Here is a 144,179-nt window from a genome sequence, read left to right as displayed (position 1 = left end):
GTCGATCGGTGCGGCATATTGTCTGCCGAGTAAAATAAAAAAAGCCACGAATCACCAAACTCAGTAAGCTGTCTGAGCCACTTGGACATTAAGGCGTAATTTATTTATTTATTAACTTTTCAGGGAAGCATACAGTGTATCGGTGGAACCCTCTAGGGTGCCAACCACGCTTCCAAGGTGGTCTCTTAGCCAGCTAGATCGTGAGCTGGCCAGGGAGGCTGCCGTCGAACAGCGATGGGGTTCCACAGGAAGGTGAGAGGGCGCCAGTGCAGAAGAGCTAGCGGGCCACATGCGCAGTGCCCTCAAAGAGGTCTGCGATGCTGCCATACCTAGGTTCCGGCATAGAGCTCCGCGCCGGCAGGTGAATTGGTGGTCGCCCGAAATAGCAGAGCTTCGGGCGACGTGCAGCCGGGCGCGAAGGGCTTACGTCCGTTGTAGGAGGCGCAACGGTTTTGATGCGGACTTGGAGGGACAGCTATTGGCTGCTTATCGTCAGCTGAAAAAAGACCTACAGCTGGCGATAAGTCAGGCCAAGGAGAAAGCTAGGGAAGAACTACTGGCGGGCCTGAACAGGGACCCCTGGGGGCGTCCGTTCCGCGGTGTGCGTGGAAAATTCCGCACGCAGGGTGCCCCCGTGACAGAGACAATGTCATCGGATCTCCTCCTGCGCCTGGTCGGGGAACTCTTCCCCCATCCAGGTGAGCATGTCCCTCCATAGATGGTCCCTCGCTCCATGATTGACGACACAGTGGCTCCACCACTGATCACGGAGCGGGAGATGGAGGTGGCCTTCGACCGCTTGAGGGCCAAAAACACTGCGCCGGGCCCAGACGGGATTCCAGGGCGTGTTCTATGTGACGCTTTGGAATAGCTAGGCGTAAGGCTTCGGGAGCTGTTCGACCAATGTCTGTGCAGCGGGCAGTTTCCGAAGCCTTGGAAAGAGGGAAAGTTGGTCTTGTTGCCAAAGCAAGGTCGACCGCCAGATTCTTCCTCGGCATACAGGCCGATTGTGCTGCTGAACGAGACATGCAAATTCATCGAAAAAATTCTCGCTGCCCGTCTTATTCAGCACCTCGACGAGGTGGGGCCGGGTCTGTCAGAGGCTCAGTACGGGTTCAGGGCGGGTCGATCAACTATCGACGCCCTGGACGCCCTGAAAACCCGGACCACGGATGCGGTGGCCCGAGGGGACGTAGTTTTGGCAGTATCGATAAATGTTGCGAACGCCTTCAATAGTCTTCCTTTCGAGATTATTGGGGAGGCACTCCGATACCACGGGGTGCCTTCCTATCTCAGGAGGCTGTTGGGGGCATACCTCCAGGACCGGGTAGTCCTCTGGGAGGGGGGCGATGGGCGTCTGGTCCGGCGTCGGGTAGGCTGTGGCGTTCCACAGGGGTCAGTTCTCGGCCCAATTCTGTGGAACGTTGGCTTCGACTAGCTCCTGCGGACATCCGTCCTTCCCAGAATGGGGGTGTTGTGCTATGCGGACGACACTCTCATCACGGCGACAGGGCGGAATTTTTAGGAGGCGGCTCGCCTGACCGAAGTCGGTGCGTCGCTCACAGTGGACCGCATAGGAATGTTGGGCTTGAGGGTCTCCATCTCAAAAACGGAGGCCCTCTTATTCCACGGTCCACGTCGAGGCCCCGACGATCGCCGTCGAGGTCGAGGGGGTTATTAAGGTGCAGGCCCACATGAAGTATCTGGGCCTGACCCTGGACGGAAGATGGAGCTTCGGGCAGCATTTTGTCCAACTTGGCCCGAAGCTCATCAACGCTGCTGCTGCCTTAAGCCGGCTCCTACCAAATGTAGGAGGGCCGGAAACGCCATGCCGGCGATTATACGCCGGTATTGTGCGGTCCATGGCTCTGTACGGTGCTCCCATCTGGGTGGACGCTCTCACCGCTCGGAACAAGGTTCTCTTGCGAAGGCCGCAGAGAATCATAGCGGTGAGGGTGATACGCGGATATCCTACGGTGTCGTGGACGGCGGCAACACTTCTCGCAGGCGATCCGCCTTGGGAGTTCCTGGCGGAGTTCCTGGAGAGAGTTCCTGCTCGCGGAAGTGTACCGGTTCCGGGTGGAAGTGAGGTCGCGTGGCGACCGTCCAGGGTTGGAGGAGGTGCTGCGAATCAGGACGCTCGCCCAGCAAGCCCTGATTCGCAGGTGGGAGGAGGATCTGAGGTCCCCATCAGCAGGCCTGGCGACAGTGGAGGCGATCCGTCCCCACTTGAGTCGCTGGGTAACGAGAAAAGACGGCACACTGACCTTCAGACTGACTCAGGTGCTTACTGGACATGGGTGCTTCGGTAAGTACCTGCACGGAATAGTCAGGCGTGAGGTAACGCCCTCATGCCACGAGTGTGGTGCGCCTACGGACACGGCATGCCACACTCTGATGGAGTGTGCCGCTTGGGGGCCTCAGCGCCTTTCCCTGGCGACTTTAATCGGCGGAGACCTTTCGCTGCCGAGCGTGATAAATGCCATGCTTGGTAGCGAAAGGTGCTGGATGGAGATGGTCTCCTTCTGCGAAAATGTCATGTCACAGAAGGAGGCCGCGGAGTGGGAGCGCGAGGAGAGTGCCTCCGCTGACCCGCTTCGCCGAAGAAGACCGGGGAAAAGACGCCCCAAAATCATAAACGATAACATTACCCACACAGGTTATAAGAGATTAAAGAGAAAGAAAAATAAAGTAAAAATTCGCTAAATAAGTGTAATGAAAAACTGCCCTAAGCTATCACGACCTTGCAATATTTTATTACTTTTCGTTCGCACAAATTTCTCTTTGTTAAGCCGACACCCCGGTTCATACCGAAAAGAGGCTTCTTCAAAGACGCGCCGGGGCGGACGTCGGCACGTGACACGTGAAGTCATTCAGTTTCGCGCGGGAACTGCTTCCGAGCGGTCGTTTATTGTCTTGTGTTCCGCGATATTTCGTATTGCAATAAAGAGTATTTCAACATGTTAATGTGTCTGGGCAGGAGTGTCTGCAATTATGCAGCGGCTCGTAGAGAATACGAGGCACGGTTTGCAGTTCCGCAACGTACTCCAGTACCATCGGAGCGTACGTTTCAACGTTTACACAACCGTATGTTAACTATAGGTCACGATGTGCATCGTGCTAATGCAGGCAGACCATGACTGAAGGATGTAGCCCTCGATGAAAAGGTGCTTAAATTATTTAACGAGGATCCCTCCCGAAGTACTCGTTCTGTGGCGCGACAATTGGGTATTAATCACATGCAAGTGTGGAAAGTGTTGAAAGAAGATGGCCAACACCCTTACTACTACACCAATATTCAGACTCCGTCGTCCGATTATCAAACTAGAACAGAATTTTGTACTTGAATTTTAAAGAAAATTAAAGAGGACGTCGAATTTTTGAAACAGGTAATGTTCACCGATGAATGTAGCTTCCAAAAAACAGGCGTATTTAACAACCATAATGGACATGTCTGGTCAAAGAAAAATCCTAACGTCATAAAATCAAGCCATAATCAACATGGTTGGAAAGTCAATGTTTGGGCTGGAATATTGGGAGACAGAATCATTGGCCCTATATTCTTTAACCAGACTGTGAACGGGTCTGACTATTTATCGTTTTTACGAAATGATCTAGATAAAGTTTTAGAAGAATTAGACGTGGCTACACATCGGTCAATGTGGTTCCAGCATAATGGTGCCCCGCAACATTGCACCCGACCCGTGCGTGAATACTTAAACGAACAGTATGGACAACGGTGGATAGGTAGGGGCGGACCAATTCCGTGGCCAGCGCGGTCTGCAGATTTGTGTCCTCTTGATTTTTATTTGTGGGATCACATTAAGGATTTAGTTTTTAAGAAAATCTGTGAAACTGAAGCCGAAATGCGTTCGCGGATTGAAGCAGCTTTTGACCAAATCAAATCGGACACAAATGGGTTACAACACGTCCGTGCCAACTACGTGCGACGGTGCCAGACCTGTGTCGCTGGTGGTAGTAATTACACGAAAAAATGTCACCAGAAGCACCACAGTGGCGTCCTCGACGATTGATTTGACAACTGAGGCCTTGACCTCATGGCCTCGCTACCCGGTAGCACACTAACGCATATCTAAAGCTGTCACATTCACAGTACTCTAATGCAATTTCACTGTACAGTACGTTTAAAAATTAATTATTTTGATAAAAAATGCAATAATTTTAAAGTATGTGAGTAGCAGTTAGTGTACTCTGGGCTTAGTAAGATTGGATGGATTGTGAATAAATAAAAAAATGTGTTATTTGTTATATATAATCTTTTATTACATTATTACCTCTTGTCAAAATCGTAAATTAAATCTTCTACCTTACTCAAACTTTTATCGCTCGAGGAAATTGGTATGCCGTTGTAGAATTTCCTAGTGTTATTATAAGTGAATCAGTGAAATTATCCACAACATATCAAGAGTAATAGAATCTGCTCCTTTTCAAAATAATTCTTATTATTATTCTTAATTTTATTGAGTAATAGACTTTTACCTCCAAAAAGTTAAATATTCACAAACAATATCGATTGAAACCTGACGCTAACGGAGAAGCCAAAAAAAATAAAATAGCAACGATAACTATCCCTTTCATACTTATAAATCTGACCGCACGCAAGAGAGAGAGAAAGACAGACATTCATGATACGCATGCGATGCGACGTTACACTGAGCGCTTATTCTCAGATACTACTTAAGCACGTGTAAATGTGCTGAACATGCCAGGCATGTGCTAGGTTTAATTTCGCTGACCTTGTACATTACTTTTAAGGGTTGCTAACTGTTGTGAAAAATAATGTATTACATATTTTGAGCCGGGAAATAATTTTGAAAGAAAAAAAAAGTATCAAATATTTATTTATCCACTTGAGGATCCTCATATCGTATATCGTAATATGTTACACTAACAGTTTTTCTTCTTCCTCAATTTAAATAAACAAGCAACTTATTTTTTATTAAACTTAAAGAATCTATCTATAATATAGATATCATGTTCTTCGAAGTATCTATAATTAATAGTTCAATAATCATCCATAAAAGTATATTTCAATAATTAGTCAAAGTATATTTATCAAAAATAAAACAGGATACATTATTATAAAGTATGATTGTTTCAGCTACAGTCGCGAATGCGCCTAATATCAATGAAGAACGAACGGTGTGGTGATTTTATGCATGGAATCAGTAAAAATTTGAATTTAATTTATACAAATATTATTTAAATCAAAATTTATTATTAAAAAACAAAAATTCATCATACTAATTTGTTTTAATTTAATATTTAGATAAATCTTTTAAAGTACCACGAATCGTAAAGTAAAAGGAGTTACATTAATTTGTCGATACTTTAATCGTAGAACGATTATAAGAAAAACAACTGTATAGGTAATTCTGGAAACTTCGCTGTAACCATTTTTATCATAATGTATTTTATAACTTAAAGATGTCAAATGATATACTTATAACGAAACCTTTGAAGACAATTAAAGGTGTTTGTAGACTAATTAATAAAAAAATATTTGAATTCAAAACAATATTCAACCCAATGCAGATTGCATTAGATTCAAAATAAACAAATATATAATCGTACTTGCAAGTTATACGGGTTACATTCGCCCACAGCCGTTCAAAATATTTTATGTTAATTGTGGTGTTCAAATAAATCGACATCCACGTGGTTGGTGGATGCTTGCCTTTCACGCCGAAGGTTTTGGGTTCGATTCCCACCCAGGACAGATATTTGTGTGCATGAACATGTCTGTTTGTCCCGAGTCTGGGTGTAATTATCTATATAAGTATGTATTTACAAAAGAAAAATAGTATATGTAGTATATCAATTGTCTGGTTTCCATAGTACAAACTCTGTACAAGCTTAATTTGGGTGGCCGTGTGTGAAAAATGTCCCAGGATATTATTATTATAAATGCCTTGTAACTTTCGAACCAATAATAAATGATAATATTATTAATCAACCAATAATATCAGTGTCTAAATTGTTTATTTGGATTTACTCTTGTGGTTGGAATAGGATTTTTTTTTATTGCAAATCAAAAAAAATCACTCGTTTGCGAATGGAATAGTCAAGTCGTTTTCAAACCTCTGAGGTCTGGATCATTTGAGTCAACTGTGTACACCACTGATTCTGTTGCTTAATAAAAGTTTTCTAAATTCCAATGGTAGAAAGAGTAAAGTTTGACACCATGCAATTTGATAATAGCTCTATTTTATGTATAAATAGTTCATGATTAATAGATGTTTATTTAAAATAATACAACACCATTTCACTTAACTACTTATTATATCGACATTTTATTTCCAATGTTTCGAAAACTTCGGCGAAATACAAAATGTCATATACTTTCTTTTTCTGGCTATCTACGCTAGTTGAGCGCAAAATATTCTGCAATTGTCAAATTCCCTATGATGATTCCTAGCAGATACATGGCAAATACGTATCCAGATTTAAAAAAAAAACCCTGGGTAGGATTATTGTATGTACTTTGAAAAACCACTTCAAATTAATATGTATTTTATTGCTTTTTTATAGTATAGGTTGGCGGTTGGCGGACGAGCATATGGGCCACCTGATGTTAAGTAGTCACCAACGCCCATAGACATTGACATAGTAAGAAATGATAACCATCGCTTACATCGCCACCAATGTTGGGAACTGAGATGTTATGTCCCTTGTGCCTGTAATTACGCTGGCTCACTCACCCTTCAAACAAAACACAACAAAAACAAGAACCGCTGTTTTGCGGTAGAATATCTGATGAGTGCGTGGTACCCGGACGGGCTTGCACAAATCCCTCCCACCAATAAGCTCGATTTGCTTGATTTAATAATTAAATGAAACAAATTTTAGTAACACAAATATGATGATTTTGCCTTAACTGACTCTGGCAGGTACGTCGATTCTTAAATAAGGGCTATTAATTATAGATATATAGGATCTTTTTTGTCATTTGAATTCGATTGATTGCATTTGAAAATTATTTGGTAGAAAGAAAACAATTACACTGTAGTAAAAAACAAATGTTTTTTTTTTATTTATAGACGTTTTATAGTACTAGAAACATCTAATTTGAAGTCCAAAGTATTTATTTTAAACGAAAAAACTTAATACAATTACATTATATTGAATTAGAAAAACATAAACCGTCTATATTTTCGTTATTCGAAATATAAATTTTTGTACATATTTAAATTAAATACTTTGGATATTAGAAGAGCAAGTAATTAAACGGCGAAATAAATTCCAAATATATATATATGCTATTTTTTTTTAAATTTCATTATACTTTTGTTAGCATACATTTTAGCTAAGGTTTTTGGTCAAAATCCAAATGGGCTGCCCTGATCGTGTCGACCACGATTCAAGCGTTTAAATTGTACAAAAGCTAAAAACTTCAGGGCCACCCGATAGGCGATTACATCAAAACGAACATACGTATACACATATAGACAACAATTCTAGTTACAACCATTATATACCTGAATTCAAACTGTTATATCACAAGTTGTTTCTGCATTAAGAACCGTGGCCGTGTTTACCCTATTTAGATAATTTATTATACAGTTTTCATATTTTTATTTTTTTTTTTATAATAATAATAAATATGTTAATAATGTACATTGTCCCACTTTGTTCGGAAATATTTCATATTTTTTAAAAAATTCTGACTCGAGTTTTTTCCCAAATAATACTCGAATCAAGGCTATCCGACTTTATAATTCTAATCATCTCGATAATGAAAAATAACACTAGAATCGTTTATCTTACGGATTCGTATATAATTTACAAAATTTACACGTCTTATTTCTATATTAAAAAGAAATAATTCTAACGATAGACATCTACGACTAAAAATTACTATATATAATTTTTTTTTAATTTTCCATCTTAAGAAAAAGAAAATGTGTCAACGATCTAATTCCATCGAGTCTTAAATTAAGAAACGATTTTATTAATCGATTTTTAATTTACTACATTCTCTAGCTATTTCTAAAACACATGAAGTGACCGCATGGTCGAGGACGTAAGATTTATAACGGACATTTAAGTATTATTTTTATGAAAATAAATTGTAACATTCACGGAAACATTTCGTTTACAGACATTCTTAGTAAGGTCAATTATTTTATACATTTTTTTCAATTTATTTACTTAACATCAGTGTACCTAAGTTAACTCGTCAGTATATCATAAGAATCGTCACATATCGAAATTAAATTCAATACATTTTCTTAACAGATAAAACTATTTAACTAAAAAAAAAAAGTTATCTAATTTTTAAATTAAGACTGTAGTGGTCGTCTTCACAGCCACAGATAATTTAACTTTTTCAAATGGTATTTAATTTAATAAAAAAAAAACTCAATGTTTAGTCTTGGGCCTGCCAGAGACGAAAAAAAAATATACTAAGCGGCCCCTACACTACAATTACATTAAAACTATAAACTATTTTTGTAGTCGCTTAATGACGAATAAAATTCAACTAAAATATATTCTATTTTTAAAATACTAATATTAAAATTAAAATAACTTTAATGTATGCCATTAATGAAAATTAAAATAAAACAATTCGAAATTACTTACAGACTGTATGATTCAATTACTTTCGCCATTTTCATGAGACGAGACAAAACAAAAAAAAAAAAAACATTGAAATTACTTATGAATAAAAAAAATTGAGGCAAATTTTATATCTAAGTAATTTTGGGTATTATTTTGGTTTCTAAGTTTAATAATAAATGTACATACATATGTTAATATAATCTCAGTCTATCTTGTAGTTTCTATAACGCTACTTCAATTCTATTATTGCTGTGATATATAACATTATTTTTTATATAAAATGTGAACATATTGTGCTTGTTACATAAGAAGGCTTTTAATTTTAAGTGAATATTATTATTATTAATTTATTTACTATTTCGATTATAGACATATTAAAGGCACTGTACGCACTTCGAAACGAGCTCCGATTTAGTTCTATATATTTTATAAAAGTATATAATCATTGATGATATACTGCACGTGTGTGTGTTCGAACACATTTCCCTATATCCGATGGGGGCAAAAATCCGACATAATCGGTTCGTGCATTACCAACTCCTGAATTTTGAAAACTGCTGATTCCGAAACTTCAGACTACCACTGACGAGTTAATGAAAAAACCCCACTACATATCCCCGGCTCAAAAATTAACAAGCTACGAGATAAACGACTTTATATTATTAATTGTGTGTAGATTATTTTTTTTAATAAATTAGTATGCACTACTAATATTACATTAATTACGAAAACTCATTATTTGCGTCTGATCGACACATTTTCCCCCCCATCACATTTATGGGCTGAAAAGAGACAGAAAACTACTTATTATCCCGGAAAATACATGGAAGCAAAGTTGTGGCAAGTACTAGTTGGAGATTTGTTTGTTTTATTTTCATTGATTATGGTCCTTCGAGCCGGATATGAATTTAAAACTTGATTATTGACCAGTGATACTCCTAATCAACCTTCGCAATGATGTATAGCCAGTGGGTGGATAGTTTATTAATGCTTGATCTATATGATAGCTCGGTTCAAAGTTCACACAGCACCATCTCTGGTTCGAAAGATTAAACAGGCATTAATAATGAATTTATTTATGTAATTCTATTACATTTATAAGGCATAGCGAACTGTCGTAATTCGAATATTTAAGAAATATTTGATCAATTTCATTAATTATTTTTAGTAAGATGGATATAATCTAAAAAAAGCATACAAGGAACTTTTTGATTGCTAAAGATTTCATTTCGATTTTGGAATCAAATTATCTAACGTATATTTTAATCACTTTAACATTTTGTATTATTTCGTTGATTATAAGAATCAGGAGAGGATTTAGTTTGGAAGTTTAAAATATTTAATTCGAGCAGCTCTGAAACTAAAAGCTTTTAAAACTCGAAATATATTCTCACAGAGATATCTCACTGTTTCCCGGCAATCAATTATATTATCAACAATATTATAAATTTATTATTTATTTATTAATCACATGAAACAAGAAATTATATCGAAAAATACCCAAGGTTTTATCAAAACTAAATCCACTCCCGTATAAAACGCCTTATTTAATAAACCTATGTTCTTATTAAATGTTCGTAATTAACATTTCAATTACAGAATCGATATGAAATTCACTATCACTATATATATATAAATACAAATCAATCGTTTGAAATACAATTCAATGAGTTTTGAACAAAGCGGGTACAATGTTTATCAGTCAATCATTGGGCTAACTGTATATCCAAAATGCAGGCATTAGAATAATTAGACGCAACTGGTTATATAATTAATTTTATATACATCTCCGATTAAAAAAAAAAAAGACAATTCGTCCCATATTTACAAACACAATTTTAAAACCTTCTAGTTCCATCACTTTTCATCACAAAACTAACATTCCATTACAAAAATAGTCGATATTCGAACACGTTCGAAATAAGAACGAATTTAAAAAATGAAAAGTCGAAAAAAAAAAAAAATGATGAAACTAACATCGAACGCCCAAGCATCGCGACTCGTCGCGTGTGACCATGAGTGTGGGAAAAAAAAAGGTTACAAACAAATAAAACCGGTAGTAATTACACTACACTAGTGAGGTCCGTTTGTTGATGAGGAACGTCGACACACGTAGCGCTACGGGATGTGTGCTGTCACTTGCCCGGGTGCCCGTTGCCGAGTGTGTGGTCGACCTGCAATACGAGCCACGTTGAGTGCGCACAGCCGTGTGTCGTCGTTCCTAGTGAGGCTACACGCGGGGCGGGGCATTATTACAATCGTGTGTCAACCAATCGGAGAGCAAAGATTATTTGTGTCCACCAATCAGAGGATAGATTTATATAATTGACACATTATTGCAATATATTAGTGTGTTATACGATTTTATGGTGAATTTTCATATACCACCGCCGCGCGTTCTCACCATCAAACCAACCGATGGTCGATATATTGAATCTTATGTGATTCGAAATATCATCCGTCGGTTTGTTGATAGTTAATATAGCTGGGATTGCTTTATATATCGATTGAAAATTATTTAAATGCAATCCAAACTATAAAAAGCAACCCGCCACCAATTTCTGAAGCGAAATAGACCCCAGCGGTTATTTAGTGAAATTGCATCCTAAGCCTTAGAAAATACTATTCCAATATCGTTAAAAAACAAAGAAATTGGAATAGTAATTTAGGAGCCCCACAGGACACGATATACACAGCTGCGCACAAGCTATTAATTAGCTGTTATAAATATACACGAATAAAAAAAAAAAAAAACAACAGCTAAATAATAGAGAAATACATTATAAACAGGTGCCTTATAAACCATGTGATTAAAAAGAAACATTAAATGTGTTAAGCAAAAATTCACGCATGCACATATAATAGATAAAAATCAATTAGATTATTGCTTATATCATGGTCGAAATAACCATCACTGGTCAAACACGGGTCATTTAAAATATTATCTTAAATTATTTATTAAAAAAAAAAAAAAATGTATAAACTTTTTGGTGTCAAAAATAAAAATAAAACATTTCACAGCGTGATGTTTTAATTTAAAAATAAAACAACAATATCTTATTTTCGTTTCTTATAAAAATTAAAGAGTCACCTTACAAAATAGAAATTTATTTACTAAATTAACAATTCTACTCATTAAATTCGTAAGGATAATCTCATTTTTATAATGATTTACAATTTATGTATGTAATATTAAATGAAACTTATATTAAAACTTAACAGTTAGGCTACAGATAAAAAAAAATTAAGTACTCTTTAAAATATGGATATTAAAAAAAAACAACTAATTCGTCTCTATCATCTAAAACTACAGTAAAATGGTAACAGAAATGGCACCATTACGATATAATTTATTTACAACAAAAAGAAACCTAACGCTTTCACAAAAACATTTCAATTTGAAACAATAACCAACGAATACATAAAACTTTTTGGTTACTATTTCTTGTGAAAACTTTTTTTTTTCTTTAATACTTAAAAATTGGCTGAGAGCAAAATCAGCTCTTAAGGAACACTATATTGACAAAACCCTGTATTATTAAAATATATTTTTTCTACGTTTTTGAGCAACTTTTTTTTTTTAAGTAAATCATATAACAACAGGGTACATAATATAAATTAAAACTATATTAAATTAAAGCTGATATGGTAATGTGTTCTGTATTAAGTTTTTTTTTTTTTAAATAGAAAATACATAAAATTATATTAATGAAATATTTATATTTCTTCATAACTTAATTAACATAAAGAAGTCTATAAAGTTTATATTTATTAAAATAGTTTGAAATGAGATTTTATTTTACAGATAAGCTTAAATTAAGTATTTTCTATGTATATTCCTATCAACCCACATTAACGCACAAACCGATATTACATTAAATAACGCTTTATATTATAATATATAATTGTGTAATAAAATAAATGACATAGACTTAGTATTTAAGAACGCTTTAATTTACTTTTTATATAATGAATAAATATATAATATTTATAATTTTGCAAACATATTGAATTTGAAAGTAGATAATATGCATAAAAATAATTTAAAAAAAACTGCTAAGACGATTTAAAAAATATATGTTTAATTTAAAAAAAAGTCTGATTTCAGAAAATAATCACTTACTTTAGAGGAGAGATCAAAATATCATTATTGCTATTAAAGCGTGTTTTACGAGTTTTTTTAAACTACAATTTTATTTACATAGTTTAATAATGTGCTAACGGTTTTATTATTGTATATAAGGTTTTGTTATTGAAAGACATATTAAAGCTATTCTATATATCATAAATATGTATCTCTTGGCAAACGTACACTAGTGTGGGTCGACTTAAAACGTTGTGATTATTAACATTGAAAATTTTTTTTTAATAAACAAATTTGCTTTAAAAAAAATAATAGAATTTTTTCTCGTGATTTTGTATAACACTCAAAAATATATTTTAAAAAACATAACAAATATCGTCGTATTTTACAAGCGATGCTAGATTATACGTTTTTTTTCTATAAAATTATGAATATTATAAAGACTGTGATTATAAAAATGTGTGTAAAGCGCGATTATTCATGTTTGTGATAATTTGATTTTACTTGTATATGTCAAAATTGTCTAGGTTTAGCCGGTGACTAGGACAACAATTGCTATCTTCTTCTGTCAAATGTCAAATCAATGATGAAAGAAAGAGATAAATCAGTGTTTAACGAGACACCCGCTAAACGACGTTTATAATGGGCGTTTATATCTAATTTTATCTTTAACAATTTATAATCTGTGATTATAGTATATAACAATAATTTACTCCTAAAGTAATTTAGACATGTAAAATGTTATACAATCCGACAACAGATTAAATATACGCCCAAATACGTTTTAACGGATTCATATAAAAATTGCTTTAAGCTATAACATTGGAATGTCAAATAGAAATAAAGAGACATAAAAAAATATTTCAATAATCTGTCCTATTTTTTAGTCTGTGCGATTGAAGACATCTGTATTGCAAAGCGACTTTGCTTTTCTTTAATATGTGAATTGGTGAGAAAATATAACACATGTTATTTATTGTGTTAAATTATAATACAGTACATAGTCCATAAGTATTGTAAATTATTTTTTAATTATTATTATAACTAATTTATATTATAATAAAGTACAATTAGGCACATATTTCATAACTCTATTCTGCTGGAGTCCTTTAATTTTGCGACACTAAGAGTACTTTATACTAATTTAAATTATAATAATAATTAATAAAAAATCGTCAAATCCATCAATGTTAGAATAATAACAACCTATAAATGTACTACTTGGTGATCAAACTACTACAGATAAATCATTTGAGCTAATGCCCTCCCCCCACTGTACCTCTTGGTACAGATATAAAAAAAAAATCGACATAATTAAGCGGTGTCCTTAACATACAAATTAAGTACATTAATAACTAAGTACTACTTGCCCAAATATTAAAACCGACCTATCACATATGTTTGTCATTTCTTCAAAAATATATATACATATATATTCCTATGTTGTAACAACTCTATGTTATAATTTCTCACCAACTTCACGTATATATCAATAGATACCTATCCAAACATCTAGCAATGATGTGACCGTTGCTTTATACGGTCTCCATTTGTAATCGCTTTGCATAGTGTAGATGTGATCAGTTACCTATGATTATATAGACAATAGATATACATCTACTTACCATTTTACTATATAACTACTGTATACATGTATATTTAATATTAAATATTTTGTAACAAAGCAGTCAAGTTTAGGAGCCATACTTATATAATAAAATTTTTAATCGACCACGTCGTAACCAAGGTTGTTTGCTAGTGCAATTTACCCTGTTTATTTTATATATTTATGTATATGATAAAATTTATAGCTAAAAATAAAAACACCGCAATTGATTTAACAAATGGTTTTATCGAAGCTTCTATACGATGTTATGACGTCACTGCAAAATGGCGGCAGCTGTCATTTTGAAGTCTTTTTTTTTTAACGTAATGGTCGCATATAGGAATCAAGAGGATCGTTATATGATATATATAGTTATATAAAGAGCTATGAGACAGCGTAATTCTTGTAATATTCTATCTAAAATTATTCTAATTTATCGGTGATATTTAAAACGACTTTAGGATTCGTCATCAATCCGATGAGAGCTGTAAAGCATACTTCGCCCAATGGTCGAGAAACAACCCTTAATCATTATTGAAATTGTACGTTTCGAAAATTTCTGTTCTATTAATTCGTTGATGATCGTCAACAATAAACGAAAAAAAAAAGAGAAAATCGGTTGACTAACAGAGGAGACAAATGTACTGAATTGTTTTGTATTATTTTAAGATTATTGGGGTCGCGGCTCTAGAAAGTCTGAGAACCGATGATTTGAAGTATTCACTTGTTAAATTAAATGCAGTATTATACAATAAGCACCTACAACTTTGTATAGTATAAAATTTGTACATTTAGAATGATAAATTATTTTAAGAATAAAAATTGTAAATATTAATTATATGAAATATAGTATGTACTATGTTAAATAGATCTTTATAAAATATATACATTTAAGTTTAAATAGAAATATCTATCTAATAATTACAAATCAAAAATATTTCTTATTTTGCAAATAACTTGTCTACTGGCTACGACAATTGTTTTTTCATAAAATGTAAAAGTTTATAACAAAAAGAATTAATTTTAGAAAACGAGAAAATGACTAAAGTTTAAAAGAAAATAAAATATAGATTTAAATATAGATTTGTATAAATATTTTAGTGAACAGTTCTCGTAGCCCTTAAAAGTTATAAGACAATGATCCTCAAAAGAGGTGTCTGCTCTACACACCAAGTGGTAGTGGTAGTGCACGTGGCGGTCACTCGGGCGGCGGCGGCGGCACGGGCGGCGGCGGCATGGCGGGCAGCGGGGGCTGCGCGCGCGGGGGAGGGAACATGGGGCCGTAGAAGTAGCCGTCCATGCGCATGCCGTAGTACAGCGGCGGGGGCGGCCGCACCATGTAGTACGGCAGCGGGGGCCTGTAAGGGGGCGGTACGGGCCAGGTGCCTACCTTGTTCGGATGGGGGGCCTCGGGCCGCGGCAGCTTGTGCGGAGGGCCCGCGTGGTCGCCCGACGGCCGCTTGCGCGACGTCTCGAGCACCTCCTTCGATATCTTGATCTTGAGGCCGGCGTTTTGCGGCGGCGGCGGGGGGACGGCGAGCCTTTCCTTAGGGATCTTTATCTTGAGCCCGGGGCTCGTCGACAGTTTTTCCCTCGGTATCGTTATCCTGAGGGTTCCGTCCGTCTCCGGCGCGGGCGGGAGAGGTTCCGCCTTCCTTTCCTTCTCCTTGTCCTTCTTGTGTTTCTTTCTCTCTTCTTTCGATTTGTCGCGATCCTTGTGTTTGTGTTTGTCTTTCTTCTTCTTCTCTTTCTTGTGTTTATGGTCCGACTCCTCAGTCGGTTGAGGGATCGGCTGAGGCTGGGGTTGGGGAACGGGAGGAGGCTCCAATTGAGGTGGGGGAGCCGGTGGGGGTGCTGGAGTCTCTATCACCGGTTCCTTTTTAACCTCCACGGGCGATTTTTTCTCCGTTGGAACGGTAATGGGAACCGGCTTGGCTAAGCTCTCTTTTAGGAGATTCGATACAAGGGTGGGATCGGTTTCGATACCGTTCAGAGACCTCGTGTCGGGCTTCCTCTCAGGTTGTCTGGTTTTGATAGCGTTGCCGCGTTGAGAATCTCTGATGACGTTTTCGTATCCGGGCGTTTCATCAATTTTTTTAACTACAGGTACTAATTCAGGTTCCGAGTTTGAGGGCAGTCTCTGACGGGATTTCATTTCTTTGTTGGGGGGTGACGAGAAGGGCGATAGGATGGCAGGGGGTTGCATGTCTCGAACGACTGCCGTTGGGTCTGGACGTTTTTTATGTGGACTCGCGGAATGAGGTTTCTGTTCCTGTGCTACATTCGGAGGGGGTTGTGGTAAATTGGGTACCGGTCTAGGTTCAGGCCTAGGCCTCTGTTGCGGGTTGGAGGGGGGTCGTCTGGGCGCAGACGCCGCGACAGCTGGAGTTGTATTCTCGGGTGAGAATAGAGACGGTGGACGGGTACGTTGGGGGACTTCCGGCTGATGGGGAACCGCCGGCTGACTCGATGAAGTCGAAGGTACGGGAAGTTGTCTGTGCCGGTGATCGTGAGGCGGTTTGTGATGGGGTGGCTTGTGTGGCCAAGGATGGTGAGGTTTGTGGTGTTGGCTGGAGGAGGGTCGATGGTGTGGTGGTGGTGGGTTCGGCCTTGGATTCGGTTGAGGAACCCCCGGCCTTTGGAGAGCTTGCTGTCGCCTCTCCCTCTCCTCCCGCCTCTCTCTCTCTTCCCTCTCCCGCTTCTCTCTGTATAGATTGTAATCTATTTTCTGTGGTTGCGTGGGGTTCGGCGGCGCGGTTGCCGGCACGTAACCTCCCTGTCCCGGTGGTTGTTGGCGACGCCTTTCGCGTTCGTATTCTGTTCAAAGACATCATTATTTGTATTTTTTATTAACTGTAATAATTACATGCATAAAATTTTCATATAAAATAATATAAGTATAATTTCATATTAACGTTACCTTTATCAAATGACTTGTCGATTTCATCGCTGTTGACGAGCGAGTGTTTCTTGTCGAACGGCGAGTTCGCTACCGCTGAACCGGGCGGGTGTGCTCCCGGGGAACCTCCACCTTGAAAATATAATACATTTAATACAAAATAATATAAGAAGCTATGTAGATTCTACAAGAATCAATCGGAATTCAAGTCAACTATAACTATAGTATAACCAACGAATATTATGTGAACTCTACGCTTTTTTACTATCAATACATTATTATAATATTGTGCAATATGTAAGAAATTCTTATCTTTCATGTCTAATGTATTACACATAATACATACAAATAAAACCTTAAGCCATGATCAATTGAATTGTGCAAATGAAGATAATAATAATATAAGTGTGCACCACAAGCTTAACAATAATGTTAAGTTTCGGCATACATATTTTTAAACCCCGAAGCAAAACGAGGGGTGTTAAAAGTTTGACGTCTGTCTGTATCTCTGTTTGTCTATCTACATGAGATCGTAGCTCTCGAACGGATGAACCGATTTCCATGTAGTTGCTTTTGTTCGAAAGATTTCTTAGTCGAGTGTGTATGTTTTAACAAAATTGATTCAGCCGTTTTATAGTTATGGTAGGTGGAAGAGGGAATGAATAAACGATAGTAAGCGAATATATCAAATGAAAAGATTTGATTTGTGTTTTATAAAATTAGTTGTTTGAATGGGGTGGGGGCGGGGTCTAGTTGTAGATTTAAGAAACAATATCAAAAAACTTTATATTAATAATTTTAATTTTGACTTTTTAATCTTTTCTATTACTTCTCGAGTTATTCTGGATGAGATCTCTTATTGGGATAAGTCTGTCTTCGTACACTTTTAACATCTTGTATAGTTAAGTTAATACTCATTATTTGTTTGCAATAAAGATATTTACAAAAACAATGAAATCTTATAGATATATAAAATATATTATGTACGATACAAAACAATAAATTTTTTTTTTATAGAATAGGAAGGTGGACGAGCATATGGGCCACCTGATGGTAAGTGGTCACCAAACGCCCTTAGATATTGGCATTGTAAGAAATGTCAACCATCGCTTATAGCCAATGCGCCACCAACCTTGGGAACTAAGATTTTATGTCCCTTGTGCCTGTAATTACACTGGCTCACTCACCCTTCAAACCGGAACACAACAATATCAAGTATTGCTGTTTTGCGGTAGAATATCTGATGAGTGGGTGGTACCTACCCAGACGAGCTTGCACAAAGCCCTACCACCAGTAAGTTTACTTAGTAGTAGGACTTTGTGCCGGTCCATCTGGACGAGTGCTACCTACGCATCACATATTTTACCGCCACACAAAAATACTTAGTATTATTGTAGGTTGGAAGGTTAAGTGAGCCAGTGTCTACAGGCAAAAGGGACATAACATCTTAGTTCCCAAGGTTGGTGGCGAGTTTGAGATATCTTACGACTACCTATGATATATAAAAAAATACTCACTGTTGGACATTGTCATCATTTTCCTCTTCAACCTCGATGGGCACTTGTCGAATATGTGAAGGAACTCAGCCGTCAACCGTTCAAGCAGCTCCGTCGTCACGCTCCGGTCCACGTACGAGAACCAGTGACGGCCTTCGTGTGATTGCGGTATCTGGAATAAACGACCTTATTTACAAAGCTGTAGAGTTCACAGCAACTCACAATGGAGTAGCTTGATTCTCCTTAATAGAATATGAAACATTTGATTAAAAGTGGGACTTTAAAACCATTAACAATTTTCAAAGGCATCAATAGTGATGCCTTGAAAAAAGGCATACCTTTAAATTTACAGCGCCAATGTCTATGGGCGGTGGTGACCTGTTCGCCTACACGTTATTTGATGCCAAAAAAACTCACCGCCCAATTACTCCACTTCGACGCCAGATGTATGCAGAAGCAAGCGACCACCGTCGGTCTGTACTGGAGACACATCGTCGTGAGATGTAGACTGTTTGACGCCATAAAGTATGATGTTTGAGCCAAATCCTTGGGCGCTGTAAAAATTTTCAATATTAATTTCGTTTTATAAATCGGTACGTTTCGATTTAGGAATTCTATTATATCAAACAAGATCAGTCTTACATTATTTATTGCTTAAAAAGTTCTATTAAAACCTCTTTAAATAAGCTTAGAATAAAATTTAAAAAAAAAAACCATTATAGCATTGCTACAATTCACTACAAAAAAAAAGAAAAAAACTTCATCACACACATGACATTTCTTGCTTTATCGTGAGACGAAATTCGTAAAACCTAAAATCATATCGTTTAGGGTACGGAGTAAATGAAAACGGGAAGGACACACATATATTGACAATTACACATACCTTATAAGTTCGTAAATAGAGATACTTGGCCCCTTGGTACGCGCTATAGCACGCAGGCACGGCTTCGTCTACGCAGTTACTGAGGACGGTCCGGACTAGTAGGCTAATGTTTGATTTTCATTTTTACAATACTCAAAAAATTATTAATATATATATATATATATATTTATATTATATAGCCTATTCCGAAAGAAGGAATAAAGATAAACAAACCATAGATTTACATATTCCATGCGCTTAGCTAATAGCTCTGTTATATTATGCACTAAATACAGTTCCTTATAAATATGTCCGTTTATAATTCGACCATTAAACCACTTATACTTGCGTGGTAAGGCTTTGTGGAAGCCCATCTGGGTAACCCCCCCCCCCTCATCACACATTTTTCCGTCAAAAAAGAATACCCCAAATTTTCATTTGATCATTTAAAATGACATTTTTTTCGACTATCCCATACCATAGACTGTTTTAGGTCTCGACCAATGACGTCATGTCATTTCAAAGTCAAAGTTGTTTATTCATAATTACTATTACAATTTCCTGAGATTTAATTCTATTACTGATTACAAAACACGGAATCACTTTGAATTACTAGAAGTTCTAGCAATCTAATGAAAAAAAATATTTACAATCAAATCATAACTTACTTCCATACAAGGGAACTAACGTGTATTCTTTACCTTTCAATCAGTAATTTCTCATAAAATAAAAAAATATATATTATGACGTTGTAACAGCTCCATGTTTAATTTTTTTAGACCTTTGCCTGTTAATATATGTGTATGTATTGTTTACGTTTATATAATATGTATGTACAATGCACTCGCCCGTTAGGTCCTGCCAGCATCTTAATGCAGGGTTGTCTGGAAGAGATCACTACTCGAGTGATAAGGCCCTTGCACGCATCATGTTGAGGTCCACAATTTTATTTACATAACATGGCTTCTCTTGAACTTTTGTTTTTATTTTTATTTTTTTTATAGTTGTGTTTGTCTTTTCTTTTTTCGTTGTGAGTGTGCAATAAAGTTATTTAATAATAATAATAATATATTTAAGTCTCATGTCAAAAAAAAAACAATTACTTGTTTTGATCTATTATATTTTCTCTGTCGTAATACAGCAGAGCTATTAGCAAATAGCATGGAATATGTAAATATGTTTGTTTGTATCTATTCCTTCAGCCATTGGAATGAGCTAACTTATGCATGCGCTGTTATGTACTGCCATAAACCTTAATAGATACACTATTGACAACAACGATAGTACACATTTTCAAGCCAATCGGATAAACGATGCGTTTACGCATAGAATACGAACAAAGCAAGCACTAATTTTTATATAAAAAAAAATCAATACATATGGAATTTGAAACAATACAAATATAAAAAAAAATTAACTCATTTTAATCGTCGCCAATGAAAATCAAACATCAACAAAACCGTTAAAATTCAAATCAAGAACGTTCCGGGCCGTCCCTCCCACCACCCGCGTTGTAAAAGCGACTCTACCGTGCCGCGTTAACATGCTCGGATTTCTCTGTCGCGCACGAGCTGCCGTGCAACATGGCCGTAACGCGTCTCACCTTTTACAAGGTGGCAGGTGCGCACCACGTGTGTGTGCGGGTGGTCGATCGCTACATCGAAACCTAATGTCTGTAGCAGGACATTCTCGTTGAAAACCAAGTCCTGCGCCTGAAATAGACGGTCATTTTATGTTTTCATTCGAATTAAAATATTTTACAAGAAAATATATAAGAATTATAAATAATATACAAAATTTAAACATTTACATTACACCTAAAATAATAACCTTTTTAATAACTAAGTACGATTATTTAAAAACCTGGACAAGACAATAAAATTTAAGAACTTGAAAATATAACACCTATTCAACAATAACATGTTTTACTTTTAATTAAAACTAAAAAAGAACCTGCAAAGATACTAAATAACTAGACATCAAACAAATTACTAACAGTATATAATATGAAATCATACCAGTTATGACACCATCTAGATATATAAAATATATATTCTAGAATTATCTAATCTATATTATATATATAATATTATATATATCTGTGACTGATATAAAAGTTGACGTACACACATCACACCACTCATTCATACAACGCAATGAATATATTATATATATATTATTTCAGTATTATCATACAGATTTTGATATATATGTATATATAATAGAAATTAATGCCATCGAATCAATGTTGAATGAAAATAATAATATTTGGTCCCACCTGTTCCTGATACTGTTCAGAGGTGAGGGCGTTCACTCCCTCACCTCTGTGGAGACAGACATGTGCTACCTTAATTACATATTCTAACTTTCTTGGTTGCTCTTCGACCTGAAATTAAAAAAAAAAAAAAATTGGAATCTTATATCAGTAAATTCCTTCTGTCACATGCTGGCTTTGGTTTGTTTTCTCAATCACCGAATAGTAGATGAATTAAATAAATTTAGCATATGAAAATCCATATGGTGCTTGCTCAGACCTGGTCTGATAGCCCAGCTAGCTAGCTGGCTTAAATTGAATTAATCTGATACATGATTAAATCCAACATAAGTATAATATTAGTTCTACTCTAGTGATATTAAAGAGACCAATATAAAACCTCATTATATATATAATATCCAAAAAAAAATATTCTCACCTTTGCGGCGAGGAACAGTGCTGCAGCGGCTATAGCGTTCCTGTGAAACTGTGTGAAGGAGTGGAACGCGTAGAACCGATGCATGTACACTATTGCTGTATTGATACATAGCTGAGAACTGTGGTGCCGTTAAGGTTATAAATTGATGTAAATATAGAAGTACACAATAATAGCCTTTTTTAAAGGTTTGGGGCTTATTCCACCGCAGTTGGTGGAACACAATAAACACATATCTTATTGTACAATCTATTCCTCTACTGAGCATTGACTTTTTTGAGCGGAGATTATAGTGAGACCCTATCTACTACAATTTTAAAATAAAAATTTTAAATTATTCATGTTCAGTGAGATTTTGAGTCTATGCTTTTTAAAGATCAATTAATTTACACTTTCTTCGGCATATTTTATTTGTTGTTTAATTATATTATAGTGTTTAATTTAACATTTATTACAACTAGACGCCAGGCGGGGCAATTTCAATATTTTTCGGCTGTTCAATACATTTAACATTAAATCCTAAATCGCAGATGACGTAATAAGTTTTAGAAATGAAATATTAAGAGAAGAGCTTGACATCAGTGTAAGATAAAAGATATTAACTATGTTTTTATTAAACATATATTCTAAGATTATTACTACTACTTTTCTTTTGTAAATACATACTTATATAGATAATTACGAGACTCAGAACAAACAGACATATTCATGCACACGAATGTCTGTCCCTGGGGGGAAGCGAACCCACAACCTTCGGTGTGAAAGGCAAGTAACTACTAACCACGCGAACCGGCCAGTCAATTTACGGCAAAATATATGTATATTTATTAATTATTTCGGCTTTGCCCACGTGTTAGAGGTGGGAGGTGTTAGGTTAACCTGACACCTCCCCTCACCTAATAACCTACATTATAAACGACATACATTTAAAATGTTTATTATTCATTAAATTTCAACTGTTAAAGTACTACTTAATAAAAAAAATGAACTACTATATTCGTCCTAAAAATATATAATTATATATCATTAGGAAATAAAATTTTTAACAAAGATAAATATACATTGCTAATAAAATTGCTTGTATACAAGGAATACAAGATTAACAAGTAGAGTAGTTCAAACCAAATGAATATTAATTTTTTAAACGGTATTAGTAATTATATGAAGCAAGCTTGAACCTCAAGAATCATTGGCTACTTTTTTTACGTAATACCTGCTCCCTACTCCTCCTCCTATCGCGCGAGCGAAACCGCGTGCGAAATCTATTCCTATAATATTATTTCATAGCCAGTTTCAGTTTTATTTCAAACGAAATCACTTTTACTCTGAATAAATTTTCTATCGACCAATGAAACTGCTCCGCCATAAACTAGGCATACGACGTGCATTTGGAAAATCGCCTGCGGTCCAAATTCGTTTTCCATCGACCAATAAAAACCATCCACACCCGGATACGTCTCCTATCTACCAATGAAACTAAATCTCATCAATTATACTTTGTATACCTATATATGCAACAGGCGCAAAATCCGTACCGAATTTGCAACTTTCACTTTTGATATAAACGTATACTTTCAAGATTGCGGTTTCATTACCGTACAAAAAAAGGACTATGGAATGGTTCAATGAGAAGTAATAAAATTACACTAGGTGAGATATGACACATGACACGTTGCACGTAGTAAACTATTTTAAAATTATTAATCAATTAACGACAAAACTTATTTGTATAAAAAGAAAAAACTAATTTTGGTGAAATCAATAATTAAGAAATTCACCACGTGTTTACCGTCCAATATTAAATCGCGCGAAGATAAATAACATACCTTCAACACACACATGACAAGAACCAGTTGCATACAACAGAGAAGTCGATTAAAATTGTAATCTAGAAACTTTAGAATATGCTGGCATATCAAACAACTACAATTAATCAAATTAATAGAAAGATAAGGCACGGAGAACATTTAGAAATTTTGGTTTGAATTGTCACGGCGACTAAGTTTGTTAATACTCTATAATAAATTAATAATATAATTCAATTCAAATAGAAGAACACTTGAACCGCCATGTTACAGAATTCAATATATACCCATTGGTTCGGATACATTATACTGAAATAACCGACAAGGAACTTGGTAATTATTCTTTTCCCCGATTTTATCCTAAAATCCGTACATAGCTCGCTCTACACGCTGAACGACATAAAATTTGTGGCCTAGTTAGTTACGCTGTTAGAACCTACAACTTTGCCGCACGTATGGAGAACTCTATGGCCGGTAATAAGCTTCGATCAGCTAAGTTTTGATAATGAATATTAATAATAGTTTTGAATAGGCGTAACAAATGCTATGTACAGTTTTAAAAAGTCACGCAAAAATAAAGTACAATAGCTAAGCGAGTGTATCACACTGAACTCGATATTACAACTAAAGTATGACTCATTTAAACAGTTATGTAAACTTATTTTAGAATTGATTGTAACTGTAAATGATAAATATGTTTTGTTATGTTTTTATTTTCGTCAGTTTAGTCACGAACATAAATTATACTTTCTTTTATCATCATCATCATATCAACTTATATCCAACAACAATTGGTACTGGTTCTATGAGAACTCACACGAGAAATTTTGAAAACAGACTAATTTGTTGATACGCTACTAACGAGTAGGATACACGCTTTTTATCGTATAGGTAGGTGGACTAGCATATGGGCCACCTGATGGAAAGTGGTCACCAGCGCCTATAGACATTAGCATTGTACCTATCCAGACAAGCTTGCACAGATATTCTCATTCACTCATCAGATATTCTACCGCTAAAAAGCAGTACTTGGTATTGTTGTGTTCCGATTTGAAGGGTGAGTGAGCCAGTGTAATTACAGGCACATTGGCGATTGAAGCGATGGTTAACATTTCTTACAATGCCAATGTCTATTGGCGTTGGTGACCACATACCATCAGGTGGCCCATATGCTCGTCAGCCTTACGATTCTATAAAAAAAAAAATAGGCTATAGGTAAGTACATGTTCATAAATGATGTAAGAAACATTGTATGTTTCATTCATTATACAATTTTTAAATTATCAAAACTTAACTAGCCAATAAAACTAGCAGCAGTGCTATTCTCCTATACTATGGTCCATGTCACATATCACATTCTGACATTTCACAACCAATTTCAACCTTACTGATCGGCCAGAAAATATCTTTAAGTTGTAAATGATGATATGTTGAAGTCATCAGTTTGTAAATTACAATTAAAAACTAAATAGTAAGAAAACCTTTTCATATGAGCTCGACTCTCATTTATTTTACTTCAATAATCTTCTTACGTCAAAGAAAACATAAGAATTACAGACAAATAATAAGTAATTTGAAACATGAAACACAACTTCTTGGTACAAAAGTGTAGAAAGTTTAGTATTTAGAAAAAAGGAAAGCTGTTAATGAGCTTTTTCAATCTAAATGACCATCAATGAATTTTGCGAAGCCTTAAATGCGACTCAATGATAATTTTTCTTCAACAAATTAATAAAAGAAAAAGTAATTAACTCAGATTTAAAAATAAAATTATTGCATGTTGAGTATTTATTGTGTTTTTTTATGAACAATATAAACAAATAAATGAATTAATGAAACAGTTAAGAAGTGTATGATAATATTATTGCATTGCAAATGCTGAATAATATGAAAAACAAACAATATTTATGAGGAAAATACAGATTAAATCAAATACCTAATTGTATTAGTGGCTTATCAGTGGAGTCATGTTTTACGTACAATAATAACTGGTCAAAATAATCATGCTTATTATACATATTTTTAATAAATGGTTTGTTTAACTGGGTTCAAATTACATTAATAACATTGATTTCATAAGAAAATATTTGTATTAAACTCCTATTTATGTAAAACCTATAACAAACAATTATTGTTTTCAATAATGCACATAACAAAATGAGTTTGTTTCTTACAGTTTTTATAATAAAATTCAGCTCAGATTGCCAGTAGACACACACAGAGATGTGTACAATCTTAGAAAATGTTTGCTTATGGTCAATGCTATGCACAAGAATGTTGTAAAATTCGACACAAGTTTTATTCTAAAAACTTTAGGCAAGGAGACTATTTTTTTGTATTACAGTCATAAAAAATCTAATTTAATAAAAGTTGATGTAGCTACTTTAAACTATCATGAATTTTTTTTTGAAAAATTGGCCTTATTTGTTTACAGAAAATACTTATATTCCTTATTTCATAACTAATAAACCATAAAGCTCCCCATTCCATATTTGCAATGCAAATAACAATTTTAGCTTACTAAATGTATATGACTGGAAAGAGTTCAGGCGCAGGACCAACGACTTTACGTGCTTTCTGAGGCACGGGAGTGTACACACTACCAACTTCTAGACTCTGAGCTGCTACTGAAAATTTTCTGACAGAAAAACCCAATAACTTTTTATTTGCCCGACCTGGGAATTGAACCCAGGACCTCTGGGTCTACGTCCTTACATCGAGTCACTAGATCAACGAGGCAGTCAATAAATATGTATATTGACTGCAAATCAAATTCAATTTTAATAGTTATTATTTAAAATAGCTTTTCATTCCAAATAATCATTTTGAGACAAAATAAAAATATAATTAAATAGGTTATGTTTAAGAAAAGAATGTAATTTTGTAATTTACAAAAATATATAACCAAAACAAATATATTTTAGATACCAAACTTTTAAAATGACTAAGAAAAAGTAACCTTGTTCTCAATCAATTGTTATCTAAACAGGTGTATGAAATACATAAAAGAATTGGGTTATGTACTATTTGATATGGCATTGGGTGAGTTTCTATATAATTTTATATAAGTTTGGAACCCAGATAGCCACCAAATTGCCCCTATTGCTAAATTTAAAAAAAAATGTAAAGAAATGTGTGTGCTAAAGATTAATTAGCAATTTCATACAAGGAGTTCCTTGGAGTGAAGGGACAAACCTTGACTTTTCCTTATCACATTGAAAATGATAAATATTTATATTTATTATATAAACAATAAAAAAAATTAAACAAACAAAATTGTTAATATATTTCTGATTCATTTCAGTTAATGGTTTATTGTTTCAAATAGGCATTCGATAACAACAACGACATGACAAAAAATAAGTTTCATACTACATTATATATATATATATATATATATATATATGGATTTAAAATTTCATATATGTAAATAATGGAAAAAATGCATGTTGTCATGACTGCTACAGGACTTAATCATAGCATTTTGTTCCATCAAATGAAATGTAAAGCTTCTGTTAAGAGTGGGGATACAAAAGCTCAAGCTGCTAGGATTGAGCTTACAACTTTCACAATACTAGGCTGACCTGATATAAGTTGTTGTAACTTCAATGTAAAATTATATATCTATTTACATACTATTTCATATAACATTGGAGAAATTTGCATATTAATTTATACTTTACAGATCAAATAAATATTTAATTGACATACATTCAATTACCATAAGCATGAGTGGTTTTACCCTTAATCGAAGTACCAGGAGGCATTATCCGATAGCCTATTCAAATTACAGGAGTAATGACAAATAACTTAAACATTGAATTGATATGATATAATTTGTCAATCTATGGGGTTCCTTATGAATTCATAAGAAATTGTGCTTTGAATGTCAGAAAAATTGTTAACAGAATTTAGAGATACAATTCAAGTGAAGTATTATTACTTTTTTTGAATGTATATGTTGATGTAGGCCCAATTGGCCTTGACAGCGTCACCGGGCGGGACAGAAGTATTTAAGTAGACTATGATTGTATTATAAATAAAAATTTATTAATGGAGACCTGTTTGTAGTGCATAATGCATGGAATACATTTAAGATATACTTGTTTTGTTTATATAATGATTTCGTAATGTATTTTGTGTATACTTTGTAGGCAGTGAAAATAAATAAAATAAACATAGATTCAGGATTACTGGTAAAGCAGTTTATTTTACTTAGATTGTGGAAAAATACTGCATATAACTATAATTTCTGCAACAATTTATATTTATACATATGTTTTTAATATAAAGTTAACTGCCTTATTTATCAAGTTAATTTATATTTATAGAAATTATTGTCAACATTATATTTTGTCAGTACAGTATAGTAACAGCCTGTTAATGTCCCACTGCTGGGCTAAGGCCTCCTCTCCCTTTTGAGGAGAAGGTTTGGAGCTTATTCCACCATGCTGCTCCAATGCGGGTTGGTAGAATACACATGTGGCATAATTTCAATGAAATTAGACACATTCAGGTTTCCTCACAAAGTTTTCCTTCACTGTCAAGCATGAGATGAATTATAATAAAAAAATAAGCTCATGAAAATTCGGTGGTACTTGCCCGGGTTTGAACCCACCATCATCAGTTAATATTAGCACATTCTAACTGCTAGGCCATCTCGGCTTTTTTCTCAGTCTTAATTATTTTAGAAAAAACATTTCAATTACCATTTCTTTCAATATTTGTTTACTTAATACAGTTATTACACAAAATAAGTATTAAGAAAAAACTTTCAGTTCATAAGAATCAAAGTATTAAACATCTATATGATATAGCATTTAAATGAAAACAAACTAAAAGGGGAAATACTTAACTACCAGTTGGTAGTTAAGTATTTCCCCTTTTAGATTTCAATTAGATTTTTTAATTAAAGTTAATCAAAAACTTTTTTCAACTCATGAAGCAATGTCATTGAAGTGAATCGACTCGCTACAATAACGAAAGGTACAAAATAGTATTATAGGTCAGTAACGAAATAGGATCGACTTTTTAACTTTCGTTATATATAAACAGGAAAGCTCCCTAAGTGTTCGAGTGTTTAAAATTCCCAGAATTATAGGTTATCGGTATTGACATCTCTTTCTCACAATTTCCATACTGATGTTAGCTCGAAGTTGAAGTAATAACAGAAATCGTTGTCAACAGGCTATACGTGACTCATAGCGTCTAGAATGAATTATTTACTGTAATCGTAATTTCACACAGCTACGGTCGAATATAGTATACTTTACACGTGTAATGAAAGGCTCTGACGTTTCGCGGCGGAATTTGCCGCGCAAATTGTTGGTACCGTAATGAAACCGTTTAAATTTAGAACCAGACAGGTCGATCCCTACGTCAGCGCGCAAGCGTCCTACACAGCTGTCAAAGTGCACTGACCTAAAAAATAGCACGCAACACGCGACCATAACCTAAATAAAACAATATATAACAACGTTTAACATGAAACATTTCATAGCAAGAACGCTTACCTTTAGAAATCGAGACTACTCACGGGATTTCCCAGACATCCGAGCGAAAGTGACCCGCCTGACGCCGTCAATATTTCGATGTTTCGTCATAACGAACCAAATTTAATAAGCTCACTTTTACACTTATTATTAAATACAATTACACTAAATATATGATATTTACATAAATAAAACACTTTCGATGCTTTCAATACACGTTTTAGCCACATGACTCGACAAAAACATTGCACTTTACTTTGAAAAGGATACACCTGAAGCCGCTGGCCCATGTCTTGGATGAGATTCGCGGCCTGCTGCCGATAGGCTAGCTCTTTATCCGCATCTAAGCCGCATTTTCGGCTTGCTGAATTCTGTAGTTGCTCTTTTGTAAAATACCATTTTTCTTGTCCTCCAGCCATTGAATGGATATTCCACTGACTGCAAACGAAGAAGCACGACGGAGAGCTGTGCTCCGTCTATGTGCGTGAGTGGGAAAAGGATAGCGCTATGACAGCGACGAACGGATGCAGACCACGTTAACATTTGAGTGATTTACAAGATATTGAATACCATTTTGAAGTTAACAACACCAAAATTATTCACAAAATGAAAACTAAATTAAAATTAAGTTATTCACAACTACCACTTATATGAAAAGTTATGTAAAAAATTTGATCACTTTTTGTATAACTTCGTAGCTATAATCAAACGGTCGCCATTGTAAATTTTTGTTGTTTCACAGTGAGGACTCCGGTGACAGAATGAAGATCTGCAACAATTCCAGGTACAATTCACATTATCACTATGTTTGATTTTGTAATATAGTTTGTATACTTTCATTTGTGCATATTTTTAGACTGAGTTATTAACTTTTCACGAAAAATAAACGTTATTAAATATACGGACCTAAAAACTCTGTCACACGGTGCAAATGGCCGACCACCACTGTAGGAACAATACACTTTTTTATTAACTTCCTAGAAATTTGTTATTCCCTTACTTAATGCTCTACTAATGACTTGAAAATTAGTTTATTTTTTTTGGTTTTGTTTGACATAATTAAAAACATCTAAATATTATCATTAACTAATTTGTTATAAACAAGAAATTATTTTGACAATGTGAATGCTAATGAATTTTTCACGGCCTATTGCGTAGTTCGTGGTGAATATTCGGAATCTGTGTACGTGGGTTTCTCTTTCCCCGAAAAAAAGGCAAATTCACTGTTTATGCAGTGGAAAATTATTGTTAAAATTTTAAAATTAACTTTGATGACGATTATAATTAATACATGATAAAACTTCGAAGTTACTTGTTTTTTAATTAGTTAGATTTTAAATATAAACAATGTTCCCGATTAAAAAAGAAAATGTTGGCCATCTGCAATCACATAACATTAGAATCTCAGAACGTAAGTATTTAAATATATTTACATTTTTTTGATATTTTTTAAGTAATTAGCAATAATGTCTAGTTTTGAATAACATAATTATCATCAAATATTAATAGACAAATGACACAACATCTATAAATTACCTTTGTTAACCGACATAAACAAGCAATAGATTCTATATTCGAATATTTTTTTTTTGTATAATTGTGACATGAAATTAATGAATAAATGCATATAAAAATAATACAATAATTATTTAACATAATAAAAAAATATATTATGAACAAAATTTTTTGTTTGAGTTATGGATTTTTGTTTGTCAATTAGAAATATGGAATAATTGTAATTTATGTATAAAAATGTTTTAATATAAAAACCAGGTAACACAAAAATGGTTTTTATCTCATATATTGTCTGCTTATTAATTTAATATAAATATAATAGTGTTAAATAAATTTAGAATTTATTCGTATTTAGTTGCATAGAATGCACAAGATGGATGCACAAGTGCTAATCAATTAAAATTAAAAAAAAAGTTTTTAGAACATATAAACAGATTTCCTTTTATAAGATAAAAGATGATCTCTTTAGAAATTCGCATCTCGATTTCGGATGAGAAGTTTGAGGGGTTTTACCACGTGGGGGGGGGGGGGGGGTAAGTGGCGCGGAAAACCATTTTTACCGAGATATTCATGATTAAAGTTTTGGTGCGAATTTCTAAAGCCAACCTGATAAAAGTCCTTATTTTACATTCTTGTTTTTTTGTTAAGTTGTTGCTAAATTACTATGATTATATAATGTTTAGCATATCATAAGTATAAAACTACATATTTATATAACTTACATTCCTGACAGGTTGAAACCAAATTTCTTATATGAGATAAGCTTTTGTTGGCAAAACAAACATAAAAATAATGTTTCATATATAAATATAAACAATGTTGCTCCATAAATGTATGAACTGCAGGCTCTCACTACACACAAGTGGGTTTGTTGATGTTTGCAAGATTAAAATGTTAAAGAAATGCATTCAGCTATACAATATGTTAAAAAAGTATTTTATATTATTTATAAGTGATTAGTAAATTTTATGAACTGTGTATATATGTATTGTAATACTGCTCATACATGCACAGCTTATAATAGACGTTAGAAAATGTGAATCTTAACTGAAGATCAATGCAATATTAAAGCCGGGCAAGCACTGCTGAATTTTCAAGTGTTTAATTTGTGTTTATAATTTAACTTGTGCTTGGTGGTGTATAAAAATGGTTAGGAAACCATGCATGTGTCAAATAAAAATATTACATGTGTACCCAATAACCCCTATTAAAGCAGTATGGTGGTGTAAGCTCAAAACTTTATATTTGGCCCTTTTTTCCAGTGAATTCACCCTCTGACGATATGTCAGATTCTAGTAAGGTGATACATTTAGAAAAAGTAAGAATGCTCAGCCGCGGGTCCCGTTCATCCTCCATAAGGATCACCAATGTCAAGTCCATCAAGCCCCCAGATCCGGAGCTGGTGAAGAAACAGGAAGAAGAGAAGCTCAGAGCGCAGGTGTGTAATTTCTTTTAATCAGGCTTGGTTAACAAATACAAGAAAATTTTAACACCTCAATAATATTGCAAAATATTAGTGAATTTGTTTATATGTTTGTTAAGAATTCATATCTTAACTACAGGATCTGAAATTTTTTATAAATTTAGACATAGGTACAGAAAAGCACATAGGGCACCTAAAACCCGCTGCCCTACCCTACGGGTGGAGACTATTTATAATAAATATACATATATATATAAAGAGGAATATTTATAAACCTACCAATAGCATTTTACATATCATAGACTGATGTGTTATTAAAGAAAGTATATATATATCAATAGAAGTTTTTATTTAAATATGTCAATGTGAGTACTTGTTACAGTTGCAGAAGGAAATAGTTTCACGTTCCCGTACATGCGCCCACAGGGCGTACGAATGTACTCTTCCAGTGGTGGGGGGCAGAGTGTACTGCGCTCGACACATTTTGAACGATTCAACCGCTCCATACAAGCAATGCGCTCACCTTGCACCTTCAGGGTCGAGATGCAACTTGCCTGCACCGATAGAGAGGGAACTGGGGTAATTATTAATTTAAGTAATATTATTGTAATTGAATTCTTAATTGTTTCGAAAAATGCGCTGTAAATTAATTTAATTTTAAATTATATATGTCAGAGGTAAGGAAGACTTTTACCCTGAACTATTGCAGGGAAAAAGCGGTGGGGGTAGGCGTACTTACGTTGTATGTGTGAAATTACATTTATAGATTGATTATAAATTATAAAAAAAAAATAGGTTGTTGTCAACGCCTCGCGCTTTTAGACCTCATGGGTTGATATGATAATCCAATATGATTGAATGACATAGTGTTAAAACTTATTTTTCATAGACTGAAAGAAACTTATTATTTTTTAACATAATCTTGCAGGCTGTGCTTCGAGCACGCGCGCGCCGCGCTGCACGCGCGCCACCGCAGCGCCGCGCCGCCGCCGCCCGTCACCACGCCCGAGGCGCTGCTGCAGCAGCTGCAGCACTACGTGCGGTGAGCGGCCTGGGACCCGTCATACGACTTACGCGCGCTTGAAGCGCTTACGTGCTTGATTAATGGATGCGCTTTACAAAGAAATCTTTGTAGGCTGTTAGGAATCATTTCGCTGAATGCACAAACACGGCTTTTCAGATATTCGTTCAAATATAGTTATAAATATAGGCGTGTTCGTTTTCCGCCAAAAAGAGGGAATTCCAGGTACCTCCATCCTTCCGAAATGTGTCTGTACCTATAACTGACCATCTTGACCTTCTTGGCATTACTCTCACGTCGACTCTAAATTTCGGCCCTTTTATTGAGTCCAAAGCCCAAATAGACGCTCGAAAACTTAGTGTTCTCTCCAAAGTGAGACGTTACTTTACTCCAGAACAACTGCTGAAGTTATATAAAGCACAAGTGAGGTCATGTATGGAGTACTGCTCTCACCTTTGGGATGGCTCTGCCAAGAACCACCTTCAGGCTCTAGAGTTGATTGAGAGGCGTGCCAGAAGGTTGTTAGGAGACGACGCGTTGGTCGAGTCTAGGCTCCAAAGTCTTGAACATCGACGTGTGGTTGCATCACTCTCAGTCTTCTATCGGATACATTTCGGAGAATGTGCTCAGGAATTACACGAACTGATTCCTCCAGCCCCTTTTTACTATCGAACGGCTTTTGAGTTTTTTTTTTGAATTTGAGTCTACATTCATCATTCGCACTGCGAAACTTTGGAATGCTTTGCCCGAGTCCGTATTTCCCGATAGGTAATGTTGGTGTCTTCAAATCCAGAGTAAACAGGTTTCTTATAGGCAAGCGTGCTACATCCTAGACCGTGTCGATGCTTAACATTAGGCAAGTCAACGGTCAAACGCTGGCCTATTAATTGTAAAAAAAAAAAAAAATATAGTTCCCATTATAGGCTATGTGTTATTATGTTTAGTGTGTAATCAATATTTATAGTACCATTGCTAATATAGATGTAAAAAGAAACCTTTCACCTTGAATTTACATAATACATGAAATAAGTGATTCTTAAGAACATTTTTGTCTAAATACTAACTTAAAAAGTAAATACTCAAAAATGTTTGATGGCCAAAAGATATTGCCACAGAAATAATTAGTGTTATGTACTTAACTAACATAATAATTAAATGAACTACGGTGAGAACACTTTGTTTTCGTGAGTATAAATAAAAGTAACTTTATTAACTATGAGCTTATAAGAAACAGACATATACCACAATGCCACCTGTAAACATGACCTTAAAGCCGGATATCTAAGATCTGTATTATGTATTTCCAGACCCGAGCGCACCCGCACGACGTCTTGTGCTTCATCAGTGTCAGTGGTTAGCGATCCGGCTGAGCAAGACCAAGTACCCACGCATGCTGTGGATCCGTTCAGTGAGTATTCTATTTATAAATTTTGATAAACCAAAATATACATTTCTCAAGGTTAGTCATCTCTAATACAATCTGAGATGAAATAATAAATACTACATGTGCTTATCTTATTTTACAAATTAAATTTAATACAACTTAACGCAGTAACAGTAACAGCCTGTTAATATCCCACTGCTGGGATAAGGCCTCCTCTCCCTTTTGAGGAGAAGGTTTGGAGCTTATTCCACCACGCTGCTCCAATGCGGGTTGGTAGAATACACAAGTGGCAGAATTTCAATGAAATTAGACACATGCAGGTTTCCTCACGATGTTTTCCTTCACCGTCAAGCACACATGATAATTCAGTGGTGCTTGCCCGAGCTTGAACCCACGATCATCGGTTAAGATTCACGCGTTTTAACCACTATGCCATCTCGACTCTTAACGCAGTAACTATGTTTAATGTAATAAAAAATATGTTTCGTTTTCAGAGGAGATCGACGCGACGGCAGTGAATGGGAGCGTGTCAGCGTCAATAATGGAGTACGCGAGTGCCAGCGACAGCGACTGCGATAGCGTGACCCTCGGGCCCGGCGGCGACTGTCGACATCGCGACCACTCGGACAACGAGGAGGCGCCATGCGAGACGCAACCGCTGTGGTGAGCGACATGACCAGCATTTATTAAATATATTAGGACAACATGTAAATTATTACTTACTACTAATTATTAGATAATTATATCTATTAACTATCTGGTGATGTTCTCTGCAGGAAGGCAGGTGTCTTCACCGCTGAGGAAGCAGTTAGTGAGGCCAAGAATGTGCTTCGATCGCTGCAGTCCGCATATATAAGACAGATGGGACGGCTAAGGACATTGCTGCAAATGGCAAGGTTGCAGTATGTGAAGTCTTTAAGATCTGAGAAGGAGCAATATTGTAAGTAAAGTCAATGCGAATTATAATTATATAGAAATTAACTTTATTCATAATTAGAGATTGAATACACAATTGTAATTTAAGAACATAGGCTTGTACAATTCAATATCATATTATAACACTCGTACTTCGAATTTATTAGCAGAACAATGTCTAAAAGAATAAAACACACCATTTTCTTTTTTAGGTGGACTAACGAATGAGCCGTCTGATAGTAAGTGGTCATAATCATAGACATAAAAAATATTAATTATTCCATACATCACCGGTGCTCCACCAACCACAGGAACTGAGATCTTATGTTACACTAGCTCACTCACAAGCCGGAACATAAAAATACTAATTATTTCTCTTTGGCGGTCGAATATCTGATGTATAGGTGCTACCTACCCAGACCAAATAAGTAAATACACAAGTAAATACAAAACGAAAAAATATTGATTGATTGTTAAAGTTATGTTGCATTCGTGTTCTAATGGCTCATGAGTATTTGCATGAATTAGGTACACCAAACAGGCAAATTTCACGTCATCATCATCATCAACCCTTCGTCGTCCACTGCTGGACATAGGCCTATAAAATGGCACGCCATTGATGTCGATCTTCAGCTCTCAATCTTTTACATATTTATTAGTTTTAAAAACACGAGCAGAGATGGCCCAGTGGTTAGAACGCGTGAATCTTAACCGATGATCATGGGTTCAAACTCTAGCGAGTACCACTGAATTTTCATGTGTTTAATTTGTGTTTATAATACATCTCGTGCTTGACGGTGAAGGACAAAATCGTGAGGAAACATGCATGTGTCAAATTTCATTGAAATTAGGTGAGGAGGCCTTAGTTCAGAAGTGGAACATTCTCAGGCTGTTACTGCATAAACACGGTCTATTTAAAATAACAATCAAAGATTATATTTTGTTAAATATCGTATTCCAGGCTCAATTAACGCCCAGGCCCGGAGCGGTCCACTCACAGTTCGGGAGAGAAGACAGCTCCGCAAGCTCAAGGCGTACGCCGGCTACCACAGGAAGCACGGCGTGGATGCTGTGCTGGCTAGGAAGTTACATCATAAACGGGCTAGGGTATGGATTTTTTTTTACAATTAGGCCCATATTCACAAACAATGTCACAATATAAGGACTTTATTACTTATTTAATATAAGGATAATTCATAGTAAATATTATGGGCATTGCAATGGGCTTGCAAGCTGTAATATCCACTTTAATTTAACTTTCAAATTTCTGATATAGTGTAAATTCTCTAATAGTTGGAATAGACTATAGCTGTGATGGAGTTAGCCAGTGTAATTAAAGGCACAATGCAACATCTCGATTGCATGAATGGTATAAATTCCATACAATGATATTGTCTATATAATATTAGTAGCTAAGGCAACCTTATTCTCAGGTTGCTTAATCGATTTTCCACTTCAGTACTAACATAGTTCTCAAAAGAATTTTGTTTAATTTTTTTTTGGTGTTGATCGTACTAATAATACAAAATATTATTTCAGGCTAACGATACACTGAACAGGCACATTCCATCGCAAGGTCGGTGCACTTTCGTCGAGGGAGGAGTTCGCTGCTCGACGCACGCACTCCCCGCGGCGAAGCACTGCCTCAAACACGTGCTGCACGACAGGCAACAGGTAGAGTAGGACGAGAGTACGTTATCTCCTTGTGTCTCCGGCCGTAAGCCGTAAGCGTCTGTCCAAATGCAAGTAACACGTGTGGCGCGCAGGTGCTGTTCCAGGCGTGCGGCGACGCGCGCGGCGGCGCGGCGTGTCGCGAGGCGCTGGCCGCGCTGCCGCTGCCCTCCGCGCGCTGCCGGTACCACGCCGCGCCGCCCGTCTACACCGCCTTCACGCTCAAGGTACGGGACGGTGACACACTAAGGGTAGAGGAGCGCTCCGATTCTCGTATACCCTTTTTTTTTAAATAATAGGAAGGTGGACGAGCATATGGGCCACCTGATGGTAAGTGGTCACCAACGCCCATAGACATTGGCATTGTAAGAAATGTTAACCATCGCTTACATCACCGATGCGCCACTAACCTATGATGTTATGTCGCTTGTGCCTGTAATTACACTGGCTCGCTCATCCTTCAAACCAAAACACAACAATACCAAGTACTGTTGTTTTGCAGTAGAGTATCTGATGAGTGGGTGGTACCTACCCAGATGAGCTTGCACATAACTCTCCCATCAGTAAGCCCTATATTCCACGATATGTGTCTGATGATGGTTTTCGATTTTTGCTTAGCATATTTTAATAGTTACTAATTTTTCTTACAGAAAGAAGGATTAGAAAGCGAGTCGGAATCACATTCGAGCTCGGACCTGTCCCACACGGAGGTCCACACACCTGAGGATAAACCGACCATCAACGAGATTGAACCGCCGTCCGAGATGCAATATGACTGACATTTGGACTTTAGTCATGGCATATTAGACGATTACTGGCCTGACTTGTGTCAAAGTGAAACCAGCGCTAACAAGATTGTCACCGACAAATGTACAGTATTTGAATAGTATTTCAAGTGATGAGGATGCAGTATATTTTTCATATCTGAGTCCATTCCAGTTCACAGAAGAGGCTTAATAAGAGGCGCGTATGTTTAGAGCTATCGTAATTTATATCAGCCAAAGAAATTATGATTGATGTTAAGAAGTGCAAATAAACATCGAAATTGATACAATTTCAACACTGACACCGTATTTCAAATAATAATGGACGATATGAGAGTATCTCCAGCATTATTCATGTATTTACAAAGAAAACATTATCAAATGATTTTGACACTGCTGAAAAAAAAAACTGAAAACTACTATCATATATGTATATTATATATACTTTAAGGTATTTAATAAGTGATGAGGAAACTGCTATTGTTACAAATAATGTTCTGAGTTAACTAAGTACAATCGGGAAGTCATGTGATAAACAAATGACTATGAAATGAATCATTAAACATATGGCAGAAATTGTAGAACGATAATTCATTTCGATTGAATTGGAAAGGAAAGTGTTTAAAATTTGAATAAGTATAAATCAATACTATAATAATTGGACTTTAAATGAAGAGACAATATGCATTTATATGTATTTCGTAATGAGTTTAGTGAATAATTGTGAAAGTGAAGATAAAGTGACTACATCTTAATAAGTAAGATGCACAAGTTATCGGAATATGGTAAGCGATGGACAACACATACATATAGTAAGAGTAGATAAAATATTACATTTCCTTAATATTATAGATACGTAATTACATTCTTAGTGTCTTAATTCGAGTATTAATTTCTAAATTAATAAGAAATATTGACATCAGCGATTAACCAACGCTGGCTAGAATTTTATGCTGTATTTAAAATACAAGAAATATTTACTACACAGAAACAAAATTCTTTATTCAAGTGGGTTTATAAAAATCCTCAAGGGTTTATGGACATAAATAAAATATTACCAATAAAAATGTAGATTTTATTGAGATACGATAAGAACTGACAAGAAACTTGAGTAGTTACAGGATATCGGCAGGACATGAAATTTCTTTTTAGTAATTATTTTAGTATTGTTTCAATACTGGTTTTTTACTTTTCCCTGTCAATATTTTAGAATGACATCAAATTCGTTGAGATTATTGACACGATTCAATAAAGTTGCCTCTAAAGTCCTCAAATAAATTCTAGGATGTATTTTCAAAAGGAAGCTAAATCAATGTTTGATTACGCAATTTAAAATATATTTCATTGTCATTATCTGCAAATAGGTCACTTGCGTAGCACCCATAGCTTTATAGCACTCCACTCTTATCTATTCAAACAGCCATTGGTTCCAATCTACTGCCACTTTAGTCTTCTTCTCCGGATTTCTCATTTCTGATTTTATACCTCAAATATACTCTGATCATACCACGCTCCAATGTATCTATTTTCTTGGTCGGCAATGAATGGGTTAAATTATTACCAGGGATGGGCCGAAATTCGTTTTACATGCGGTTTAACCGAATTTCGGCAGCTTGAACCGAACTTTGACATTCGATCGAAATACTCTAAATGCCGAACATTTGGTGTAAAAAAAAGAAAGTAAAATAAAATACTTTTTTTTTTCTTTTTTCGGGGAGGAAAGGCATTTACGCCTGCCGCCCGGTTCGGGGGGACCGGGACGGGTATGTGGGACTCACAGAAGGCCCCGTCCTACCAATAAAACCTCCCCGGAATTCCGCCTCTCCGCAAGGCGGCGGGGTCACGGGAACGTTGTGACTTACAACCGCAACCCCGCCAGCGGTCGTCGTTATTTATGAAGCGACCCACCTCGAAAGCGCGCCAGGATGGTATTGCGCGCCTACCTCCTCTCTGCCTCCGTCCCGTACCGTGACGGACTCCCTCGAGTCGGCCACTGGAGGCTGGGCGTCAGGGCTCGATGCCTCGCGGCGGATCAATAAACTGGCTCCGCCGCCAACCACACCTTAACTCTGCGGCAGCGTCCGGCCTGCGAAGGCACGTCACCGTTGAAAAGGTCTTCTTCGTTGCGGGAGCGAGTCCACGTCGTCCTCCCGCTCCCGCTCTGCCGCCTTCTTTTGCGATATTACGCATCCGCTAAACCGGGACACCGCCGCCCAGATCTCTTCGCTTCCGGCCATCTTCTCGACGAGGGCCGGAAGCGACAGGTCCCCTCCTACAGCCGTGGATAGGACCGCGCGAGGCTCCGCCCAAGCCGGGCACTCTGCGCGCGTGTGTTCCGCCGTATCCACGGCTCACATGGCCACCATTGTGACGGAGGAGCGACGACGAGCGGCCGGGACGGAACCCGTACTGCCGCTCGTTGAGTCCCGGCTCCATGCTGCCAACGAGACGGGCAGCGAGCACTCGAAAACAGAGCTCGAAGAGCGGTAGGCCGACGGCTGATCGGGCGGACGCCCGCCCTTGCGGAACAGGACGAGCGTGCCCGTTTTCCACCGTCGCGGGAACCTACCCTGAGCCAGGCAGTCGGTGAAAAGGCGCCGCATGCTCTCGCCCATCTTCTCCGACGCCATCTTCAGGGCTCGACCAGGGATTCCGTCGGGCCCAGGGGCTGTCTTTTTCGACCCTAGTCTGATGACAGCCGCCTGTAGTTCCGCCTCGGTAATCGGAATCACCGTTCCCCCATCCTCTTCGTGACGCCTGCTCGCGGGCACCATGGTCGGTGGCACGAACTCTCCCCGCTCGGGAAAGAGCGTGTCCACCACCCTTGCCAGGAGCTGCGGCTGGAGACTGCCGGTCAGCGGAGGAGCCCAGAGTCGGAGCTTTTGTCTCTCGACCCGATACGGACGCCCCCACGGATCGCTGTTGAGCGTCTCCAGCCACTCCTCCCACGCCGCCTAGCACCATATACCTGATGCCGCCATAGCACAGGCCAAAGGGCCTGTGCTATGACCTTTTGTAGGGCCTGACAGACGGTCCTATATGCGGTGTAGAAGGCGTCCTCCGCGTCGTAATCACGGACTCTTTGTCTCCTACACCAAACGTAATGGCGCCGTGCCGCCACGCACGCCGATGGAGCTCCGAACGCCACCAGTACAGCCGCCGACGTAGCAGGTGCGGTTTTGACCTCGGCATCGCCGCGTCGCATATCCGAGACATGGCGCCGTTGATCCGGTCGGCCTCCTGGTCGATCCGGAGGACCGGGACGGAACCGGCCCCCCAGGCTTCGACGATGATCGCCTCCTTCGCCAACTGACCGTCGAGGCGACCCAGGCACCAACGCGGACCTTCCATTCTCCCAACAGTGGGCCAAACATCGAAACGAGCCGACGTAGAGACATCAAACCGAATATATCGGTGATCCGACAGTGTCTCTACGCCGGTCTCGACCCCCCAATTTTGGCCAGGGCGTTGGACGCGAACGTAACGTCCACGATCGTTTCGGCCTGCCGCCGCACGCACGTGCTCTCCGACCCACTGCTGAGAACCGCCAGCCCCAGCGAACCGCCCACTCCTCCAGCACCTCACCCCGGGCTTCAGCCACAGGAGAACCCCAAGCCGTTGATTTGGCGTTGAAGTCCCCCCGGTGCGAGAGCTGCTTGTCCGATCAGAACCCCGAGCATCTGCTCAAATTCGCCGAGACTTCGACTGGGCGAGGCGTAGACGGCGACGACCACAACACCGCCGACGACGGCGAGCACGCACCCCATGCCCCTGGCCACACCCTCGATGGCTGGAGCGCCAGCGACCGCAGGGGCGACGATGGCCACGACCCGATCATGGTCGGAGACCCAGTCGTCCCGCGAGGGAACGAAGTAGGGCTCCGATACCACCGCCACAGAGTGGTTGATGTTGGCCTGGAGACAGCGCAGGGCAATCATTGCGCGGTCTTCATCGGCTCCGCCTCGGTGCGTGGCGACGCGGCTACCGGGCCTTTCGTCGCCACCTTTCCTTTCTTCTTGGGTGCGGCGCCCTTCCCGCCCTGGCACGACTTGCTGCAGGCGGCGAAGGCAGCTGGCTTGCCAGCCGCCATGCAGACCACGCAGCTCGCTTCGGTGGCGGAGCACTCCCGGGCCTTGTGACCGGGCTGACCGCAGCGGAAGAACAGATGGCTTCGGTTGACATCCCGGTCACATTTCGCCCCCATGTGCCCCCGCTCTAGGCACCTGAAGCAGTGCAATAGTCTGAGGTCGAGCAGCATCTCTCGCGCCGACACCCACCCGACCCTTATGCGGCCTGCCTCCACGACCTTCTTCGCGACCGGTGCAGGGCAGCTCAACCAGAGCGAGCTTGAGCCACTTGAGCATCGAGCGATGACTCCCGACTTTATCGCTCCGGCAGAGCACTCTCCCTGTTCCGCGACCGCCGCCACGGCTTCCTCCGCCGTCACAGAATCGTCCAGGTCCAGTACCCTTAACTCCACGCACTTCTAGGGTCGAAGGACCCGGACGATCTCCGGGCACAAGACCTCGCGGAGCTTGTCCGCCAGGGCATCCGCCGCCTCGGCCTCGTTGGTGCCCGGTGGCACTTCGAGCATCCTCGCGCCCGTGGCTGCGGTCCAGAACCGCACCGCCGTCAAGCCTACCTCCCGTAGGCTGATCCGGCTCTTGGAAAGGGCCAGAGCCTTCTCATAGCTCCACCCTTTTTCCTCGGCACCGGGCTACAGCGTAATTGTTATCGCTGCGGTGCGAGGGGACCGGAGTTTCCTCGTAACCGGGCCATTCTTGGGAGCCCCGGAAGAAGTCGGCTTCGCCGGCGCCGGCTTGGCGCTCGGCTTCTCAGCCTTCTTTTTCGGCTTTTTTGCGACCATGGCGCTCTACGTGGTCGGAGTGGCGGCCGGCTTCGCTGACGGCTGAGGAATCTCCCTCCTGGCTGCCGCCTCTTGGGCAGCCATGCTCCTCTTTGGTAGCTTCGGTTTGACGGCGGCCTGAACGGCGCCGGTCTCGACGCCCTCAGCTGCGCGGGAGGTGGCAGGAGCCTCCTTGCTCACCGCGGCTACGGCTGCTGCCTGCGCTGCCCTACGGTCAGCGGCCAGTGGAAGCCGCAGCCGAGGCTCCAGAAGGAGGCGGCCCTCGATGCCCTCGAGGCGAGCGTTCAGCATCATACTGAACTGCTCGCGGTTTGCGCGCAGCGCCGCATGATGCTGTGGAGGTTCGCCTCCGTCGCCCCCTCTGGCTACTGGCGCATTTCGGCGACTTCCCGGCGCAACTCAGCCAGTTGGCCGGAAAGTTTCGCGTTCGCCGCCTCCAGGCGCGCGACCTCCTCCGTCACGGTGAGGGCCCTTAGATCCGCCACCGCACCTTTAATGGTGTCGGCGGCGGTCTTAAGAGCCCGAACAAACGTGCCCTTCAGGTTGCCCGACTTTTCGGCAACCTGTAGGACCACGTCGAGCGCCTCCTGCACTGCCGCGTCCAGTACGGCAGACGTCTGCGGCACGTCCTCGGTATCGCCGGGTTGGCGTTTCCGAACTCGGGCCACCCTCTCTTCCGTGGCCACCTTGGCCGCGGCACTGTACGCGGCCAATGCATCCTCCGCCTCGTATCGCCGCTCTCTTGCCTTAGCGGCCTTCAGCTCCTCGCGGGAGCGCCCGCGGCCGACGTATTCGCCCGTCGTGGGCAGTCGGCCACGCTCCCTTTTGGGGGAGGGCTTCAGCCATCTGCTGACGCCCAACTCCGAGCAGCCGCCTTCGCTGTGAGCCGCGTCGCTCTCGGAGCCCGAGCAGCTCTCCCAAGAACGGGGCCGCTTCTCCATCTTCCGCTGTCGAAAGGAGGAGTCTCTGGAAGAGACCGTTAGCATGCTGGTGGCCGACGAGTCCGACTCTGATAGTCGTTCCAGCCGGACCACCAGTTCCTTTGACACGCCAGAGTCTTTGGTTTCAGCGAGCGCCATCGGGGCGCCCGCCTCCACCGCCGTGTTGTCCGTAAGATCGCCAGGGTTGTTGGTTTTTGGATTTATTTTGTTTCTCTGCATAGTAAGTCCCACGAGTATGGGGGAAATAAAAAGTCCACCAAGGCAGTGCCCCCTGTACCTTGGTAACCACCACTTGGTAACCACCACTTGGTAACCACTTGGTATATACACCGTGAGGTCGGTTGGTATCACGGGATCGACAAACTAATGTTTTTTATTGAGGTTGTCTCCTCTTGGCCCAGCCGGTTAAGGCAAGGCCCTTGGTCCCACCACGGGCTGCGAGATATGTCCACAACACCCGGACGGGGGGAAACCAGTTTGAGAGGCGGTGACCATAGTCTGTCCACCCAGCATCGATACCGACACTGAGCGAACCCGTCTCTCCCACCTCTTCTCCGGCAGCCCAAAAAGACCCCGGAGACCAACTACTGATTCCACAGTTGGAAGTTCCTCCAATAAAAAAAATAAGATAAAATAAAACAAAACAAAAGAAAGAAAATAAAACAGAACAAAATAAACCAAAATGAAACAGAAGAAAAACAAAACGAAACAAAACAAAACGGAAGAAGAACAAAATAAAACAAAACAAAAAACAGAGAAAGAAAGCAGACAGCTTTTTCCTTCCACCTTCTATTTGCAAAAAGCAAACAACAAAATTTATTAATTTAAGCTTGTTAATCCACTAAGAACGATTAATTTGTTTAATGTAAATAAATCTTACCAATATTACCAATGCACCAACCTTGGGGCACTACTGACTTACTCACCTTTCAAGCAGAAACACAATAATACTAAGTATTGCTGTTTGGCGGTGGAATATATGATGAGTGGGTGGGCACCAAGCAATTTACTGTTATATTTTACTTTAAAACAATTAAAATATTATTATAGGAAAAGGCAAATGTTTTATTGTGTAAATAAATAACCTAAGTGTGGACTTCTTAACGTGGGTTCAAACCCCGGCAAGCACCACTGAATTTTCTTCTTCTTCTTTCAGCCCTTGGAGTGCTGTCTTATGGCAAATCAATATATCACTCATATACTTTAAACTCCATGAACCATATTATAATATGTACGTGCTGTTCCACCGAGTGGGTACTAGTTCCAGCTTTTACTGACTTGTTAATCATCACTTGCCACACCATTTTGTTTAAAGAAAGTAACAATGGTTTTATTTTTGAAAGTTTTTTGCAATTCATGAATTTGTAGAATATTTTGGGCAACTTAATTCAGCGTGTGGGTGAAAGAAGGATGTGCTTCTTTTATCCTAACGCGATTTCAACGGCTTTTACCATATTTTCGGCGTTATCAGCGTGACAACAGCATGACTTAGTTTCCTCAATCGTTGCACGTTATAAGGAACTTTTCTGCTATATGTACCTTTTTTTTTATGTTCATTGGTCTACAAAACAAAATGACTATTAAAAAATTCAAATGATTACATTTCTCTTGATGTAGACATGACATGCGCTTTTGTTTAAGTACAAAAAAAGCTTCTAGTCTGTGACAGCAACAAAGACCTAAGCTTATAAGTTTTTTTAATAGCTAAACAATTTAAACTATCGAAACAGTTTTTTTAAACATTTTTTCAATGAGGCTATAGAACTGTCGGTAAAAATATCATAATTAAAACGAATACTATTATAAGAGAAACACATGCGGTATAAAGGCGAGTCGTTAAGTACATTTGTTCTAGACGTAGGAAGACAAAAGGTCATACAATATCGCATGCGACTATTTGGACGAGGAATGGAAAACTGTATGCATTAAAGGATATCGGACGAGTCGATAAGTCCATGAATTAGCTTGTATAGAAAGATGATATCATTTATTTTCCTTCGAGTGTAAAGTGAGCTTGCTCTGTAAAAATTCAGTCTCTGTGCATACGATTTAAGTTCGAGACCTATATTATTGTGTGACGTGTGTCCATAATTCCATACTTAACTTTTTTTTTATTAAGTGTTGTAGAGAATTGACTCTAAAACAAAAAATCTTTTGCTATATTTTTTAATAAAATTTAATCAAAACGATGATAAATTTCTATAAAAAGGTAGATCATATCTCATTACTATAGTCAAAAATCTGTTACTATATTCAATCGGATTTCGAAAGCTATTTACTTCATCATTTCAAGACATATCGTAATGACATTATCCACTATTTCTCCTCCGATATTATCCACTGTTTGTATAAAATAAATTCACCTGAAATCATAAGTGAGACATAACAAGCCATACCGAAAAACGGAAATACTAAAATTATCAGATGATATAAACATACTTCCGAGAATGTTTGCTTATTAACTTAACTTATTTAAATAATTCATTCAACCACAGTTAGGAAAAAGTTATTATCAAATAACTAAATAAATAAAATTGATTAAATAAAAATAAATGTTTCTATTATGTTCAATATTCTATCAGTATTCACCAATGAACACAACCCATGCATATAAGCGAATTGCATATAAATAGAAATTCCTTTACCTTATTTCATTGACTTGAAAGATTCTGCATGTTTATATATGTATTTGGAATAGAAAAAAATATTTAAATGTAAATATTATTATCGCAGAGTAAAATTGGGTATAGGCTTAAGATTTTTTAGTATATTCTGGAATGTATAAATTTAAAGGAAATAGAAATCCGAAATTTGTTTATATAGTTTCCATTATCTATATAATTTTACTAAATGTATTGGTATATAAGGTTAGTAATAATTATATGCTTGTGTTGAAAGCCGCTGTGCACCAAAAAAACTGTTGTTGTTGTTTCAAAAACTAATATGTAAGATGAAACAAATGTTTTTATTAGACATAAAGCTTTTTCAAGTACCTGATATATAATTATTAGAGTATAATCTATGTAAAAACCAATTTCTACAATATGTAACCACTGTTAAAAACTTATTATTAAAAATTTGTAAAAAATTGTAATAACAAGTTTATGTAAATGTGAAAATATTCTACTACACTATTTCATGCATCCCAATGTAAACATTTCACTGTACGACTAAAAATTAAAATAGTGCTCAGGTAGTTTTCTTACTCTTTGAATAAAGATCTCTATTAGAAAAAACGTTGTTTCATTTTTAGAAAGATGACTTGCAACATACAAAGGTGAGGTTAAAAAACATGATATAACTTTGATACAATTAAGAGATTTGATACAAGAGATTGTCATACATGTGTCATTGCTCTGTGTAAATTTTTGATGTTCTAATAACCTGGGCTGCACTCTCCATTTTATACTGATGGTATGTAATTTATGACCCGACTGACCCTGAATGCTTACAGTATTTTTTTGATGCTAACAACAAAGCAGGCTAGATTTGTCTGATTATCCAAATAATCTTCTCATACCAGAGAGAAGTAAGAGTACAATAGTACTCTATTGTACTCATACTATTAAATAATTTACTTAATAGCCAGGTATGAGCAGATTATTTTTTATTTAGTAAAGAGATATTTTCTCTTACATAGAACAATCAGGTCTACAATACTTTAAAACTGCTGTGATCTTTCGTAAAAGTGCTGTTGCCCAATATTATTCCAGTCGGCGATAGCATAATCCTATACAAGAAAGGCAAGAAATATTTATTTAAATATAGTTTCCAGCAACTTAGTCGCTGTTCATGAACAATGTTGATCAACTGTTGCTCAATAACTGAATACAGATTCTCCAAATATCCTTAAAAGTAGGATGTCTGAGCCCATCAGCCGGATATTTAGTCTGTTACACTTATTTAACTTTTTAAGTATTTATTTGATTATTTTCCTTCTAGATATTAGCCTTGACACAAAAAAAATTACATAGAATTATTAAAAATAAATTAGTATTTTCGTCAATCCATCTAAACTATCTAATAAATTCATGGATTCTAATGATTATTCTACGACCTGTTGATGGAATTTTAAAATCGGGTTTAAATATTTATGGAAAAATTACTATCTAGCGGTTATAAACGAACAAAATGAAAATTATTTCAATGTGTCCGATATCACTATTCACATACACAATTTCCCTAAATAATAATCAATATATTAGCCTTTTCAAATCATACTTTTATCATCTCTCCTTTTTGAGGTAATATTTTTACCATACTGTAATCTGCTTAAAAGGTTAAGTTTTTTGTAGTCATTGCATAACTTTCTGATATCTGGCAGACTCTCAGAGTAGTGCCAGAATAATATGTAGTATATAGTATAATTTGTATTACATAACAGCTATCGGGGTGAATGAAATAAATAAAACCATAGTGTGAAACAGAATCGTCGCTTTATTCAGCAATTTCCGGTTGAAAAAAAATAATCAACAAAACTACACTGAAATTCTGAACATGACTATTTTTACAAACAATTTACAGCGATTTTTTTTAATAATAAATACGGATTCTTTGAATGCCTCCCTCGGCTTGTACCCGACCGAAGGAAAGTCACGTGGACTAACTTCGAAGTAACTAAAAAAAAAACAATAAAAAAGTAATATTTACACGAAAAATAAAGTACAACGCACGAACGCGCTCGCGTAGGCAGCCCAAAGAGAAAGCTAAGAAAAAAATACACCGCCCTCTGTCGGGAAGCATTCAAAACACCCGCGCAAGCCTAATCTAAGAATCAGAAACTTATGAGGTACACATCTTCCTATCCACTTTACTAAGCGTATGTTAACAGCCCCAAAAATGAGGCCAATTTTTTTTACATTTTTTTTCCAAATCTGCAGCCTTTTGTACAGTATATGATACTTACTAATTATATATGTATAGACATAGTTAAAACCATTACATTTTTTTTGGTTGCGATCTCTTTCTCTCACCAGGCCATCGCGGTGAGCTGGTGTGAAAAAGAAAATTCGCAAATTTTTTGAATGTTGAAACAACAGGACAGAATATGCGTAAACACTGATATAAGTTTCGCACAGCTATATTAAAAACCCCAATGTTTTAATTACATTAAGATACGTAACCACGATATTAAGATATTAATATTTTGCCGTTATCTGCGCAAATTTCTAACGAGAATTAATATGATTTGAATTTTAAATATCCGAAAAAGAAACTACACTTTAACATCGGAGCAACTTTTTAAATTAGTAGCATTATATATTATATATATATTTCTCTACGTTTGCACGTCAATAATATAGACCTAATTGTCTACGATATTTTGTATTAAGTTATATTATTAAACTTGCTTCGTTCTACGTAACCTAACAACAAAGATACCTAACAGCTACAATAACACATCGATTATATTGTTTTATATTTTGAATTTTCAGGTCCATACATTATTATTGAAACAGCTATGTAGACAGATTTTGAACATTTAAGACCAAAATTAACAATTGAATACTGGTTTATATTATATAAACGTTTCCAAAAATACATAAAAAGTTATATAATTACTCTCACTTTGACGTCATTATCAACAAATTCATTATTTCCTTTTGCAAGTCCCATGTATCGATGGTTTGTTAATTGTAGTTTCTTTGACAGTTTTTAAGTATATAAAGACAAATTTCAATATACAGCACTTTCTATGGATAGCTTTCTAGACGAGACATTTTTTAATTTTTTTTTTGTTGATATCAAAAAACGGGTATCATTTGCATTAAATATCTATGATTTAAACACTTCAAGCTATTTTATGATGTAATCCTTTACAATAAGAACTAAAGTGGCTTCAATTGGAAACTAACAAGATACTCACGCAAGTACACGGAATTGGTATAAGATTATAAACACAACGAGCGAGATACAGACATATTGTTAATGTGACTTTAAATTATAATATAATTTATATAAACGACTAATATTTCTCAGATATAAAAAGTTTCTCTCTTTAAAAACTTCTACACTTTTAGAAAGAAACGACACAAGTATTCACTTAATTGAAAATTGATATGGCCTGTAATTGGTATTTTAAGATTTTGTATCTAATATATCCACAATATTTATATACATTAGTAAATAAAAACATATCAAAGAAATCTGCATGTTATTATATAACCACCAGCTTAGTTCCCAATCTACCTAAATCAAAGATATTTACAATACATAGGTTATATATGAGACAAATAGGATGCTTTTCATATACATACAATTATGCCAGCATATATTCTGAGAACATTTTTATTCTAAGTGTAAGAGGAAAGACAATCTTAATATGCCGTGAACTATGAGATCTGAGTATATGACTATATGCCCTTCTTTAATAAAAAAAAACTTAGTCCTTCGTACGTCAGGACATCTGCTGTGAGCTATAATAATATATGAAATTTTCATATGTCATATTAATAATATGCCTGTATCTCAACATTTAGTGTGTTTAATTTCTACTTACAATATTTATTTGGCTATTTATTTAATTGAAAAAATATAGTTTGACATGAAACAGTTTATAGGATAGCGATATAGTTTTTTCAACTATATAAAAACTACAATAAATAAGTTCACAGTGCATGCAGTTTCATGTATATGGGTTTAACGGCTGTAACTTACATTTGGTCATATAATAAAAAATTCTCAAAGTACTTCCAGTAGTCTGATATAGTTTTGAGTGTATGATTTTGACACAAAGGCCGACAATTGTATGGTTTCAATATATATATATATTAGTAATATAATTGTTATTTACAATTTAAAGTTAACATTGAACAGAGAAATGCGTTTGAAATATCAATACAAAATATTTTAAGATTATATATAAAATGGTAACAAATTATTAATTTCTTGTGACAATAATTTTTTAAGCCTATAACCATACAATGTCTGCGTACAGATATTGAAGAAATTAAATCCTAAGCCTTTGAGGGTTTTACAACGTACATTTGAATACATACTGGTCCGGCCAGTCTAATTAAGTAAATATTATACACATAAAACTATATAATACATCAATGCAGTTATATTACAATTCATACATTTTAAATATACACTGAACGAGGGTTTATCGTACATTAAATTTTTTTTTAGTTTTTTTTTCATTCGCGTGAAAAATATTAACTAAAGAATGATTGCTAAAAAAAATCTAAGCGCATAATGCCAGCCATGTCTAAATATTTCTTTATTAGTTATTAATAAACATTTATTCCAAGTAATAATACACTAGTACAGAAATGAAATTACTAAAATTAAACCTATAAAACATGCACATGGCACGTTGAACATGCGCATGCGCGTGAAGATCGAGAGAATGTAATTGATACAAAAGTTCACTGTCTATTTGTATTATCGTAAATCTAACCAACTAAATTTAAATGGTCTGGCATTTGCTATGTAAAACATTTTACATGTATTAACTATGTCACAGCCACTTAAATTATTTTTAATGAAGCTTGCTTTACACTAAAATGGACCATGTTCCTCAGGGATTAGCGTTTAAAATAGTATTTAACGATACCACGAACATCAATCGATTATTTGCAATGTTTTGTTGACTACAAATCCAAAGTATTACTGACTAAATCTAGAAACAAACTATTCTTATAAAGTACGTTTATTATGTCACGAGAAAAGTCTATCTTCACCGTTTTATTCGGCTTCTAAGAAAGCCTTGACGGCAAAGAAGCAAATTCTTTATATAAGAGAATTCTGGATATTATAAATGTTAGATTAACAATTTTAATAATTTTAATGATCTGTTTCTAGCTTTAGTTTAACAAATTTACATCAAGTATCTTTATTACACATAGACCTCTTATATTGACTCGGCAGAGTCATTGTCAAATCAGATGATCTTTTATATTTTAGTACCGTTGACACTCAATTGTTTCACAAATCCTGTAAATGCTTCCTAATAAAGTTTGAAGCACTTTCAGATAACTTTAATAGTGTGTGTTTTACAACACAAGAGCTTTAAAAGTATAGTTTTAGTATTTGACAATAATATTTATTATTTAATAATCAGAAAAAGAACAGCTTATATTTAATAAGTCTTCATATAATGATTACTACACTCAAAATCCACTTTGTAATATATAAAAAGACGAAATGATTCCAATCTCTTTATATTTTGTTTATAACAATCAGAAATTTATAATTTAAATATTCCACACCAGTATGTCCAACACAGAGCACAATAAAGTTTCTTACGATTCAATCAAATCGACGGCTTATGCCTGTAATTACAGTTTTCGCTAGAACACCAGAACGGGTAACGAAGAAGCATCAATATTAGTCGGTACTAAATATATATTGGATTGCAAGTCGGTGGGTGAAACATCGTCGACCGGCCGCTCGGCACCGTCGGCGTCTCGTAACGTCAGCGTGAGGTTGATGTCGGGACCACTAGCACTACCACTCTCGCCGCACTGCACACTCGCACACTTGGGACCGCAGGTGGACGGGCCCGGTTGTCACGTGACCTCCATGGGTAGCGTGTCGGCCGGCCGGCGCCGGACGCCGTTGGTGGGCCCGTCGTCGGCGTCGTCGGCCGACATGCCGGCCGCGGGGGAGGCCGACGCGGGCGCGGTCGACGCCTCCACGATCTCGCTGGAATTATACATTCTAATTTTTAGTTTGCCTACAACTGTAAATGTCAATAATTTAAACAAAAAAAAATAATTACAATTCTTACTAAACTATTTTAAGCTCCGAGGTATTCAATATTTTTTTTGCGTTAAACCCAGATGAGTACAAAAATATTACAGATAAAGAAATTTGTCGTAATTAAATATTATTTTTGATAATTATTAGTGATTTCTATTTTAGCAATATTAAAAAATAATAAAAACTTACGCAACAGGCGTCGGTCTCGGCTGGGCTATTAACCTCCCTTGTCTCGCTTTCAACTGTGCTGTGGTGAAAGCAATAGCTTGCACGTTCGCTGACAACGCTTGACCGCCAGGTCCCGATATAGCGATCTTTTGTCCTTTGGGCAACTGAACGTTCTTCTGCAACAGATTCGCCACTACGGAGCTTGGAATAGAGGCGGTTTTCGTCGGTGCTATCGTTATACTCGTCGAAGGCTCCGACGACGTTCTAGCCAATGGTGCCGTCACTTGAAGTGTCCGATTCTTTAATTGAATCTGATGTCGCACGTGAGGTGCTCTCACTGCAGGTAACGCGGCGCGAACTATCTGCCGCCCGTCGAGACTGACGCTAACCCGATGCGGTCTGGTCGCCGTCGCTACATTTCCTTTCAGCGTGCTGTCGAACACAACTTGCCGCTTCTTCGCATCGTTGAAGTCCAGCCTCGCCACCGAGGCCTTGACCGGCGGCGGTTGGCGGAGGACGTTCACTAAATGCGGGCCTTTACCCAACTGCCCGCTCTTGATTTCAAAGAATTGAGCCACGGAACCCTGAGCGGCCTTCAGGAGAGCCGCCGCGGGAGGCTTTGTCGCGTCGCCTAGCGTGGCAAGCGATACAACCGCCGGTAGTTGTGCCAGCGAGCGGTTCTGGGCCAGCAGCTGTGCCCGCTGCGAGTGCGAGAGCGGATGCGCGTGGAGCACTTTGAGCTTGCTGGGGGTGACGTGGTGCATCTGCGGCGCGACCACCATGGAGGAGTGGTGGTGCAGCTGCAGCGGCTTGTGTCCCAGCGCGGCGGGCGCCAGCTGCACGAGCGGCGCAGACACGCGACGCGCAGCGCTGGCCACGCTGGCTACACTGGCCACGCTGGCCACGTTGGCCACGCTGGCCACTTTGCCGGCGCTGCCTGCCGTCACAACGTTGGCCACACTCGCTACGGTAGCTGAGCCTGAAATAACATTATATAATCCTTTAAAATGTAAACGTTGGTTATGAGGTTTTGCATATTTACTTGTATGATATTTTTGTAAAAATTTATCCATAAACTTACCGATTTCCCTATGCTGAGCATTATGCATAGGTAAAGCGACAGCGGTGAATGGTCCATTCTGTAGCAGACCCACGACCGTCCCCGCGCTGGAACATGAGCCTGTTGCTCCTTGGTTTTGCAGACGAACCTAGAAATATTTGTTTATTAATATTTTAACATTTTCACAAGTGTTACTTTGAATTGTGTTAAGGGTTACTCCCCAAATAATTAAAACTTAAATGCTACCTTCAAGCTATCGGAAACTGCGACCGTAACGATCTGCGGCTGCGGCGCCTCGGACGTGACGAGTGTGACGTCACCGCGCCGGTGCGCCGACGTGATGATGTGCTTCTTCAACGGGGAGTGCTTCGTCTGCACCGTCTTCAGTTGGACCCCGTGCGCGATCTGCACCTCCTCCGTCTCCTCTTTCCTCTTCCTCTCGACTTTAACCTGCGGCACCTCATTGACCTCCTCGACGATGATCTTGGAGGTCGGCACCGGCGACTTCACGACCGGCTTCTTGATTTCCTTGGGCGTTTCGTCCGGCGGGACGACCCTCTCTATGTACACCGGCTCCCTACCCGGCCCGGTGACGTGTACGACGCTCGAACCGAAATGTTCCGCCCTTCTCCTCCTCTGGCCAGAGCCGGCACGCCCTTCCGAGCTCTGGCCATGTAATAAAAAAGAATCCTTTCCGTCTACGTCCTTCACTAGTTCGTCGAGCAGGTCGTCCGTGATCGCCATCTTTTTATCGTCCTTCGTGAGGTCGACGTCCGCTAGCGCTTTGAGATCAGTTTCTGAGAGGATGCTCTCGACTTGTGCTTCGGTCAATCCTGTGAAGTTTTCTGTGAGTAAATCATCCCCGCTGATGTCGAGACTGCCGCTGTTGTCGATTTCCGGATTGATGTCTCCGTAGAGGTCGCCGAGAGTGAATTCAGAGGTGGTAAACGTGTCCAGCGACCCCGAGGGTGGCTCCAGCGTGAGCTCCACGGATATCGGTGTGTCGAGCGCGATTGGAAGCTGATCGTCTGATGGTTTATCTACGTAAGGTGGTGAGGGCGGCGGTGTTTTTGGTCGGAAGTGTAACCTGAAATTAATATTAGAAGCATTTTAGCTAACAATGTATACAATATATATATTTCCATGTCTTAAAAATATTTTTATTCATTTTCAATATCTAGAGTTAGAGAACATTGAAATCATATTAATTTAATATAAAAATTGGTAACTGTGCTACTGATGAAATCAACAATAAGCAATTAATTAATAAAAAAAATGCCATAATTTACTTCAATAATGCCAAAATATACTGTATCTCATCGCTCTCCTAAAAAAGATTTATTCAATCGATTTCAGTGGCGGCATGAATAAAGATAACTAAGAACTTTGATCTTCATTTGACATAATTGGTCAAGATCTAAATAATATGTGGATTCGGTAGAATAGTAATAATAAATAAACATTACTATTCATTGATTATAAATAAATATATATATTAAATAAGAGCATAGCATGTGTATGTAGCAGAGCTATAAGCAATTCGCCAAACTAGTCCTATGAAAGTATTAATATTTTTTTTCAAATGCAGCCTCACCATTTCTTATTAACTTCGTTGATGAACTTCTCAAACTCCTTCTCAACGGGCTGCAAACTTTCATCCGAGTCGTAGCTACTGTCACTGCATCCGCTCCACGATCTCTTCCTGATAACCCTCTCTAGGTTACCCCTCACAAAACTGTCTATAGTTCTCGCTCTATCACTAACACTATCAGTAGCACTATCACTTAAGTCCGGTAACACTTTCGAATCACTGTCCACATCCATTGCTTCTAGTTTCACGTCATCGATGTCTAGTTTCACGTCGTCGACGTCTAGTTTCACGTCATCGACGTCTATTTTTACATCGGTAACGTCTAGTTTGACGTCGTCGACGTCCGTTTTGACGGGAATGGTCCATAGGTGAGGATTTTCGGCCAAATGTCGTCGGAACGCATGTCGCCAAGGGTACTTTCCTCCCGTGTGGTAGTCTCTCGTCATCTCCTTTGGAGTTCTGTGAGGTTTGGTTTCCAGGTCCACCTGTGAAGAATGAAGAATATTTAGCATTTCTTACTTTTAGAGTAACATATTTGTTTTTTTATGTTATTTATAATTTAAAAAATATTTTGATGGAAAATATTTTTTTAGTGGATATATAATATAAGTAACGCTAATAGCTGCGACGCAATATGACTAACATTAGTAGAAGCACGAAGAAGAGTACTGGGTAGGCTGGGCAGCGTATAGAAAACTCGGTCAAGTGTTTTCGTCACGGATACCGCAATGCTTGAAGACAAAAGTCTTCAACGAGTGCGTCTTACCGGTTATGACCTACGGAGCCGAGACGTGGACATTGACAGTGCGTTTGGTCAACCATTTTAAGGTCGCTCAGCGAGCTATGGAGAGAGCTATGCTACAGCTACATAGCTGTTAAAAATCACATTTGTAAATGTTAACTGTTTTGAGTTCCAATAAAAAATATATATAAATAGAATATATTATGGCTATTCCACGCGGCACTAGGCAACTCTTATATACACAAGTGTCAGTGCCGCGTTTGTGAGTGTGTTCATCTCAGCTCGATACATGTGTGTATGTACGTGTGCCTCCTTATCACACTCACGCACACACCTGTTTGCTTCGCGTATGCGTGTGTACCTCGCGCCCAGCGCTCCCGAGTGTGCGTGCGTGCGTGCGTACCTCCTCGTCGCGGCGCTCGCGCTCGTCGCTGGCGCGCGCGTGCCGGAAGGGGAGGCGCGGCCACAGCGAGTCGAGCGGCGAGGCGCGGCGGTCGAGCAGCACGCGCCCGCCGCGCCCCAGGCGGCGCCGCGCGAAGCCCACGCACTGCGGGTACGGCCGCGTCACCGACGTCAGCGTGAACCTGCCGCACGGGACGTATGTTTACACTCGCACTTTACGATACTGTTGGCGGCTGATCGCATCCATCTCTGTGCAGTAAAGTAGCAGACTTTACTTTTCTAAGGTCTTACCTAGTCCTCTCATCCAGTTCGTGCTCAAACATTCCGTCCTTGGAGGGGTTGTCCGGGTCCAGTGGGTCACCGTACAGTGTCGCTGTAGGCTGGAAATAAATAAAATTAAAAAATTTACTCTTTGAAAACAAATTTTAATTTTTGTAATAATTACTATAAAAGAATGAAACTATATAAGCTTGAAGTGGCCTCTTCAAGTAAATAAGTATAATATATTCCAATAGCAGGATGAGTAAAGATAAATAAATCTTAGGATTACATATTTTAGATTCAATCTCTATTATGAATAAAGATTTTATATTATACAATATATATATTGACTGTTGTAATTGTAACCTGTTGCTAATATAATAGTTTCACTTTATTACTAGTACTTTGTAATAGTCTCACCATTTCGTAGTAGCAGCCAGGCTTCCGACGGAAGGCGAAGGGCCCGTCGTCCGGCGGAGCTGACTCCTCCTCCGATGATGTACAAACGCCTGAATCTGAAAATGTCATCAAGGACTTTGTATTTTCGTACATTCTTTTATAAATCAACGAAAGTGGAAAAATATATAAAAATTACACATGTAAACGATTAACATTATAAAATGAAAAAAAAAATAGACATAACAATCTTCATTTCAATAAATTTGATTTCGATAAATAACGATAAAACGTTTATTCTAAAATAGTCTTATGAAGTTTCTTTGGTCTAGTCAAAACTCCGGGTGGGGTAAGTGATCAGCGTTTATCTCAGTCCCGCCCTATGCGCCCCAGTTTGGGCGCCATACTGACCCCGGTCTGGGCGCCATACTGACCTCGGTGCGGGTGCGCGGCTGGCGCGTGGTGGCGATGCTTCCGCCGCTTGTACGGTCGCTTCTCGCGCTGAAAGATTACGGTACAGTACAACACTACTTACACACACCAACCGGCTTATTACTTTCTATGCATTTATACCTAATCACGTCTCGCCTATGTTTACGAAAACTATGAAATAGTTGGACGGTTTAATTTCTGTGTATGTTTACGTTTAAATGAGCCAATTGGAATAACTATTACAGTGCCTTTCTATTGTAGTTTAGTTGATCACTGATTTAAGTGGTTTAATTTTTTATAATCTATAATCGTAGCTATGTTAAAAACATAACTTGCTATTGAAGATTATTTAATATTGCTAAGCCATAATACTCCTAGTAGAATAACGCTTGTTAAAATAGTTTAATTGTATATAAACGATTTCTCCTTTGACCTTTCAAAGTGAAGGTTCTCGAAAGAAATCAGGGCAGTAGCTTCGTTAAGAGTATCGCTTACCTGTCTCGGCTCGATCGGTGTGGAGGGCGCTCGAGGCGGGTAATGCTGAACTGTGTACTCGCGACGAAAGCTCGCTGTTGTTATCGGTACCGCGGTGTACTGCGGCCTGGAGGTACGAGACATATTTTTGATATAGTTCTGTCAAATGTCATTCATTCTATGCCATTAAGACGTCAGGCACTTATTATAAATTATTAACAAATCAAATCGCAGAGAATCAATTATATTTCGGAAAGGTAATTTGGTCTTATTTCTTGAGATACACGCTTTTGATTAATCATCATTTATTAAAAGTTAAAATTAGTTTTAAGAAAATCATGGAAATGGAAGTTCTTGTGAAAAAAGTACTATGTATTATGAATGAACAATGGTGAAATCATGATGAAATAGGAAATTCATTTTATTTCCAATGAAAAAATAAGTCGCAAGTGTCGCAAGGTATACCTAGGCGGCGGGTCGGGCAGCAGCTGGTTGGCGAAGTCCCCGGCCACGTACCGGCGCTCGGCCAGCAGCGCCGTGAGCCGCACCAGCTCTCGCTTGGCGCGCTCCCGCCGCGCCACGAGCTCCAGCAGCGTCAGCGCGCGCGCCAGGTCGCGCCGGAGCTTCAGCATCTTCTCGTACGAGCTCTCGTCGTTTTTCCTGAATACATTTTGAATTAAGCAATTGAAATTTAGAAATGAGAATAGATAATTTGTTAATGTATTAGTGGAGGACGTAAAATCTCTTTTGTAATTAATCTTAATTTTCATTTCTGAGGACAAACATCTATTGAAATTCGGTGAATTGACGGATGGTATATCAGACCGACATTCTCTGACTGGTGACCTCTTAGCCGAATTTCGGCCACGGCGGTCAGTCTCAATCTCTAATTATCTAATGGAACATTTACACATAAGAATTTCTTCTCGGAGAAACTCAACTCAAACTTTATTGACTCCTAAATATGACGTAACGTACTATAGGTACCAAAGGTTACAATTAGACGATGTAATTCGGATCTAACCTGTTCTTCCTCGTCTGCATCTTCTCGGTGCGACGTCGGAACGCAAGGTACGGATTGTTTGTGGACTGACCGGGCCGACTCTCCGTCTTTACTGACAGGACTAGTGGATGTTGCTGGAAGGTTACCTTTGATAACTATAATTGAATGAATCTATTTCATGCACATACTAAAGAAAAAAAGAAAAGCTTGTAAATTTTGCACTGGACTCGGTTTTTAATATACTCCTAATATAAGAAATTCAAATCATGAGAGATTATAATTTCTACTGGCATCAAACAAATTAAGCACTACAAAGAAGATAAGAAGAAAATTATTTCATTCGTGTATTGTTTCAATATTAAAACTACAAGATATCGTCGTGGGTCACACCGTGTGTTTGTTTTGTCAAATTATATCATATTAACGAGATTTATTAATATATAAACAAATAGTGCGCAATTTATACAGTTGTAAAGTAGCATGAGATGTTTCGTGGAGTGAGTTTTTGTATTTAATTAAAATTTTATTGTGATTCTTGAAGCTAAATTATGTGATATTGTAATTATTATAGATTAAAACAGCCGTAAGTCCAGAGATACTACGTGGAAGATGAAAGGTGCGTGTTTCAACTTACAGTGGTGAGCCGTTTGTTGAGCCAGTAGTCGTAGACCGCTATGACAAGATCGTCGTGTCTCTCAAGGAGTAGCTTCGCCTCGTTCAACGTCACCACCGTCTGCCCCGAGCTTCTCTCCAGTTTGTCCATCATTTGTTCGAACTTTAACTCTGCGAAGGAGAATGATTCCATGAGAACAGTCCAAATAGTCTGTTTATTATTTTGTACACACGTAATAAATGTACACGCAAAGTTATAAATTGTGATAATTTTTGATAGACCATCGATTTTGATGAAATTAAGAGTAAAACTGTAACTCGGAATACTCCCTTTAATAACCACAATATAAACATTTGTTATCCTTACACGTTATAAAGAATTTTCGGACAAAAAAATATAATACTAATGGTCGTTTTAGTTGCAAAAAGTCATATTAACGCTACTTAGAAATCTCACACAATTTTAATTATATGGATAGACGTATATACTATTTAGATAAATACATGTCTTACATATTTCTTTTAATAATATTACACATATTGTCCGACGGGCAAATGGGCTACCTAGACATTGGCGCTGTAAGAAATATTAACTATTCCTTAGATGGTCAATACGCCACCAAGTGGAACCGGAATATAAAGATACTTGTTATTTCAGACGGTCTAGCACAAAGCCAACAAGTAAAAAATAGTAAAAGTTCATACATAAATATAAATAATATATCAAATACAATATATATAAGCTCTAGCGATTACGTAACCGTAGTTTTGGAGCTGTTCTAACAATTCTGACATTATTCCAATTTCATAAATACTTAGTTGTCAGTTCTTCTTCTTCTAGCTTTAAATTTAACAAAATCTTGTAAAATTATAATTACATTTGGACTTTGGTTTTGAATATAATACGCATACAATATTACTGATTAAGTACTAATAAATATAAAATTAATAACATAGAGAAGATTGTATTAGAACCAATGTAGAAAGCATGTTCTTTCATTACAATCTTTAGTATATATATCACGTAAATAGAATAAATTTACATACATTTCCAGATACGTGGGAAACTGAGCGGCTCACCTGTTAGCTCAGGACGCCTCTGTTGTTTGAGCCACCTCTCATCCTCCGAGTCGATGTCGTACTCCGGCGCCTCTTGTTCCTCCCACAGCGCTGTAACAACAACAAAAAAACATCATTAAAATTTCATATAAAAACATTGATAACTTATTTTTAAGGATAATAGTGATCAACCTGACCGATTTCGCTCATGTCGGCCATTCATCAGAGAGATTTGCCATCTACGCAGCATAGTGCACAAGTGTGTGCGCAAACACACGTGCACTCTCTATTCTCTTACTCTCGTCGTTGGTTATGACGGTAAATTAACACGAATGAGAAATTTAGGCGCAAGATCCACCTCTGTACGTGCCTTAGAAGGCACGGGAGTATAAGCATTTTATTGACCGATTCGGGATTGAAAGCTGTACCCCGGGTACTGCGGCCATATTTACTAGCCACTGGACCAACGAAGCTGTCTAGGTAATTTACGAGATTGCGAACACTACGAATTTCTAGACAAAATAACCCAATGACGTTTATAGTTTTGACATCTGATTAAAACCTCACGATTTGAACCACAAAAGCAGAGAACTATATCGAAGATATTCATACGTATACGTACATAATATAATGACGCTACCGTAAGTATTCCTACTTCGTCCAAATACAGTGCTATTCAATTATATATGTTCAAAACGTTCGCTTACATACAGGAAACATTCGAGTATTATTCCTATTATAAGCTTCCTTCATAAATGAAAACAATATAAATTCTCATATCCTGTTTTACTTCGTATTATTTTATAATAAATGTTTGAACGTGACTTAACTTCACGACTGTTATGATTTTATTATTTAATTTTAGGATTACGATGTATGTTGTACTATTGTTAACCGACTTATCACAAAGGAGTTTCGGAATGCTGTAGTTGTTTCATAATTCGCGATATCGTTGCGGATAGTGAATCAATTTACTTGAATGGTTGAAATATATTTTGTCCTCCAGACCGATTTCAGCCACGGCGGCCAATCTCAAGAGAGATTAACCAAATACGCAGGAGATATTATAGCGCAAACACAGGTGCACTCTCCATTCCCTAACTCTCATAATCCGATGGGACGGCAATCCGACACGACCGGAAAGAGTCCAGGCGTAGGACCAACGGCTTTACGTGCTTTCCGGGGCACGGGAGTGTACACTTCCAACTTCCAGACCGGGCTGCTACTGAGAATTTTCGGACAGAAAAACCCAGTAATTTTTAATTTTCAAGCCACTAGAACAACGAGACAGTCAATACCACAATATTAATATATATAGTCTTCAATAGCATTCTGGGCTATCCTGTCCCGGATCTGTCATGAATTTTGTATAAAATATTACAAGTCGGATTAAGTCATCGAAATATTTAAGTTTTGTTATTTATAAGGTTGATTGCTGTAAGTTGTATTAATTATGTTTAGTTATTCCAATAGGGGGGCATAATTACCCCTAAAAATTCTTCTTTTTTCTTGCAACCTTGGTATAGTGTTTCCACGTTTGGGTGCAGTTTAAGAAGTCCCTGGCCAATAGAAGTTGTTTTTTTAATAATACCTCTAGGGTTTTTCGATGTGCTAATTAAATTTGACAGCAAATTCCACCCCCGAGGTGAAATTCGGGTGAGTAAATGACGTGGTCACATTTAATCAATGCATTAAAAACTGCTTTGCTTATCAATACATATTATAAAACATAGTCCCGTCCCGTTCGTTTGTCTGTATGTACGCGATAAACTCAAAAACTACAGAACGGATTCTCATATGGTTTTCAACAATGGCCGGAGTGATTCTTGAGGAAGGATTTAGGTGTATAATTCATTAAGGTTTTGTTAAATTGACTGAAATATAATGATGATTGTTGAAGATGAAACAAATCACGCCGACTGCGAGCTTTACTTGCGTGCCCGCGTTAACTAATATATGTATTACTATGCAAATTTTTTATGTAGATTTGTAGAATCTAATGCTACTATTTATTTTTAAATACAAACAATAACACTATAATATTATTTCTAATTATAAAACACAATAAATTTATGTAGGATAGATATAAACCGACTTCGAATATTCGTGCAAAAAAAATTGTAGAACGATAAACGAAAAAGTTTAGCCATTCGACGTTAGATGGCGTCACGTGTCTATTAATTGTAACGTATGATGTTAAAAGGAAATTTCCAGGAGACGAGATTACGTCAAACTGGCTTATTTAAATTATAACTGTAATTCTTGAATCGTAATACTAGAATGTATTTCTGACGCGACTGACGTTCCAAACCCCTTTTTTTTGTTTCATTTAGCAAACGTGCCAATGGCCTGACCAGTAGGGCTATTCTGTAAGAATGTCAGAAATTGATATGCGACATTGACCAAAATTATATTTTAAGAATACACGCATCAAAATAGTATGTCACCACAAGTCGGTTGTCAACATTTCACAAGTGAGTAATGAAGTGAGTTCTTACAGAATAGCCTAACGGTAAATGTCGTAACTTTCGCCCAGACACTGGTATTGCGACAGGTATATTTTCCAATAAATACATACATATATAAAGTCGGAATCAGGAAAAATGGCGCGTTTGATATTATTTCCTATTACGTCACATCTTAAGGCTTCGAAACGAAGTTTTTATTTATATTTTCAACTACGCCTCCTAGACAAATCTACCAACCTTAACACTATATAACAATTCAAGGACAGTACACTACTCATAATAGCTAAGTAATTGTTATGACGTCTATAGGCGTCTACCGTCCCAGAAGGTAATAAGCAAGATGAATAATTTTCTGGAAAACATTAAACGGACATAAAAGGTCGTAACTGATAATTTTTTTCTCAAAATGTTAAGTTTATTTTATATTTGGAGTTACATGTTCGCATCTGAAAACATTATAAGACGTTTCCAAACTGTAAACTCATAAACCGATCGTATTAAGCCTGTGATTTAATTGACGCCATGTTGAAAGGGCGAAAAGGGTAACATATGTCCTAATAAATTTAAACGAAGGCAGAACAGCTTAAATCTTGCAATTTACTAAATGCGGTCATTATTATTCCAGCTGTAATTGAGACTTCATGCTCGTGATTTGTCAAGAATTCAGTACAATTCAATCCAAATGAGTATTATGCGATACTGAAAATTCTGACTGGCGTTTTATTTTTTGTTCAGGAATCTTGGTTCACGCGGATTGGCATATTCGTATCAAATACGAATTTTGTTTGACTGTATAGTTCGTGAAGTAGTTAAATATAAGGCCGCAGATCACGAAGTCCTAGGATCGAACCCCAGGTCGGGCTGCATATGCCACCTGCGTGTTTTCATTTCAAGGAATGTTGAATTGTAGAATTCGTCTAGCATTATTTATGATATTACAATATTCGTATACAAATGTAGAAATGTAATGAGTCTCGGAATGTTATGTGCCGGTAGTCTTCATCGAAGGCGTTGCTTGCGCTTTAGTAAGTACACTGGATTACTCACCCTTCAAACAGGAACGTAACAATACTAAATATTGTAGGTAAGTAGCGGTAGAGTGTCTGATGAGTGGGTGGCACCGATTACTACCGTTCACAAAGAGGTGCTTCGATTATTAATAACATATAAAGTTTTCAGTAAATTGAATAGTTTTGTTTAATTTGCAAAAAAAAAAAAAAATATTCGTACGCTTGCTCATTTACGTATACGTATTAACTATACCAAACGGCGTGGATAGATGACCATATTATTTAAATATATATAAATATTTTTTTCTTCAACCCATTTAAATCACTATAAAATATATTAAGTGAAACTACAGGATTCACAGTAAGTTCACTGATGCTTATTAAAAGAATAATCGTCAATCTAGAATATACTTTTCTAACCAGAATGACATTTCATGCTTCCTACTTAAAGTAAGAATCACAGACTTTCAAACAATCATTTATCCTTTACGTATATTTGAGCGCGAGCGAAGCCACGGGCAACAGATGGTATTTGTAATAAAATTTCTTCAGACTATACTTGAACTGCTGCTAAGCATGCTACGATTTGTTATCAATTACAATCTTTTTAAAGCCTTTTATCAGAATATACTATATCTAACAGAAAGCTACGGATTGAAAATATGCATAGATTCTTGACGTTTATTCTCGGTAGAATCGACATTCCAAACCGGTGATATAGCGATTCAAATGTAGTTACTTATAAAATTTGAATAAAAATATATTCATTTTATTTAGTTTGACAACACTTAACATCAAACAGTATTGCGCAATATATATTAAAAAAATGTCATCATATTAAATTTAAAAAAATCAATCGAATTTTTACACAGGAAAATTCAATTTATGTTTTTAATTTTCAAAAGAAGAACATTCGATCGTTAGCTGCCAGCAGAGAATTTAAAACAGTTCATATTATATGTATATGATCGTGTCATTTTTTTTTTATATATTCCAAATTAAAAATTCGATTCGTTCAAACCAATCCCTATGTACTATAAGCGAGCGATACATATACGATGTCTAGTTACTATAAATATAAACGTCAACCACAATAGCTGTGTGAAGGCCGCGTGTAATCCTATTACTGGTGCATAGAATCATACAATTTGTTCGAGACGCTATTTTTACATATTGTTAGATATATATATATATATGCATATTTCGCATAATTACAATCCAGATTTGCAAATAAACTATATCATGGTAGGTGGTCAACCTCTACGAATAGACATTTACTACTTCTCTTTTAAATACATTAAAATATATATATATATATATATTATAAATAAATAGATAGTTAATTAATTATTTTATATTAATTCTAAAAGGCCAGAAACCTCTTTATGTTCATATATATAATGTTGACTTAAGAACTGATAAAAGATATAATATTGTGCATCCTTATTTAGTTAATCGAAGATCCCCACTAAGGATGAAATAGTATTTAAAAAGTTGTTATTTTTTTTTTTTAATAAAGACATAAAAATATTTATTAATAATCTGAATAAAACCATTCACCGATACTTCTTAGGTCTGTGGTATTTCTTTCCAGCCAATAATCAATGTGTAATGCGTTTAAATTAAATAAAGACTATGTGATATAAGGACACAACATACATTTACTATATTATATATATATATATATATATATATATATATATACATTCGTCTTCCACTCTAATCCCGGCTGTCTGTAGTCGTAGGACGCTTTTACATAAGCATTACCAAATATTATTACGTAACGAATACTGACGCAGACATAAAATGTATAAAGAGCTTATTTCGATTTTCACATAGGAAACGCAAAGATCTTGGCGTGTTCCCAGTTTTTATTGAAAGCGCCGCTGTAACGGAAGGATGTTAGCGCGAGCGGCGGTTAAGTTTCTTCACACTGTATGCGTTTATTATTTAACATTAATATATTATTATAAGTTACTGTTTTATAAAAGCACACACATAGACACATTATTTTTTTATTATAATTAATTATTTATGTCATTTCGCCTCTTAATAAATTTGCAACAAAATTTTAAACCAACGAACCCCTTACCTACTACTGAATTCAAGTATTAAACACACTAGGCAAGTGACAATACTATTTATTTATTACGAAATATTTATAATTATTTTATATTATTAACTAATTGACTTTAGTAATACATGTATTAATATACATACGGCAATTAAACTTAATGAAAAACCATAGATTAATTAAGAGGATATATAGTACAGTAACAGTAACAGCCTGTAAATGTCCCACTGCTGTGCTAAGGCCTCCTCTCCCTTTTTGAGGAGAAGGTTTGGAACTTATTCCACCATGCTGCTATAACGCGGGTTGGTGGAATACACATGTGGCAGAGTTTCAGTGAAATAAGACACATACAGGTTTCCTCACGATGTTTTCCTTCACCGTCATGAATGAATGTGCATGAGATGAATTAAAATCACAAATTAAGCACATGAAAATTCGGTGGTGCTTGCTGCTTTCTTACCACTGGGCCATCTCGGCAGATATTAAGAGGATATGAATGGAATTAATTATATTTATTTATAAAACAAAAGCAGTGATAAATAACATATTATTATTCATTGACGTAATTAAAAAGCCCAAATGTGAAGATTGTAGGCGTTGTTATTATATCATGTACTAGCTGACCCGTGCCCACTTCACTTCGTTGGGCGGTAAACATTTTTACTTGTGATGAAATGATGATTGTGGTGCGGTTAGTGCTGAGTGCTATAATTTATTTCCTGACTGCCAAAAGTCGCGTTGGCCGAACATTAATAAATTGTCTCGCGTATTTGATATTTGAAGTTGTCTCTTAAACTATGCAACCAAAAATATACTGGTAAAAAAGAATTTTATCTAAATTAAATTTTCTTGGTCATAAAGCAATTTATTTATAAATAGATTGACGTGTTGTATATGAAAAAAAACAGTCTATTAGAAATATCATTCAATTATTGCAGCGGGGTGGAACAAGCTCCAAACCTTCTCCTCAAAAGCGAGAGTAGATCTTAGCCCAGCGGTTACTTTACTTTTCTAACAAACGAACAATAAAAATAAACGCTCGCGTTCGAACCGCCGTCGGTGTGCTAACACATAACTATAAATTCATTACAACATTCCACGCTACGTCTACGTACAAGAAATGAAACGTAACTCTTCGTTACTCTTGCACGATATCAATTTAATCGAAATTAATCCGTAAACTAACCGCACTAAGTTCATATTAGTTCGACGGTGACAGTATTGATTTATTGTGGTATTTCAAGGGACGAGAACGCGAAACTAAAACGACAGATACGTAATTAAAATTGTCGCTTATAGATAAAGAAAATACCACAGAGTCACTGTTAATATCCAACGATCCATTTTTCTGCTAACTTTGAACTTTTTTTGAATCAATTTCAATTTTTTTATTGATCAACCAATCATTTACTGATCGATCAGTGATTTAGATTTTTTTATTATTATCCTTTCCAATTTCAAATACTTTATATATGATTATAAATATGTCAAGCATTTCTCGATAAACGACTTTAGAAAAGTCGAAACAGCTTAATAAAATATTATAGTTCATTCAATAACAAATTTAATTAATATGTTGTGTTATTAACTTGTAATATTTATTTATTAATTTGATAAAATGCTGCAGAAAGTAACATCAACAATAAAAAAGTAACACTGTAAATCAATTTCCTACAGCTGGGCAATTGCCTCCTTTCCTTTTGAGAAGGTTTAGTATTATATTAGTGAAAGCTTTAGTGGAAGGATGGTGGATGCAGACGTTTACGATACAGATGTCTTCTTTCATCTTACGTTTAAATTAGACACATTATCTGGGTTAGAACCCGCAATCTTCGGTTGAGTTTTACGTATTAAAGTCCCTGTAGCATCTCGGCTCATACATCGTCAAATACTGTATACATATGGCTACAAAACAATATAAAGATCAGTGGCGGGCTTTTTTATTATTATAATAGGTATACATGTTTAGCTGATTAGTTAAACAATGCTGTGTTCAAATACCAAATCAATGCTGTCAGAAAGTAAGAAATCAGCGTTTAATTAAACACACACTGAAAAGTTTATTTAAGTCGAGATGGCCCAGTGGTAAGAACGCGTGAATCTTAACCGATGAACGTGGGTTCAAACCCGGGCAAGCACATCTGAATTTTTATGTGCTTAATTTCTGTTTATAATTCATCTCGTGTCTAATTTCATCGAAATTCTGCCACATGTGTATTCCACCAACCCGCATTGGAGCAGCGTGGTGGAATAAGCTCCAAACCTTCTCCTTAAAAAGGGAGAGGAGGCCATAGCCCAGCAGGGACATTTACAGGCTGTTACTGTTACTGAAAAGTTTATAAAAACTTTTATTTATTAGGCCGCAAAAATTTATAAACATAATTGTTAGAGTCTGATAAAAACACGAAGGCTCGATCAACGAGGCTCGGCCAGGATCGATCCTGTCATCTCAGACAGTAACGCGCACGTTTTCTCATAAAGAAAACCCATTAAAATGTTTATAGTAACTGATTATTTATGGTACATTTAAAAGCAATAACATTGCCTGTGGCTAAATATCTGAAAAGGTTTCCTCACGATAATCTCCTTCACCCGCTGATCACGTGATGAATTATAAACGCAATTTAAAATCATGAAGATTCTGTTTTGCTTGCCCGGATAACCAAGGATAATTTGATACCAAAACCTTCGGTTTAAGACGTTATTCTATCCATAAAATCATTCCGGCTAAATAAAATACTGATACTCATAAAAACTCGAAACTATCTCCAAAAGGGCATGGTCGCTGAATTTTTATTAAACATTTTTGGTAATCGACGAGCTGTTTTTATAAAAACACGTCACTAAATTATATTTATCGATATGCCATTTATATGTGAATGAATCATATTGTTTAAGTATCACCCGAGCTACCTGTATGAGTAATATTGACTCATTATCGTATTATGAACATGTATTATTAAACACTATGTTTGCATTCGACTTTTCTCGTACCTATACGCCTTGGGCACAGATATATGTTGTATGGCTTGTTGGTTATTGATACACCTTCTCGTTGACATTTACTTGAAATTTATATATATATTATTTATAGTATAGGTAGGTATTGTAAGAAATGTTAATTATCGCTTACATCGCCAATGCGCCACCAAACTTGGGAACTAAGATGTTATGACTCTTGTGCCTGTAATTACACTGGCTCACACACCCTTCAAACTGTTGTACTGCTGTTTTTGCGGTAGAATATCTGATGAGCGGGTGGTACCTACCCAGACGAGCCTGCACAAAGCACCTACCACAAGTAAAATGATAAAAATAAAATATAATACTTAGAGAGCAAATGGGCCACCTGGTGAATTGGCACCACCGCTCATAGACATTGTCGCCGTAAGAAATATTATCATCAGGACTAAAGGGTGAGTCTTTATTCCTGCAAATTAGTCAAGTAATGAGTACTATTTTCATTAAACCAGACGCAATATAATTAGATTAAATTAAGCTTATTGATATTGAGTCTTCGCAGATGAAGAGAAGCATTAATTTATTAGTATTAAAACGATGATACATAGTAGATATGAAAAATCCCACTAAAATCAAATTGCTCAACAAATATGCACACAACAATAAAGTGGTACAAAAAAAAAAAAACTACTACGAAAGGCGATTAAAATTGTAATACTGAAATTTCGAACATGATGCTGCCTGGCTGCTTACTGAACTCGAGCATGGCTTTATTTTAAAGGCAAGCGGTTATAGTCTGGGGAGATTTTAAAAGTTCAAATGAAAAAGGAAGTATTGCGCATTTATTGAACGTGAACAGATACGTTTATCGAGATTTCATAGTAACAAAACCCTTACGCTTAGTTTGTATTCGATCCACTGAACTAAATTGGAAAAAGATTGAAGCATCGAACACGCCTGAACGACCAAGCGAAGCGAAAGTTAGCCGCATCACAAAATCCTCCTATAATGTTTTACGGTCTACTGTGCGATGAAGATTTTATTAAAAATTAGCTAATCCGTCTAAAGCATTTTCGTTTACGTTTTAAAGCAAGTATCCTATGACCTGCCTTCGCCGGGTGAAAGTATATACTTTGGAGAGGTGGCCTTTGCCCAACAGTTTAGCGGCCCATTTGCCATATACCTATTTTTATAAACGATACGCGAACGCATAAGATACGAAAACACACAAAGTTTTTTTTATACTTATAATAAGGAAGCAATCGAGTAAATGGACCACCTGTTGGCACAACTGCTAAAGGTGCCTCTCTTTTTCTTAAATAGTATTTATTATATAAAATCAACTTTATAAATCCAGGAATAAACCACGCTTTTTATTCCATTATCTCGTATTCAGTATTATTCCTTACTTTATATTAATGTTCTTCAAGCAAAACATTTAAATTTTGTGAATTGACAAACTTAAATGCAAGAAACGTATAAATTTTCCAAGCAAGGACATATTGACTGCGGAGTTGGAAACTCGGTATTGTAAGTTTATCTTCACTTTTCGTAATGGAATCGTAAATATACATAAAATAGTAATTTTAATATGATATATTAGTGTTCGCCTAATGGTTGAAATTCGACCATAACGCTTTTTTAAAAATTGAGGAGTATATATGAATTTTTGTTCCTACTTATATAAATCTTAGTTCCCAAGGTTGGTGGCACATTGGTGATGTAAGCGTTGGTTAACATTTCTTACAATGCCAATGTCTATGGGCATTGGTGACCACTTACCACTATAAAAAAAAACTTTTATTTCTAATTTTTTTAAACGAAAGCTCATCAACATCTACCAACCATAAAAAAGTGAATCAGTTGACAAACAAATAAGAAAAGAGCTACTGAACTATGTCGTTTTTGCCTATTCTGACTAATATTACAAATGCGAAAGTTAGTTTGTTTGCAACGCTTTCACGTCAACTCGACCGATCATCATGAAATTTTGCATATATGGCCAATTACAATCAAGCTCATTTGCTCGTCTGCCTAAAGATCACCTCATAAATTAATGCTTCCCGTACTTTTAACAGGAAAACCATAAATTTCTCTTTGCCAAATCATCGAAAAAAATAATATATAACACGCAAAAAGGTGTTAACCAACATCTGGTTCAATGTTTCTATTTTGATTACCAAAAGTATAAAGTTATTGATATTGGCCCTTTTAGCACGAGGCTACAGAACTATGTATTTATCTTATGTAACTCTATTATATTTATATAAATAATGTAATCATGTTGCCTGATATACAATTAATGAGGTTGACGAGTTCAGACAGAGTCGTGGGCGTTGATAGTATTAAAACACGGTGTGGGAAAATGACTCGAGAGGTCGGCTCACGGAGCTGCGGTCAAGGGTATCATCCTCATACTTGAGACACCTTATACTATCATAATTTGATCTCGTTAGAAACCTTTGTACACAGTAAGGGGTACTTTCAACCCTTCATCATAACGTATATTAATACGCGGGGAAGAATATCAAGGGGATTGTTTTTCTGATTAAGAAATATGAGTATATGATACTTCGAAGAAAATATTTTATTAGTCACTTCAAAATTATAATTATTAACTTAACGGATTCAATGATGTTATTTATCGTGGAATGTTCGAGATATTTTGAAAAGAACTTTCAAATCGTCTTAGTTTAATAATAATAGTATTAGCTTATTATTATTATTATCATGTTCGTACAACTTAGTAAAAATCATATTTATTTATTGAAAATACAGATTATAATTGCACGCTAAAGGCCTTCTCTCTTTCTAGGGAGAACGTTGGCATAATTCCACTAAAAAGTTTTGTAGTATACAATGCGGCAACATTTTTTTGTTAAAAAATAATATTAATTAATATTAAACATTTATTATATATATTTTTATTTCGATAAATAAAATGAAAAAAAAAAAACTTTATTCAATATAGAAACATTACATTTATTGATTGTTAAATTAAAAACCATCGCACGATATAAAAAAATAACACCAATTTTGAAATATGAACCGAGATTGAAAAATATTTAATAATCAAATAGAATTAATTACAAGATTACATATAGCACGGAGGACAACGGCTACGCTTGGGCAGACCATTGTCAGATTCTGCCAATCATTGAACGATTGTGGGTAATTAGCTCCCGGTGTTCAGAAGACCGTAATATATTATTGATACTAATTAATGAAAAAAAGCCGAGATGGCCCAGTGGTAAGAACGCGTGAATCTTAACCGATGATCGTAGGTTCAAACCCGGGCAAAGCACCACTGAATATTCGTGTGCTTAATTTGTGTTTATAATTCATCTCGTGCTTGACGGTGAAGGAAAACATCGCGAGGAAACCTGCATGTGTCTAATTTCATTGAAATTCTGCCACATGTGTATTCTACCAACCCGCATTGGAGCAGCGTGGTGGAATAAGCTCCAAACCTTCTCCTCAAAATGGAGAGGAGGCCTTAGCCCAGCAGTGGGACATTAACAGGCTGTTAGTGTTACTGTCAAATAAATAATAAGAATCCGTAAGGAAGAAAAATTCCAATATAATTTGATATTTCCAACCAGAATCTAGACATCAGGGAATAAGTTGGTTACAGTAAAATTTTATACAAAAACTAAATAAAAATAATTTTGTTTTCGAATCGAAAATCCATACAGCGTGAACGGGGCTTGATTAAAAATAAAAGCCAACGCTATCCCGCCAAAGGGTTCCCCGACTAGGGTTGTCGAGTTCACATTTATTTTAATTAATTTATGTATTTAATTCGTGTCGTTTTAAGCAATAAAGAAAAACCATACAATTATATTATGTACAATTAAATATATATTACAATTTAATTTAATTTTTAGCTGGATAATTCATTGGAGTGGATATAACACGAAAGAGACAGACGCATAACGAACAAAATACATTTGATAATGTTAATAATTATTATCAATGTGTTCTCTACCTTCGCGTTATTCAGCTGTTTTTATATAAAACGCTGTTTTTCGATCTGGTGGTAGGGCTTCGTGCAAGCTCGCCTGGGTAGGTACCACCCACTCATCAGATATTCTACAAAACAGCAATACTTGATATTGTTGTGTTCCGGTTTGAAGGGTGAGTGAGCCAGTGTAATTATCGGCACAAGGGACATAAAATCTTAGTTCCCAAGGTTGGTGGCGCATTGGCTATGTAAGCGATGGTTGACATTTCTTACAATGCCAATGTCTAAGAGCGTTTGGTGACCACTTACCATCAGGTGGCCCATATTCTCGTCCGCCTTCCTATTCTATAAATATATATATATATATATTATCTCGTGCTATGCAGACGGGAAGGCTAGACACAACAAACAAGGCAATCGACTGAAGTATGACGGACAATAAGCGCCATTTTTTTTACATATTTTAGCTGTGTTTTTACGAAATATGAACCATATCTCTCCGTTTGCATTATAGCATTAAGATATGTATCTTATCAAATACTTAAATCGAACCTATTTTGTTATATTTTAAAATCACTCTACGATTCTTAGAATTGTAATCAAAAATGATTATTATTATAAACAATATTGAATTATTTATATAGTTTTCATACAAAGTAACAGCACGTACCATTTACAATGTTAAAAGATATACATATGTACATGCTGAATTCTTTTATAAGGCTTCCTCTCCTCTTGAGAAGGTTAAAGCTTATGGCGCACGCGATTCCAGTGCGAGTTAGTGAACACACACATGGTAGATTTTCGACTGAAACATACTGGTTCGCCAAGCACGACACTCGTTCAGTACCTTTGGTGTCCGTCCGGGTTTAATTCCGTAATCTTCGGTTAATAATCACGTATTCTAGCCACTGAGCCATCTCGGCTCTTCGTTCATAGCGGACATTAAATAAAGAAATACACAAAACATTTGTTAACATTTATAAAAGAAAAAAAAACTTTAAATTTATCCGCTTGATGGCAACCCTGCGTTATGGTTCGCTGAATATCAATTTATATGGAGGGTTGATAGTTGCTACATTACAATATGAACTTAAATACTTCGTAATAAGGTTTAATACAGTTTAAAGTACACTAAGTAGATTACACAAGAGAATTTTATTTAGTGTCGTATGAATTTTGTGTAGTAAAAAAGCTTCAAAGTGTTTTTTAAGTTATATTTTTAGGTAATCAAAGGCTAGTTTTATATTTCATACATTTGTAATTTAAATGAGTTTTCAAATACTGTAAAAGCCTTTACCGAAACAGTTTGAAATTCTGTTTGATAAATTTGTTATAATGTAAGCGATGCTTTAATTTCATAAAGATGAGATCAAAATATTTATTCAGATTTGTAAATGTTACTTACATTTTTGACACTATATTCTACCGCAAAACAGCAATACTTTATTATTGGGTGAGTGAGCCAGTGTAATTCCAGGCACAAGGGACATAACATCCTAGTTCCCAAGATTGGTGGCGCATTGGTGATGTAAGCGATGGTTAACATTTCTTACAATGTCTGCGTAGTTGGCTAATCTCTCTTGAGATTGGCCGCAGTGGCCGAAATCGGTCTGGAGGACATTATTATTATTTTCTATTCAAAAAAAGAAGAGAAATATGTGAAGATTTTTATATTTATATTTACTTTTTCATAATTTGGCGTTTGATATCGCTGCAACATACAAGACCGATCGCCAAGATTACGTATAAACAGTCTGAACAAAGTCTGTCACTTATTGCTATTCTTATTTACAAAAAAACAACGGTTGTATTCTTAATCTATGCGTTCACGCATCGTTCAATCGTTTGAGTTGAAACTTTATACAATTATTGTTGGCACTCGATCGAAGGTTTCTGGCATAGTACCATATCGAACAGATGGGTAACGCCCAGTCGTATATTAGGAATTATCAAAATGATAATGAAAATATTCTTCATTCAATTGGGAACTTATACGCATTGAAGCACTTTTGAATCGTCAAAACCGCATCAAACAATGTAAAGCTCCTGCTCAGAATTTAATTTCTACCGAGAAGTAGAAAAGTCAAGAAACTCACTTACTATTTTCCACTAATTTAACTTACGGATGGCGGATTAGTCCACGAGGCGTAATTGAAAAGCGTCCTTATAAAAAGTTCGCTTCGTAAGTTTATATTGGATTATAACCCAACAATAAAACGCCTTTAATTTGTAAATTGAATATTGAATAAATTTATTTGTATGTATTATATTATAATTAATATATATGCTAGGTGGTAGGGCTTTGTGCAAGCTCGTCTGGGTAGGTACCACCCACTCATCAGATATTCTACCGCAAAACAGCAATACTTGATATTGTTGTGTTCCGGTTTGAAGGGTGAGTGAGCCAGTGTAATTACAGGCACAAGCGACATAAAATCTTAGTTCCCAAGGTTGGTGGCGCATTGGCTATAAGCGATGGTTGACATTTCTTACAATGCCAATGTCTAAGGGCGTTTGGTGACCACTTACCATTAGGTGGCCCATATGCTCGTCCACCTTCCTATTCTATATAAAAAAAAATGCATATATCATGTAAGGAAATCAACGAATACGACCTCCACCTTTTTTATTCTCTATATCTGTAGTCTCGAACTACGTAATAATATATAATAATAAATCATTTCTACTATCCGTAAGCAAATCGAGTCGCTAGTATAGTTACAAGTATAACAGAAGCACCAACGGCATATATAATATGAAGCTTATTTTATAGTATCATTTTATTATTAAAATAATCTAGATCTGGCTTTCTGCCCGTTATAAGAACCGGTAAATTGACTCCCAACGATAAACTATGAAATCGTACTGCGAAGAGAATTCGTATCGCAAAACCGGCCAAATATCTAGACAAAAGGACGTCTAGGATACTAGCTTAAAAAAAACCTTCTGGTTGTTTGGTATAGACCTAATTAATTACGTTCACAGTTACTACTTTATTATTGAACGACGCAAATACAATAAAAAAAAAAAAACAAATGTGTGTGTTGGCCCTCAAACTTTATTATAAGTATCTAGTAGTATTATTTTACTACTGGGATAGCGTAATTTCAATGGGCAGGTGATCTATAACACCGGAACAGATCTTCATAATTAATAGCTTAGAACTATCTTGTTCACATCAAGTTTAAAACAGAATAAACCGCCACAGACAGATGCCCTTCGTTTTACGTCACGGGGCTAAACACACTAACATCAACAGAAAGCCCTACAATAGAACTTTAATACATCGCTGTCTGACGCCATATTGCACCCACTCGTCCCAAATTCGTTCCGTGTTTTTTTTTATTGCGTTCAGCACAACAAATGTTTTAAATAAGCTTAAATAACTAAGTGGTATAAAAAAAAACTCGAGTCAAGTATAATAGAAAAAAATATTTTCGAGAGCCATATTGATAAGTAAGAATCCATATTCTTTTTCAAGGGTTACCCCATGTAACCCTTGAAATTTTTATTATGGCTTAGATGGCCCAAAGATTAGAGCATTTGGATCTGAGCAGAAGATCAGGGCTTCTTTCAGGCAAACAGCACAGAGTTGCATATGCTTAACTATATTTATATTTTATTTTATATAAAATAGATTAGCGGATATCAGTTGGGCCACTTCATAGTAAGTGATAACCAATGCCCATAGACAATGGCGTTGTAAGAAAAATTAAACATTCCTTACATCTTAAATGCGCCACCAACCTTGGTAACTAAGATGTTATGTTCCTTGTACAGGCACAAGGGTGAGTGAGTCAGTGTAACTTCAAACCGGATCCGACGGAATCGTTGCACTGGCTCACTCACGCTTTCAATCAAAATACAACAACACTACGTATTAAACAACAGTATTACGGAATCAAGACGCTATTGACAATATCATGGTAATTTTATAAAAAATCAAAGTGCATGTAACATGTTAGAGGTCACAGCGTTACAAAACATTATTCATAGCTATGGTTCAATTTAAATAATGATACATTTGATTCACTAATCTTTCACTACAACGATACCCATAAAGCAATCGTTTTTAATTATGTTTGTTTGTATGTTTGTTTGTTTGAGATAATCTCGGCAACTAAACTGAACTCTGTGAGGATTGATATTTTGTATTCAACAATAGACGAATTGATTTGCAAGAAAGACTTGCGTATTGAATATATGAATGTTTAATCCACATAAGAACCAACATTAGTTGTGTTAGAAAAAAAATTTATAGAAAGGATTCATTTGGTCGCTGACAGAGCCAATCTTGTTACATAATTCGAGCGTCAAAGTCTTAAATCTTACCCACCCACACACACACATAAGTAAAACTACTAAACAACATTTTATTGATTCTATAAAGCATTATTACAAACAAACATATACGATATGCATTCTATTTGTGAAGGGAATACTGAGAAAACAAATAGCTGTTCTGTTTCTCGGGTCACGTGGTTCGAATAGAAGTATAATTTATACTCTAAGATATCGCTGCGACATAAAAATATATATAAATATATGTCTTTTAATATATTATCGAGATAATAGAATAATTCGCGACTTATATTTTTGATATATGTATGAAAAAATCGAATCAACATTTTTATAAGTTTCGTTCAGTTTATGTATTCAGTTTTTATTTTGAAATATAAAATAAAATAATAACAATAATTTTATATATAAGATAATACTGTAACATTATTAAAAAATATTTTTATTACAACGAGTTATTTAACTTTATTAATTATGTATGTTGTATGAGTTTCAAACAATCCAATATATTCGTTTTTTAGAGTCCTATGTAATTTACGTATCATATTAACATCCACTGTATTGAGAGACTTAAGAGAATTAACTGTCACACTAATGCATTATGAGTTGACCGATAAGAGAACATTTAAACAAAGCTAATATTTTAGTCGTATAAAATAAGTTCAGTCTATACCATGTGCGCAGCGTTAAATTGCATTACTGGTGGTAGAGCTTTGTGCAAGCTCGTCTGGGTAGGTACCACCCACTCATCGGATATTCTACCGCAAAACAGCAGTACTTGGTATTATTGTGTTCCGGTTTGAAGGGTGAGTGAGCCAGTGTAATTACAGGCATAAGGGACATAACATCTTAGTTCCCAAGGTTGGTGGCGCATTGGCGATGTAAGCGATGGTTAACATTTCTTACAATGCCAATATCTATGGGCGTTGGTGACCACTTACCATCAGGTGGCCCATATGCTCGTCCGCCTTCCTATTTATAAAAAAAAACTCATGATATCTTAAAAACACCGATTAACTTATATACAATATTATAAATAAAATAGCGCCAGACAATCGTATCGTGTGTTTCAAATGTTTTACATGTATAAAAGTATATATGTAGGAGTCTAGGAGCATGCGGCTTGAGTGTCTAGAGCATATCCTGCGAGGTTATTTTATTATAGCTATAATATGTTATTCTGAAGTTTGTTAAATGTTTACTTTTTAAGCCCAGATACTCTAATGTATTACTTACTAACCTATCTAATATCTAGTAAGTATCTGTGCCTCTTTAAATTTACCTCTAAAGTAAAAGTTAAATTTTGTCGTATATCCCAATTATATGAAGTAACACGATCATCACTTCCTGTATTACTGTAAATAAACCTATAAACCTAGTAAGTATCTGTGCCTCTTTAAATTTACCTCTAAAGTAAAAGTTAAATTTTGTCGTATATCCCAATTATATGAAGTAACACGATCATCACTTCCTGTATTGCTGTAAATAAACCTCGGCAAATTATATCAATAGAAGCAACTCGATTGGTCAATTTTCTGATGGTGACTTGTAGCTTTAAGTGTCATAAATCCTTTGTTTGCGCAAATAATAATCAAATTTTAATCACGGCCCAGTGGTTTAAACACGTGGTTCTGAACCGAAGCGGGTAAAATCCGGTCGAGCCTAATTGAATTAGCATGTGCTCGCCGGCGAAGGAAAATATCATGAGGAAATTTGCATTTGTCAAAAATCCTCCTCAAAACTAGGCTTTAATTTATTTGTGCTTACCGGGATTTCAACCCACAACCTAACGCTTATAATTCATGCATTCTAACCACTAAGCTATCTCGGCTCTGCCTCTAATCTAATATACTAATATATCTATATCTACCACCAGTAAAATAATATTTTACTGGTGGTAGAGCTTTGTGCAAGCTCGTCTGGGTAGGTACCACCCACTCATCAGATATTCTACCGCAAAACAGCAGTACTTGTTATTGTTGTGTTCCGGTTTGAAGGGTGAGTGAGCCAGTGTAATTACAGGCACAAGGGACATAAAATCTTAGTTCCCAAGGTTGGTGGCGCATTGGCTATATAAGCGATGGTTGACATTACTTACAATGCCAATGTCTAAGAGCGTTTGGTGACCACTTACCATCAGGTGGCCCATATGCTCGTCCGCCTTCCTATTCTATAAAAAAAAAAAAAATACTAAAAAGTAATAATATCAAAACAAACGTAAAGTTCATGCAATAAAAAACATATATATGCTCACAGTATATAAAATACAGTAACCTGTGAGACCCAAAGGAAATTGTACTCGATCCCTGTACAGAATTCCTTTTAACTTCCCTTCAAGTTAAAATCAATGTTCCACAGGCAATAACAATCTTTATTGCAAACATATAAAGTGCTAAATCACTTGCAAGATAAAAACCAGCTGGTACAATCAGCTGTGACTCGGCGAGGGTAATTTGAACTGACTCATACGCATTCCGTATCAATGAAGCCGTATCGCAAATTAAACTTTATTACAAGTAAATAAACTTAATTTTGAAACAATTTAGTTTAACGAAACGAGTTGCTATTGCAGCCGTTATTGCATTATGGACTTTGCGACGACGGATTACGGTGCAATGGATTGTTTTATTAAAGTAACGGAACATTCGCCATTTCTTATCAATAACGGTCGCGGGAAATGCGACGGCTGTGTTATTCTTTGCTGAATTCGTTTTCGGTTTTTACATAGTCTTGCTTATTCTATAAGATCATTTAAAAGACGAATTTCTTTGTGACGTCTTATTGAATACAATAATTACGGTACCGACTTAAACGATGGTAGTAATAATATAGTATCTATATAAGAACGGAGAACACGAAAACAGTTTAGTACCTCTTTCTACTCGTTTGTCACGCGATTTTATTTTCTTTTTTTTGGGTTTGGTAGCTATTAACGACAAATGCAAGTTCATAAACATACGAAACATGCAAGTTCACGTTTTCTTCAAACTTACAACAATGTGTACAATCGAATATCATCACTGGGCGAACTAGTATTATCATAGGGGCCGGTTGCCGTGGTTGGTAGATACTTGCCTTTCACATCGAAGGTTGTGGGTTCGATTCCCACCCAGGACAGACATTTGTGTGCATGAACATGTCTCTTTGTCCTGGGTCTGGATGTAATTATCTATATAATGTATTTACAAAAGAAAAGTAGTATATGTAGTATATCAGTTGTCTGGTTTCCATAGTACAAGTTCTGCTTAGTTTGGGATCAGATGGCCGTGTGTGAATATTGTAACAGGATATTATATTATATAAAATTTTGTAAATAGCTACCTGGAACTAAATAAATAAATTTTAATCACGTTTTATCGACTCTATGTTCAAGCTTTACGACGCATATTTTTAAAAGAGCTCATTATATATTTTATTAAAGTATATATTGTTTTCTATATACATTTGTATTATATTACAACCTGTCTTTTGAACGATTACAAAATAGTTTTCACGCATCACAAAAACTAACAGGACATACGCATTATATTATAAGATTTTACCTGAGGGCTTCATACTGACCCGTCTCGGTGTTCCGAATGGAAGGCTGTGTACAATTTAATTATAGATATGAAAGCAAGATAACATCTATGATCGCATGGATTAAGAGGAATGCGTTGTAATTTCTTACAGTATCAATTATGAAGTGAAGACATACCATTAGTGTCTCAAGTAATTAAATAAGCAGATGTTTAATTAAATTTTATATTTAAAAACAACTAACCGTTCGTTTTAAGAGTTAATTAATAAGTTTTTTGCTCGTTCTCTGTAAAATTTACATTCGAAACCGGTGACCGGCGTAATTTAAAACCGTTTTTACGCACTAAATGATCGTAAAATATTATTCAACAAATTATACTCGATTTTTTACTCATTTTAAAAATAGAAAGATGGTTTTTTTTTATTTATTACACGCCTCAATGCCTTACATAGATGGTCATGAGTCGTGAAATTTGTCACATAGCTATTTCGAGGTGGTCCTGTCATTTATTTATTTATTTATTTATATATTTATTTTATTTATTTATTTATATTGTTTTCTATATACATTTGTATTATATTACACCCTGTCTTTTGAACGATTAAAAAATAGTTTTCACGCATCACAAAAACTAACAGGACTTTTGATACAAAACAAAAGAGATTTTAAGAAATTCTCAATATTACAAACTACGTGTGGCAAAATTATAAATGCTATTTTCATACTTGTACAAATTACTGTTTCATAAAATGAATTGATATACAAAATAATTATTTTGATTCGACATTCAACACATTTGCAAAATAAACATTTGCGAATGAAGTGTTTGTGAAATGATCTTATATAGAACGATGTTTGCAGAATCACATATTTGTCACGTAAATTATTTCTCATACGTTTATTCGACAAATATTTCGAGGCACGTTAAAACATATAAAGATTTTTTATCACGAACGACAAATTCTCCAACTAACATAAGCAGCCAGGTATCAAAGCTATGATATCATCATTATTTCTATATGAAGCAATTTATGTCATGTAGTTTAAATTTCAAACCACGAACATTTTGATTTAAAAAAATTAAATGTCAATGAAAAAAAAATAACTCATAAACAGACATGATTTACATATGACGTAAGCTATCTTTGTGACGTATTTATTTCGATGTTCGTCGTTCGTGCGGATAAAGGTCCTCCCATTACAGATCCATAACGATTTAATACCCTTTTCACGGACTATTTGACTTGTACGAACATCAACGTATTTGAGTGAGGGATAGTTCTGCGTCCATATGGGCAAATCTACAACATAGCTTTTATGCTTAAAGTTAGTAGTAATATACACTTTTAACTTACAATGTATATTCGTTATTTTAAACAATTTATAAACAGTCAAATGTCATATTTAGCAATTAGTTAAACAAGGATGCGAACGCTTAGTCTTTAGAAAAACAATAAGCATAAAAAAAAAAAAAACATCAAGAAGATATTTAAGCTGAAGCTACCTTCAATATTCCTAATACAGTTTTAATTTCATCAAACTTATTCGAAAAATAAAACTTACCAACGGCCTCTAATACTGCGCTTTGAATTCCTTGAAAATAATCATGAGTCTTTTGAGATCATAATATTCGTGTAGGATCACGTATTCTAATCATCGCGGCTCAAGTATTTATATATGATTTTTAAAAAATGTATTGACTAATATAATAGTCTATACTTAGTCGATACAAGATGCCATTGCCAAGCATTTTCTATCGGTCAAACTTTATTCTTTAAAATAAATGCAAGCGGTACAAGACAAATTAAAATAATATTAAAAAATATATACAAATAAATTTATTTTAAATTTTATTATATAATGAGAACAATATATATTGATACAAAATATCTGTTTTATGGAAAAATGTTTGCTATTCTTTTAAGTAATATTCTCGCCGACAATGTTTAAAGCCTCTCTCAATGTATATAGTGAGTCTGTTCAAAGCACATTATGTACAAAACTACTAACCCTCCTGTCTCCCCCAGTCTCTCACTGCTAGCTTATGTAGTATCAATGCGATCATTCAAACTAGCGAATTTAATCAAAATAACGATCGAACGCAGACAGCCACCACCACGCCATAACTGTAGTCGATAGCAAATGAATCGTATATATTTATATGCCAATATCACGCTTGCTTGGACCCTAATATACATATATAAAGATATTATTATATCATTTTATAATATTTATAAATAACATAAGTAAAAGAATCATACAAAATGTTATTATTAATTTTTAATAACGTGATTATAAATGTTTATGCTATATATATATATATATATATATATATATATATATATATATATATGTATATATATATATATACTATTTTCATATATTATTTATATTATTTATTTATATATTTATGAAATATAATATTTTTGAGAGATATTATCATCAAAGATATAGATATCAAAGATCATCACTTAAAACGGAGATTGAGTAATTGTTTTAAATTTTAATTATTAATTTAATATAATATATATTATGGCATTACAATTATTTATTCATTGTCGAAGTAAAATCTTCCAATTAAAAAGTTTCATACAAAATAAAACAATAATGATAAATACACACTAGAAATAAAATATATAAAAAATGTACAGAACTACAGAACACAATATATAGTTTAAAAAAGGCGAGCATTAAGCTTAAAGCATCATCCTATTTTAGGAACCGGAAAAGAAAGTTCGCAGGTTTTTAAAAAAGAGAAATATAATTTTAAGAGCAAAACAATTTATCTATACGCACACACATACAAATACCAATACACACATACGTAATAAACTAAATATCGCGTGATATTCGAAATTATATATGAGATTAAAAAAAAAAACAAACATAAAGGTTAAATCAGATAGACATATTGGATCCTTTCAAGCGTCCTTTCTATTCACGTCACGAACAGCTACAATTCAATGCCATGCAATTACTACATCTTCTAGCTCGCTAAAACGTTACATGGAGTCCCAGTAAAAAGGTTTAGAATGTGCAATATTAACGATCAATTCATACATTCGTTCATTGCAAAATAATAGTGATTTTAATCAATCGCCATACTTATGAAATCGTTTTTTTTCTGACTGACGCAAAATAACATACAACCAAAAGTATAGAAAGTTAAAATTTAGAACATAAGTTTATTATACGAGGTACGCATCTGCTAAGTAAGAATTTTTGGAGATTTTAACTTTAAGGAAAACGGAAGTTGTAACTTTCATCCGCAAGAAGTCGGGTCGGGCAGCGATCAATTTTATTTTTATAAAAGATTTGACTTAATACATTTTGTCATACCTACTGCAATATCTTATATAAATATATATTTGTATACATTATTTTACGGTTTTATTACTAAAAAGTAATTTTTGTATGTGTGTATTCGTATGTACGTTCTCATGGAGAAGGTATTTACGGTCACTTATTTATGTTTAGAAGTCAGATGGCGCTAAAGCACATACATTAACTTTTCAACCGATCGTCATTATAATTGGTATAAATTTGAAGAGAATATTTTAGCTCTTCAATTTTGTTGTTACTCGCATACATTTGATATATAAAAATAAGTAAATATCAATATTAGCAGAACCTCTCTTATTTATATTGGTTAAAATCTTACGATGAATAATGTTCTAATATATATATATATATACAATATCCGACTTCGGAACTATATGCATAGGTATAAACACTTTTATTACAGTACTAAACAGTACTTTAAAAAAAGCACGATTCAACCGTGTTGTAAATGGTTTCCACAATAATTCAATTCTTTTAAGATGAATAGAATGTATATATTGTACACAAGTTTTGTTTCAATACTTTAGATATTTAGTAAGACTTTAAAACAAAGAAAAAGGAAAATTTACAAAATACTAGTGTAAACATAGAATAATAATAACGAATAATTTGTTAGCTTTTATGTTGTTTGGGGCCGGAGCCGTGTTTTGTTTATTGTTAGATTTTTTATTTTTATTACTTAATGGAAGTATAAATTTACGGTCAGCAGTCTAGCCTGACGAGAACCCTTCTTGTAATGCATTTGATGATTGTTTTTTTTTTGCCACCATATTGCCGATGGTGTTTACGTATGTGTTTAAAACCACCTCCGCACTGAAATAAGTTTGCCTCATTCTCTACCGGAATATATAATAAATAAATAATGTGTCATAGCCGACTATAATAATGGCTGATGATATAATCCGATGGGGCGGTAAGCCGATACGAGCGGAGAATTTAGGCTCAGGACTGAAGGACTTTACTGGCTTTAAAATTGCTATTTTACTATCTACAGACCCCGCTACTAAGAATTCTCGATGAATAATAGCTTTTATATTCAAGAATATTTTCATTTTAAATCTATAAATAAATAATTAAAAATATTTAATCTTAGACTTTATTATATAGTATATATATAGAACAATTTTACTAATATTATAAACAAAAAAAAAACAAGTGTTTTGATGTTACTTAATAGAATTGGATTGGACACGCTCCAATAAAAAACACAGAAGTCCTCATTAAATTTAGAAAGACGTCGTGGAATATAATATAATGGACTTAATTAATTATTAAAATGTGATTTACGTCGAGCAAAATGGAAGGATAGCAGCTAGAGAATAAAAAAATATATATTTATATTCATTAAAACCATCTAACCGTTTTAACTGTCTACTGTTTGTTTTTTTTTGTTGCATCTTTTAGGCCAGCACACGCTTAACAAGAGCAGAGCATACTTGTAAAGATTTTAGCGAATCTCGAATCCATGGGTGTTTGCTCAAAGCATGCGTTGTTTTTATTAAATCAGCAACGAAAATTACTCTGCGTTTCAATTTATTTTCATTCAAATACACTCTTCCTAGTGATTGATATTGGTTCGGAATTTTCAATTAACCGGATAATCATAAGGAAATTTGGTGATCATAGTACAGTAAAAATAAAAGAGGAATAAATTACGTTTGCATAAAAGAGAACTAATTAACTTCAACAAAACACGTGTGTACACAAATCACATAAGTACATAAAGAATAAAACTGGATTAATATAAATAATAAAATGTCTTACAAGCGGATTAAAATTATTATATATATACGAAGGGTGTTAAAATGAATATTAAGCTCTGTTGGCATGGCTTAAGAAAACATGTTCGTTTCGATTATCGATATCGATATTATAAATGAGTAAGTAACTCTGTACGTTTGGTACGCTTCCACGGCGAAACTAATGAACCGAATTTGATTATATTTGGTATGACGCAAGATTGAACCCCAAGGAAGGATATAGACTACTTTTTTATAACTAACATTTTTTTTATAGATTAGCAAGGCGGACGTGCATATGGGCCACCTGACGGTAAGTGTTCACCAACACCCTTAGACATTGGCATTATAAGAAATGTTAACCATCGCTTACATCACCAATGCGCCACCAACCTTGGGAACTAAGATGTTATGTCCCTTGTGCCTGTAATTACACTGGCTCACTCACCCTTCAAACCGGAACACAACAATACCAAGTCCTGCTGTTTTGCGGTAGAATATCTGATGAGTGGGTGGTACCTACCCAAACAAGCTTGCACAAAGCTCTACCACCATCAGAGTCTTTATAACTATCACGTATGCGAAGTTGCGAGCAAAAACTAATATTATATAAAAAAGATTTTTATCCCTAAAATCCTATCTGATTAAATTTTATTATTTTTCCTCCAGCTAACGAGTAAAACAATCACTTCATTATAAAAATAAGATTAACTTTATAACGTTTATAATCGTAATATTTTTCCTTATCTATTTCTCCGTATTATCGCAAAAGCTGATTTGAATTTTAAAATTTGCATAAGCTTTTAAGAGGTGTTGTTATTAATAATATCAACGAACCAACTTTAACGTCCGGAAGGATAGCTAGTTGTTTGTAGAAATTAGTAATGGTAGTAACAGCCTGTAAGTGTCCCACTGCTGGGGTAAGGCTATGGTTGTTTATATATCATCGCTTAAAAAAAATACAGGACAATATGTTTTGATAAAAAAAATATTAACTACCTATAAATAACTAGGTCTTATAAAAAAGTCGGACTTGCATTATATTTTGTCAAACATTACGACCTTAGCGCACGACACATATTTTCAACAGAAAATATATAAATATTAAAAAAGGACGTACGTAAGTATTATATTATTATTCGTCATTGTTTCGTTTACATCCTAGGCACTGCGACTGCATGACGCTTAAAAAAAAGCCAAACCTACCACGTTTGAGATTGTAAATGTTTGATCAAACACAGAAGTAAAAAGTCAAATATGTTTGGTTAAGGGCTGGCAACCCTAAATTTAATTAAATTTCAAATCGAACGAAACCAAATATATATTTTAAACGATTTATTAATAGGAACCTAAAATCTTGATGGAGGTAAAAAGTCTCGTCCATCAATAATACAGTTATTGCGCTGTTGATAATATTCCTGTATCATAACGCTCGCAGTCGTCGCCAGCAGTTCAAGCAAATCAATTCAACTTGACATCACCGCTATACGACATTGATTTTACCAAGTGACGTAAGCGTTTGCTCAATACGTTTATTATTTATAAACATGACCCCAAGCTAACGCTGTATTTCATTAAAATTTCAAAATTAATAAAATGATGCAATACACCAGTATGGTAGATATTCTTCGTATTTACAATCTAAATGGGATTCTAGAATTTATTATTATAAAAAATAGAATGAATCAAATATATGTAAATATTAGATTATATACAATATTATTATTGTTAATAGGATTTTTATTTATATCAATTTATTTAAAAATGTTTTATTAAGTTTTATGTAGTATTTTTTAGTTTATATCATATATATTAAATTTTTCAAATAACTGTTAACAGTAGTGTATTGAAGTAAGAAGTCACTTTTGAATCATTCTGTCTCATTATCATCAAAAAGGTTATAGAATCTATAAACAGTGTGCGTATTGAATAATTATAAATCCTAGTTGGTTTTACATTATATTTATATTAAAAAAATACAATACCCAATATACAGATTTAAGTCACTTTTATACATGAATAACAAAACGGGGTCGAAAATAATACCCAGCAGAACACCCAAAAGGCTTCCTTAAGTATTCAAATAATAATCATATTTTAAAGTCAATAAGTCTTGAAAGCTACATTATAAACAAAACTAATCAACACAGGAATAAATTAATCGTAACGATAATGTTTATAGTTAAAAAAGATCGCACTCACGCTGCATATGTATATGCTGCTTGGGCATCTTGTAGTCGGGCGGGTAGCATCTCTCGTAGAAGTCGACGTCTGAAACCTGGCATACTTCCGGTGTGGGTATGATCAGCCCCGTGCCCGATATTGCCCTCTGGAGGTGATGCTCCTGTTAACAAGATATCCGTTATAGATATATGAAGCAGAAACGGATTTCAGTTATATAAAGCCCTAAGCTAATAAAATACTCGTTTATTTTTTTTAATAAAAAAATTAAGACTTTTCCACTGCTTGTAAATGTTAAAATGATTATACCATTATTATATGATATAAGTTTAAAATTGTAATAAACACTTCATAAAACGAAATTAATTAAGATTTTTTGTGCCCGTGAAATGCCTATTGCTGTTTTAGGTTCGTGATTTTGAGGGCTAACCTAAGATACTGTAATAAAAACAGTTGCTACTGTATAATGAAAGCGCTTAATATAGTTATAGTATCATTCAGTACAACTTTACTGGTGGTAGAGCTTTGTGCAAGCTCGTCTGGGTAGGTACCACCCACTCATCGGATATTCTACCGCAAAATAGCAATACTTGATATTGTTGTGTTCCGGTTTGAAGGGTGAGTGAGCGAGTGTAATTACAGGCACAAGGGACATAAAATCTTAGTTCCCAAGGTTGGTGGCGCATTGGCTATGTAAGCGATGGTTGACATTTCTTACAATGCCAATGTCTAAGGGCGTTTTGTGACCACTCACCATCAGGTAGCCCATATGCTCATCCGCTTTCCTATTCTATAAAAAAAAAAAAAAACAGGTCTGTGTATGTGAATGCAATAGGTACTCTAACCTCTGGAGGGATACTCTCTGTATTGCTGTATTCCAGAATTAAGAACCAGTCCCAGTATTCATTACGAATACACGACAATACGATGTATAATGGTATCTCAATAAGTAGATTCGGTTCAACTCGTGCAAACGTCCTCTCTCTCCAAACGCATATACAGATACGAGTATAAGCATTTAAGTTACTGTTTAAAAAAAATGATTTAGTTAATATGTATACGTATTCTTTTATTTTTTAATAAATAAAAGTATTAAATTTAATGTTTAGTTTTATTGCTAATTTGTTCTTGTCATGCTTTATATAAAATAATATTTTATAGTTCAGCTTATTCTCAATTCAAGTTTCCTTCACTTATAAATTTATAACTACATGATAATAACTTAACTTCAATAATTGTATCAATGGTTTGACAAATATTTCTATAATAAATAAAACAATCGACGATATATGACCGAATACATTTAAGCATTTTCTCTCGTCCGTATTCATACGCGAATCATTGGAATACCCAAATATAAATTTTATCTACATTATGTATTCATTTTAAATCGTTGAACGAGTTCTTTGATTATAAATGTAATCATTCGACGTAACGACAGTCTATAAATGGCGAATGGCCATGTAAGTTTTTTTTTTTATTAGTCACAGGAAGACGAGCAAATGGACCACCTGTTTGAAGTGGTTACCGATGTACATAGACATTGACACGTTAAGAAATAAAAACCAGTCGTTACATTTAAATTAAATCTAACATTTGATGTACCTTGTGTCTGTGATAAATATGGCAAACTTATCCTTAAAACGAAAACACAGCAATACAAATATACAACGCACTCAATAACAACACAGAGTCAGGTGTCACGGGTACGTGAATAGCGGAATAGCCGCTTTGGAGTTTTTTTTTTATGCTATAGGCAGACGAACGGGCAAATAGATCACTTGATATTAAGTGGTCACCACCGCCCATAGACGTTAGCGATGTAAGAAATACAACAACCTTGGGAACGAAAATGTTGTTCTCTTGTGACTGTAGTTACACTGACTCACTCATCCTTCAAACCGGATCGCAACAATACTAAGTATTGTTGTTTCGCGGTAGAATATCTGATGAATGGGTGGTACCTACACCGACAGGCTTGCACAAAGCCCTATCACCTGTAAAATATCCAGAGTTCTAACATGTTCAGTATAGGTATAAGCTTAATTATAATTAGTTTAAACATTGTAACAAAAATAAACTTATTTATGCTTTGCGTTAGATAAATCAGTGGGTGGTACCATACATAACATATAGTCATACCACAAATGACTATAAAAAGTAAGTAACAGTCTGGAAATGTCCCACTGCTGGGCTAAGGCCTCCTCTCACTTTTTGAAGAGAAGGTTTGGAGCTTATTCCACCACGCTGCTCCAATGCGGGTTGATGGAATACACATGTGGCAGAATTTCGATAAAATTAGACACATGCAGGTTTCCTCACGATGTTTTCATTCACCGTAAAGCACGAGATTAATTATAAACAGAAATTAAGCAATTGAAAATTCAGAGGTGCTTGCCCGGGTTTGGACCCACGAACATCGGTTAAGATTCACGCGTTCTTACCACTAGGCCATCTCGACAAATGACTATACTATACAATAATATAATCCACATCTATGTCCATTCCTGTTATAGTGGGTCATGTATATTACAACTGGCTGTAATATCCAATGTTTTATTTGTATGCAGAGAATGTAAATTCATTGGAACTGAACACAAATAACAATGGAATTCAGATGTTATTTCCCTTGTGCCTGTAATTACGTTGTCTCACTCACACTATATATATCATCGTATCATTGGAAAGTATTTTTGTTTCGCGGAAATGTAAAACGGAACCATAGAAGTCAAAATATGTAATATAATACATTTTTTTTTAAGTCACGATGTTTATTTTTATTTATAATATAATATATAGGCGGACTGGCGCTTGGTTTTAAGTGATCACCACCGTCTATAGACATTGGCTCTGTTCCTTACTTCACCAATGCGCTACCAACCCTAAGAGCTATGAAGTTATGTCTCTTTTGTCTACTACAAGGGCACAAAACCTATTATTGCTCTTTAGCGGTAGAATATATGTTGAGTGGGTGGTACCAACGCAGGCGGGCTTGCACAAAGCCTTATCACCAATTGATAGATATTCAAAGTACAATACAAGTTACTTTTGTCATTATTATTTAATAAAATAAGCAAAATCCTTTAAAGGTAGAAGATTTTTTTTTTTAATTTAACAATTATCCAACTGTCACCTACCCAAAAAGAATCCCACACGTTCTTATCAAATTATAACTCAAACAATTTTACCACGAACTTTATAACCAATAAAACCAACCGGTTTAGATTATAAGAGAAAAAAAAAAACATTTAATTCACCATCTTCACACGATAAATAATCCGCATAGTTACGTCACTATCTATACAATCGAATCGCATTCACAATGACGTCACAGCGACAATATTTCATCGATAAGTGATCACGAACGAATTGCGATAAGATAAATAACTAAACAGTAATGTTTGGGTCGGAAATTCAGTCTGTAGTTAAGATGCTTAAATAATAATAATATCCTGGGACATTATTCACACACGGCCATCTGATCCCAAACTACGCAGAGCTTGTGTTATGGATACCAGATAACTGATATACTACATATACTACTTTTCTTTTGTAAATACATACTTATATAGATAATTACACACAGACATAGGACAAACAGACATGTTCATGCACACAAATGTCTGTTCTGGGTGGGAATCGAACCCACAACCTTCGGCGTGTAAGGCAAGTATCTACCAACCACGGCAACCGGCCCATCAAATATATTGCATCAGAATCGATATCAGAAACATTACTATCAAAACTATACAAATACTTAAGCGTTAAAAGTTGTGTTATCAATAGAGCTTTATTCTTGTTATTCTCGCGATAGGGACAGCTTTTAATTTTAAAATAGTTATTACGTTTTTCAATACTAGCAAAACCCGCGGCTTCGCAAGCGTGTAATTCGGCTTGTGACGAGAATCCTTCAAAAACTGCTATTTTAACGTACGTATTACCAATATGAATAATAGACTGAACACTTAATAAAGGACAGATACTTCAATTTTATTTATTTGCATAGATAATGCAATAAAAATGATTACTAGCATATAAATTTCGATATAAAAGTCTGCAGCGACCGTGCTTTTGTTGCAATATAATTGCAACCATAATTTAATGTTTGAAAATAAGAGATAATAATCATTTTCGATCTTTGATTCTATCCATTGCATTCACACCTACGCAATGACCTTTAACATAACCGTCTATAATATATAACACCCACGCCATGTTACGTTATGCAGTTGCATTAAAAATTGCTAAACCTCCATAAACAGGTTTGTATGGCGTCTATCTTCCATCGACTTATTGACGAACTGAGACAGCAAATTATCTACAACAAATATAGCGACTTCTTATTGGATATTGGTAAATCTAGTAGATTCACTCGGTGATAGGCCATTTTGCAAGCCCACCTTGATAGGTACCAGCCACTCATCATATATTGTATACCGCCAAACAGCAATATTTCATAGCAATATATTTATAACTGCATCACAGTTTTACACTATAGCAGTTATTATCGTTTACATTTTGTTTTTGATCTAATATGATGGTTTTTAAATTTAAAAAAAAATAGCATTGTTGTTTTTCAGTTTGAATAGTGAGTGAGCCAGCACAACTTCAGGCAGGGAAATAATATATTCCAAGGTCGGTAGCGCATTGCGATGTAAGAGATGTTCTTACAGTGAATGTTTTTGGGCGGTGGTGATACATAAGCCAATCTACCTAAATACAATTATATATTTATAAAGCTTATGTTAACCAAGCCTTAGATAAGATAACTGATTAGGCCGTAAATCCCGTGGTCCTGGATTCAAACTCCGAGTTAGTAAAGTTTTTGAGAATTTCTCAGTATCAACCCGAAGTTTCACTGGCACTTCTTTCAGTACCGTGTCGGAAACAAAGCCTTCATTTATTCGTTTAAGCCAGCGATACTCAAACTTTTCTTAATAAAGCCCACAAATACGTATTAGTCATGGTGACGCGGGTCGCAAATAAAGTACCTATTTAGGTAATGATTTATTAGGTATCGGGATTTTTAGGGTGAGTGAGCCAGTGTAATTACAGGCACAAGAGATATAACATCTTAGTTCCCAAGGTTGGTGGCGCATTGGCTATGTAAGCGATGGTTGACATTTCTTACAATGCCATTGTCTAAGGGCGATTGGTAACCACTTACCATCAGGTGGCCCCATATGCTCGTCCGCCTATTCTATAAATTCTTACAATTATATGAAACAACTGTGAACGGATTTATCGAAACGGTGTTAATAAAAACCTTTGAAATTTACAATAGTTTAAGAGTACCATCAAGTGGGCCAATCAAAAAAACCCAACGGGCCAGAAGGTCGAGTACCGCTAGTCTAAACTGTATCCAGTTGGATTTGGCGTCACATCAGATTATCAGATTGAAGGAATTCGAAGTGCAGTTTTGTTTGCACTTTCGCTTTACAAAACGTCCTGCGCAGTTGGCTAGTCCATTGTGAATGGCCGTCGTGGCCGAAATCGATCGGGACATCGTTATATGATATTATTGTATAACATATAAAATATTAATTTCACGTACGTTTCGAGTTCATTTACCAATAACCGCAAACCCGTTGAAAGCTTTCAAATTTTAATTAAATATAATAAAACTACTATATATATATATATACAAAAAATGTAGGTGGGTCGATTTTTTTGGAGGCCAATGTATATAAGCATGAAATTGATTTAAGCTTATACAATCAAATATAATATTTTATTTCTTGTGTTGTACAAAAAGTGTTAAAAACATCATTGTTAAAATAACATATAAACTTTTCTTAATTATATATATATATTTATATAAATTTTCTACCGGCCAGCCTTACCAAGGATTGCATAAAAGTTCGTTCGTACGTTATGATTATATACTGAAGGACTAGTTTCGTGCACGGTTTTGCACGCTTTAAATTAGAATTACTTTAATAATATGATAAATATTTTTAGCTTACAAGTATATTAAAGGGTTCGAAGATGGATTTAACCCAATAAGGGATCACTTCCTGCCAACCTTTGTGCTATTGGGGTCAATTAATCAAGGATGATAGATTAGTCATGTACAATTTATGTATATATATATATATATATATATATATATATATATATACATAGATATTGGTATATAATTGGATATCGTTTGGCTGTACACCACGCTAGTTGGCAAATATATATATTTTTATTAATAAGGTTTTTATATCCACTATCCACACTGTTGTTACTCGATAATATTGCCATGACAATTGTTATACATAATTCTATACAAAGGCAGAATGTCTGCCGGGTTTTGCTAGACAAATATAAAACTAATAAAAAAAAAACTTAAGCAATGTGACCAGAATACTACAAATAAACATATTATAGATAAGAAAAATAAAATACATTTACATATAATGCGTAACGATATATATTTTGCAGAAAAATCCAGCTAATTCGAACGAGATAAGTCCGCCAGACCCCATCCGGATTAACAAGAATTTAAAAAAATTCTCTAAATGAATAAATTAATTTGGATCAATATTATATAAAGTATACGATAAAGTTTTGACCTTCGAATATCTCCTGTCGAATACTATTTGCAAAACGAAACTAAACATGTTTGAAAATATATAAATTTCAATTAATCGCTTTGAATTCCATCCGGATTTAATCGCGCAAAGCCGGTAAAATCCGGTTTAGTGGAACTCTATTAATATATAATATAAGATAATCCTTTGGGTTATATAAAACTTAAACACGTGGAAATGTAGAGCTTTTCTATATAAGCGAATTCAAAAATGATCATAATCGTGAAATATCAGAAAGTATGCGATATATATGTCCCACTGCTGGGCTAAAGGCCTCCTCTCCTTTTTTTTGAGGAGAAGGTTTTGGAGCTTATTCCACCACGCTGCTCCAATGCGAGTTGGTAACATATATATATATATATATATCACAATTATAACATTTAAAGAATACACGTGTCAAAATTGACGAGCCGGTTGGCGTGGTTGGTAGATACTTGCCTTTCACGCCGAAGGTTGTGGGTTCGATTCCCACCCAGGACAGACATTTGTGTGCATGAACATGTCTGTTCGTCCTGAGTCTGAGTGTAATTATCTATATAAGTATGTATTTACAAAAAAAAGTAGTATATGTAGTATAACAGTTGTGTGGTTTCCTTAGCACAAGCTTTGTATAAGCTTAATTTGGAATCAGATAGACGTGTGTGAAAAATGTCCCAGGATATTATTATTATTATATAAAAATAGCATATTAATGTGAGTTGGTGCTTTTAATAACGAAACGTCACCTATACTACTATTATAATTGTGATGTAACTTTTTCTATCTGTTGTGCTTTCACGGCTAAGATACATAGATAACTCTTGTAAATAAATGGTACAGAGGTTAGCCGTAAGATCGCATACATTCAATAAATCTTCCATAAGCATCACGAGATATAGGGCTGATAACGTTTACGTACATTCTTTGAATCTATACTAAAATTATTAAGCTTAAGTGTTTGTTTGGTTGAACGCGCTAATCTAAGAGACTACCAGAGTTATTAAAAAACTTTTTTTGCGTTAGGTAGCCCGTATTATTGAGTTAAATCCTAGACTATAAAATTTTTATTTCTTTTACAAAATAGGTAGGCGAATTAGCATATGGGCCACCTGATGGTAAGTGGTCACCAAACGCCCTTAGACATTGGCATTGTAAGAAATGTCAACCATCGCTTATAGCCAATGCGCCACCAACCTTGGGAACTAAGATTTTATGTCCCTTGTGCCTGTAATTACAATGGCTCACTCACCCTTCAAACCGGAACACAACAATATCAAGTATTGCTGTTTTGCGGTAGAATATCTGATGAGTGGGTGGTACCAACTCAGACGAGCTTGCACAAAGCCCTACCACCAGTGAAAAACATCTCACTAGGACTTAATGGGGTGGGACAGCTAGCTGAACTAATGCTTTTAAAATATCTACCTATTTTTAGAGGCAAACGGCCTTACTTCCTAAAATTAAGAATGGTCTATTATAGTCAAGAGGTCGAAGAAAACCAGCTCTACTTACACACGTGGTGTAACTAAAACTGGTGTAATTATAAAACTTATGAGTATCGAAATAATATTTATTGAAATTTGTTGCGAATTTTAAGTGTATTCGATGTTACATTATAAATAAATTAAGATACCAACGTTGCTGTTTTTGTGTAATGTCATTGAGCGATAACTCAACCCACGGTAACACATAGACGAATAAAAAAAACATTTGCGTGCGTAGGCGTTGCTTTTATATTATAAAAGAGTTAGCTACCGTGTGGCACTTTACTTATATATATATATATATATATATATATATATATATATATATATATATATACGTTGCTTAGCGGTTGTTTTAAGCAGTCATTTATCTCTTACTGTCATTATTTATTCGAAGTTCGAAACAAGAAGACACAGTATTGTTTAATTAATTACTTACTAAACAACGCTTATTATATTATGAGTAAGTTAGTAGCGGCATCGGTGGAAAAATAGCTGTATATCAAATATTACACGTAAGCGTTATTATAATTCAAGATGAGTCTGTAATAACAAAAAAAAAAACAAACTCGAAATCAATTCATAATAATTTATTCGTAGTTTATTTCATTTACATAAGAATAAATGAAAACAAGTAATATTTCTATCTATCGCAGATTCGAAAAGTATAAAAGATCGGTTGTTAAAAAGAGAAAACTATAAATTTCAAAGTATATCTTTGTAAATGCAACAGACACTACGCGATTTTATTTTCGAGCATCATTAGTCTAGACTTTCTACAGAAGATGATGTAATATATATGTAATATGCCGTATACGATGCTGCATAAAAAAATATATGAAAATCCTACAAGAGCCTTCGCTCTCACTACGCGTACAAACGCCTTTATTACACAAAGTCCTACAATCAAGTCGATGCGGTTTAGTCGATACACATATGTAAAAATATTATCCGACACATGCATACATTTTCTTACGAGTTTCTCTTCAACGAATTGAATACAAATTATTCATAGTTTGATCCTTCAGTCAAGATTCATGAGTAGTAACCACTAAAAAGTAGTATTTTATTAATTAAAATCCATAATAATTGCATGTTTGCGTTAATGATAAACTAAAGTTAGTTGCTTGTTAAATACCTAATGATCGTACCACCCTTAATAAATATACAATTTTGTGTACGTTAAATGATTGTTAAATAATTGATCTTGATAAATCTAAATAGTTAAGCGGTTTCGATTGTGAAATCGTCATTTAAATGTAATTTTACGATTCGGATTGTATATTCAACCGAGAATAATCTTTTAAGAAACTTTATTACAACATAACATAAGAGACTTTATACAACATTACAATATAAGGCAAATCTCTTTTACTGTAGTTTAAAATCTTTATAAAGTCGGGGAACACTAAACTTTGAAAATTCGTTGCACGGAAACGGTTAATATATAATCGAGAGTTTTAATACAGGAATCGCTAAACTTTCTAAATTTATTGAGGAAAAAAAAATCAAAAACTTTTATTACACAACAAAACAAAGATTATATTCCTTCTTCAAAATGTTATTTTTATGTATAAAATAAAGTAACTTTCAATTAGTGCTTCCAAAGAGCTAGTGATATGATTTTAATACGGAGTACCTAATCTGCCTTTCAGCGAAATGATACTAGTTCACGCCCACGGCTTTGCTTGCGTTCAATTGGTGTAGGTGTTAGGAATAAAGTAGCCTATGTCCTTCCTTCCTCTTTGTTCGAACATGCTACATATCAAATTTTATCAAAATCGGTTCAGTAGCTTAACCGTAAAAACTAGACAGAGCTACTTTCGCATTTATAATAATAATATAGATAAACAATAGATAGATAAACAAAAACATTGTATGTATACATAGAGCAATTGTCATTCAAATGTAGAAACTCAGGGGTATTACCTTGTCTGTATAAACAAGGAACGAATCGTGTGTAATAAATCAAGATCGTCACATGTCCCTGTTTTCACTTTATCCGAATCGGTTTATCCGGATTTAACGGCATAGGAATTTAAACGAGCTTCGATTGGATACTCCCAGAAGACCATCGTTCGTAAATGGACAGCTTTTTTATGTCTATTTTTAAATGAACATTTAAAGTAAAAAAAAATACAGATTGATAGCAATTGGGACAAAAGTAAAAAAATATGAGTGTTTTTTTTATTTAAAATCTTGCTTAACGGCGCACCTTTACAGGTGGTTAACAAATTTTGCTACCTTGGGTCGCATTTGTCGAGCAATCTCTCGCTTGATGCAGAGATCGACTTCCGCATCGGCAAAGCAGCCTCTACGTTCGGGAGGCTCTGTACAAGGGCTTGGGATAATAGACACCTTACGGTAAAAACGAAAATGCTTGTTTACCAATCATGTGTCCTAAGCACACTCTTGTATGGAGCAGAAACGTGGACAACGTACGCAAAACGAGAACGCCGACTAAACACATTTCACTTGCGCTGTCTTCGGAACATTCTGGGCATCACAAACGAGTCTGTTCTAGGCGAGGCACAGCTGCCTAGCGTCACGGCCATTCTCAAAAAAAAAAAACGGTTACGGTGGCTGGGGCACGTGCATTGAATGGAGCAGACTCGTCTTCCAAGGCAAATACTACTGGGAGAGGTTGCGGATGCAAAAAGGTCTGTTGGGCGGCCTATGCTCCGTTACAAAGATTGCGCTAATTTTGATATGGTTGCGTTTAACATCCCTAGCAATCGATGGGAGAAACTGGCAGAGGACCGTGCCAAGTGGCGACGCCTTATTCACGAAGGTCGATCAAAGCATGACGATGCCTGGTTTAAATTTCTAAAAGAAAAACGCACTAGGCGTCATGAGCGGGCTTCAAACCCCCGCCCATCTGGAGGCGCATACACTTGTCGGGAGTGCGGCTGAAGGATCCTCTCTCGCATTGGTCTCTTCAGTCATGAACGCAAGTGCCTTCGCGATGCCGCTTAAATCATCTGTCAAAGATTTTTTTTTTTTTTTATAGAATAGGAAGGTGGACGAGCATATGGGCCACCTGATGGTAATTGGTCACCAAACGCCCTTAGACATTGGCATTGTAAGAAATGTCAACCATCGCTTATAGCCAATGCGCCACCAACCTTGGGAACTAAGATTTTATGTCCCTTGTGCCTGTAATTACACTGGCTCACTCACCCTTCAAACCGGAACACAACAATATCAAGTATTGCTGTTTTGCGGTAGAATATCTGATGAGTGGGTGGTACCTACCCAGACGAGCTTGCACAAAGCCCTACCACCAGTAAATGCAGAGGCCTATATGATGATGACCAAAATTATAAATTAAAATTATTTATTAGTTTTATTATCAAATCTATCGAAACACTGACCAACAACTGTTAACATTAGTATGTATAAAAGATATTGCTCTATTAAAGATGCGCATAAAATACGTTTTCATTACATAGAAAATACATTACATAATACGACTTTTAGTCACAGATTGTATACACATAAGGTATATGTTAATATGTACATCATTATTTTAACTTTTCATACTGATGAGTATTTATAAAGTCTAGGAAACAAAATTTAATTAATATTACTTTGTACCTCATAGTAAATTTTAATTTTATTTTACGTAAGCATTAAGCGTACTCATACCGGGAAGGTAAAACATAATATTTCATTTTAAAATATTTCATTTTACTCGCTTCCTATAAGCCCATGACGCCCGCAACTCATTTCACAGAATAGTTGGGACGCTACTTTCCTATTAGACTGCTATACATCGTACTATTACGACATAAATTCAAATAACGTCTCTAAAGCAACTGTTTAAGGTCCTAATTTGTCTAAACCTCTAGTGAATCTGAGTTGTCCTGTCTTTTTCCTGCAAACTAAAATGAATTTAAAGGCTATGAAGATGAAGTTCATATTTGACTGAAGGTCTGTCGTATTCGTATATAGATGTTCCTGGATGGGAAATCTGTAGACCTTCTAAGGTCATATGATCAATACGATCGTTTTACAATGACCTTTAAGCATAAGGTATTTAGGTCGAATTTAAAGTGGAACAAAACATTTTATACAAATTTGAAATATGTAGGTAATTGTTTATGTAGCATTGTTTGTTGAATTAAATGCTTTTGCGATTTAAGCTACAAATAATGTACTGTAAAGTTGACATTCGTTTGTAGACTGTGGCCCTGTTTCAGCTTAGTTAAATATTGAAAACCAATACAGCTGTGGATCAACTGCGAAGGATTCTTGCTAGAGAATTCTGATTTAAGTTTAGAATATTTTACGCCAGAATATTTCATCTGGCTCACGACTAAATATAAGCATAAAACGTTAGGTAACATAACACGCCTTTTTATTTCAATAATGGACTTCATACTTTCGTTTATATAAACCATTTGTAATATCGATAAAGCACAGCTAAACATCGAATCTTATATTCACTTACTAATAAGTTGGTAATTACTTTGTACTTTATTGTGCACCACAAATCATGTTTTGTATTTTTTTTTTTATAGAATAGGAAGGCGGACGAGCATATGGGCCCCCTGATGGTAAGTGGTCACCAAACGCCCTTAGATATTGGCATTGTAAGAAATGTCAACCATCGCTTACATCACCAATGCGCTACCAACCTTGGGAACTAAAATGTTATGTCCCTTATGCCTGTAATTACACTGGCTCACTCACCCTTCAAACCGGAACACAACAATACTAAGTACTGCTGTTTTGTGGTAGAATATCTGATGAGTGGGTGGTACCTACCCAGACGAGCTTGTACAAAGCTCTACCACTAGTAACAAAATATCTCATGCTTACACAGGCTCATTTGCCCTTCAAACTATATAGCAATCTTACCAGTAACGTCGTTCAGCAGTAAAATATAATTGGGTGGTGACCACGCAAATTAATATCAGCATAATAAAAATCTAAATATATATAATTAGTATTAAATTCTTCAAAAGATTTTCTTTTCTCACAACCTTCCTAAATATCGTCTTTCATACACGTTTCGTAATTTTAGTTTTTCCTTAGATTTGCTTTATCGTTATAATTTGTATTGTATCGTTAGTTTTGTATTGTGTGTACGTTTGTTCATTTGTTTTCTAATAAACCAAGTGGTTTAGGCAGACTGGCAAATACGCCACCTGACGGTTACAATATGAACGATCACTGACATTGTCAATGCACCACGAACCTTGGTTACTCAGATGTTATGTCCCTTGTGCCTGGTTACATAGGCTCTCACTCTTCCAACCGGAACAAAAGAACAGTACGTATTGCTCTTTATTCGCTGTCGTATTTCATCATTAGGTTTCTATTGCGTGTACGTTTGCTCATTTTTTTTTTCTTTAATAAACTAAAAGGGTCGATTGAAAAAGCCATTCTCTTGCTGCCTTTATAATATGTGCATATAATTTGAACAATGTTTATTTATTAACATTATTCGAATCACGAACATACAATAAAGGATACCTTGCGAGTCTACGGCGGGGATGGAATTAATTATAATCCAGATAAAGGTAATTTCACGGACTGGTAATTTTTAAGGACAACGTCCAATAAAGCTGTGCTTGCATTCAAATTAAACACAAATTATTACTACGACCTAGAAATTAAACGGACCTCTTGATATCAAGCGATCACTTCAAATACACTGGGGCGTTATATTAAGATGCTATGATATAATCGGGCTTATAATTTACACTAACTCACTCAGCGTTCAAACTGCAATAACTGAGTTCCGAGAGAGCCGTTTAACCCCTCAGTGGGTCATTTACGAGCTTTAATGAATCATAAATTTTCATAATTGTATATTCTACATGAAATGATTAATCCGACAAAATGTTAATATACAGACAAGATTCCATTATAGTTTTAATATATGTGCAGATTAGGCGCTGTATATCCTTGAAATGGTCAACCCTGTATAATGCGAAGCGGAAGGTAATTGGCTATTTGCATGCAGTGTGATCTGTTTTGCATGAACAATTTTGTACAATGTTATCGAGGACACGAGACGACCGTTTTCATAAAACTATTACAAGATTAAAATTAATTACAAGATTAAAATTAAGTCACCACCGCTTTAAATACAAAAGGTATATTTTTCTTTACTCGTTAAAAACTGTTCAACGCCACTGGTTATTAACCCTGATATTTTAATACAAAAAGTTATTCGAGTTTTTCTGTCAGAAAATTATCAGTAGCAGCCCGGAGTGGAAGTTGGAAGTGTGTACACTCCCTTGCCTCGGAAAGCACGTGATGCCGTTGGTCCTACGCCTGAACTCTTTCCGGTCGTGTCTAATTGCCGTCCAATCGGATTATGAGAGTTAGGGAATAGAGAGTGCACCTGTGTTTGAGCACACACTTGTGAACTATAATATCTCCTGCGTAGTTGGCTAATCTTTCTTGAGATTGGCCGCCGTGGCAGAAATCGGTCTGGAGGACATTATTATAGTATATATTTAATATACGCTCCATTTTGCTTACTAATAGAAAAATTGTACCATTGGATTTAAGGCAGCAAGCACCGCTAAATTTCTTTATGTGTATTCAAAAACCCGCTTTGGAACACTGTGGTCGAATTCCAAACATTCTCCTCAGTATGAGATGAGTAAATCATCAATAGAGATGAGGTATTACCATAGCAGTCCCACTTCTGTATTTACTGTATGCATATTCCTTAAACTTAAACAACCAACGACATTAGACCAAACTCGTTTATACATAAGCCTCATACACATAATTCCAATACTAATAAACTTAGATTGAAAATGTAAATAGTTTCGTAAATTAACTTAAACTTGCGATATGATTTAGTTATGTAGATAACTAACTTAATAACTTTAAGGATTTGTTATTAGGTTTAATGCACGCGATACATGTCTTTGAACTTTTGACCTTAAGTTTATTTCGCAATATACTAACAGTCTGAAGTTTATTATTATATATTCTTAGTATAGTTACATATGTGTATATATTATATACAATTAGTATGCGGACGAGTAAATGGGCCACCTAAAGGTAACTGGTCACCACCGCCCATAGACATTGGCATTGAAAGAAATGTTAACCATCGCTTACATCGCCAATGCGCCACCTACTTTGGAAACAAGGATATTATGTCCCTATTGCATGTAATTACACTGGCTCACTCAATATACAACGTATCGAAATTGGCGATAGGGCTTGGCACAAGCTCGTCTGGGTCAACACTTTGTTTTACTCTGTTTAAATGCGTGGTTGAGAAACGTGAGTGAATCCATGTAATTACAGTAATTTCGAAGACGTCAGGCATAACATCTTAGTTTTTACTTGCGTGATATTTCTTACAGTGTTCTAATGAAGGCGGCAGTAATCACTAGCATCAAGTGGTGCGTTTGTTCCTCTGTCTTCATACAAAATTCGAAAATACGATAATATAAAAAAAATATCCTGATCCTAAAATAAGTCCATTTTATTTATTATCAAGACACATCTTAAATTATAATATATCGAGACTTGATTAGGTAAAGATCTCCGTTTCTTAATGTAGAGGTGAAATAAGAAGTGAAAAAAAAAATGAATATGTTTTAGCAGGAGCACTATTCTCCCTTATACTTTAGCTTTATCAAATCGAACAATTCAAACTTTCTACAACATAAAGACAATTAAATATGACCGTTTACGTTTTTAGTGACGCAGGAAGTTTTTTTTTAAATTCTCAGCTAACGTACAGAGATGGAGTACAGACCTTCGTTTCTTAATGTAGACATACAACCAACAAAACAGAATCAACTCTCTTCCAAGTTCATCAGCTTTGTCAAATCGACAAGTATCATTTAGTATATCCCGCAAATATAATAATGATTACAAAACTGATTTTTAATCGGCTTTATAAAAATACAAATTGATCGAATTTTCAATCAAATCAAAACTTTATGAAACATTTTTGTTCAATAAATTAAAAGTGAAAATTGAAGTAATTGAGTTGGCAGTTTTTTTTTAAATATTTAATATACCCGGCGTACCGTGATAGATAGTGTATTTTTTAACGTTAAAGTCATCTAAGCGCGTTGTTCAGACGCAACCATAGTGTAATACCAATTATGTTTAATTGCTTGCCATGACGAAACTTTTAATGCAATTATTGGTCTGAAACAACCTTAGCCTTGGTGTTAATTAACTTTAAAACGGTTTAATTATTTGCGAGTAAAAACCAAAGTGATATTATCTTTACAACACTTAAAAATACAAAAGAAATTTTCAACTAAATTGTTGGATACAAAATCGGAATTAAACATTGGAATAAAAGAAACAAAGTTTCGGTTTTTTTTTAACAGTTGATGAAAAACTACTGGCAACCCTGATTTATAGCTAAGCCATTTATTATAAAATTGTGATAATCACTTACTGTGTAACAATAACAAAACGTTTTCTATAGAAATGCATTCATCTATGACAAATCAAAAAAAAATGTACACATATATCACTACATAACATAAAACTAAGTTCCCGCCGCGTCTGTCTGTCTAAATGCTATAAACTCCAAAACTACAGAAGGTTTATGGTTAGGTGTAGTAGGTGGTATGGTAGGTTAGGCTAGGTGGATGATTCATTAATATTTTATGTAAGTTATTATTGAAGATATCGGAAAAAATCATGCCGACTGGGAGATTTAGTGTCGTTTGCCGCTTACACCAATAGAGTTATATGTATTACGATACGATATAAACGTTTTATGTAAATCTTTACTCTACCCGTGCGAAGCCGGGTCGAGTAGCTAGTATATATAACATAATACGCATACCTACATTCAAAGAGCGTATAAAAATACACAATAAATGATAAAATCAATACCATTCACATCACGTTTCGCAGTTACGGTAATCCTACACTTCTTGTTACGTTTTCTCTGAAAGGCCGACGAATTCAAGAAAAATTGCAATTTCGAAGTGCCGTTCACACGGCATTTGTGTTTCGGTTCAGGTAGTTAATAATACGAGAACTTAACGAAGTGTAACATAAATGTTTTTATATTTCGTTAGACATAAAAAGTTAAAACTTCCTTTAAAAACTGGTGATAATGGTGGTAGGGCTTTGTGCAAGCTCGTCTGGGTAAGTACCACCCACTCATAAGATATTCTACCGCAAAACAGCAATACTTGATATTGTTGTGTTCCGGTTTGAAGGGTGAGTGAGCCAGTGTAATTACAGGCACAAGGGACATAAAATCTTAGTTCCCAAGGTTGGTGGCGCATTGGCTATGTAAGCGATGGTTGGCATTTCTTAAAATGCCAATGTCTAAGGGTGTTTGGTGACCACTTACCATGAGGTGGGCCATATGCTTGTCCGCCTTCCTATTCTATAAAAAAAAGAAAACTCATCCCTAATTTGAAAAACAATTTCAATGTTTTTGTAATAATTCTACGATAAGATATTTATCGGTTACATAACACACTCATTAGCATAGATTTTATGAGTAGAACATATATATACTATAGGATGTATAAACTAGTATCTTAGAGCATCCTAACTAAAATGATGTGTCTTCTTCATTCATATCAAATCAATAATGTCAGAAAGAGAGAAATCTGTGTTTATCTAGACAGTCGCTAAGCAACGTTTATAAGTTGGGCCGTATAATTCGTAACTATATTATTTTAATGTATAACAACAATAAACATCGTAATGTTTGTTCGTTCTTTGTTGGATATTTATCCAACAATCAAGATCATCACACAAGTGGTACCAAGGATACCTACGACCCCTCTTACACGCGGACGACGGCGAGGGCGTAAGCCAGTTACCAATTCACGTTGTCTAGCGGTCGAAGGTACCTATAGAAGTACACAATGCTTCTTTCAAATGTCAAATATGATAATAAGACTCTATCATTGACAGGATCTCCGAATACCATCAGCCCAGGACATTATAAAATTATAAAAATTATAAAGGCCGTAGTAATGTATTCTAAAATCTTCGTGTCTTTACAATCGTACACGTCATAGGCGAGTACGTGGGCGCTACTAGAAGCTATTAGGCTTTTAAGCTAAAAAAAATGTATGTGCCACTCACACTATATATATAATTCTATATATATATATATATATATATATATATATATATATATATATCACTCACTGTATATACACGCCTATCTCCAAAACTATTGAACGGATTATCCTTGCAGTTTCAATTGGTGGATTGAGAGCTCAACTTCGAGCAAAATTTAGTCTTTGTTTCATTGAAATCGGATCGCAGTAAAAAAAAGTTCATCAGTCATCTATACAAATCATAAAGCGATAGAAACCGTGTGTCCGTCTGTATATTGAACAAAATAAAAAAAAAACAGGTAGGATAAAAGAAGTAACACAAAAATATATTTTTTATTTTAATATATCGTAATAAAGCTGATTTTGATCGATTTGATTTCGAATCTACATTCCGAGTCGATTCCGAGAAAAATACCTTTATAAAGACAACATATCAGAGAATCATACCATAATACAACAACAATTTTAATTACATTTTTAACTTAATTCATTCATACTGACGTTAATTAGATTACAAAAAAAAAAAAACCAAGCCAATTTAAATTTCTCAACATAAACGTACATTGCATTCGTTATCTGTCTCGCTTGGGAATTTAAAAACGAATTACCGTTTTGAATAAACGGAAGAAATGAATATTAATATAAAATACAATCTCATCCCTCGCGTTGCGGGGGTTGCTTTTGAAAAATGCGGCCAATTAGCGCGATCCCTATATAAATAGTCTGAGAGCTGACAAATTTTTATAGTCGGTATATCTTTTATAAGCAGACGAAGGAGTTTTATTAAGTTTCGTCATTAAAACCTTTTTATTTAATTTAAATAAGTATTTGGCTACATAAGCACCACTTAACGGTTTCCTTTAAAATGTTATATTCATTATAACTGCTGCTTTTTTATATGGTTCATCTAAGGACAGTAGATTAAAGAAGTTATCTTTTGATAAATCTGTAACTATAATGCGGAAACATATAAATATAAAAAAAAAAAAAAAACAAAAAAAAAATTGTCGCAGACGCATAGATGTTAATATTACCTACATATTTATATTGATGACGTTTTTGGTAGTTGCATATTTGCCTCGTCATAATAATGTCAATTTCAATTTCATGACTAAAGTCAGATCAGTTGTTGCCATTTGAAATATTTAATCCATATTAAGTTAGACCTACTTTTTTATTAATTCAGTACACGAAGGCCTGCGCCTTGTGCACCCATGTGGAGCACCAAGTTCTTGGTTATCTCTATCTAAATATAAATCATTCTATGAGTGTATCATTACACCGCTAAACATGGCATCTAAGGAGTAACATATCTCGTACTTGTACACTGATACACTCTCCTTAAAACCAGAACACAACAAATCAACGTTTGACGTTTGGCGGTAGAATACAATTATTGTATAAGTGGACAAGGGCACCTACCCAGATGATTATACATGAAGCCCAACATTATTAAAAAAAAAGAAAATTCTATTTTTAAAAATAAACCTCATAAATTCAGTCTCAGCTCCTACAGTAACGATGAGTTGCCAATAAATAAAATATAAAGCAAACAATTTGATAAAAACTCAACTCATTATGATATACAATGTTTGCCATTTGCAAACAAATTTAAGACAAGACAATATTTTCATATTTTGTAAAAATCATTTTTAATAATACTTGGGTTATTTCAATTCATTTAATATGTAAGAATCTAAGGTATATACGTATGGGCTTTGATGCCTGAACATAAATATTAAATAAAATAAAAAATATATACATATTATTACTTTTTAACCGCTTTCTAAATGAACGAGGATATCGCCCAAATTTTATACCTTTAATGGTTATACGATGTACTCAGCGCGATAAAAAATATTGACCGCTGAAAAACATAAAAGGTCGTTGCCCTCTCGTGTCAAAACTGTATACCGAGTTTAGGAACAAAGTCTTATATATTAGTCGTGAATAACGTTTCTTAACGTTTTTGTTTTTTTTTTTATTTTTATTTTAGCAAGTGAACGTACCACTTGAAGGTTAGGTCATTTGTGAATCTTAGTTTGTATACCACAGTAGTGCTGAAAGGCATTAAGAAAAGAAAATATATTAAGCTTCTTATTTTATTTCATCAATTTACACCGGCCTTTTAAATTAGAATTCAGTACTACAAGTAACTGGCTGTAGACGGTAGACTCGTACAACGCTCTACAACCAGTCAATGATATGTTCATGTAATAACAGCGTATAAATGTCCAACTGATGCAAATTATTTCCCCCTCTTAAAGCTATCCAAAAGATAAAGAAATGAATTATAAAGAAAAGTTAAGCTTGCCCAGATTTAAACTGGACCATCTTGTGTTATTTGTATAAACAAATTCTATATATCATATTTCATATTTATAATATTGCATGAAACTTAATAACTAAAATGGACAAAAATGAATATAAATGGGGACTTGACTTGAGCGCTTTTCATCTTTTAGTCGAATAAAGCTTAGAATAATGAAAAACTATTATTTATGGTACCAACATAATACGTTTTAAATAGTGCTTAAATCAAGTATATAAAGAAACTTTAAAATTGTTGAAATTAATTAATGTTTAAATAAACTAATATAAGAATTTTTATGTCATTGTGATCGCTAATGACCTGAGATGTTAAAAGCGAACTAAAATTATATGTATTGCATGAAAGAAATTGTAAATTTATGCATAATAACAAGCCGAGATGGCCCAGTGGTAAGAACGCGTAAATCTTAACAGATGATGGTGGTTCAAACCCGGGCAAGCACTACTGAATTTTTATGTGCTTAATTTATGATTATAATTCATCTCGTGCTATACGGTGAAGGAAAACATCGTGAGAAAACTTGCATGAGTCTAATTTCACTGAAATTCTGCCACATGTGTATTCCACCAACCTGCATTGGAGCAGCGTGGTGGAATAAGCTCCATAACTTACCTTCTCCTCAAATAAAAAGGGGACATATTAGCCCAGCAGTGGGACATTCACAGGCTGTTACTACATAATAACATGCGACAGTATTGATAACCGTATTTTAAATATAATAAAATATTTTTGTCGACATTTGTATAATAAAGCAAAATAAGTAACACGATTTTATAAACTCGCTTTTCATAATCAGCAAAACGTTTACAAAACATTCGTTTAATAAATAATGTTAATAGCAATTACGCATTTAATGTGTTACGTGTAGGTTAGCCATAAGATATATATTTCTTAGGTCGATATAGTATATTATATGTTTTTTTATAGAATAGGAAGGCGGACGAGCATATGGGGTCACCTGATGGTAAGTAGTCACCAACGCACATAGACATTGGCATTGTAAGAAATGTAAACCATCGCTTACATCAACAATTTTCCACCAGCCTTGGGAACTAAGATGTTATGTCCCTTGTGCCTGTAATTGCACTGGCTCGCTCACCCTTCAAACCGGAACACAACAATACCGAGTACTGCTGTTTTGCGGTATAATATATGATGAGTGGGCCTACCCAGACGAGCTTGCACAAAGCCCTACCAGCAGTAAATTCGAACATGTATAAAATCGAATTGTTTTTTATAACAGATGTCATACAAGCAAATAAGTTGTTTAGCTACTGTTAGTTTTGTTACAATTGCAAAAATATTATAATACTAACTAACTGACCCGAATACGCCCCGGTAGATATAATGGTTTATAAATAAAACATTTATTATTGAAGGACGAAGATATAAAGATTAAAATCTTTGATGTTTTTATTGGCGTACGCTAACTACTGACCAAAATTTCATTACTATTGGATGAAGATTTTCTTTTTAATCATTTTATAAATAATACAGGTTCGAAAACCAAAATAAGAAAAAAAAAAATACATTTATATATATTGTAATGTAAAAAATAAATTTCTCATGGCAACCCTAGTGACATGGCAATAGCGATGCGAATTCCTTAATTTTGGCTGTTACGCAATGTGGCCGGTTCAATGACCGGGGCCCGTCGGCCAGCGTAAGATTACTATAGACTTTACTTATCACACTCCAAACGTGTTTGTTAAGAAACTATTTTTTTTAATTTCACATGTAATGTTAAAACGATCCAGTTCACATAATGATATTATCGTAAGTATAATTTTATTAAATTAGTAAAATTTGCCTAATGAATAAGTCGAGTCATATTTTTAAGGACGTCCCTCGGTGCCTCGAGGAACCTATTAAATACACATTTTTTATAAAATTTTCCTTAATATTTAAAAGGATTTCTGAAGTATTTATTTATTACTTTATTATCGTGTTTCATGATAAAGAAAATGAAATGCATCAAACACTTTTGTTCGTGCGATATTAATTTTAATAATATTTGAGACGGTGGTTTCAGCAAAAGATACTTTATTCCCTTACAAAACATATTTTAAATGTTTAAACGCGAGCTACCTGATAGAAGAACTATTAAAAAGAATAGGCGTTTCTCCAATTCAGTATGATCCGGTTTAAAATCATATCTCATTAATTCCTTTCAGTTTGCTTTGCTGATACAATTCTGATAATTTTCTATTTTGGTTATAGATATAGCCAAGATGGGGCCGCGGGGATAGAAAACGTGGTTTTTAAATTTGAAAGGATCGCAGATTCCAATCTGGAGGAACAAAGCTGGCTTCTATATTTTTTGAGATATATTAAATATGTCTAAATTCTGAACTCATGTACAATGTATATACATCCATCGTCCCACAATGGATCAGCGCGATGCAATAAGCTACACTCAGAGGCGCCATAAGGCGTGGGCGACGTGGATCACAGCCTACGACTTCGACGTTAAAGGGGCCTCGCGAATTCAAAGTTAAGGGTAAAACTAATGGTTTTTATAGTTTTTAAACACATTGACTGCAATAATAATTACATTTAATAATTTCACATATATTTTATAATTTTCATATTAATAATCGGCAATCCGACAGGACCGGAAAGAGTTCAGGCGCAAGACCAACGGCTTTACCCACTTACCTAGGCACGAGAGTGTAGATAAGTACCATTACTAAACATTTCTTCTGTTTATAATTCATCTCGTGCTTTTCGGTGAAGGAAAACATCGTGAGGAAACCTGCATGTGTCTAATTTCATCGAAATTCTGCCACATGTGTATTCTAACCAACCCGCACTGGAGCAGTGTGGTGGAATAAGCTCCAAACCTTTTCCTCAAAAAAGGGAGAGGAGGCCTTAGCCCAGCAGTGGGACATTTACAGGCTGTTACTGTACTGTTACTAAACAAACAGCGCTTTATTAAACAATCCCCTTTACACTAGACCGATATACTCGTAGAATACAATCGTCTACGATTTCATCCAAAACTGTAATAACTGGTAATCGATAAATGTATATCTGACATGACAAAACCGCATGGAACGAATAGTGCCTGGATCTTGTTTAGAAATTAACTAATTGTATGTAATTTATACAATATTATATATTTAAAAAAAGATTAGTTTTTGTGTGTGTGACATGTTTCTTGTCGGTTCTTCTCGAAAGAATTCGTGTTCCAAAAAGTATTTGTACAATATATATTTCTGTAAATATAATATTTGATTTGATTTAATATTATATACATGTATTATATATACATAAGTGATATTCATTGAATTATTGAGAAAATAGTTACTATCGAGTTTATTTTTAGTTCTTCTCAATAAAATCTACGGTGAGAGCCGTATTTCAATTAAGTGACTGGTTGATAGTATTATCTGTAACTTGGAGCTAGTAAATTGTTTTAAAAAATAATTTCCTATATGTCGCGTGGATGTGAAATTGTATTAAATGAAGCTTTATATAGTTAGGCAAACAATACCATCGTTATCAATAAACGTGATAGTATTTCATTCATATAATAAATATAAGAATTTGTATGTTTATCGCACCGTTACAAATAAATGATTAATCATTCATCAAATATTCTACCGCCAAACAGCAGTACTTAGTATTATTGCGTTCCGATTTGAAGTGTGAGTGAGCCAGTGTGTAATATTAAGACCGTAATAAATATCTATCATCCCTTACATCGTCAATACGCCAGCAACCTTGGGAATTAAGATATTAGGACTTTGTACTTGTTATGAATAACTGACTCTTCTTCCAAAACGATACAATACAAAAACATTGACGTTAGGCGATTGAATAATTGATATGTGGGTTTACGATTTTAAACGAACTTTGACATTGAAAAGATAATATTTTATTAATTAAGTTTCTTATTATATAATCATTATCGAAGGCTATTTTCGCCGCGTTAAAATTAACAGAATAAATGACATTATACGATGAATAAACTAACATTGTACATAATCAAGCCGATCAAGTGTGAAGTTTCAAAACAACATATATACTTTCGCAATTATAACATAAGTAGTAGAGAAGTAGTAATTAATTAACACTCAATAAAGCGGACGGATAAGAGCTTGTGAATCTGAAACACGTGGAAGCTGGCTTTTGAGTTCTTAGATAACTTTTCCTTTAAGCATTTTGTTTCAAAGCGAAAGATGATTCTCGATTGATACTTAAAACTTTTTATTTTTTTCAATTATTAATTACCACTAGCGTATTACATCGTAAAGGTATAATCAGGGGCCATATCTGTAATACAGGTTCTGTGTGCCCTTCGAACGCGTTTATCATCGGTGACAGCCGCGGTTTTTTGTGTTACTGAGTAAGACTTATTTTGCTTAAAAATCCAGAAAAACACATTGTTTATCCTTATGCTAAAATAAGTCTGTTTATTTACGCTTTATATAAATAAATAAATAATCACAAGCGGCTGAAGCCGAGGGCGTAAATTATTTACAACAGTAGTATAGTATATGATTACTATGTAAAACATAATATATATAACCTTTTGTACTATTAACATACTTAAGGAGTTTCGTTGAAAATGTTTTTAAGGATATATCTGGTAGTGTTCAAGAGGCTGAATTCACAACTAGACGATAATTTAATAAACCAGTGCAGCAAGTGCTTGAAAAAAAAAATACTTGTGCCAAAAAAAAAGCAGCTCCCATTGTCTTTAATTAAGCATACCTTCACGTTACGTACGGAGCATTCACATTTAAATTCTTGCTACATTCAACATTGCCATCATACAAAAAGATCTTTCTTTTAATAATGTCCTAACAGCCGACATCAAGATAGGATAATGCGCTTTTATCCCATACAAGATGAGTAGATTATACAATGGCGTGGAGTTAAATTGTTCAATTTTAAACAGTATTACGTAAGTTATTGTTGTATGTTTGGAAGGGTGAACCAGTGGAGCTACAGACATAAAGGTCACATTTTAGTTCTCAAGGTTAGTGGCGCATTGGAGATGTAAGGAATGTTTAATATCTAACGTCGCCAATGCGGGCGGTGTTGACCACTTATAATCAGGCAGCCCATCCACCTATAATATAAAAAAAAACTTCCTTTCAACATTAAAAATAACTCTCAATAAAAATACTAATATAAGGTCATCGGCACATAATCTCATCTTAGTTTTATTTCATTCCAATCTCTACAAAGATAAAAAAGACGAATAATTATATTTAAATTACATAACGGAATCGTGTACATATATCTTATGATATGAATATTAAATATTGTATGATCATCTATCAAATGGCTGTGACCATTTGGCTCAAATTTTGTTTTTTATAAGGTTTTGCTTTATAAGTCTATCTACATAGGTGACCCGAAAAACGTATATATTTCACTAAAAATTAAAGTTTATATTAACGGTACAAGATTCTTAGTTAATAAAAGATTAATCAACAAACTATTGATGCAGATTGAAGATCCAATAATTATAATCATTTTGATTCCCTCACTAAGTTGAAATCAACTTGTACTGGCTAATCCCACTGATTAGTAAAATAACTACTTTTATAAGGCACTTTCAGATATACAAATTTTTGTTATACATTTTTTTTTCTTGTCTCGAATATTTTTCTATTGTTGTAATTAAGTTTGAGTTTATGTATATTTAATGTTACAAGAATTTGCTGTACTTTTTTCTTTTTATATTTAATTACAAGCGGTGTTTACCTATAATTAGTTCTTACGATATTTTATATATATATATATATATATATATATATATATATATATATATATAAATGTATTAAGTGTTATATTCAGTCTATACAACTGTTGGTAAACTTTAATAAATAAATAAGTATACTAATTCTTTATATATGAATTTCATATTGACAAAATTCTAGAGATTTATTAAGTCTAAACGTATCTACAAAAAAAAAACAAAGTTCCAACGAACCCGTCCTCACAACAGCCAAGTTGTATAGGCACCGTTCGACCGTAACTGTTGTAGCGAGTTTTTGTATGAATACGTAATAGGATGAATACTTGCTTGGAGTGAAAAATAAATGCTCCTTACTGATGGTACCGAATTATTGTAATCATATAATTTCGATTGCGATGCTTTATGGAAATAAACTATTGAAGACAGACACATTATACATACATTGATATTTTTAATAAATGAGGAAATATTTTCTTATAATTCCTACTAAATCAAATATACATAAAATTTACACCAGAATTACAACACCATTCCGAGACGCTTTTAGTATAAAATATTATTATATATAAGTAGCTTCGCAGTGTCGCCGAGTTTAAATTGTAACTATTAACGCGACAAGTATGAATTTCATGTTAAATATAAAAGTAATATAAAGATACGTCAAAGGCACGGGCAACAAAAGCTAACTAAAGCAAACTTATTTCATAAGTATCTAAAAATACAGCTAATATTAAAGAATAAGGATACAGCTTTTAACACACACTTTGTTAGACCCGCTCCAAATCAATACATTCTATTGTTGTGTGCCTGCTTGAAGGGTGAGTGAGACAGTATTATATTACAAGGATATGGGTCCCGTGTTTGATATATAGGCGGATTAATTAATGGTTTATATTTCAATTATATCATTGCATCGTTGGTCTAGTGGCTTACTTATAAAGCAGCAGATCCCGAGTTCCCTGGTTGTGACTCCGGGTTCGACCAATAAAAATTTATTAAGTGTTTTTGCCGAGATGTTTCCGGTATAGCCCGGAGTCAAGAACATTGGAGTTAGAAGATCATCGTCATCATTGCTAGTATTTATGGGCGCACTTAACCAATTATGGTTGGGTTAAAAGCCTGTCATTTAACAGCCTGTCTAAATATTTTAAATAACAAAAAATATATAAACGGACCCTAGCCAACTATATATATAATAATTCGATGCGACGGCAATCCGACACCGCAGGAAGTTCAGGTGCAGGAGCAACGGCTCTAGCATACCAGTGCCATTGCTATTTTCTGGCAAGTAATTCACTGTAGTATGCTATTTTGAATTACTTGTCAAAAAAGAGAAGCAATTCTTATGCAATACGGGATATGAAGGAAATCCGCAGTTTCCTATAATCTTAACTAGGTAATAACCCAACGAGACAATTGTAACAAAAACAGGCGATCATAGGTACAGACGATAGAAGTGAAAACTTGAAACGATTTCATTATATTACCATTAGCATGTCGGTGACGCGAAGCCACGATTCTATCCCTTACGATAAACCAGCGCAACGCGCTAAAGAAGTTTTCACTTTAATAATATTTAAGCTACATAAATAACTTAAAATTTTAAGTTAATTCGACTGCAGTTTATATATGTATAATATATCATTTATAAAACTCCTTTTATAATGGTTACAAATTTATTTACTTATTTAAAATACCTACTAATGTAGTATGTGTGAGTAAGTGTAAAACAATTCATACGTCTCTTATCATTTGCACTCGACATCGACTTTTATGTTTTTTTATTACTCATCGTGAACTCCAAATATTGTTCGCGAACAATACACGTTATCGAATCGATTAACAACCGGTCTGAAGTCAAGCTAAGACATTCACGCGTGTAAAACAAAAAAAAAAACGATAATCCATTTTTTGCCGCGCAAAATTTGCATACCGCATATTCGTATTTATATTTATCTATCGCTTATTTCAAACTAAGAGTAAAGATTTAAAAAAAACCTTAGTTTTATATATTCCACACGATTTGCTTATAGTTCTGCTTGTTCTTACAATTTGATCGGGAACAAAATTAAATAACAAAAAGCTATGAGAAATTATAACGTTAACAAATCATCAAACTTAAAACTCAAAATAATTACTAAACCCGTATCGTATTATTAATAAATCATTATCGAAATCGATCTATGTTTATTATCGCTCGTTAATTAAGATAGATTAGTTATTACTTAATATTTTATATAATATGTATATTTTTTTCAATACAATTTGTTGCAATACGACGTTAAACAGTTCTTAAAAATAAATTAACTTAATAAGTTTAACTTTTTATTTATTATAAGTTACTTTTATATTATTTGTAATCTGCTTAGACAAATTTTTTACATATTTCTAAGCAGATTAGGTTGAAAACGAGAATCTCGGACTTCTTATTTGTTGGTAGGGCTTTAAGCGAGCTCGTCCAGGTAACACCCATTTATCACAATCTACTACAAGGTACAAGCAGTATATCTAGTATAGTAGTAATAGTATAGACACAATGGACATAACATCCAACTAGGTTGGTGGTTCATTGGATATTTAAGGAATGTTTAATAATCCCTAAGGGTGGTGATGACGAATTACCATCAGGTAGCCTACTGATAAGTACCTATTACAAAAGATTCTAAAATAAATCGTCGACCAATAGGAACTTTATGGAATAATAAAAAGTTTTTATCCCGGTTCATCGATGAAGGCGTAATCCCAATGCTTTAATCTTGGGATTAGTGGGTATCCTAAAAAGAGGATTAGGCGTATGCGAAAGCATTTATCCCATATTTATATAATTCCAGCCGAGATGGCTCAATATGGCTAGAACACGTTAATCGTAACTGAAGATTACGGATTCAAACCCGGGCGAGCACCACTAATTTTTCATGTGCTGAATTCGTGTTTATAATTCATATCTTGCTCAACGGTGAATGCAAACATCTGAAGATGAAAGTCTATCACATATGTAACCACCAATCCGCATTAGAGAAACACGAATAAGCTCGAAAATCTTCTTAAGAAATGTCGTTCTTAAAAAGGGCTTATGTTCATGAGTGACATATGTAGACGTATAATGAAATAAGTATTTTTCATAAGTCATATTTTAACATATATTATATGCTATGTATGTTTGGTTTTGACAACTTATCGTTTATAATTAATTATTATACACCCTCTTCCTTGTAACTAATATTATAAATGCAAAAGTAAGGTTATTTGTTTTTTTACGCGTTTACCTAAAAACTTTGCATACATATTATCAGGGGTAAAGAAAAGGGATATGGGATAACTAACAACTGACAGCGTCCCCTTCGCACGCGGGCACGCGGCCACGGGCGGGCCATTATTTATTTTTTTAATACTTTTAGTTAATCAATCAATTACAAATCTTGAAATTAGTACTTTCTGAAAATAATACTAATACTTGAGAAACTAAAAAGTAATTACAAAGCAAAAAAGTTGGTCGTCAAAATCGTTGAAACATTTTGTTCGTAACTTAACTTTTTACTAGTACTTAAAATATTTAAGGAGGTTTAAATACGTTATTATATTTGTATAAGCCCTATCATTATAGTACCTTAATTCGTACATTTAGTCGTATTAAGAGTCTCAGGTCCATGAGTGCCTCATTATTCACCCGGGCCGCCTCATAATTTCAAAATTGCCCACGTGATTATGATATGCTATTATTTTGCAGTTCAAACTGTAATTATTTAGATTGATGACATCAATACTACCTAAACGCAGAGAACTGTGAGGTTATGTGAAAAAAATGGCCTACGCATTTATTAGATATAATGAGTAAGTATTATTATCGTCGTCTGTTATAAGCCATCATTGCGTCAGTTTTTTTACATTCATATTTTTGAATCAAAATAACATAGAAAATTACAGTATCATAATATTAAAAAGGGAAAAGCCTGTTAATATTCCACTGCTAATTTACTACCACGCTGCTCCATGGTGGATACAAGTAGCAGATTTTCAACCGCCATACTCAGGTTTTGAATCATAAACACAAATTCAGCACGTGAAAATTCAGTGGCGCTTGCCCGGGTTCGAACACGGAATCATCGGTTAAGATCGTCTTCTAACCACTGGGGCATCACGCCTCGTCATTATATAATTTAAGTTTAAAAATATACATTTCTTGACGTCATCGACCTGGTAGCGTTTTGATAGACAATTTTGTTTTTCTTTTAATTTGAAAAATTTAAATTTAGAATTACAGAACTTCAACGGTGTCTGTTTATTTTTTGCTCTTTATCAATAACGCTTTTAACATTGTACAGTATTATAAAAAGTCAATAAGTCGTCCCAATTTCCACGCGCCCAACCCTACCAATTATTATTCTATGCTCTTCTCAAACACCCCTGACTCTTATAACGTTCCTAATTTTGTACTTATATAAAACTCAATATATATACGACACAAAACATAAATTTTGTTAGGTTTTTAGTGTATTCAAGTGTAAATATAATAAAACGGATGTCGGTGTGTCTGTTTGTGATTTATAGACTTAGCGATACCGTTTGAAGAATTACCATGAAAGAAGGCTTGTATTCCATTAATTGACAACGTTTTTAATTTACTACAAAAAAGAGGAAGTTCTCAATCGGCTTGTATTTTTTTTTAATGTCTGTTACCTCAGAATTCTCTCATTTATGAACCGATCTGGAAAAATTCACGCATTCTGACAAATACCAAGATATTTCCATGATGTAGTTCCTCGTATATACAACGTCTCTTAAATACAACACTAATAAAAAAAATAAACAAACGCGCAAAACACAAACAGATAAATTCCGAATGCCACTCAACTCACTCGCACTTAACTTGTCCTAAGAGTTTATCAATTTATATACAAAGTCAAGGGCACGCATTTGCCGAGTATATGCGTATGTATAATATGTTTCTAAGCACGCTCTTTATAAAGAACGATCTTGAACATTGGGAAACAAATGCAAGCTCTCTTTCTATGATTTATGTAATAATTTGTTTAAAACAAATATTTGACGAAGTATCTGTAATAATATGAATTACAAGTATAGTTTTTTATTTTAGAATATAAGCCACCTGATCGTTTCTGATCTACTTTGCTTAGTTACTGAAAAAAAAAAACACTTTACATCAACAACTCGTCACAAGCCATTGGATCTAATTACATTGGTTGCAATCAACCTTCAAATCGTATAAGTGTTTTATGTTTGGTGGTATAATAATAATGATTGAGTGGGTGGTTCCTATCCATTAACAATGGTCTGTAACATCGAGATGTTACATCTTATCCAATCACTATTAATATTCTACTATATACTTTTAATTTTACCTTCCTACCTTTTAAATAAGCGATTTTGAATTGTATGTATGTTATAGTATAACAACCAATATTAACCAAGCAAAATAAAAACATGCGGGCACTTAAATAATTAACTCGAACTAAATATAATGAAAAGATACACAAAATGAACGGACAACACGTCTTCGGAGATTTGTTTACTTAAAGAAGAAAAAAATCATCTTAAGTAAACGAGACGTGTAGTCTGATTAAGGAAAATGCGACACCGCTTGATCCGATTCATGCATCACGAATCTCGAACGAGGATTAGACGGCACACGTGTTTTAATATATCTCCCGATATACATAGATCCGTTCGCAGGCAATGTTAGCCTTCACCACCGAGAAGCGATTAGTAAATCTATCTATAATAAATGAAGAGCAATTTTTTTGTAATGCCTTACTGAGAAAACAAGTAAACAGATATAGGAAAACTAGTTTCCGCTTGCGACTTAGCCAACGTGTTGGGAGGGAGGGGGTGGGTCTTAGGTGTTAGTTATAAAAAGTAACTTATGCCTTTCCTTGTGGCTCAGGTTTTCTTCATAAAAACATTCATCAAATTCGGTTTAGTAGTCTAGCCGTAAAAGAGTAACATACAGACAAACAGTTCCTTTCGCTTTTATAATATAAGTATAAATAAAACTCACATGTAACAGAAGATGCGGTGAAGATTTCAATATATAATATAGTTACATAAATAGCTGCGCTTCGCAATGTCACCCGCTTTAAATTTAGACCATTGACTTGACATGTTTGAATTTCGTGTTCTTGTATAAAATGTATTACTTTAAGTAACAATTTGAAATTCTTGCTACTTAGTATGTGACAAAAATGAAATCATTTTTCGGCACACAAACTGGTTTCCCTTCTAAAAGTTCAATACAAATATTATATCGTAATCTTAATTAATATTATAAATACGATAGTGAGTTCGTTTATATGTTACGCTTACACGTCTTAACTACTCAATCGATCATCACGTTTTTTTTTTTTTAATTTACATACACGTTGTCAAGAGGGTATAGAAAAGGACAAGGGCAACCCTAACACGAGCGTTACCCTCAACGCGATCGAAGCCACGGGCGGGAACTTGTAATACTATACAAGGCATCTGCTCAACCGAAACCTTATAAACAAGCAACAAAAAATATCACAAATCATTTACTTAAACTTGCCCAGACTCTAGAAATTACATTCTACCGATTGGCCTATATCTGTTAAATATAATAATTAATTATTGTACATTATTTGACGAGCCGGTTGGCGTGGTTGGTTGACTTGCCTTTCACGCCGAAGGTTGTGGGTTAGATTATTTGTGTGCATGAACATGTCTGTTTGTCCTGAGTCTGGGTGTAATTATCTATATAAGTATGTATTTACATAAGAAAAGTAGTATATGTACTGATATACTTATCAGTTGTCTGGTTTCCGTAGTACAAGCTCCGCTTAGTTTGGGATCAGATGTAAATAATGTCCTAGGATATTATTATTATTAATTGATAATTATTTATATAATGTTAGGGATATAAAATAATTATTGCGCAGATAATTTCTCATGCGTCTTAATATACGTAATGCAACATTAGTTACAAAGCTAGAAATGTTGCTAAGTTGTGACAATGTAATTAATCAATTGGACAGTTTTTATATATAACATATCAACTGGCATACTAGACGTTACCGATATAACCGATCTCGAGTTAAAGCCCGGGCAAGTAATTACCTCAGTATTTATGAGTTAATAATGTTATTCATATCGTTCTAGACGGTAGAGGAAAATGTCGTGAGGAATCCTACATTTGTCCGCTTATTAAAATAAATCGCATCATGTAATGTTAGCAAGTGATAATATTAAGTACTTGATTTGTTCTGAACATTTTGCTGTTCGCATGCTATAACGTAAATAAATAATGCTGAAACCGCAAGTAGTTTTTCCGTAAAGTTATTAATATAATACTATATATTATAAATGCGAAAGTAACTCTGTCTGTTCTCACGGCTAACCCACTGAACCGATTTTGATGAAATTTGGTACGAAGCATGCTTGAACTCCAAGAAAGGTCATAGGCTACTTTTTTATACCTGACCCCTTATCCCCAACACGAGGGCGAAGCCGTCGTCGATAACTAGTTATTTAAATAAACTATAATATAAGTCACAAAGCAGATTAGATGATTAGGGTTGCAACATATAACATAAGGCTACCATCCCACAAGATATCAACCGCATTCAAATCGCACCAAACATGCAACAAAAAGAAGGACTAACGATGCATTCCTTATATAATTAACATATTCCTTGCTATTTGCTATTACTTTGATCATATATTGATATATATAAATAATACTATTTCTGTATAATACTTCTAAAGTACTGATAGCAACTTTGCCAGCTCTCAAAACGCAATTTTTCAAGACATCACGATACCACAGATTATTCAAGATCACGACTCGATATCATACATCAATGTTATTTATTTGTTAATTTAAATTTTTATGTTGGACCTTCCCTTGTACAAGTTGGAAAAAGATATGACATCACTACTGTATAAATATATATATATCTTACGTTGTCACATCACAAACACTCATTTACTTAGAGGCAACAATTCTTTTTACATTGTCTAGTTAAATTGGCGAGGATAATTGCCTCGACTTGTATATAACAATGTAGATGGACCGAGCGTACCGTTTGGTGGGAAATTAACGTGATCTTCGCTTAGATTATCAAACTTTATAACATATATATTTTCGTATGTAAATGTATGAGTTGTATGTTTTTCTTTCAAATTAATTGAATTACTGGTTGGTTAATTATTGAATGCTTAGAAATTACCTTTCGTATTTTATTTTTATTTTTTATAGAATGGAGGCGGACGTGCATATGGGCCACCTGATGATAAGTGGTCACCAACGCCCATAAACATTGGCATTGTAAGAAAGGTTAACCATCGCTTACATCACCAATGCGCCACCAACCTTGGGAACTAAGATTTTATGTCCCTTGTGCCTGTAATTACACTGGCTTACTCACCCTTCAAACCGGAACACAACAATATAAAGTATTGCTGTTTTGCGGTAGAATATCTGATGAGTGGGTGGTACCTACCCAGACGAGCTTGCACAAGCCCTACCACCAGTAGGTTATTTATTTGGTTATTTCATGACAATCGACATGACGGGCCGGTTGGCGTGGTTGACAGATACTTGCCTTTCACGCCGAAAGTTGTGGGTTCGATTCGCACCCAGGACAGACATTTGTGTGCATGAGACACTGGCGCACTCACCCTTCAAACCGGAACACAACAATACCAACTACTGCTGTTTTGCGGTAGAATATCTGATCAGTGGGTGGTCCCTACCCAGAAGAGCTTGCACAAAGCTCTATCGCCAGTAAATAATAAAATTATACATTTATTAATAAACTTTTAAATAAATAAAGAAATTTGAAACGAATTTCTTTTAACACAAACTTTTTCTTTTCATGTGAATCATACGTCATTGTTTAGCTATCGTAAACTGCTGTCTGAATAGGGTACCTGTTAATGCACAAAAACAAAGCACAAAAGGTTAGCTTAACGCTAATGCACACTCCGACAGCCAGTCAACCTTAAGTCCTACCTACGCGGAATCTTTATAAGTACGTGTGGAAAAAATATACCTTAACAAAATCTAAATATAGATTACTCATTTAGTTTCTTAAAACAAATTTTCGTCAATCGATTCAGAAAGTAAGTTGAAATTGCTAATTTTTTTTTTTAATAAAGATTATTGTAATCAATATACATACATAAATTAAGTTTTCTTTAGATATTTTATTATAATATCGCTTGGAAAAGCGTAACATATCCGTCAGTGCTATGGATTAAAACGTTAAAGCTAGCAGACTTTATCTACGCAGTGTTGTAACGATAGCGCCTATTTTAGAACGGAATTTGGATAATCTGTTTGCCAACCCTACATTTAGATTTATTTTGTCGTTGTAACATTTAAATTAAATATATGAATATACATTTTAAAAACATAAATAATTTACTCAATATTATCGAAATTAATTACAATCGAAATACTCAATAGCTCGTTAATACAAAAAAAAAACTTAGTCTTTGCGTTTAATATCAGTCACATTATTTTTCAAAAGTAATGTTTATTTTCGATTGGTTTATATATATATATAGATCTTATTTTAATAGATCTTATTATCATATAAATCTTTTACACAAAAATGTTATGTTAGTATAAATTAAAAGTCCCATCCACCTCTGTCTTTATAATATACGTTCGCATTCAATCTTTAAATAAAATCTCGTGCCGTCTGAGAGCTTTTATGGCGTGCGCTGTGTGAATCGATAAGTTTTATATCGAATCTGCTTTGATCCTGGAGGAAAGCATTCTACATATGTATCAGAAGGCTACGAAAAACGGATAGAAAGGTAAATGTATTAAGATCACAGATACGTGAGAAAAATGAATCGTTTTCTTTTTTTTTTAATATAGAATTCGGACGTCAACGTTTAAATTATGCATTTAAATAATATTTAGTATTTATTTTGCGATTAAACAAGTTTCGAAGATTTCCGTTAAATATCCTAATCCTCACATTCATGTTACCAGCATGGAGAGTGTATGCATGTAGGAAGTTTATCTTGTTAAAAATTTAATTATTATTATAACAACGAACAATAATTAGTTTATGTATAATGCGAGCGAACACCATTCATTCAGTCTGCCCTCAGCTATTAGTCTAATTAATCCGGTAATTGAATGAGCAACGCTTTGACTTACAAACAATCGCTTGTTGGATTAAATTAAGACGGTATTTCGATATTTATAATTATTTAATATTGTTTGGTTATGTAATAATTTACGGTACATATATATGTATGTGTATATATATATATATATATATATATATATATATATATATATACATCGTCATCACCTATATATATATAGTGAAGTGCAAAACAATAAAATTAATAACGAACAGAGATTTTTCTAGAATAAAAAGATAAATCGATAATAAAAGAATTGTAATTAAAACTAATGTTGTTTTACATGTAGACGCGTTAGTAATGTTGTTTTACGATCAGCAGTGCAAGTAAGAACTCACTTCATTACTCACCCGTGAAATGTTAACAACCGACTTATGGTGATATGGACGTATTTATATCTGATTAGTATTAATTCCTTTATGTACCTACGTATTATATCAATTTTCAGTGTCCTAATTTCACTTCGAATTACAAATCTACTTGTTACATAATAGAACCGTCGTTCGCCCACGTTTACAAGTCCCTTTGGTATTAGCTGAAAATCCAGAAGCCGGTTTCGTTCACATTGGAATTCCCGGTCTGATGACGCATTTGTTTTCCTAAGTCTGGAACCGTTTTAAATAAAACGAATTGCAGGAGATTTTATTTTAAAAAATAAAAATATCAGTTTAATTAGAAAAATAAGTAGATGTTACCTAAGAAAAATCGACTCTCGAAGTCGTATTTTACTGATTTTGCTTTGTGCAGACACACCTAGATTGGTACCACCCATATTTTTATCATTCATTCGCAGATTTTCGACCAATCATTACTTATGTTATAAGTTCTGATGAAGCCGAGATGGCCCTGTGGTAAGAACGCGTGAATCTTAACCGATGATCGTGGGTTCAAACCCGGGCAAGCACCACTGAATTTTCATGTGCTTAATTTGTGATTATAATTCATCTCGTGCTTTACGGTGAAGGAAAACATCGTGAGGAAACCTGCATGTGTCTAATTTCACTGAAATTCTGCCACATGTGAATTCTACCAACCCGCATTGGAGCAGCGTGGTGGAATAAGCTCCAAACCTTCTCCTCAAAAAGAGGAGAGGAGGCCTTTAGCCCAGCAGTGGGACATTCACAGGCTGTTACGGTACGGAAGGATAACGATTTATTCTAGCCATTGGATCATCTCGGGTCTGAAGTTTAAATTTTTTTTTTTTTTAATGTGTCACATGATTTTTGTCAAAGGCGTGTTCATATAATGTCGTATAATTTCACATGACACTTGCAGGGAATTTAGTTAATCATCTGAAATTCGTATAATATCAAATTTTATTAACATTATAAATAACACAAATATATTTTAACACGAGTAACAGTAAAACGATTTGTTAAATCTTTATAGAAAACGAAATATACGAACTAATTTATTTCTTTTAAAAATGGCTCTGCGCCCTACGGAATACGACAGCAGCCTAGACGTGAACAAAAAATAATAATCTTTTTTTAACTCGTCCAACGATGAATACGTCGCAAATTCGACCTTTTTATATTCGAAGTTTAAAAAATATATAAACGTTTTTTTCTTTAAAACGTTGCCTACTAATAATGAATGAATACGGGAGTCACTTATTTTTAGAATAGACAGAATCTTCTTTTTCTTTTTAGTTTCTTAAAAAGTATTAATCATATTTTATTATTTACATTGTATTTAACTTTTATTTACTTTAGCTCTTTTCTTATAAGCATTGATAATGAAATTTATAAACTTATATTTATTTAAAGAAACATAATTTTAGAGTTCCTAACAAAAAACTAGATCAGGACAGACAAAATTAAATCCGTTAAAAATGTTTTAAATTCGGAATGTACATCGAGAACCCATTAACATTTTATACAAAATATACAGACATTGTTCCCGAAATATAACTGTCAATCACAGGCGATATACGTTGTTGATATTATGTACTTTAACATGTTGTAATAAAGACTATTTTTGTTATATAAATATCGCTTCGTTATTGGGTATTGCGAAACGTCACAGCGGAACCAAGTGGTGTTGATTTATCATGCAATTAGTGACCTTTTAATATATTTGCTTTTCCAAAACATACTCTATTCCTTTGAATTAGAATTGAATTTCGAACTAGTACGGTAATATAGATTGAAATACTATCCGTCAAAGCGAATAAAGCTTTGGTACGAGAGATTGTAAAAGTTAGTACTATTGGAGGCCAGCTTTTATTATGACCGCTAAAAAAAATCCGGTACAAACTTTATTACCCATATTTATCGTATTATATATTAATCGATCAATACAAACAATCTCGACAAAATAGAGGCTTAAATAAACGCAAAAATTAAATTAAAAAATACCCCGATACGGAAGTTGGCGTTAGTTTATTTTCGTTAGTGAAATAATATATTAACTACTATTTTTGCTTTATAAATATATCCTTTTAAAATCCCTAGTTGAAGTAAATTTTCTTGACACACTACGTATTCGCTACCATATTATCTGGCAAATTAGCAGAAAGCAACCTTTTTGTTTTTTTTTTAACGCTGGAAAAACGCATTACGCGTTTCCCCGCCCGGGAACAGTGGGGGGGGGGGGGGGATGTGGGACTCGCCCACTAAAAAACCAGCGGTACCCTTTCCGTCTTAACGAGGAGCGCCACGGGATCGCTTTCGCATGCTACCGTGGCAGCAGAAAGCAACCTGATGGTAAGCTGTCACCACCGCATTCGCACTGTATGAAATATCAACCACGCCTTACATCGCCAATGCGTCGACTAACCTTGGGTAATAAGTAGTCATGCCTGTATTTTCACTAGCTCGCTCATCTAAGCCGTAACACAACGATACTAAATATGGCTGTGTGGTGGTAGAATGAATATATTATGATTACCGTAACTAGTAACTAAGTAACTTCCCAGACTAAGTAATCGAATCCCTAATTCTTTATTAATCGGAATAAAACAAATTACTTTTAAATATTGCTTTTATATTTCGGTTTTTCAAAGACACCGACTGAATATTACATTTATAAATATCACTTTAGATAATACATAAATATATACAATTTCAGTACGATAATCTACAGCGCCACGCTGCGAAGCACGTGACCTGGTGACTCAGTGATAGCTGCGGAGGCATACGGCTATTGTGCGCATTTTAAACTGTTATCACACGTAATGGTACATTGAATTGAATTCCATTCTCTTTTTAATAAAAATGTTTTCAAGTTTGCACATTACGTATTCAACAGCATATACACGAACTTTTGTACATAAAAACTTAATTAATTATTTCTTTCCAAGTAAGGGTTCATTTACACTTAAGTAAACTCTGCAAAGAATTAACTTTAGAGTCAGTTTTTGATAAATGATTACGACCGTAAGCTTTACTTATAAATATTGTATAGCGGTATTATATGATTAATTAAACAATGCTGCGTCTACTCCATACGAATGTCAAAGCGATAATGGCAGAAAGATAAAATTCAGTGTTTAACTCAAGAGCCGCTAAGCAATGTTAGAAACTAAAAAAAACTTGGCTATTGCAGCTTATTCCATTTCAAACGAATAAAAGAGTTAAATAAGCAACCGAGGTAAATACTCAATGTGTTATTTGGATGAATATTAAACACAGTAACCAAAACATTATTTTTTTGGTATTAAAGGATATGTGGTCAGTACCGCTATCCCAAGTAGACTCTTACAAGTGATTTTGAATCATCACGTTACAGGATTCAGTTAAATGTAAAACTGCCACCGTTTCGGAAAGTAGATTCCACAAAGGAGAACCGGCCAGAAACTTAATAGTTTACCTTTTGCCGACAAATAATTTACATAAATTATATTTATATTAATAATAATTTACATTTTACTGGTGGTAGAGCTTTGTGCAAGCTCGTCTGGGTAGGTACCACCCACTCATCACATATTCTACCGCAAAACAGCAGTACTTGGTATTGTTGTGTTCCGGTTTGAAGGGTGAGTGAGCCAGTGTAATTACAGGCACAAGGGACATAACATCTTAGTTCCCAAGGTTGGTGGCGCATTGGTGATGTAAGCGATGGTTAACATTTCTTACAATGCCAATGTCTAAGGGCGTTTGGTGACCACTTACCATCAGGTGGCCCATATGTCCGCCTTCCTATTCTAAAAAAAAAAAAAAAATAGAACGAAATTATTATTTATCCTGCATTCAAATCAGGGAAAATAAACTCCGCGCTTTTTTATCTTCCACATAATCTCTTATCGTGTAATACATTACAAAAATACATCGTGGATTAAGTATAATATATATTGATATAATCATAGTATATTATATGGCAACGATATATCGATGCAATGAAAAGAATACCGAACTATCCGGTTTCTTACCGGCTTTTTCCAGAATTTTCTTGAATATGATACATTTGTATAGTAACGATTCTCGAGTACCTATAAAAGTCTACTTGAATACAGACGGATAGGCTTTGAAAACAGACAGCCGTCACGTTCAGAAACCTAATTAGAGTTGCGATATTCCAAGACGCGACGTCGTACAAAACAAAATATAAGGTAAAATAGCAAAAAAAGTCAAAACTCTAATGTATTCATTAATTTTACAAGTTCTCTGTTTATTTAAGAACTATGCCCGTTTAGTAATGGAACGATTTACGAAATTCCGTGGTACGCTTTGTAAACAAATTCGTGATAACGACAAGGTCGCAATAAGTCATTCATACGATAATAGATCTTATACATTTGGTATTAAAGTCGATAATTGTTCGTACGTATTGAAGATTTGCTTACAACTTCGTAGACTGTTAAAATATTTATATTTATAAGCGAATAAAAAATGCTAGATAGTTCGAGAAAGGGTTCGGTAATGAGTTTGAAGCTGTTTTTTATTATTATTTTTAAATAAACACGGGTTTTTTATATATATATCGTTAGTTTCGCTACTTTAACATTATTTTATACTAGTTTCACTCCGCGATGTTACATGGAATAACTATTTAATTAAAATTTTATAACTTGATATGCTTAATCTATTTTGATGAAATAACGACAAATGATACATTGACACTATAATAATTACGTATGTATTTTTAATCGATTTCCCGCGAACATTTTAATTTTGTAATATGTAAATAGCTATATTAGTAAAAAAGCTAGTACTCTTTATAAAGAGGTAATTTTTATTTGTTTGTTTTCCCATTTCAAGCAAAGACTACTTGATCCGATTGTTATGTAACTTACAAATTATTTTATTTATTTAATTATTACGCGTAGCGTAGCTTAATGTGTGCAAGTCGCCTGTAGTCTGAGATAAATTTGTCGGTCCAGGCGCTTACGAAATCAACGCTGCTGTAACTTATTACTGATACCTACGAACGCTTTATATATACGTAATTTAAAAATCACTTTTAATTATACCTTTGTACGTACCTCTATATAATGTAACTATACAATAAATATAGTACAATTTTACACAACAAAAAAAATATATTTATCCATTGTCACCTTGACGCAATTGAATAAACGGAGCGTTATAGAATCATTCGAAGCGTGTTAGCGTTGAAGTTTATAGGTATAAAGATGTAACAATTTGTTTTAAGAGCCATTGCACGTGGAACAGCTTGTAAGCGATATCAATTCTCCTGATATTTCATAACACAGCTACCAAATACAAAATATACTTATTCAAATAGATATACATAAGCGCCTTTGAATCGTCATTTTACAGGATTATATAGTAAAGTAAAGCTTCCACCGTTTTCAAATATATATTATATCGAAAATAAATAATAACTCTAATGATTTATATTCATGTTTCGAATACCAAATTAGTGAAAACAAAAAGAAACGTATCGGAAACTTATTCATCCGTTAACCTAAGTCTATTGGAAAAGACATTTTTTTTTTTGTTTATGACATTATGTTTTTTACATTACCGTATATGATAGCGATGCTATCGGTTTGGTTGCGATACGAATAGGTATAAAATATTCAAAATTGAATTGGATTTGAATCAAGTACGTATCGTAACCGTTATTAAATAGTAAAATTGGTACCTAGTTCATAAAAACTACCTATGAATGTTGTTTAGGGAGTAATGAGTTAAACAATGCTATCTACTTCTTTCGAATGTCAAATCAATGATGACAGAAAGAGAGAAATTAATGAACAAAACACTCGCTAAAAAATTTATAGGAATTTCGAATAAACATTTACAAAGTGAAGCTAAGTATTTTTTTTTTTTTTTATACGTTAAAAGGCAGGTGACAAATCGATAGGATGGTGAACGATCACATCTGCCATCGATATTCACCATTGCCTACATTAACAACGTGCTTTCAACCGGGGAAGTTTAATTGTTATGTCCCTCGCGTCTTTTATATATGACATGAATTATGTATGTGTGATGAGTCAACGCAATTCATTCACATTATTACATCGACAAAACTTCTTCTCTTTGCGGAATATTTAGTGAGTAGCACAGTAACAGCCTGTGAATGTCCCACTGCTGGGCTGAGGCCTCCTCTCCCTTTATGAGGAGAAGGTATGGAGCTTATTCCACCACGCTGCTCCAACGCGGATAGGTGGAATACACGTGTGGGAGAATTTCAGTGAAATTAGACACATCAATGGTTATTAACAATTAAGCTTATACAATACAAATCTAATTCAAATTGGAACATATGTTTTTTTTGTTAAATTTGGAACGTTCTGAAACCATCATTTAAATTTTAATGTTATGTCCGGTTGGTAGGGCTTTGTGAAGACCCGTCTGGTTAGGAATCACACACAATTAACTCATTGCTCACCAACTAAATACACAGTGTGTAATGCAAACGATTGAGTATTGTTTTACTGCTTAACAGCGATATTTTGTATCGCTCTGTTTCGATTTAAATTGTCAATGAGCCAGTGTAATTACAGACTTTTTTAACGGTGCCAGTTATTATAGACGAAGAACCGCTTGTAACCCTATGTAAGTGGGCTATTTGTTCATCTCTCTTACAAAAAATAAATGAAACAAAACCTTCGTATTTAAATGCCCTCATTCGAACTTAAATGTTCAAAGTGAGCATTTAAAAATAAATACGTTCAAAACTTTCCTACGTAGGTACGATGACAACTATTAAAAAATATTTACAACAATTTGTATTTTAAACATTATTATAATTACAAACATAAATGTCGAAATGTTATTTATTTTTCAACAACAGCTCGTATTTAATTGTATAATTAATAATGTAATTGACAAGTTATCTAGATCGATATCTAAACTTGCTCTACAAAGCAAGGCTTGACCGAAAAAGGCAAGCCTTCGTTATTGTCGGTCACCGGTCTACAAACCCATTTGGGTCAAACGGCACTTCAATTCTTAGTATAAAATAGCACACACTTTATGTTATGATGATAAATAAGATTATAGTGTTAAAGCTGAAGCTTGATTTTCTTATTTTTTTTTTTTAATAAAGAAATGTTCTTAAACCTCCTTTTTTGTTACCGGTTTCATAATGTTAGTGTTGTCGAAACACACTTTTAATGGCTTTTAGTTGTGCAATACTTAGTATGCTTATGTTGCGGAAGGCGGAAGAGACCTAACACCAACCAAGGACTTGTTAATATTTATACAGTGCTAATGTCTACGGGAGGTGAGAATTTGCCCGTCCGCCTAACTATTTGTCCGCCAGTGTAGTCATAGGCGCAAGGAACATAACATCTTAGTTCCCAATGTTGGTGGCGCATTGGCGATGTAAGCGATGGTTAACATTTCTTACAATGCCAATGTCTATGGGCATTGGTGACCACTTACTATCGGGTGGCACATACGCTCGTCCGCCTACCTATTATTATTATTACATTATTATTACAAAAACAAAATATTCTGTATTCAAAAAGGCCACATAAGCGCACTTTTGAATCGTCATGTTATATGTATGTTTTGAATTATATGTAAATCTACCACCGGTTCATCGCTAGATTATTCTAAATCTTTATAATTAAATTTAAAAAAATATTGAATCGCTTTTTAAAACCGTATCTTTGTAGGTATCCTTTTAGGTATATAACACGATTACGTTTATTTATTGAGTGATATATCGATAAGATTTCAACTGATAACAAATATATGTCTGTAATAAATTACAAAATCGAGGGGTGTGGTGATTATTATTATAAGTATATATACTATACTTGACGGTTTTACTCAAAGGTTATTTAGAGAGTGATTAGTTAAACATTGTTGTCTTCTTCTTTCGAATGTCAAATCAATATTGTCTGAAAGAAATAAATCTATGTTTATCTAGACAGTCGCTAAGCAACGTTTATAAGTACGACTGTGAAAGTTGATACGCTGTAGCTAATGTAACTAGATTTTATAATATATCTTTTTTATCTCAATTGTTTAATAGACGATTCTATCTTTCTTTAATGTAATATGACGAGCCGGTTGGCGTGGTTGGTGGATGCCTGCCTTTCACGCCGAAGGTTGTGGGTTCGATTCCCACCCAGGACAGATATTTGTGTGCATGAACATGTCTGTTTTTCCTGAGTCTGGGTGTAATTATCTTTATAAGTATGTATTTACAAAAGAAATATAGTATATGTAGTATATCAGTTGTCTGGTTTCCATAGTACAAGATCTGCACAAGCTTTATTTGGGATCAGATGGCCGTGTGTGAAAAATGTCCCAGGATATTATTAATATCGTTTTATTTATTTTTTTTTAATTTCATTAATATCTTTCATGTGTATAGTAATACATTACTAGTTTAACTAATTGAATTAACTAAAATAGTTTAATTTTGAACTAACGTTATAATCAAGTGTCTCCGTCTCCCTTTAAAAAGGTTTTTTAGTTTACGTTGCTAGTACAGCCACGTGAATAAATATGCCGTCGCTATTTATTCCACTACATCAGAAACAGCGCAAGTTTTGTACAAATTTAGCGATTTAATTAAGCGATTTATAACAGTCACAGTAACAACAAAAAATCAAAAAAAAAAAAAAACAAAAGACAAAAAATCCCTCTATAAAATAAAGCTTGCTAGGATCGGAACCATAATCTTTAAGTTCTGTCCGCTAAGCCGTTTCCGCTCTAATGTAGATGTTTTACATATCCATTCATTCATTTATATAAAGTTAAAATATTATGATTGCAAAGGACGGAACTGTCCACAGGCAGTGCAAATAATATACATTCTCGTAAACCATTCTAATGTGACAATGTTTTTTTTATTCGATCATAATATAAAAATATTTAAAATTATAGTATTCCGTATCCAATTAAGGGATCGACAGACACCTGCTCAACCAAACGACGCGGAGCATCCGCGATGCGAAAACTTTGCTAGGGAAACATATCCCGCGAGGCACACGTAACCCTTTAATTCTGCTCGCTCGAACGCTATTCTATTGAAATGCAAATTTTATAATGAAATAATAAAACATTTGATACACATAATTATTATTAATTTTCAACCCCTAATATCAATTATTACAACATATAACTTTCTTTTAGATCAAATTATTATAAATCCTGCATTCTTTTTCCAAAACTAAACCAAGTCAATTAATACGTATCACCTTACGACAAGAGAGAAATAATCTTAAACGCGAACGTTAAGACCTTATATAGAATAAATAGTACATAATAGAATTATTAAAAAAAAAATAACAACCAACTTATAATGATATGATAATTACATAATCGATGTAAAAAAAATATTTATTTTTTGCTCACCTATGTTGTATTATATACGTACTAGATTCTACTGTCAATTAGCAGTAGCACCAAGTGTAGAAAATTTTCGATCGATTGTGTGGAACTGGTTTAAAATTCAATTATGAGATCTGACCCACACATACACACACGAACAGGTGAATTTAAAAAAAAACCTCGTTAAATATTCGTGTCTATATAATACGCCTCGCTGACTGGCTTTAGGGGTGAACTCGCTTCATAATTCAGCTCCCCACATATTGTACCGAACCCTTTCGCTTTAACGCCATTACATACATTAATATCGTCTGTCCCCATAGTTTACTGTTTCAAGTTGCTAGTTTTTGAAATAATTAATGGATTCAATTATTTTATAATCAAATCGATTGTATTTTGATAATCAATTAAAATATACTTTATCAAATTTTTTTACAAGCAATTTCGAATTGACATTTTACAGGATTATAATGTAAAGCCGGTCCGAAAGGCTGTGTGAACTTGGCACCCGACTTTGGACTTTTTTTTTGAGTCAACTACATACGATTTTTTTCCACTACCATCAACTTCAAACGATTCGGTTCAAGAATCAACTATTCATCATTTTGAGTGCCGACAAAACCAGGGGATGAGTTTTTTAACTCTTAATTTTTTTAGAGCTATTTCAAACAAAAATAATGTTACTACAATCAACTACATACAAATATCTATAAGAATCAAAAAAGAAAAAAAAAACCAAAGTCGGGTGCCAAGTTCACTCAGCTTGTACTTGTTGTACAATAAAATAATTTATTGTACAACAAGTAAAAAAAAAAAGAATGTTACAAAGTATGCAATCTTTAAAGAGCTGTATAAATAGACGGTTTTAGAGCTGCGATGGTCCAGTTGATAGAAAACGTAGATATTTGTAGATTGTTCAATGAAGTTTGACGTGGAAATTTATGTTATTACATAAATAAAGTTTACATTAACACGATAATATGTAAGTTTGTGTGAAATAAACTATTTCAATAATTTTTAAACAACAAGAACAAAAATCACTAATAATAACGCAAGGAAGTTACACGCACAAAGTGATACGTCACTCATCTTGTTTATCGATGACGTTGGGAGTACAGACGCTGGTTGCAGCAAACGCCAATAGATACAATTGAAAACAATATTATATACAAACAGTTATATTATATGTACAAGGTGTGCCCTGCTGTTTCATGCGCTTCAAATTATTCATACATGCCGTTTCTATTCTTTGACGATCTTTATGGTTCTGTTACTCGTAGGTTAGCGGTGAGCCAGTGTAAATTACAGGCAGAAGGTAAAGAACAGCATACTACTTTCCATGGTTGGTGGCGCATTGACGATGTAAGGGATTATTAATCTTTCTTAGTGGCAACGTCCACTCCCATTTGTCAATTTTCAAGTCTGCCTATTTTAAAAATACAAAATAAAGTACTTAAGGTTGCAGTTCGCCGGCCATGGCGAACGATTAACAGGGGGCACTGAAGCGTATAGTTTGCTGGTGCGAAAGTGCGCGGTAAAAGGAAACGAAAGCGTACAGTGCTCTATCGTGATGGAAGACGGATAAAGCGTTGTCCGGCGTTAAAAAAGGATAGCGTATTTATAAAGTCAATAGAATTTCTGTATAAATGGACTATTTTACGATAGTTTCTGAGATTAGAGCTTCCAAATAACAATCTCCAGCTTCATAAGGTGTGGACTGAAAAAAGCAAAGATATTTTTAAGTGATTGTGTTTTTTTTTAAAAAAGCTTGGAATTTTTAGCCGTGTATTTTCAAGCGGAATATTGAATTAAAATTTCACTAATTTATTTATTTATTAATAAAAAAATTAATTCATATATTCATTAAATATATATATATATATATATATATATATATATATATATATATATGGTAGTAGTCGGTTCTTACCGGTATAATTCTCACTTATATCCTAAGTAGACATAAAATAAAAATTCAAAAGGTGTATTTATAATTTTAAAGCGTGGTTTTTTTTAACAAGTTTCTGCCTAGTCCTCGATACATAATTACTTCAATCAACTGCTCTAAAATCTAATCTGAACGATTGTAACTAACGTTCCATTTCAGATTTTTTTTTATTCATAGAACTAAATAAACTAAAAAAACGATTGACAGATGACAATTTTTTTATACACATTTTATACCTTAACAATATATATAATATAAATATGGTTTTAAATCCAATCAGGTCAATATAGGCTTTTAAAAAGTAAGTCAATACAAAAGATTCAATAACGATATTAAATAACATCGATTACTTTATGAACCTTATTACTATTCTAATAAGCATTATAATTGATCGCCAATTAATTAAGTTGTGCGTGAAAAGCGAAGCCTTAATAAAACTCGACGTAATATAAGCTTTAATTACGACACATAGAACGTATTTCGTAATAGACAATAATTTAAATTATACGGCTAATTAAACTTCAATAAAACGAGATGTTCGAGTAAATTATAGGCAGAGAAAAAAATAATAATTTTGTGTCTGAAGGATGTTTATGAAAGCCGCAATATAATAACAAAACCTATTTAGCCGACTTCAAAAAAGGGATGAGCTCAATTCGTCCGTATACATAAATATCTCATGTACATATGTTTGCGTATATACATATTTTTTGTTTTTGAAACGATTTTGTTGATTCGTTTCGCGTTGAGTTCAGTATAGCTCCAAGGTGGTCTCATTACAATTGCATTGGAATTGAACATTGTTAAGTTTTTTATTTAAAAACGTAACGAATTTGTTAGGTTTTTATTTTTGTCATTAAAACTTTTATCGTGTAGGACAGTCTTAAACGTTGAAAATATTTTCTAGTTTTATAATCTGTTTTTGCGTGACGTACTGATAGTCTTTACACTGCGTCACATATTATTTTATTCAATGAATCCTTTTTCGTCTTTCTAATTGCCGGCAATACTTTTTTTTACTAAATTATTGATATTCGAAATATTATTCATTTCTTCTAAGACTAAAATAACAAACGTGTTCCAGGACGATTATATTTTTATGGGTGTAGATAAAACCTGCGTCTTCGATATTGCCAGACGTGTTAACCGATTAAGATATTTAAATATCAACAATAATTTCGAATATTTACATATCCACGTGAACGGGAAAATGTATGATGGATGAATGGATTTTTATTACTTTTTTAAACTTTACGGGATATCTCCTTGAACAATTAATTTAATAAAAAAAAAAAAACAATGCAAGTTTATTTTAAACCGCATTAGCAAAACATTGTAACGTGTTTGTTTTTTAATTACCTATAGACTACATTGTGTGTAATACCCATTTGTTTTCTTTTTCGCTTCGATTTTCATTCATTCTCGCCCGCCAGTTCTAATAAGTTAATACAACGATTACTCGACAAGTTAGATCTTCCAACTAATTACATTTTGCTGTTAAGCAACAAAATCTATTACAAAGAAAGGTAAATAATTTTTTATATACATTTCATTTCTGCCTTGGCAACTAATATCAAGGGAGACTAGACAAATGCGCACTATGGAACGGCAAATCCAATAAGACTTTACGTGACTTCTGATTTCAATTGTTAAAACAATAATCTCACGCACACACACATTTTTGTCGGTGCCTGTACACGAGCTTCCAAGTATTTGACGTGTGTGCACGATGATACTGAAGCTGAGTGTGTGTGGTCAAGAGTGAAACACGAGTAATACCGCAGAATAAACTAACGTATTAATAAGATTAAAAAATAATTAAAACTATGGATATGGCATGGCCATATATATAAATTAGATTTAAAAAAAAACATTAAATTACGTTGATATTATATTACCGAATATTTATATTTACACCCAGAAAATATTGCGATCATTAAGAATAGTTTTGTCTCCTACAAAAGATGTGAAATGTATATATACGTTTACGTACATTATAAGGATGGTGTACATTTTCGATAATCCTATAATACCACCTGCATGCGACAGAGCAGAAATAATACAACACGGACGAAGCCACAAGAAGCACAAACTACTTTGTCCGTTTAATTTCTTCGCAATGTTTTTTTTTTCAAATAAATACGTCCAAAATGAAACCTAAAATTTTGGAAAAATAGATAAACTTTTTAAATAATTTAAAAACAAAGTATTTCTGCGATAATTCTAACTGGTATATGGTATTGTATCTCGAAAACACCACCTACCACATACGTCACGATTACAGTTCACGTCATACATCCGAGGTACTTCCCTGAAAAATTCACGCTCGATTTTTATTAATTTAGAAAGAATATTCTAATATTAATGTTGCGATGGTTCAGTCATGCCAACCAAACGGCCAAAATAGAACGTGCGACTATCACATGCCTTGCCATCCTACATACTGCTGAGCCATTGAGATCTTGCACATGATATTGAAATAAATTACGATATATTTCATTTTCTACCACTGAACTTATTAGTGATAGTTTACTATAAAAATGAAAGAAATTTACAAAATTAAAAGATCTTAATTATTTAAATAAAATGTATTAGTAAAATGTATGGTATATTTTACCTATATTTAATAGTAAATGTTAAACACAACTGTTTTGTGCGAGTATATTTTTTACAAAGTTATGTATTTCGCTTATTAATGACAAGCCCTTAATTACGACCGGTATTTAGTTCGTTAGTGTTAAATTAGCAATTTATAATGAGTAATTAGGTATTTTTACCTATGAGATATTTTCTTTAATAGTAGTTATATTTCCTTTTACGTTTTTAAACTGTATACGTATCATATCATCGAAATCGATTCAACGGTTTACCTTTTAAATAGCAACACAGTTATTTTTATATATTATTATTATATTTACGCTAATATTATAAATGCGAAAATAACTCTCTGTCTGTTATGCTTTCAAGTTTAAGTAACTAAACCGATTTTGATAAAATTTTGTATGAAGGAAGCTTGAACCCCAAGGAAGGACACAGGCCAAATTTCATCGAAATCCGTTCATTGCTCTAGCGGAGAAAGCGTAACAGAAAGACAGAGCCACTTTCGCTTATATAATATTAGTATAAGCATTTTAATTACATATAACAACAATCAATATAATAAGTTAGGTATTATAAAGCCTTAAATAAAAATAAAAGGGCATACGACTTGGTATATGTGACAGAAAAAAAAAATTACTTCAGAATTGTTTTACTTGAAGGCTCATAGCGATCATTAGAAAAATCAATTAATACTCTAAAAAATACAAGCTAATAGATACCGCCCGCATGTGATCGCAAAATTTCACGATGATCAGTTGAGTAGTTAAGACGTTAAATCGTAACAAACAAACAAATAAACAAACTCACTTTCACATTTATAATAATAATAATAATATCCTGGGACATTTTTCACACACGGCCATCTGATCCCAAATTAAGCTTGTACAAAGCTTGTGCTATGGGAACCAGACAACTGATATACTACATATACTACCTTTCTTTTGTAAATACATAATTATATAGAAAACTACACCCAGACTCAGGACAAACAGTCATGTTCATGCACACAAATGTCTGTCCTGGGTGGGAATCGAACCCACAACCTTCGGCGTGAAAAAGCAAGTATCTACCAACCACGCCAACCTCAATAATAATATTCATAAAATAAAATATAAATCGTAAAATTTATTTCCATGAACAAACCTACATAAAGCGAATTTCCGTCACAATTTGTAATTCGTTGAAACGTCGACAATCATATACGACCCGAAATATGCAAAATATTAAATGTCCAGAATACTGTATGTTGAATATCAAAGAAAAATTCTACGAAATGATAATAAAATTTTAATAACGAAATATAACTCATATTAAATCATATTCAATTCTATTCAAGTGTGTATTTAGTTCGTTGTCGGTGTTTCATTGATTTCAATAACAATCATCTATTTACCTGTTCTATGTATCACTTATTTTCGTTTAACTAAACCATCTAAAATTATGTCCAATCCAGACCAGCATTGGTATCCATGAGGAAGGTGAAAGATGAAGAAAAAACAAAAGAAATGTTTGTTTTTATTTTAATTATAAAAAAAATTGTTTATGCTATTGAAATTAAAAACATGCAGAGCATCAAACACACACACATACACACACACACATACACACACACACACAAACTTTAAGCTGATAGAAATTTACAACAAATGTACAGACAACACCTTAGTGGAGACTACAAGACAAAATAAAAAAATGATGACATAAAATAAAAACTTCCACTAGCAGTTAGTTTTACTTCAAATGAGCAGAAGATCTTAACCTAAATATGTGTGTTAGAATCCAGGCAAGTGTATTGTGTGTGATGAAATATTGCATACACCTTATCGAGGGTTGGGGTCTTTGCTCATCAGTGGAACAATACTTTTTATTTAAATGTACTTACTCTTTATAAACCATATAACTCATTGCATTGAATATTATAAATAATTATATGACTGAGTAGAATTGCAAACTTTGTAAGTTGTTGTTCATCTATTTCAATCAATATAAATCAGAATTACTTTTGTCCTACACTGACAGCTACATAATACATACATAAGCAACAGAAATGAATTCCTTGAATATATTCACTAGTTATAAAAACAACTATACAAAAACTACTAATATTATTATTTAGCCATTTCAATATTTAAATGATGTAACATGTACATCCATAAAGTCCAGTTAAAACCACTTAAAACCGCTTATATGATAGATATTAATAAAGCACATGAAAAAATTCTGGTGATAAATTGATTGGGTAAGAAATCATAAAATAAAAGTGACCAGTAAGCTAGTATATTAGATTATTATTATTAGTATATTACATTGGGAGCTTCATGTACCAAGGAATCGTCCACAATCGCATTCAAAATATACTTCATTCCGGTAGGCACTTACAACACTCATCATCAGATCATCCTCGCAGGCAGTCAATGTTAAATCAAAATATACGATATTCAATGCCCTTCCTTTTGTATCATTTTACAAGATTATATAAAATTTTAAGCTTTCAGAATGTGAACTCTACCGAGAAGAACCGGCAAGAAACTCGACAATTAAATAACAGATATTGTTATAAAATACAGTAAAATTTATATATCCTGAAAATCAATAAATACTAAATCCACATTCATTATCATCTATATAACCTTGTAATGAGTAATGTACCTTATTTATTAATGAATCAGCAAAGTCAGTCAATGAAATGTAAAAATGCAAAATAACTTATACACTAAAATCGACTTTATATGTCATAAAAATCTGAGATGGCCCAGTGGTAAGAACGTGTGAATCAAAACCGGGCAAGCACCACTGAATTTTCATGTGCTAAATTTGTTATTATAATTCATATCATGCTTGACGGTGAAGAAAAATATAGTGAGAAAACCTGCATGAGTACACCACCAGCCTGCATTGGAGCCGCATGGTGCTATATACTAAGCTCCAAATCTTCTCAAAAAGGGAGAGGAGGCCTTAGCCCAGCAATGGGACATTCACAGACTGTTACTGTACTGTACTGACATCATAAATTAGACTGAAGAGAACAAGGTAGCCGTAGAAAAGAACTAGATAATATTAGAATAGATCAGAGCATTGGAGAAATTCTATTCTAAAGGTCTATTCACAAAAGAAACGAAATTGTGAAGTATACTTTAAGTCAATATTAATAATTTTTTAAACCATAATAACAAGCATTAAAAATAGAACTAAGTACATATAAACGGCATGCTTATTCCCTTGAAGAGATTTATATTTCATAAATATAAGTACCTTAAACTAATTAATATATTTTTGAAAGAGCAAATGTATTGTTTTCATTTGAAAAATATTCACAGAGTTTCATGTTTAAGCTATGAGTAATTTGTTATAATTATGCTATAGTACTACAAGTCATTTATATTAGTATTATTAATATTATATAATGTAATAGTGTAATTAAAAGTATGTTATATTTCCTGTAATAGCAACTCATAATAAATAGATGGCAGTTAAGAGATTTTATTAATAGTGTTTGTTTTTATAATATTTTTGATGAAAAATAACTTAAAATAATATGTAAAATGTATATGTCATTTAGTATGATTTTTTTTGTATATAAGTTAGAATTGTATTGAAATAAATGTGTGCATAAAAATTAGTTATTCATAAAAATATTATTATCTGTAAGCAAATGGTCATATATTCAGACTATATTAATTTTATATTTAATTATTCATACAGATAATTAAATAAAAATTACTAAAATAAGATATCCCAATATCAAAGAAGAATAATCGATTTTAAAAGTAAATATTATCATTAATTTAATTAAAAAGTCGAAGTGCGATTTGTCAAACACAGCGTACCGGCGTACGAGTTTGTTTGTAAACAAATAACATATGATCCATTTACCGGCACCGTTTTTTTTTGTTTTTCTTATAATCTAAAAATATTTAAACTACAAATTCCAAAATATCAGAATCGTATGGCGCAAATTCGCTGAGAAAAACGCAATTGAATGAGCTACGGGATCAGAAGGGACCTACGAAAACACCATGCGGTGTTATCGCGCCAAATTTTGACAACTATATACTAATGTAAATAGTGCATATATAAGTAATATTTTCTCTTTATTTGCCCTGTAAAAGCCACAATAATCAAATTTCTACGTACGCAATAAACTCGGAGTAATAAATTCGCTAAAAATCCTCTATTACGAATAAATATACCGCCCCTAGCGGTAGGAATACGAAACTGAAACATGATGGCCGACACACAGTAGTTTTGATGACTTAACACCTAAATGCGCAAAATACTCACACTTTCCTCCTCTTTTTCCATACCAGAGGGCATTTGAGGTACAGCACGATTAATCGCCGAGTAGTCCGGTAAATCCGGAAGCTCCTCGGCGAGATATATGGGCATTGGTTTCGACGCATCCAGGGCCCTCGCCCTAAACGAGAGCTTCGACATTTTGTTGACAGAACAAAACACGCTAGCGTCGACACAAAAATGCACTTATAAATCACTTTATAGCTCCTCCAGGAGGTCCCAAAGGACCGTAAACTGCACTTTGCACACTCTAGTTCGTTCCCATGGTTAATTTTTGCACGCACTCAGTCACAATTAATGAAAAACAATAACGAAACTTTACATATTGAGCGTACTTTACAGAAAGCCATCATGGCGGCTTTCCGTTTGGCGGACGACCATGACCAACTTCCACCTAGTGCGACGTGCGCGGGAAGGAAACACGCGGGAACAAATCCGTCATTTTTATATCTTATTTAAAGCAAAACTATTTAAAATATAGTAAGTTTTGTGTCAAAAATTATTTATAATTATAAAATAATTATTTAGCTATATTCATTTATATTTAAATAACTATTTTAAAATAAGCAAAAATAAAACTATGATTATGACGTCGGAGATAGGCTGTCAACCCATAGACAACTGATTCTTGTTTCTAAATGCATTTCATTTTACGAAAATTATGTTCATTATATAAATATCAATAAATACCACGACTTACTGTTCACTTCAAAGCATTATAAGAATAATGTTATTGTGATTATTATAAAAAGTATCGATTTATTCATAACCTTTGTAAGTAAAACTTAACCACAGACTACGAAAAATTTTAAGTATAATTAAAATATGGTAGAAAAATTATTTACGTGCAAAGTCTTCTAACTTATA

The 144,179-nt window shown here is 34.8% G+C and overlaps 3 protein-coding genes across 9 annotated transcripts; 1 reads left to right on the top strand and 2 right to left on the bottom strand.

Annotated features, from left to right (window-relative positions):
* Window positions 1–7,024: 7,024 nt before the first annotated feature.
* On the bottom strand, window positions 7,025–30,042 carry LOC126779058 (cyclin-T-like). Of its 2 annotated transcripts, XM_050502850.1 has the most exons (9): window positions 29,791–30,042; window positions 22,227–22,344; window positions 21,812–21,919; window positions 21,137–21,245; window positions 19,086–19,222; window positions 18,690–18,840; window positions 17,194–17,304; window positions 15,664–17,090; window positions 7,025–10,757 (listed from the first exon to the last, which is right to left on the bottom strand). In XM_050502850.1, the coding sequence occupies exons 1-9, from the start codon at window positions 29,937–29,939 to the stop codon at window positions 10,719–10,721; spliced, it is 2,349 nt and encodes a 782-aa protein (XP_050358807.1). In that variant the 5' UTR covers window positions 29,940–30,042; the 3' UTR covers window positions 7,025–10,718. The 2 variants fall into 2 exon arrangements, with proteins under 2 accessions (XP_050358807.1, XP_050358806.1); XM_050502849.1 differs by lacking the exon at window positions 7,025–10,757 and having other exon boundaries at window positions 15,379–17,090.
* Window positions 30,043–30,076: 34 nt separating this feature from the next.
* Window positions 30,077–38,314, top strand: LOC126779086 (KAT8 regulatory NSL complex subunit 2). Of its 3 annotated transcripts, XM_050502920.1 has the most exons (12): window positions 30,077–30,177; window positions 30,263–30,304; window positions 32,298–32,473; window positions 32,841–33,037; window positions 33,387–33,500; window positions 34,787–34,887; window positions 35,358–35,526; window positions 35,640–35,803; window positions 36,740–36,885; window positions 37,318–37,452; window positions 37,545–37,676; window positions 38,100–38,314. In XM_050502920.1, exons 3-12 carry the CDS (start codon window positions 32,318–32,320, stop codon window positions 38,226–38,228), a joined length of 1,443 nt encoding a protein of 480 aa, XP_050358877.1. In that variant the 5' UTR covers window positions 30,077–30,177; window positions 30,263–30,304; window positions 32,298–32,317; the 3' UTR covers window positions 38,229–38,314. The 3 variants fall into 3 exon arrangements, with proteins under 3 accessions (XP_050358877.1, XP_050358876.1, XP_050358875.1); XM_050502919.1 differs by lacking the exon at window positions 30,077–30,177 and having other exon boundaries at window positions 30,223–30,304; XM_050502918.1 differs by lacking the exons at window positions 30,077–30,177; window positions 30,263–30,304 and adding an exon at window positions 30,672–30,931.
* Window positions 38,315–48,440: 10,126 nt separating this feature from the next.
* Window positions 48,441–143,794, bottom strand: LOC126779051 (uncharacterized). 4 transcript variants are annotated; one of them, XR_007670268.1, is made up of 17 exons: window positions 143,301–143,794; window positions 88,510–88,651; window positions 60,949–61,038; window positions 59,891–60,039; window positions 59,278–59,411; window positions 58,719–58,913; window positions 58,275–58,380; window positions 57,782–57,848; window positions 57,372–57,466; window positions 56,982–57,070; window positions 56,692–56,872; window positions 55,550–56,031; window positions 54,202–55,042; window positions 53,977–54,103; window positions 52,917–53,874; window positions 49,404–52,670; window positions 48,441–49,326 (listed from the first exon to the last, which is right to left on the bottom strand). XR_007670268.1 is itself a non-coding variant. In XM_050502826.1 (16 exons), exons 1-16 carry the CDS (start codon window positions 143,451–143,453, stop codon window positions 52,535–52,537), a joined length of 3,945 nt encoding a protein of 1,314 aa, XP_050358783.1. In that variant the 5' UTR covers window positions 143,454–143,794; the 3' UTR covers window positions 48,441–52,534. The 4 variants fall into 4 exon arrangements, 3 of the variants coding, with proteins under 3 accessions (XP_050358783.1, XP_050358784.1, XP_050358785.1); XM_050502826.1 differs by having other exon boundaries at window positions 48,441–52,670; XM_050502827.1 differs by having other exon boundaries at window positions 48,441–52,670; window positions 59,278–59,402.
* Window positions 143,795–144,179: the final 385 nt, after the last annotated feature.

The sequence above is a fragment of the Nymphalis io genome, chromosome 28, assembly GCF_905147045.1.
Source record: "Nymphalis io chromosome 28, ilAglIoxx1.1, whole genome shotgun sequence".
In the NCBI taxonomy this organism is placed as follows: Eukaryota; Metazoa; Arthropoda; class Insecta; order Lepidoptera; family Nymphalidae; genus Nymphalis; species Nymphalis io.
The sequence above is the reverse complement of the archived record's forward strand: the minus strand, read 5'-3'. Positions and strand labels throughout refer to the sequence as shown.

Coding starts and splice junctions, on each gene's coding strand:
- LOC126779058 (XM_050502849.1), bottom strand. CDS start 29,939: ATGGCTGGAGGACAAGAAAAATGGTATTTTACAAAAGAGCAACTACAG. Junction 22,345..29,790: donor ATGGGCCAGCGGCTTCAGGT/GTATCCTTTTCA, acceptor ACGGCACCACAG/TTCTCAGCTATGTATCAATA. Junction 21,246..21,811: donor CTGAACAGTATCAGGAACAG/GTGGGACCAAAT, acceptor CGTCTATTTCAG/GCGCAGGACTTGGTTTTCAA.
- LOC126779086 (XM_050502918.1), top strand. CDS start 30,868: ATGTTCCCGATTAAAAAAGAAAATGTTGGCCATCTGCAATCACATAAC. Junction 34,888..35,357: donor GCATGCTGTGGATCCGTTCA/GTGAGTATTCTA, acceptor TTTCGTTTTCAG/AGGAGATCGACGCGACGGCA. Junction 35,804..36,739: donor ATCTGAGAAGGAGCAATATT/GTAAGTAAAGTC, acceptor ATCGTATTCCAG/GCTCAATTAACGCCCAGGCC.
- LOC126779051 (XM_050502826.1), bottom strand. CDS start 143,453: ATGTCGAAGCTCTCGTTTAGGGCGAGGGCCCTGGATGCGTCGAAACCA. Junction 59,412..59,890: donor TCAACAAACGGCTCACCACT/GTAAGTTGAAAC, acceptor ATTCAATTATAG/TTATCAAAGGTAACCTTCCA. Junction 58,914..59,277: donor ATGCAGACGAGGAAGAACAG/GTTAGATCCGAA, acceptor AAATGTATTCAG/GAAAAACGACGAGAGCTCGT.